We start from the raw sequence: 118,495 nt of genomic DNA on the forward strand, positions 1-118,495 counted from the left end.
GCTGGAGTGCAGTGGCGTGATCTTAGCTCACTGCAACCTCCACCTCCTGGGTTCAGGCGATTCTCCTGCCTCAGCCTCCTGAATAGCTGGGACTACAGGTGCTCACCACCAGGCCTGGCTAATTTTGTATTTTTAGTAAAGATGGGGTTTCACCATGCTGGCCAGGCTGGTCTCGAACCCCAGACCTTGTGATCCGCCTGCCTCAGCCTCCCAAAGTGCTGGGATTACAGGCGTGAGCCACCGTGCCCAGCTACATCATTTTTTTTGGTTTAGAAATATGTAGAATGTATGTAATGTGGAATAACAACAGACATGTCAGCTAGTCTTAATTTAGTGAACACAATAGAGAATTGCATCCCACCAGACATGTATTGACTTAACTAAAGGTTTAAGACTTCACAGACACAGGAGGATGATGGGAGCGTGTGAACAGACAACAGACAGGCTCGAACAGACGCTGAGCTGCAAGCAGACATCACAGCACCGAGAGAGGGGAAGCGCTGCAAACTGGGAGAGTCGTGTTATGGGATCTTCAGGGTGTCGTTTTTCCAGCCAAAACCTCTGTGGCTGGGGGGCCTTTGCCCGAGTTTTGCTCAGGCTTGCTGGGCTCATTTCACCCACTTGGGCTGGCAGGCTGCCCTCGGCTCACACTACAGGCCTGGGTCCCATGCCTGCCAAGGGCGAGTCAGGCATGGAATGGTGAGGCGTGTGTGAGCGCGTGGGGTCTGGCCACGGTGCACTGGCAGACATGCCAGCTGCTTCAGCCAGGTGAGCAGCTCTAGGTGCTGGCTCCCTGTGAGGCGTCAGCCAGAGCGAGCACACGGCAAGCAGCTTCCACAGCGTGGCACTGGGGAACACGGTGGTGCCCGAAAGTTTAGACACACCAGGAACCACAGGGTCCCAAAGAGGGAATCACAGCCCTGGCTTGGGGAGCTCCCAGGTCTGGGTTCCCCAAAGGGCCGCAGCTCCTCTCTCCTTTGCTTCACCTGTAATGTGGCAAGCAAAGGGCACATCTCAGCCCTGTTTGTGCTACAGCTCTTTTAGCCTTGCCATTTGGCAGGTCCTGAGTTCTTGTCCTGCATCCGAGAACGAGGTACGCAGACAAGTGGAGAGTGAGCAAGATGAAGAGAAGCTTTATTGAGTGATAGATAGAACAGCTTTGAGGAAACCCACAGGGGGGCAGCTGCTTTCTGCAGCCAGGGTGTCCCAGCGTCTGTTCAGCTCCGAGCAGAAAGGGTAGCTCCTCTCTGTGAGGCAAGTCATCCCAACCAGTGTTCAGCTGTCAGCAGAGAGGGCAGCTCTTCTCTGCAGCTGGTCGTCCCATCGTCTCCCTGTCATCGCTCCATCGTCTCTGCAGCTCTCAGCAAAGAGGGGGTCCTGGAGTAGGTTGCTCCTGTCTGCAGGTGGTCGTCCCAACATTTGCTCAGCTCTGGCTGAGCCTGGGGCTTTTATGGGCCTCAATGGGGAGGAAGTGCATGCTGTGCCAATTGGTCCAAGGGAGGCCATGGGCAGGCCTGAAAAAGGCACCGTAAGTTCCCACTCCAGTTCACAGGACTGGCAGCCTTGCCCCCAGCCTTCAAGCCCTTCCTGGCCTAAAGGGGGCGCCTCACCAAGGACCTGCCCCCTTCCACCCAGGAACCGGTCTGCCTCCTGCTGCCATTCATGGTGCCAAGGGTGCCTTCAGGCCAGCACCAAGCTGCCCTCAGTCCCCACTTGGCTTTCCTCCTACGCTTATCAGTGCCCAAAGTCCAGAGGGGGCCGAGGTGGCAAGGGGCTGGCATATCAGCATTGCCCCAAGTGTGTGCACACCCAGTCAGGCTGTGACAGCACCTGAACTCAGCTCCAACTTTGCTCCAAAGATGGCCTGCTGCTGCCATCAGCAGGACCAATCAGTCCCCTACCCACCAGAGGCAAGGAATTAGCAGGCACCGCTGTGCCAGGCCTGTGAGGCCGCAGGGTCATGAGCCCAGGCTGGATTCCGTGCAGAGTCTCTGCCATGTGGGGCCATGGGGTTTACCTGGATCCCATTCAAATCATTCAGGCCCTGACTGCTCAGCTTCAGGGAAGCCAGGCCCACTCCTCCTCCTCACATACTTGCCTAATCTTGCCAAAGCCCTCGAGGTAGGGGAAGGAGGAAACCCAGGGTCATGGATGTCAATCTATTCAGCATCCATCCCCTTCCTCATTCCTGACAGTTCAGGTCTCCTTGCCTCTTCCCACAGCCATGATGATGGGAGGGCGGGAATGGGGACTAGGGACTGGCCTCAGCAGACAGTAGCCAACGGGTACATGCCATTCCCTGCCAGTCACTAGTCTGGGTGGGCCTGTGACCTCAGCAGTCCACACAGCATGGGTCCCAGGGCTCTGCTGAGAGGGCCGGGAGCAACAGCATCCCCTGGTGGGGCCCCGATAAGCAGTGTGTGGCCCTGCCTGCTACGGTGGCACCCCATGGCCACAGAGATGCCAGAGAACCAACACCCTCCTGGGGCAGAAGCCGGGTGCTGGGGCCTCTTGTTCGCTGCCGAAAGCATCTGGGCTGATTCAAACGACCCCCTCCAATCTTGGAGAAACACACCTTGGCAAAGGCAGCAGGAAGAATCGCTGAAAAGTGGTGGAAACAGATACATTCCTGAAAGCTCAGGCAGGGGCTGGTTTCCAGAAGGGATCATTGAAAAGTACCAATGCTTACAAAACCCACCAGCAAGGGAGTGACAGCAGGAGCCAGACGAAAGATGATGTCAAATAGAAGCACAGGCTGTCAGCAAGAGACTGCCGTGCCCAGTGACTTCACCCTAGTGCTGTGAGTTTCACTAAGCTCGGAACTACTGTCTTGGTCCAAGCCCAAGTTCATATTTGTGCTATTTGTTTAAAAATATAAAAAAAGGATGTGAGCAAATGTCTAGCAAAAAGAGCAGTGCAAGAAGACATGCCACCCGCCTAAGACAACACATGGCTTCCAAGGCTTGGCAGGTGCCCGCACAGGGACACAGATGCAGCTAATTACCAGCCACTGTTCAAGTCCTAAAGACTGCATTTGAGGAACGGCTGGGTTTATAATCCTTTCTTTTAGTACTTTAATGACAGAATCAGTCTATTAGTGTGCTTTATAATTCAGGATTTTGTGGGGTTTTGTGCGATAAAGTCTGGATCTGTCGCCCAGGCTGGGGTACAGTGGCACCATCTTGGGTCACTGCAGCCTCCGCCTCCTGGGCTTGAGTGATCCTCCCATCTCGGCCTCCCAAGTATCTGGGACTACAGGTGTGCACCACCATGCTCAGCTAATTTCTGTATTTTTGCTAGAGATGGAGTTTTGCCATGTTGGCCAGGCTGGTGATCCACCTGCCTTGGCCTCCCAAAGTGCTGGGATTACAGGAGTGAGCCACTGCGCCCGGCCACGATTCAGTCTTATTAAATCAACCAAGTGTCTGTGATGTGGCCCAAAGGTCAGGCTTTTCCTTTCCCGTGCAGATAGCTGCCCTGTGTCTGGGCGTCTTCCTCACCAGGAGAGTGGCTCAGGCACCGCTGGGCCTTTTGCAACCTGTAGTACAGCCCTGGTGGTGCTGGGCCCTGAGTAGGTGGTGAGCCTGCTGCTTACCCACCAGGACAGGCACTGGACAGGCCCTGTGGAGTGGCAGGCACCCCTGTCCAGTATTCAGCCTCTTCCTCTGCAGGGGCTGTCCCTGCCTGGCAGGCAGTGAGTCCAGGGACGCCTTGGACCACCAAATCCTCAACAGCCCTCAGCTCAGGGGCATATCAGCTGGCTTCTCCTGCCAGTAGGGGCAATGAGGCCTCGGTGGGGCTCAGCTGGAGGTGGACCTCAAAGAGCCCAGGCCAGAACCCACTGTCAGGCGGTGGGCAGAGGTAGTATCAGTGACATTCTTTTTAACCAATGAGTGCTTAACTGAAGCAACTACTGGCACTGAAATATTTTAAAAGTGTTCTCTTAAGATTTAGTTTGGCCAGGAACAGTGGCTCACACCTGTAATCCCAGCACTTTGGGAGGCCGAGGCGGGTGGATCACTTGAGGTCAGGAGTTCGAGACCAGCCTGGCCAATATGGTGAAACCCCATCTCTACTAAAAATATAAAACTTAGCTGGGTGTGGTGGCACACGGGTGTAATCCCAGCTACTTGGGAGGCTGAGGCAGGAGAACTGCTTGAACCCAGGAGGCGGAGGTTGCAGTGAACTGAGATCGTGCCACTATACTTCAGCCTGGGTGACAAAGCAAGACTCTGTTTCAAAAAAAAAGATTTAACTTAACGTATCTGATTAAAGCATCATTTTAAAAATGTGAACCATGTGCTCAGTGTCTCCTCAGGCTGCAGCTAGCAAGGATGTGCACATGACTCAGGACAGCTCCATCAAAGCTTTGGGAAGCTGTCGGAGGGAAGTCTGAACTGGGAGAGAACGACTCAAAGGCCTCAGAGAGCCTGAGTGGGCAGCTCCTGCCCACAGTGCCACACCTGGGCACAGCCCTCTCCGCTGGCTCACACCCAGGTGGCGTCAGCATCAGGTGAAGACGCCCGGGATGGCCCACTCCCTTCCAAGCTCCCCCAAACTTTGCTGCTTTATGGATCTAACACCCCCGCTCAGTGACTGGATCCAGAGCCGGCATCACCGGCAGGCAGCGTGGGTCCACGGCAGGCCCCAGGAAGGCTGGTGCACGGCTGACATGGCCCAGCGCATGCCTGGCACACGACGGGCACGGCCCATGCCAAGGCCCCACGTGACATGACAGAGAAGCGGCCACAGAGTCCCGCCTCAGGCACTAAGCCAGTTTAACAACAACCAGAAAAGTGGCTTCAGACAGTGGCAACATTTATTTTGCTCACACATCTGTATCTGGAGCGGGGCTCACGGGCGGCTGGGCTCTGCTCTGCTCATCAGCTGGAGTGGCTTGAGGTGCCTGTAGGCTCACCCGTGTGTAGCTGGTCAGCGCGGGCTGGCAGACAGGACACATGCATGGCCTGTCCCCACGGCCTGGGCTTCCTTCCAACATGGCACCCGGGCCAAGCCTGAGCCCCCTCAACCTGTCAGTCACATGGCAGCTGCCTCCCCAGCAGGCTGCAGAGACCTCCCCAGGATCAAGAGCGGGGAACTCCCTTCCAGAGGAGCACAGGGGACTGGAGATGTCATTCCTGCCATCAGACCCTGGACACTGCCTGAGAGAATCCTTCCGTACAGAGAAGCAGGAATCAGAACGGCTTTACGTTGCTCAAGGTAAAAGGCAATGCCTTCAGCTCTGAGTGAAAACCATTTCCAAAGCCGAATGTTCCCCCTTCCTCATTCCCATTTCTGTTGAACTCTGACTGTGCACAGAGCTCTGTGTGCACTCTGGAGCGCAGGGCAAAGGCCTCCCTGCCCGCCCCGATTGGCAGCTGCCAGAGGGCAGGAAAGGAGAAAACAGTGAGGGGACGGGGAACCTGCAGCCCCTTCCCTCCTTCTACCAGGTAAACAGCCACCGGGGAGAGGCAGGAAACATTTTCAACTCAAGGTCTCCCCTGGCTCAGACACTCGCCCGCCCAAGCCACTGTCCAGAGATAAGGCAGAGTTTGGCAGCAGAGGCAGGAGTGGGCATGAGCCCTGTACCCCAAGGGTATAGGACCCACCTGCGACGGCGGAGCCAGGAGCAGGCAGCAGCAGCCCTCTGCGAGGGAGGGCAGGAACAGACACCAGGCACAGCGCAGCATCCAAGGCCTGCTGGCACCTAAGGAGGGGCAGGGCCACTCTGGCACCCACACCATGCGCAGGGTGGCCGTGGCCACTGCTGGAAGAATTGGAAGCCTGTGGTGCCCGCAGGGACAAAGGCAGCCCCAAGCCCACAGCCAGCTCACCTGGTGACCACAACCACCCAGGTCCTGTCCCAAGGGGAGTGCCTGTTTCTGGGCGTGAGGACTATTCATCTAGGTCTCCACTGTTCTACAAAAAGACCCCCGGCATTCAGTAAACTGAGATAAACACCAGACAATCCACGGCCACGAAATAAAGCTACTGACAGAAGCAGACCCAAGAATGTCCGGCGCCAACTGTCACACAGCCACACCCCCACGACACGCCCAGCAGCGCACCCCGCTCCCCTCCATGTGGGTGTCCACGCTGCCTCTGTAACCCCTGCCGCCACAGGCGAGGCTGCAGTGAGCGTCTCTGCGCAGGTCTGTGCCACCCACGATGTTTCGGCCAACAACAGACCTAGCAGACCAAGGAGGTCCCGTGAGGTTACAGCGGAGTGGAGAAGTCCCTGTCAGAACGTGGAGCACAGCGTATCTCCCGTGTCTGGTGCTGCCAGCGCACATAAGTGCACACAGTAACATCCTAGGCTTCCGTGCCCACTCATACTCCCTGACGCACTGACAGCTCCTGGTAAGTGCCCTGTGCTATTTTTAACACTTTAGACTGTATTTTTACTGTATCTTTCTTTGTTTAGCACATTTTTTTTCAGACGGGGTCTGGCTCTGTCGCCCAGGCAGGCATGCAGTGGTGTCATCACAGCTCACCGAAACCTTTCCCTCCTGAGTCCGAGACATCTTCCCACCTCAGCCTCCGAGGAGCTGGGCTACAGGCGTCAGCCACCGTGCTAGGCTAATTTTTCCATTTTTTTGTAGAGATGAAGTCTTACTCTATCGCCCAGGCTGCTCTCGAGCAGCTCAGTGCAAGTGATCTGCCTGCCCCAGCCTCCCAGAGTGCTGGGATTACATGCGTGAGCCACGGTACCCGGCCAATTTAGCTGTTTAGACACACAAATCCTTACGATATGTTAGGACTGCCCCAGGTATACAGCAGGGTCACGTGCCGCGCTGGTCTTTGGCCGGGAGCAACGGGCTAAGCCACACAGGGTGGATGTGTCGTGAGCTGTGTGAGCGCACTGTGGTGTTCCTACGGTGACAGAGTCCCCTAAAGAGGCGTTTCTCAGAGCACAGCCTGTTGTTACATGACATGTGACTGTACTGTCAGGTTCATTCCAAAATGGCTAGCCCTGTGATATTCCTGCTAGCACCACACAAGTTCCCGTTTCTGCAGATCCCCAATCCCAGCTTCCTCACTGCAGCCCGCCGACAAGGCGGCACGCCCCTGGGCTCCAGCTCACACTCCCTGGGCGTGCCGACGCCTGCAGTCTTCACGTGCTGCTTGGTCCTCTGGTCTGCTTTCAATGAACTATTAACATTCGCTGTCATGGTTCTAGAGACTTCTAGAATCCCCCTAAACACTGGCTCCTTGCTGGCTTTATGCATTGAAAAGAAGGAACAAGGAAAGTGCTGCTGTCAGTCACCACCTGTTAACAGTCCTCTGTGTCCTCCACTGCACAGAAAAACTGAATTTTGATCTGGCCAGATCACCCATGTTTTGCCCTCGGATGTATGCCTTTGGGGTCTCAAAATAAGGGCTTCTTCCCCAACAGAGCAAAGACAAGCTCCCATATCATCTTCCAGTGGCTCACGGCCATGCCCAGAACCCACGGCGCCTGCCTCTGCCCTCCCCTCTCCTCTGCACTGCTGTCTCCCAGGCCACCAGTCCCTCCTGGCTGCCCAGCCCCCTGTCCTCCTCCCATCTACCCTCCCACAGCAACCCACACTCTCACAGCTTCTGCTGCGGGAAGCGCTCCTTCCTGGGACTCCCTGGCACAGTTCAGCTGAGCATTTCTCCACCTTCGCTGGCTGCTCTCCTCTAGCTCCACGGTCTCTACAACTCAGTCGACACTCACACACAAGACAATGTAAACTGTCAAGGGCTTCACAACTTATTTCTGACATGGATTGCTGTGTTAAGATAATGTGAAAGAAAACAGTGAATATAAAGTGAAATATTTTTAAATATACCTTATTTTTCTACAGGCCATTTTCTAAAAATGTCTAAGCAACTAAAGCCATCATTAAAATGTTTTTTCTTTTTTTTATTTTTGGAGAAGGAGTCTCACTCTGTCGCCCAGGCTAGAGTGCAGTGGCGCAATCTCAGCTCACCGCAACCTCCCTCTCCTGGGTTCATGGAATTCTCTTGCTTCAGCCTCCCAAGTAGCTGGGACTACAGGCACACGCCACCATGCCTGGCTAATTTTTTATATTTTCAGTAGAGACAGGGTTTCACCATACTGGCCAGGCTGGTCTGGAACTCCTGACCTTGTGACCCACTCGCCTTGGCCTCCCAAAGTGCTGGGATTATAGGCATGAGCCACTGTGCCCAGCCTAAAATGTTTCTTTTGAAAGATTCTGGAATAAAAGAATTCCTGATTTTTTTGGGGGGTGGGGAGGGGGGACAGAGTCTCGCTCTGTTACACAGGCTGCACTGCAGTGGCATGGTCTCGGCTCACTACAACCTCTGCCTCCCGGGTTCAAGCGATTCTCCTGCCTCAGCTTCCCGAGTGGCTGGGATTTCAGGCACCCACCACCATGCCCGACTAATTTTTGTATTTTTAGTACAGACCAGGTTTCTCCACGTCAGCCAGGCTGGTCTCAAACTCCTGACCTCAGGTGATCTGCCCGCCTCGGCCTCCCAAAGTGCTGGGATTAAAGGTGTGAGCCACAGCGCCCGGCCTAGAATTCCTGATTTATATTAAAACCATTCTTGCTTTTTACAGGGTTGAAATCCTGATTCACATAACGAGATAAAGAATGGAAACATCTGTATAAGATGATACCTTCTAAATACTATTTTTATACAGAATATTTACAAATTATCCAAGTAAGCAACCCTAACTAGTCCTTTATAGACTACAAAAGCCAGACCCGAGGAGGCCTGGCAGAGAGGAGCCTGCAGGTGCCAACTCGAGCTGGGCCGCGTGGTGAGGATGTGGCATTGGGGAAAGCTGGCCCAGGCCCAGATGCCACACTGGGAGCAGCATTCACTGCTTTCAGTCGCACGTGCTTAGATGCTATATAGTCACTCGTCTCGCAGATTTTATGAACAACGATAGTTAAACAGTGATCCTAGGTCTTAGTGAAGGTAAAAAGATCTTACTGTACAAGGGCAAAAATAATTTGTACTAAGTTTTTTTTTTTTTTTTTTTTTTTTGAGACAGAGTCTCGCTTTATGCCCCAGGCTGTAGAGCAGTGGGGCAATCTCAGCTCACTGCAACCTCCGCCTCCCAGATTCAAGAGATTCTCCTGCCTCAGTTTCCCGAGTAGCTGGGATTACAGGCATGAGCCACCACGCCTGGCTAATTTTTGCGTTTTTAGTAGAGACGGGGTTTCATCATGTTGGCCAGCCAGGCTGATCTCAAACTCCTGACCTCAGGTGGTCCACCCAGCTTGGCCTCACTAAGTGCTGGGATTACAGGCGTGAGCCACCAAGCCTGGCCTTGTACTAAGAATTTCTTCTGAGAGTATATATAATAGAATGGGATGAAAGCTAAAAACAGTAGACATTATTTATGACATTCGTATAATTCAGAAAGTGTGCAACACTAAATATTTAATACAAATATTATTTTCTGGATTTGCTAGACCATTACTCACTTCCTCATCTCTCTTTAGATGGAGAGAGTCTATATTAGTCATAAACATCATTGTAGAGCTAGAATAAACCTTATAAGCCAGTTCTTTTTTTTTTTTTTGAGGCGGAGTCTTGCTCTGTCGCCCAGGCTGGAGTGCAGTGGCCGGATCTCAGCTCACTGCAAGCTCCGCCTCCCGGGTTTATGCCATTCTCCTGCCTCAGCCTCCCGAGTAGCTGGGACTACAGGCGCCCGCCACCTCGCCTGGATAGTTTTTTTTTTTTTTTAAAAAGTAGAGACGGGGTTTCACTGTGTTAGCGAGGATGGTCTCGATCTCCTGACCTCATGATCTGCCCATCTCGGCCTCCAAAAGTGCTGGGATTACAGGCTGAAGCTACCGCGCCCGGCCCAGTTCTTCCTTTTCACAAAGGAAGCCCTGAAAGTCTAGAGACGCCGGGACTGCCTGAGACCCCACAATAATCAAGCTCATGTCCGTCCTCTCACCTCCGACCTGAGGGAACTTGAGACACAACACAGTGCCTCGGTTTTCTGTAAATCAATGAAAAACATTTCCTGAAACAATACAGTCAGCTGTCACTACTAATCACCAACAAGACTCACAGTTTTGGATGTGGTTTTTAAAATACATAAGTCTGCTGACTTTACCCTCTAAGCATGAACAGTTGTTGGGAGTTATAACACTTTGGATAACAAAGATTAAAAACCCTCTGAAATTGTTTTAATGTACCTTTTAAATCTTCAGGAACTTTCTTGTCATGAAAATTTATAATATGAACTATCAGAATAATTAGATTTATGGAAAACTATAAGAAAAAACCTAAAAGCTACCTGTTTCCATTTTCTGCCTGGACAGCCAATGAATGAACAAAGTAAGGAATTGAAGAAAAGATTCTTGGACATGTGAATGGACCTGAAGAGTCCGATGCAGTGTGGTCCTGGTTTCCCAATATGCAGGGGTCACTACAGACCCTACATGTCACCAGAAAACATGAAAACACTCTCAATGTTTTACCTAAAATGGAAAAGCGGCTTTCGGTGACATGAGCTTTATAAAATAAAACATTCATAAAGCAAGTTTCTATTTTTAATTTTTTTGCTTTGATAAATCAATTGCTTCACAAAAATCCTTTTTAAAGACAACAATCCAAGAAAACATATTGTTACAGTATTCACATTTCAAAGATTGTCAGTTTCAAAGACCGAACATAACTAGAACGAAAGAAGATTGCTGAGTTCTAAGTGCCAGGAATGGGCTTTCGCAGGGGGCAGAACCCCAGCTGGGCACCCTGATTCCTCACACAGGCAGGAGACGGATCACTCTCAGGTCACGCAGACACAACTCCCGGAGCCCTTAGCCGTGAGGGTTTCCTTTCCATACTGGATAAACACTTCCACTCATCTTACTATCTGGAATCAAAGCGCAAAGGCCAAGCTAGTCCCTCGCAGGAGCGTGCAGGAACCCAGCACAGCCAGCCCTGCCACTCCTGCTCAACAGGTGCAGGGCAGCAACAACAGCAACATGCTCAGTTTGGGTCTCAAGACACATTCAAAGGGAGCCTTCATAGGGAAAAATTCAACAAGAATAAAACTGGGATCAAATCTGATCATTTAAAATGAAATCTTAAAGGGGTCACACTTTTACAGATTCTTTCCACTGTCCGAGGGCTGGGGAACAGGTGTTTTAAGGTGCCAACTGACCTCAAACATGCTGGGCAGTGATTTTACAAACTGAAACGGCTTGCCATGTAGAAGCTAGTTAAAAGCACCCAGTGGAGAGAGGTTAAAGGAAACTCAGGCTATGTCCATAAGCACCCTCTCTCTACATGATCTTTATCCTATTCCTCTGAATTTAGTAAGAATTTAGGAAAGTTGAAAGTTTTCAGCTGGAGAATGCACACTGTACCATTCAGCATGGGTGTTTAACTCTCAGGCCAGAGCTTCCCAGTGCCACCGAGGTTCACACAGTGCCCTCTTTTTATAGATGGGGTCTCACTGTGTTGCCCAAGATGGAGTGCAGTGGCTATTCACAGGTGCAGGCACAGTGCACTGCAGCCTCAAACTCCTGGCACATGCCATCCTCTGCCTCAGACTCCCGAGTAGCTGGAACGAGAGGCACGCTCTACTGTGCTGGGCAAGGGCAGTGTTTAAATTCCATCCACTGCTCAGTGAATGTGATTTCTAATGCGGGAAAGAAACCGTGACCTATACATGAGTCTACATTCTGTGAATGGCTTCCACCAATCTACACTAAAGAGCAGGCAGCCCAAGAGACGGAGGGTGGTGAGGGAAGGAGGAAGGGCTGGCTGGCTTTCATGGGTGCTTATTTTAAAAAGTCAACAAAGTTGGAACTTAGGTTAAAATGATCTTGTAGACTTGACTTAAAATATGAGAAAACAGTTCACAAATGAGGAATGCAATGGTGGCTTCATTCTCGGCCAGGCATGGTGGCTCACGCCTGTAATCCCAGCACTTTGGGAGGCCGAGGCAGGTGGATCACCTGAGGTCGGGAGTTTGAGACCAGACTGACCAACATGGAGAAACCCATCTCTACTAAAAATACAAAATTAGCCAGGCGTGGTGGCGCATGTCTGTAATCCTAGCAACTCGGGAGGCTGAGGAAGGAGAATCGTTTGAACCAGGGAGGTAGAGGTTGCAGTGAGCTGAGATCGCACCATTGCCCTCCAGCCTGGGCAACAAGAGCAAAACTCTGCCTCAAAAAAAAAAAAAAAAAAAGTCATTCTCTCCCCAAAAGAGCTGATAATCAAGTCTTTCAGTTAAAGCTCCTGAAAGATTTTAAAATACATTTCTGTATGTTTCCCGCTGACTTCTAAGTTATCTAGAAGTACTCCCCTATGATTAACTTCAATTAATATATTCTTTTGGGAAAAATCAGTTCCAGAAAAAACACTTCACTCGCTTAAAATGTCCCTTGGCTTACAACCAATCATTACTGTTGAATCTCAAGAATTAAAGACATTCCTGACCCTATAAACAAATGAACTTGGGCCATACCATTTCAGATGATATAAAGACATTCTGTATGAAACACTGTGGCCTGTTTTCTGAGAAAAAGCACCACTCCTAAGTAAACAAATGAAAACAAATCAAAACCGAAGAAAACAGAACCCAGCCCACTCTTTCAGTTCATCTTGTTACCAGGAAACATTAGTCCTACAGTTACTCCAAATCTCATACGGTCAAGTGAGCAGGAGGGCTCTGGAAAGTCAAAAGCAACAACGTACAACAAGAGAACACTGACACCAGGAGACCAGCCACAAATGCAAACGTGGGAGCCAACCCGTGGGGGCTGCCACTGCGCCCTCGCCAGACCAACTCGCTGCTGGGACTCCAGGGATGTCGGCTAGTTAAGTAATAAAGTCTGAATATCTGCTGCTTGCCCTAGCTCTGAGCCAATGGGGTAGAGCACATTTTATATTAGTTTATAATAAACATTCTGTGCATAACATATTTTGAATTTAAAACTTCTAAAACAATACACAGCTAACATGGTAAAGCAACCATGCAACTGTGGTCAGATTTAAATTAGACTGGAGTATGTATGGTAAGAGCTCCTAATGGATCACTGGCTACCATTTCGCCTCACTTACCTGAAGTCCTACTTAGCAAATACATTTCGATACATGTTTAGATCAAGTGTAAAATGCAATCCGAGCATTACATATCAACAAAAATCTGCAGATATCAAAATTTCATTAAATAGCTGTTTCTTTTATAGTAGTAAATGCTCATCACTACCCTGGGAGAGCAAAGAACCATGGAACAGTAGCTAACTTTGGGCAGGTTCATTAAATTTGGTCAATTCAGAACATTCCAAATTGAAATATTAATAGCAAGCATGTATTGTTTCTTTCTCTAGAAATTTTATCCTCAATATAGTCATCATCCAATTCATAACGAATTTATAAAAATAGCTTTTTTATCCAATAATTCCAGCAAGGTAAAAATAGGAGTTTCTTTTTATATATAGCAAATGAAACAGGCTCACTGAACATGAGGGGACTTAGGCTTGCTAAGCTTGCCATCCATCCACTCACGATGAAACCACACTCAGTCTAGGCGTGTGCCGTTGTCACCGCACACTGGCAGTTTCGGGTGCAGCAGCTTCTTTCAAATCCATGGGCCACACAAATAAGCCAGCCCACTGAGATCTGCTGGAACCACAGAACCAAGTGAAAACTGCATCACGGTTTAGAAAATGGCAGCGCTATTTCTTAATCTAATTAGGGATTCAAGGTGGGGAGGGAGTGGTGTGTCATTCCTCACAATCTAGCGTTAAACCTTTAAAGAATTTCTTTAAAAACACACACACACACACACACACACACACACACACTCTTGAAAGAAGTCGCTGCACCGGCAAAGACGCGCTTTAAGCTTACTATGAAATACAAAAGTGCACTCTTCTATATCTACATATAAAACATATTAGAAATAAAACTGTGTAAAATGTTTGCTGTGCAAACTCTAAAAAGTCAGGTGCATCTGCTCCTGCCCCTACTGTAGGGAGTCACTGTTCTCCAAGACAAGCCCACTGATGTGGGCAGGGGCCAGAGCACCCGCGTCCTCCTCTGTGCTGTCCGCAGACTCGTCCTCGCTCTGCCCTGCCATCATGACCTGCTGCACTGCCAGGGTGGCCCCGTCCGAGGACAGAGACTGAAGGCTGTCCACGTTCATGTTCACGGGCGTGGTGATGGTGACAACAGCTCCTGCAGCAGGATGAAGGTGTGTCATTATTTAAATGAGTACTCTCAGAAAAACACTTTATTACTCAATTGGGTACTGTTTGCTTGTTTGACCTAAAGTTAAAAAAAAAAAAAAAAAAAAACCTATATATGTTTAGGGAATGTTCAATAGGGATTTAAGAAACTTTCTGGGCTGGGCGCGGTGGCTCACGGCTGTAATTTCAGCACTTTGGGAGGCCGAGGCGGGCAGATCACGAGGTCAGGAGATCGAGACCATCCTGGCTAACACGGTGAAACCCCGTCTCTACTAAAAATACAAAAATGAACTGGGCGTGGTGGTGGCGCCTGTAGTCCCAGCTACTCGGGAGGCTGAGGCAGGAGAATGGTGTGAACCCGGGAGGCGGAGCTCACGGTGAGCGGAGATCACACCACTGCACTCCAGCCTGGGCAACAGGGTGAGACTCCGCCTCAGAAAAACAACAACCACCAAAAAGGAAACTCTTTCTGAAATCAGCCTCAGACCACGCTTAGCTCATAAGGCCTTGGCCTAAGAACAGCCTCAGTGGAGATCAGGACTATACAGAACACAGATTCATGGAGCAAAAAGTACTGTAGAAACAAAAAACCCAAAAACACCGAAGAAAGACACAAGAAGAATATAGTGGAGAAACCAAGTAAAGAGGAGAAGACAGAAAGAGGAAGGAAGATTCGTGTGAAAGAAGAGAAACCTTGTCACATGCCAGAGCCTGTTGTAAAACCTAACAGCAGAAGATGGAAACGGCCCAAATATCCACGAGCAAGGCCCAAATTAAAAACTCAACAATAGAGAGGACGGGCACAGTGGCTCACAACTGTAATCCCAGCACTGTGGGAGGCCAAGGAGGGAGGATCCCTTGAGCCCAGGAGTTCCAGACCAGCCAGCCTGGACAACATAGGCAGACCCTATCTTTTTTTTTTTTTTTTGAGACGGAGTCTCGCTCTGTCGCCCAGGCTGGAGTGCAGTGGCGCGATCTCAGCTCACTGCAAGCTCCACCTCCCGAGCCCACGCCATTCTCCTGCCTCAGCCTCCCAAGTAGCTGGGACCACAGGTGCCCGCCACTGCACCCGGCTAATTTTTTGTATTTTTAGTAGAGATGGGGTTTCACCGTGTTAGCCAGGATGGTCTCGATCTCCTGACCTTGTGATCCGCCCGCCTCAGCCTCCCAAAGTGCTGGGATTACAGGTGTGAGCCACTGCGCCTGGCCAGCAGACCCTATCTCTACAAAAAGTTTAAAAATTAGCTGGGCATGGTGGTGCATGCCTGTAGTCCTAGCTATTCAGGAGGCTGAGGTGGGAGGATCACTTGAGCCCAGGAGGTTCAGGCTGCAGTGAACCAAGCTTGCCCCACTGCACTCCAACCTGGGTGACAGAGCAAGACCCTGTCTCAAAAAAATAAAATAAAACAAAACACTGAACAATGGAATGCTATGGTGCTACTAAACAATACAGTGGACCAACATTTACTCATCTGTAAAACTCTGCAAGATGTATTAATAAGTAATGAAAGAAAGTAGAGACAGTGTTATGTGATATGCTAACATCTGGGTAAAATTTTAAAAGAGGCCCAGGAGCAGTGGCTCACGCCTGTAATCCCAGCACTTTGGGAGGCCAAGGTGGGTGGATCATGAGGTCAGGAGTTTGAGACCAGCCTGGCCAATATGGTGAAACCCCGTCTCTACAAAAGATACAAAAATTAGCTGGGTGTAGTGGTGTGTGCCTGTAGTCCCAGCTACTCGGGAGGCTGAGGCAGGAGAATTGCTTGAATCCAGGAAGCGGAAGTTGCAGTGAGCTGAGATTGCACCACTGCACTCCAGCCTGGTGACAGCCAGAGACTCTGTCAAAAAAAAAAAAAAAATTTTTTTTTAAAGATACACTTTCATTCATTCATGTCTGTGCATACAATATTATATCATGTATGCACTGGAGCTTGTACAGGAAACTGGTAACAATGGTTGTCCCTGGAGAATTAGAAGCCAGGATGGAAGACAGGTTTACTTTTCACTGAATGTTCTTGTTTGAATGTCTTTCCTCAATAGATAGGTATTGCCTTTTCTGACAGAGGGAGACAGAGAAAGAGGGAGAAAGAAACAGAGTAACTTTCTAGCTGTACATTCTTTAAAGAGAAGACCACCACACATCCAAACCTAAAGGATGCAGTCACAGCAGTACTTGAGGACACTCTGGTTTAAATGCATATAACACAACTCAAGAAAGGCTAAATGGAGACAAAATAAGTGTGATTCACAGCCCATCCTAACCAGGGGGCCAGCACCCCCCGCGCAAAGTCACCTGCGCATTCAGTGGAGAACCCATCAGCGCCTGCCACAGGGAACTGACTTGAGGTCGAGGGAAGAACCGTCTGAAAAGACCACAGAGAACACAGCCCAGTGCTCACACAGGTAGCCTGGAAAACTCATTGTCTTCAGGCACTGGATGGAGAACTCAGGAAGGTCTGGCCTCAGCTGGGATAATCTGCGCTAGCCTGAGCACTGCTGGGGACCACCCACAAGGATCACACTGCTCCCAAGTGACCTAACTGCGCTTCAGAGCAAAGCTCAAGAAGACTTACGGGAATACAAAAACATCCAGCACCTCAAAAGGCCACATTCCCAATGCCTGGCATCCAGTGAGATGACTAGGCATGAAAAGAGGCAGGAAAACCTGTCATAAGGAGGAAAATCAATCAGCCGAAACTGACCCAGAGCTGACAGATGTTAGAATTCGCAGAGAAGGACATCAAAACAGTGGCAGCAACTGTATTCTGTGTGTTCAAAATTTAAGTAGACTCAGGAAAGACAGGAAAGACTCCAACAGAACTTCTGGAGAGATGAAAACTACAAGGTCTCAGATGAAAACCACACTGGATGGGATGAGCCTAAGATGAACCGTACAGAAGCAAAGATTAGTGCAGCGGAAGGAGAGTCACAGAAATCACCCAAAATTAAACACAGAGAATCTAATAAACTGGAAGGAACATCAGGAACTGTGTGAAACTTTTCACCACCTAATACACAGGCACTGAAGTCCCTAAAAAGGGCTGCAGGAGGAAGGTGAGAAAATACGGTTGAAGAAATAATGGCCCCAAACTTTCCTAACTGAATAAGGTTCTATCGCTGCCAGAAAAAAGAAAGAAGAGGAAATACCACCATTTACATATACTTAAAAGCCCATGCACACAGGCCGGGCGCGGTGGCTCACGCCTGTAATCCCAGCACTTTGGGAGGCCAAGGCAGGCGGATCATGAGGTCAGGAGATCGAGACCATCCTGGCCAACATGGTGAAACCCTGTCTCTACTAAAATACAAAAAATTAGCCAGGTGTGGTGGTGGGCACCTGTAATCCCAGCTACTCGGGAGGCTGAGGTAGGAGAATGGCGAGAACCTGGTAGGCAGGGGTTGCAGTGAGCCGAGATCGCGCCACTGAACTCCAGCCTGGGCGACAGAATTGAGACTCCGTCTCAAAAAAAAAAAAAAAACGCATGCACACAAAACCATCAAAAATATGAAGACCTCACACGAACAGACAGATGCCTATAAAACACATCAGAATGGCTGCCTGTGTCAGGGGATGGAGCGCAGAGGCCACAGGGAATAAGCAAAAACAAGAGAAGGGCATGGAGGATGAAGAGAAAGAAGACACATGCTGAGAACGGGGTAAGTCCCTCCTCCGCACCTGGAGTCAGAGGGAAAAGGAGAACAAACACAGAAGCAAAGGAGCAGATCCACTGTCCGTGACCGTGTCTTGGAGGCAGAATTAATGATTTCATTATCTCTATCATGTGTTTTACATTCTCTACTACTGGTGCTCCTAACTCTCACTGAGAGCTCCCATGCACCCAGAATGCAGCTTCCTCATGTTTTAGTTGCAGAGAAAGAGAACCACATGTACTTTCGTTCACCGCATGACCTGAGGCTCACAGCTAACAGGCCCAATCCAGGCCTCTTGTTCAAAATCCCCACCCCACAGGCCACTATGTCTGGCCTTGGCCAGCCACCTATACCTTCTGACATGGTGAGCTCGCTCGGCGGTGGCTGTGCAACTCCTGATGCAATAGAGTCAGGCCAAAACCTCTGAACTGGCCGGTTCTGAGCTGTCTTTTTCTTTGTTTTGGGGGTCTCTGAACAACTTGAATCCAACATTGGCTGAAGAATTCGTCTTCTGGCATTGATGAACCTGGGGTCGACAAAGAGAAGCTTCCATGAAAACAGACTTCATAAAGACCCTATACAGGATTAACAAATCCCAACAAACACGCTGCTCTATGAACCACGCTACAAAGAATAACTCACGTTCTCCACTATGAGAACTACTTAAGAGGACTCAACACTATTCTAAATTATCTAAATGCCCAGAAACACAGAGCCTGTTGTTTTAAAAATCATGTAAATAAGGACCAACTTGTCCATGGCACTTTTGTTTTTTGCCTTAACTCCTTTAGTGTGTGTTTGTGAACTAGACACTCATAGCAACATAAATGATACTGTTGAATTTGTGAATCTGACACTATTTTCCCTAAGGAAGAAAAATGTTAAAGAAGCAAGACTTTCTGTAGTGTCATCATGCCTGAGGCGATCGGGCAGTCTGCACTCGTCTGGACGTCACCAGATGACCAACGTGGCAGAGCCTCTGGGTGGCAACATGTCTGAGCCATCAGGGAATGGGACTGCCACCTCCTCTTGTTTCACCACAAAGCACGATCTAAGGCAAGAGCTGCATCTTTTCAAAAACTATTCCCAATGATGAGCTGTTTCTTAGATGATTGAAGGCGTAAGTCATCCAGTAGCCCTAGACATGTGGCTAGCACGGCACATATGCACCAGCAGTGATGAAATCCCCAACAGACGTTAGTGGCTCTGTCAAACTAGGAACTCACACCTGTGATAAGACCCCATAGAGAACGAGACCAGCAACAATCACAGGTTGGCAAGGCAGGTTGGACACTGTTTTTGTTTTTTTGAGATGGAGTCTCTCCCTGTTGCACAGGCTGGAGTGCAGTGGCACGATCTCAGCTCACTGCAACCTCTGCCTCCCGGGTTCAAGTGATTCTCCTGCCTCAGCCTCCCGAGTAGCTGGGACTACAGGCGCCCGCCACCACGCCCAGCTAATTTTTGTACTTTTAGTAGACAGGGGGTTTCACCATGTTGGCCAGGATGGTCTCGATCTCTTGACCTTGTGATCTGACCGCCTTGGTCTCCCAAAGTGCTGGAATTACAGGCGTGGGCCACCGCATCCGGCCCAACAGTCACAGGTTGGCAAGGCAGGGTAGACATTGTTTCATATCAAATGAGTATGACAGCAATCTCAAAATACATTAAGATTAAAGGCTGCTGTCTTCAGTTCCCATTCTTATGCTCTGAGCTGTTGCCTTTAAATCTGAGCAAGTGCAAGGAGACGCAAATTCCCAGGCCGGCTCTTCCTCCTGCAGTGACTGGAGGACAAAGATAGCGACCCAGACATGCGTTCTGCTGCACCTGCCACCCTATGCCACCGACTGGGCCACTTTGCTACAAAAGAAGCTGTAATGGGAAGAAACGGAAAGAAAAACAACATCCGTCCCATGAAAGTACCTGTGAAACCAGAACCCGTCCAGATTCACGCATTACCCCAACCTAATGCAGAAGTGGCAATACCAAGCATGCTTAAGGCCTCATTTCTGTCTTCTTTGTTCAGTAACACGAGTGATAAAGTCGTTGACCTCCTATTAGAGTTACACATTGCTCGTCTAGTAAAAGCCAGACTTCTCTGTCTGGATAGCTGAGTAGCCACATTCATGGTATCAGGGAAATAAAAGCATTACTTTTAGACTCAGATTCTACTCTGGTGTGTCACTGTGACAACTTCTCTCTTTTTTTAGTGCCCCCCTCTGCAAAACAACAGAACTAGAACTGGATCAGCTCTAATGTTGCCTAATTTTAAAAGTCCACGGTTTTTAAAATATCTACAATCATATTAGGACACGGTCTTAATAATAATGAAGCAGATCGGATCCCACCATGCTTCATTTAGAGGAACCTGGTGATCCCTGCAGCACAAGCTCCATGGCTACCCACAACCCCAACAAGACCTGGGAGGGAAGGTCCCACTGCTATTGGAATGTGTTGGGTTTTTTTTTTTTTTGAGATGGAGTCTCACCCTGTCGCCCAGGCTGGAGTGCAATGGTGCGATCTTGGCTCACTGCAACCTCTGCCTCCCAGGTTCAAGCCATTCTCCTACCTCAGCCTCCTGAGTAGCTGGGATTACAGGTGCATGCCACCACACCCAGCTGATTTTTCTATTTTTAGTAGAGACAGGGTTTCACCATGTTGGTCAGGCTGGTCTCGAATTCCTTACCTCATGATGTGCCTGCCTCGGCCTCCCAAAGTGCTGGGATTATAGGTGTGAGCCACTGTGCCTGGCCTGTAATGTGTTATTTATTTATTTTTATTTATTTATTTTTTTTTGAGATGGAGTCTCGCTCTGTCGCCTAGGTTGGAGTGCAGTGATGCGATCTCAGCTCGCTGCAAGCTCCACCTCCCGGGTTCACGCCATTCTCCTGCTTCAGCCTCCCAAGTAGCTGGGACTACAGGCGCCCACTACCACGCCCGGCTAATTTTTTGTATTTTTAATAGAGACGGGGTTTCACTGTGTTAGCCAGTATGGTCTCGATCTCCTGACCTCATGATCCACCCTCGGCCTCCCAAAGTGCTGGGATTATAGGCGTGAGCCACCGCGCCCGACCTGTAATGTGTTTTTAAATCCTTCTTATTCAAAGCTGCTACCAGCAGAGGCATGAGCTAATGATGGGTGTGTACATCTCACTCCAAGATGCAATGTTTGTAAATATAAAAGAAAAGAAAGTCAGAAAAAGTAAAAATAGCTACAAATATTACAGAGTTCAGAAATTTAGAATTTTTAAAAGTTACATTATTAAACTGTTAATAATACTAAAAATCAAAAGTTGATACTAAACCTAGATAAGACAATTTGTTAATGCAACATAGTAGCAAGTCAGGGAACACTGGGAAATCATGAACGGAGGAAAGCGGGAGGGTGCTGAGCAGTGAAGGGGCACCAGCACATCCAGAGAAGCATCCCTCCCCCTTCAGCCCACCCACCACGGGTGTGCCCCAGCCAAAGCATGTGGTTTCCACATAGACTCCAGGAAAACCACCAAGAACACGAGCAGTAGGTAACAACCATCGCAGCAACAACCTACTCAGAATCTTTAAAGTTTTGTTAATATTCTATTTAAAAGGTTTAACAGGAAATAACGCAAACAGTACAGTCTGTTGTGACTACCCAAATCTAAAAGAATGGCAAGAGTGCAGGATCGCGCAAGTGCTTACGCAACCCCGAGGCGTGCCTCCTGCGCACACGACTGCACAAAGACGAAGACTTTCCTGCTGGAACTTCAACAAGTTCACATTTTAGCACAGTTAAGATAAAGATAATAATGTTTACAATTGGAAGAATTTGTGCTTTCTTCTTTTATGCATGCCAGTTTTATTAAGCTGAAATTGTTTCCTACATCTGAACAATAAGTAAATTTAAAAAATGAGACAAGTGACTAATAACCAAAATGGAAGACCACCCCCCACTTCAGTGCCACTTAGGAACACAGGCTTGTGGCCACAGTCTAAGTGTCCACAGCAACGTTTGACAGCAGGACTAGAAGGGGACGTTTTATGAAATGTCCTCCTGGGCGTTTCTCTCCTAGGAATGGCTCCCAGCCTCTGCCATGGAGCAGGACCTCCACAAGAAAAAGCAGCAGAGGGTCCCCCCATGGGGCAGGACCTCTCACTTTTGGCCTCCCACCATCCCAAGGTTCATCCACTAACAACACATCACAGTTCTGTTATACCTTTTTTTCTTCTTCTTCCTTTTTGTGGAGAATGAGGTCTCGCTATATTGCTCAGGCAGGTCTCGAACTCCTGGTCTTAAGCTATCTCCCACCTCTGCCTCCCCGAGAGCTGGGATTACAGGCGTGAGCCACCGCACCCGGCCTCACATCACCGTTTTGTATGAGTGTGGGGCTTAGGGGACAGCAGCACCCTAGAGAAATAGTTATTTTTTTTTTCTTCTTTTAAGACGGAGTCTCGCTCTGTTGCCCAGGCTGGAGTGCAGCAGCACCATCTCAGCTCACTGCAAGGTCTACCTCCTGGGTTCACGCTGTTCTCCTGCCTCGGCCTCCCAAGTAACTGGGACTACAGGCGCCCATCACCACGCCCAGCTAATTTTTTGTATTTTTAGTAGAGACGGGGTTTCACTGTGTTAGCCAGGATGGTCTCGATCTCCTGACCTTGTGATCTACCTGCCTCGGCCTCCCAAAGTGCTGGGATTACAGGTGTGAGCTACCGCGCCTGACCGAAAAACAGCTCTAAAGAGGCAGGCAGGATGCAGTCCATAATGAGGTATTGATATGAAAACTTAGGTTGAATCTGGTTTATTCCTAAGTCTCCTGCTCCCACTGCCCATTAAAAGAACTCATATTTTTAGTCAGGCGCAGTGACTCACACCCATGATCCCAGGACTTTGAGAGGCTAAGGTGGGAGGATCACTTGAGGCCAGGAGTTTGAGACCAGCCTGGGCAACACAGCAAGACCTGTCTCAGTTGGGAAAAAAGAAAACGAGGGATCTCCTATTTTCAGCAAGATTTCACTATATATTGGTGCCAGCATTTCCAAGTGCTCTACCGTGCTGACAGGCATGATTTCGGGAAGCAGGGCACCTTACCAGTTGTTGACTTGGAGTAGTGTCAAATTTGTCTGAGCAGCAATCTGTTTTTTCTCATCCTCTGTTGGGTAGGGATGCTGAAAATAAAAAGGAGGGTTACCACGGCCTTCGAGTTTACAAAGGAAATCCAGATGATCTAGGCAAAATGTGAGCATTACATAATCATCAGAAAATAATGGTAACATCAACAGTGCTTCTAGCCAAAACCTAACTGGAGTCTCACAGAACAAAGTGTTTCTCCTAGTACCAGGAACGTCCTAGTGCCTCAGTGGCTGGTTAGTGCACAGGTCAAGGTGGGCCGCCCCCATGTCTAGGTTCAGCGCTTGGCTGCCCCCATGTCTAACGGTTCAGCGGTGACAATAACAGCAGTGACATCACCAGGAGCAGCTATGCCGTCCAGCGGTGAGTCTACGTCAGGCTTGATACAATCTACAGACTTTGTATCAACTTTATTGAACTTTAACTTACGAACAATAAACTACATCCATGTAAACAGGATGGATGGATGGATGGATTCTGGCCCAGGAGCCTCTGCCACAAGCAACACGCAGCACATTTCAATTACCTTGTCCATTCTATAATAATTCACTGATTCCTCAGAAGCACCTGCTGAGATGGTCACTGTCACTGTCTTTATTTTACAGAAAAGGAGACTGAGGCATGAAGTGTTTACAAACTGCCCCCATCCCACAGCTGGTGAAATGGGTGGAGTAGGAAATGGCCAGGCAGGCTGGGGGACACGTTGCCATCATGGGTACCACAAGAATCAACTGACACTGGGATGAGCTGATGCCATCGACGGCTTTCCTGGGATGAGATCTCTGCTGGATTCACCTGTGCTGTCAGTAAGGAACTGAACCCAGGGCTGGCACCAGGAGTGCCCGCTATGCTATTCTTTTATGTATGATTGAAACATTTCACATACAAAAAATCCAACCAGAGGGCTGGGCAGGGTGCCTCACGCTGTAATCTCAGCACTTTGGGAGGCCAAGGCAGGTGGATCACTTGAGGTCAGGAGTTTGAGACCAGCCTGGCCAATATGGTGAAACCCCATCTCTACTAAAAATACAAAAAATGAGCTGGGTGTGGAGGCGGGTGCCTGTATGCCCAGCTACTTGGGAGGCTGAGGCAGGAGAATTGCTTGAACCTGGGAGGCGGAGGCTGTAGTGAGCTGAGATCACCCCACTGCACTCCAGCCTGGGCAACAAGAGCAAAACTCCATCTAAAAAAAAAAAAAAATCTGGCAGGGTGCAGTGGCTCACGCCTGTAATCCCAGTATTTTGGGAGGCCAAGGTGGGTGGATCACGAAGTCAGGAGATCAAGACCATCCTGGCTAACATGGTGAAACTGCGTCTCTACTAAAAATACAAAAAATTAGCCGGGCCTGGTGGTACGCACCTGTAGTCCCAGCTACTTGGGAGGCTGAGGCAGGAGAATTGCTTGAACCCAGGAAACAGAGGTTGCAGTGAGCCGAGATCGCGCCACAGCACTCCAGCCTGGGAGTGCAGGAAAAAAAAAAAAAATCCAACCAGAACTAAATAGCAAAACTCACAGAAGTACCAACCGTAAATGATTTCTAGCTATGCTAAATAATTTCTCCAAGACTGATGACTGTCTATATGTGGAAACCAACGCGATATTTACTCTAAAACCTGAATGCACTAAAGTCCCTGATTTTGGATCAACAGGGATGCAGGAGAATGAACGGCACCAACTGAGTCAGCAGAGGGAGTTTACTCGGCTTTGATGTGAAACGGACGTTGAGAGTGGCGTGGAGACACCCCTGCTTATCGCAGGCGGATGGAGCAGCCTCGGATGTGCCTCAGCAGTGATGCGCTTGTTTCCTCAAACTAACTGGCAGTGTGACTCAACTTGATTCCATCAATGAGCGTGTGGCTCTGAGCTCAAAGTCATGGAAACAGAAATACTGTTCTCCCCCCTTTAAAAAGCTCATAAAATCGAAACAGAGCAGGAAACACCAGCACACAAGCAGAAAACACCAAACGGCCAGAGATGCTGCCCCAGAGTGTGCGGGAAGCACAGGGGGACGGCGCTGCCAAGAAACGAGGGCAAGGAGGGACTGAGGACGCCTCACGGGAAGAAAAGCAGCATCTTCACTGGACATGATGAGCGGGTTTATTGTTTCAGAAATTATTAAAACATTCAAGGAAAGCTGAAAGGAGAGTACTCACCCAATCCCACCACTTGGTGTGGTTCTATGATTATATTATACATATACTGATTGGCTGTAATAATCACGATGTGTGTAAATATAGCGACATGCTGCCTTGTGACTTCCTATCCTTCACTAAACCTCCCGACTGCTTAGAGCCCTCATTCCTTATGTTAACTATCCGTGTGATACTCCATCAAACCGGTACGTCCTCATCTACATGCCGGCCCGCTTTCCATTATTATACTGAACAACACTAAGATTCTTACACAAATCTTTCCGTTTCCTTGTGACTGATCTCTTTGGGCCAATTTCTCAGAGCGGCCCGGCTGCTCACAGGTGGCACTTCTTTCTCCTGACATGTGCTGCTCACTACCTTACGTCCGTGGAAGCAGCTCGGTGGAGACCAAGAGGCCAGGGCAGGCAAGCGGAAGAGGCACAGCCAAGGCTCCTGCCAGGCCTTCCGCCCAGGGGAGGGCCCTTCCCCTCCCGGGACCACCCAGTAACACCACCTGTCAGTTTCAAGCCCTCGGGCCAGTCACTCCCATGGACCCCTTCCTCAACCGAGGAGGCCGAGGCAGCCAGAGAAAAGTGGGCCACGAGATGGCGAGATGACCATGGGCTCAGGGTCCCATGGTCAGGGGAGGATAAGGACAGAGTGCTGAGGAGAAACAGGCCTCAGCCCCAGTGGAGGTGCCCTGGAGAGGAGACAGCAGGAGGGAAGGGCAGATGCCGCGCAGAAGGCCGAGGAGGAGGAGGCTGAGAAGACGGGCGGATATGGCCACAGTCTCACACCAATCAGCGGTGACAGCGGGAGAGAAGGGCAAACACTTAGGGCCAAGCCAAACTGGCGTCTGCCTTCCTGCCTCGGCCTCCCTGTGCTTGCCCCAGGAGAGCCCCGCCTGCTCTCTTCTGCCCTGGATCAGCAGGCCGGCAGCAATGGTGACACACAGCCTGCGGAGCAGGTCCCCCCAAGCAACTCAGCAAGCAGGCCCACCACCGCACTTCCTAAGATGTCCTGGGGACGAGGAGAACCCGCGGCCATGCCCTAGCGGAGGAAGCCGGGTGCACATGCGCTGGGTAAACCGACGCTCCCCCTGGGACAGACTCGCTTCCAGCAAAAGGCACCCACCCAGTGGCCCGCCCGTAGGTGCACCCGGCACTGAGATGTCTCTAACCGGTCTCGGCTTCCTTGTCAACCCAACACACAGAAACACAGCAACTTCCCCTGTGCGGCCCCAGAACACCCCTTCTCTGCCCACTTTTCTGGCTCACCTGATCCCATCGCCCTTCGTGGTGGGCTGTCTCGCACACACGTGCACAGCTCACATGCGCCCGGGTGCTCCTTCACGGCGGCCCTCACTGCCCTTCAAGTTTCCTGCAGCAGTGCCCCATGCTCCCCCCATTATGGACATGCCATGAAGTCCTGAAAGTCAAGCCTTTGACTTTCTGAGCCCAGAGAAGTAACCCTTTTCCATGACACATAAGCCAGAGAGCAAGTGTCGCAGAGAGCTGCAAGGCAAGGGCCGGCCCAGCCGTCCTTACCCCGATGTGCTGGAAGAGCCAGGACCGCATCACATTTGTGGCGTGCTTCGGCAGGACGCCCCTCTTGTTCTTAGATGAACCATCATCTTGATGCAAGATGCTGAGATCTTGGTTTAACTGTAACTGAAGCTTTTAAACAGTTGAAAAATAACATTAGAAAGCATAGGAAATTCTCACATATCGAAGTACTTACAACTGCAGGTGGAGAAAACAGCGAAGGATCGGACAGGGAAAGGACTAGTAGTCAAGGCCCATGCACAGGAACCCTGTGTGGACTGATGTTTCAGGATGTGGTTCCCTCCACATTACTGGGCTTTTATTTTTTTTTTGAGACAGGATCTTGCTCTGTCGCTCAGGCTGGAGTGCAGTGGTGCAATCACGGCTCACTGCAGCCTTGAACTCCTGGGCTCAAGCGATTCTTCCAGCTCAGCCTCCTGGGTAGCTGGGACCAGACTCACATGTCACCACACCCATCTAATTTTGTCTACTTTTTGTAGAGGCAGGGTCTCGCCCTCTTGCCCAGGCTGGCACGTGATAAGTCTTTGCACTAGTGACTTGGCTCTGCAGAGGCCTCTCAGGCAGGGAGGCTCAGAGCCTATCCTCTGTAGGCAGGAATGCCGTGCTCCTCTCACCCACCACCTGTTCCCACCTGTGTCTCCTGCAGTGAGGTCAGTGAGAACATGTGACTTCCTAGCCAAAAAGGGACGTCAAGAACCAATGAGAATGAACAGGGACACCAGAAAATCCAACTCTCAAGAGTAGGATATGCCAGGGGAGCAGAGGGGAAAGAAACAGAAACAGCACAAAGGCAGAAAGAGGGGCCACAGAACAGGAGAGCACAGGCTGACTCCTTGTTCCAAATGCCTCTGCAGGCACTGGAGACACGGACCTTCCCTCCTGTCACCCAGGAAAGAGTAGGCTACTCTGCCAACTCGATTTTAAAAGAAAAAGATGTGAATGGCATTTCTTTGTTAAATTCTTTCTCACAAAACACGAGAGAAGATCTGCTCGTTACAAGGCCGTGCTCCAGGCCCTGGCACGGCCTCCCTCACATGTCATCTCCCTCCCCAGGTGCCTGCTGAGATGACGCTGCCACTGCGCACTGCACAGACCAGGGAAGGAAGAAGGCAAAATCACTCTGTAGGGTCCGCAGCATGGATAGGTCAGCCTATTTAAGAACTCACATATAGGGCCGGGCGCGGTGGCTCAAGCCTGTAATCCCAGCACTTTGGGAGGCCGAGACGGGTGGATCACTAGGTCAGGAGATCGAGACCGTCCTGGATAACACGGTGAAACCCCGTCTCTACTAAAAAATACAAAAAACTAGCCGGGCGAGGTGGCGGCGCCTGTAGTCCCAGCTACTCGGGAGGCTGAGGCAGGAGAATGGCGTAAACCCGGGGGGCGGAGCTTGCAGTGAGCTGAGATCCGGCCACTGCACTCCAGCCCGGGCGACAGAGCCAGACTCCGTCTCAAAAAAAAAAAAAAAAAAGAACTCACATATAAACCTAACTTCAGTCCGGGCACGGTGGCTCACACCTGTAATCCCGGCACTTTGGGAGGCCAAGGCAGGAGGACTATTTGAGCCCAAGAGTTCAAGACCAGCCTGGGCAACATAGGGAGACCTTGTCTTTACAAAAATATTTAAAAATTAACTGGGCAAGGTGGTACATGCCTGTAGTCCCAGCTACTCAGGAGGCGGAGGCGGGAGGATTGCTTGAGCCTGGGAGGTCAAGGCTGCAGGGAGCTGTGTTTGTGCCACTGTACTCCAGCCTGGGTAACAGAGCGAGACCTTGTCTCTTGGGAAAAAAAAAAAAACGAAAAAAGAACAGGGAGATACCCACATTAAAAAAAAAAAAAAATCAGAGCACCTGCAAAAAAAGAGAAGCCTCTAAAAGATGAGAAAAACACAAAAGATTGGAAAAAACAACACCAACCTTCTTGAGACCCAGGTGCGGCAGCTCACACCTGTAATCCCAGCACTTTGGGAGGCCGAGGCAGGCGGATTGCTTGAGCCCAGGATTTCGAGACCAGACTGGCCAACATGGTGAAACCCATTTCTACTAAAAATACAAAAATTAGCTGGGCATAGTGACACACACATGTAATCCCAGCTACTCAGGAGGCTGAGGCAGGAGAATCACTTGAATTTGGGAGGTGGAGGTTGCAGTGAGCCGAGATCACACCACTACACCCCAGCTTGGGCGACAGAGTGAGACTTCATCTCAGAAAAACAAAACACAAAAGTAATGCTTTCTCAATGTGGGTTAGAAAGGATTTTCAACCCGGAATTCTACAAGTAAACAGAGCATATCAAATATGAGATCAAAATAAACTCATTTTTAGGTTTGCAAAGTCTAAAAAAAAATGTGGGTTTTTTGTTTATTTTATTTTACTTTATTTGAGATGGAGTTTTTCTCTTGTTGCTCAGGCTGAAGTGCAGTGGCATGATTTTGGCTCACTGCAACCTCTGCCTCCCAGGTCAAGTGATTCTCCTGCCTCAGCCTCCCGAGTAGCTGGGATTATAGACATGCACCCGACGTCCAGCTAATTTTTGCATTTTTAGTAGAGACGGGGTTTCACTACGTTGGACAAGCTAGTCTCAAACTCCTAACCTCAAGAGATCCAACCATCTTGGCCTCCCAAAGTGCTGGGATTATAGGCGTGGGCCACCGTACCCGGCCAGAATCAATGTTTTTTTTTGTTTGTTTGTTTGTTTGTTTGTTTTTGAGATGGAGTCTCACTCTGTCGCCCAGGCAGGAGTGCAGTAGCACGATATCGGCTCACTGCAACCTCTGCTTCCTGGGTTCAAGCAATTCTCCTGCCTCAGCCTCCCAAGTAGCTGGGATTACAGGCATGCACCACTGCGCCCAGCTAATTTTTGTATTTTTAAGGATGGGCTTTCACCATATTGGCCAGGCTAATCTCGAACTCCTGACCTCGTGACCTGCCCACCTTGGCCGTTACTGGGAATTCAGGCGTCACCGTGCCCGGTCCAGAATCAATGTTCTTAAAGTAAGAACTGATAACACACACCAAAGACTGGCAAGGTTCGGCAGCCACAGAGATCGCGGCACTGCGCTCCAGCCTGGGTGACAGAGAGGCCTGAAAGCCCGGACCCGACGACACTGTCATGATGGAGGTGTGGGCCAGGCTCTCTGGTCTGAAAAGTTTGCCTGGCAGTTCTGCTGTGCCCTCTGTGGGGACCGCGAGGGAGTGTGTGCCTACAAGACCTCTGCCCCTGGTGGACGCACACATGATCCAACGCTAGCACTGGATAACTGTGCGGGGGGGCGGGGGCTGGGGGGTGGTGGTTATGAGTGACTTTTTTCCTGTTCCTTCAGAATTTTCTGAACTTTGCAAATTCTCTACAATGAGAGAGATAAGAGTACAAAGAAACAAAACACTGACATTCAGAGAAACCAGAAATTGCTACACAAGAGAAAGGCTCTTCAGGCAGAGGGAAGAGCTCATGCTTGTTCTACCTCTGCCCCTCCCTGTGTGGGCAGCACTCGCCCCCAAAGCCTTCCATAAAAGGGCGCACGCACCTGGGAGTTCTGGATCCTAATTGTCCCGGGCGACAATGTCTGTGTGACCACTTGGCCTTGGGGAGTGACGACCGTGACAGGCTGATACACTGTGCCACCTCAAAAGGGAGAATAAAAAATATGAGGCTGCTTTTAAGTCTCAATGATTTAAGCCATTCTTCTTTTTTCTGTTTCTGTAGAGACAGGGATCTTGCTTTGTTGCCCAGGATGGTCTCTAACCCCTGGTCTCAACTCATCCTCTCGCCTTGGCCTCCCAAAGTGCTAGGATTACAGATGTGAGGCACTGTAACCAGCCCTCTTCTTGATATACTTACAAAAGGAATAAAATCCCTAGTTTGATGAGCTTTTTAATCATTTCAAATGATCAACAATCCTTTGCCAGTTGACTTGTCACTATAAAGTATCACAAACTCCCTGGGTAGGCTACTTGGGCACCTGCAGCAGTGGGTGGGCAGGTGGGTGAGCACTAGGTGCCCGGCAGCCCACACAGTCCGCCTCACACACCACCAACCGACCTGGGGTGTGAGGGCTCCCTTCCTTCTGCAAGCCTCTGTTGTCTACTTTTTCCTAAAATTAGCACATGTTAAGGATTTGGGCAAGGGTACTAAATAATAACTATTTTATTCTAGTTATATTTTTGGATAAATGGTGCTTTCTTTTTCCCACTGAGGTTTCCCTTTGTGCTATTATGTGAGGTCTTTGGTGTAAATTTCTACCCCTCCCTCCCTGCCTGTCCCATTTCCATGATGCTTTGTGTTTTCAATGTTCTCCACGCACCAGGAAACTCTGGAGTCTGTCCCCTTCCTGTAACAGTTTTTGTTCTACAAGTAATACTAACGCTAAGACTGCATTTTTATTTGATTATCATCAATTAATGATAAAACTTAAGATTTTCAGGGTGCTATTAAAAGCACAACAAAAAACTATGTTATTTGAAAATGACAACTGGTTTTTGGTGTTATTTTCAACTCCTATATAAAACCTTTTTTCTTTCCAATATATTTTTGGTAGAGAAATAAAGAAACATAATCTACATAAAATATTTGTTATTGAGTATTAACAAGAAAGAGGCATTCAGAGACCTCTAGCTTCTAACATTGCTATATTAGAAAATGGCATTAACTTAAAATTATATTTATACTGTCAATCTAACACACAGAACCATTTTCTGCAAAACCTCATGGAGAGCGTGTCCATTTTTCCGTCATCGTACCTGCCACAGTCGCCATGGCTACGTTTCCCTGCTGCAGCGCAGACGCCGGCACCACAATTCCTTGAGGGCTGATGGTGCCTGTAATGGCACTTTGAATCTGCTGCAAGTCAGAACACACACGTTGAAAGAATTACTAGAAAACGGAAAACCCATGTTTAAAACTTTAAAATAAGTAGCATAATGACACCATTAAAAAGGGAAGGAGAAGCTTGAGGGAAAGAATACCCTCAGATGACGCGGCTTCGGAACGCACGCACCACCCACGGAAAGCAAGAGATGCACAACGGTGTATTAAACACAACAAGCCAGCCTGCAACGTCAGCCCGCACTGTGACTCCCAAAAGATTTCCGTCATCTCACTGCCATATTCCACGTGCCTTACAGCCCAGGAGGATGACGAGGAAGGCCCTGCATTCTGATCACACACCTTTTTCGATAGACTTGGCTTGGTGGACTCTTGAGTGTTCCATGAACCAAGCTCTCCCTGACCGATAAGAACATTCAAGAGATTATAGCACGGGCCTGGGAGGCACTGGAAGTGAGCAGGGCTGAGGTATTCCAAGTTGTGCTGAGGAGTCAGCCTCTGGCACCCACCTTGACTCTTGACCCCAACACAAGTGTGATCATGGCTTTCCCTGGTGCTCTTGCTTGTACAGTGCTTGGAACTGTGCCCGGCCCACAGCGAGCTCCATGCAAATGTTCGTCCATGCACCATGGAGGACTCTAGGCATCTGGGGTTAGATCCACATGGGCCACTTTATCCACTGACTGTGAAGCCTGGGTGGGCAGCTGGCAGGGGAGAGGAGCCTGCGGTGCCGGGCCCGGCACACTCACATGCCCCGACATGTGAGCAGTTAAATAGCATAAGGGGACACCACCCCAAAGCGTTGACTCTGTGGGCCACCACTGAGCGGAACGTGTAAGCTTAGCGGCTACGCTTCAAGCCTGCCACATTAATTTGGTTGTAATAAAAGTTAAGCTAGTCCAATCAATCATCCCAGCTCCCACCTTAAGATCTTAGAAAAACAGGAACATCACAAACCCAAAGCAGAAGAAAGGAAATAATAAAGATCAAAGTGAAATCAATGAAACTGAAAACAGAAAAACAACCAAAAAAAAAAAAAATTAATAAAACAAAATACTGTTCTTTGAAAATTACACAAACCTCTAGAAAGACCAAAAAAAAAAAAAAAGAGAGAGACACAAAAGACCAATATCAGAAATAAAACCAGGAGAGATCACTACAGACCCTGCTAACACCAAAAGGCTATGAAGAGGCTGGGCACGGTGGCTCAAGCCTGTAATCCCAGCACTTTGGGAGGCCGAGACGGGCGGATCATGAGGTCAGGAGATCAAGACCATCCTGGCTAACACAGTGAAACCCCGTCTCTACTAAAAAATACAAAAAAATTAGCCGGGCGTGGTGGTGGGCGCCTGTAGTCCCAGCTACTTGGGAGGCCTGAGGCAGGAGAATGGCATGAACCTGGGAGGTGGAGCTTGCAGTGAGCTGAGATCCAGCCACTGCACTCCAGCCTGGGCGACAGAGCCAGACTCCATCTCAAAAAAAAAAAAAAGGCTATGAAGAGAATACTAGACCAACTCTAAACTCCTAAATTTAACATCTTAGGTGAAATAGACCAATTCTCTTTATCAAAGATTTAAGAACTAACACCAAGTCTACATAATCTCCAGAAAAAATAAGAGGAGGGAATACTTCCCAATCCATTTTATGTAAGTTTGTGTATCTTGATCCCAAAACGAAACACTGTATGAAAAATAAAACTATACACCAATATCCCTTATAAATATAGACAAAAATGCTGAACAAAATATTAGGCAAGAGAATTCAAGAATATATATGAAAAGAATTATGTGCCATGGCCAAGCAGAGTTTGTTCCAAGAATAGAAGGCTTGTTCAATATTGAAAAAATCAATCCATGTAATGTTCATTATTGACAGGCTAAAGAAGAAAAATCACATAATCATATCAATCAATGCCAGAAAGCATTTAACAAAATTGAACAAAATAAAATCTCTCAGATAAAAAGCAATATAGGAGAACCTCCTCAACTTGGTAAAGAGCATCTAGAAAAAAACCTGCACCAACATCATCAACAGTGAGTGACTGCAAGGTGTCCCCTAAGGCGGTGACAAGGCAAGAATGTCTGCTCTTGCCACTCTTATTCAAGATGGCACAGGCCAGGAAAGGAAATGCTTGGGTATAATTCTAAAAACACATGTACACAACTTATGTGTCAAAAACTACAAAACACTGATGAAAGAAATCAGAGTTGTCAATCAATGGAGAGACATGCCATAGCTGTGGATTGGAAGACTCAACACAGTAAAGATCTCAATTCTAGCCGGGCGCGGCGGCTCAAGCCTGTAATCCCAGCACTTTGGGAGGCTGAGACGGCCGGATCACAAGGTCAGGAGATCGAGACCATCCTGGCTAACACGGTGAAACCCCGTCTCTACTAAAAAATACAAAAAACTAGCCGGGCGAGGTGGCGGGCGCCTGTGGTCCCAGCTACTCGGGAGGCTGAGGCAGGAGAATGGCGTAAACCCGGGAGGCGGAGCTTGCAGTGAGCTGAGATCCGGCCACTGCACTCCAGCCTGGGCGACAGAGCCAGACTCAGTCTCAAAAAAAAAAAAAAAAAAAAAAAAAAAAAAAAGATCTCAATTCTTCCCAGATTGATATACAGGTATAATGCAATTCCTATCAAAATCTCAGTAAGATTTTTTCGTAGCTCTAGACAAGAGCATTCTAAAATTTATGTGGACAGGCAAAGGAACCAGAATAGCTAAAACAATTTTGAAACGGAATAACAGGGTGGGAGGAAACAATCTACACAGTTTTGAGACTTATTCTATACAAAAATCAACTCAAAATGGATCATGGATTTAAATGTAAAATGTAAAACTATAAAACTTTTGAGGCTGGGCATGGTGGTTCACGCTTGAGCCCAGGAGTTTGGGACCAGCCTGGGCAACATAGAGACCTTGTCTCTAAAAACTTCTAGAAAAAAACTTAAGACAAAATCTTTGGGACCTAGGGTTAGGCAAAGAGTTCTTAGACTTGACACCAAAAGAAAGATCCATAAAAGGAAAACCTAATAAATTGAACTTTATTAATATTAAAAAGGTTGGCTCTGAAAAAGGCCTGTTGGCCGGGCGCGGTGGCTCAAGCCTGTAATCCCAGCACTTTGGGAGGCCGAGACGGGCGGATCACAAGGTCAGGAGATCGAGACCATCCTGGCTAACACGGTGAAACCCCGTCTCTACTAAAAATACAAAAAAAAAAAAAACTAGCCGGGCGAGGTGGCGGGTGCCTGTAGTCCCAGCTACTCGGGAGGCTGAGGCAGGAGAATGGCGTAAACCCGGGAGGCGGAGCTTGCAGTGAGCTGAGATCCGGCCACTGCACTCCAGCCTGGGCGACAGAGCGAGACTCCGTCTCAAAAAAAAAAAAAAAAAAAAAAAAAAAAAAGGCCTGTTAAGAGGTTGAAAAAAAATACTTAGCTACTATAGACTTGGAGAAAATGTTTGCAAACCATATATCCAACAGAGAACCAGTATCTACAGTAAACAAAGAACTCTAAACACTCAGAAGTTAAAAAAAAAAAATCCAATTAAAAAATGGGCAAAAGACATAAGCAGCAGACATTTTATCAAAGAAAATACACAGAGGGCATAATAATGTTCAACATCATTAGTCATCAGGGAAATGAAAATTAAAACCACAAAGAAATATTAATATCACTACGGATCATCAGAATGGCTAAAACACAGTAGTGCTTCCTCATGGATGAACCTTACAGGCATTCTGCACAAAGAAACAAGCAAAGGACCCAGAAGGAAAACACTGTATGATTCCGCTTAACATGAGAGACCCGGAGTAGTGGAATTCACAGAGACAGACAGCAGAATGGTGGGTGCCAGGGGCTAGGGGAGGGGGAATCCGGAATGAGTGTTTAATAGGGTCAGAGTTGGAGTTTGAGAAGATGAGAAAGTTCTGGAGATGGATGGTGTTGATGGCTGCCCAACAATGTGAATAAACACCACCATTGAACTGTACATTTTAAAATAGCTAACATGGTAAATTTTATATTATGTATATTTTACACAATTTTTTTAAAAGAAAAAATAAAATATTTTAAGAAGAAATAAAAGAAAGAAATGAAATGGAATTGTGCCTTCCATAAACATGGCACCGGTGGCCCATTATGCAGATTGAGGACTCACTTCATACCCTGAGGGAGTTCATTCCCAAACCAGGCTAGGGTCAGAGAGCTAGAGGCTCCTTCTTGTAGCAAGTCATTAAAATGACCCAGTGAATTCTGAAAGAGCTGCTGGTCTCATGACTCAAGGCAGATGTTCACAGTGGCAGAGAGGGAAAGCGAGACCCCCAAACATAAGTACCTGGGACTGCACCGGTGAGTACGGGCTTCCAGGCTCTCCACTCAATAGGGTTTCACTGTTCATTTTCGTTTTCAGACAAGCAATGTATCGACTGCAGAAGTCTTTGCAGAGTTCGTTAACCTTTTCCAGCTCAAGAAGATGAATGCGCAAAACCTGGATTGCTTTTACCATCTAGAGCAGAGAAAATGAAGACTTTCAGAGAAAAAGGTAGCATTACTGTAAGTTATCATGATCCTACATACCAGTTCTTAGTTATTAGATGGAACCATCTCTACTGCCAATAACCAAAGTGGAATGACATCAGAAATCCTCTAAACTGATGAGTTGTTCCAGTGCCACTGCCCTGGGCTTTGGTATCTGGCTGCATCTGGTGTGCAGGGAAGACAAAGGCGCACGGTGGTGACCTCGGCGCATCCTAGTGCTAGGTGTGTGCGTTGTGAGCCGAAGCCCTTCCACTGACTCGCTCTGTGGCAGGCAGGACAAGTGACTCACCCTCATCTACTTCTGTTTCTGCATCCACAAAGAGGGACACATCCATACTCACCCTAGGTGGTGCGACATTTTCATAAAGTTCCATTTTGGTGTCAAGTCTAAGAACTCTTTGCCTAGTCCTAGATCCTCAAGATTTTCTCTTGTGATTTTTCTAAAAGTTATATCATTTTTTTGTTTTTGTTTTTGTTTGGAGACAGAGTTTCACTCTTGTTGCCCAGGCTGGAGGCTGGAGTGCAATGGTGCGATCTCAGCTCACTACAACCTCCGCCTCCTGGGTTCAAGTGATTCTCCTGCCTCAGCCTCCTGAGTAGCTGGGATTACAGGCATGCACCACCACGCCTGGCTAATTTTTGTATTTTTAGTAGAGAAGGGGTTTCACCATGTTGGTCAGGCTGTTCATGAACTCCTGACCTCAGGTGATCCACCTGCCTCGGCCTCCCAAAGTGCTGGGATTACAGGTGTGAGCCACCGAGCCTGGCCAAAGTTGTATAGTTTTATCTTAAGTAACTACATTCTGGGGTAATTTGTCCCACAGCAATAGATAACTAATACAATAATGCAGTCATTATCATAAGTACCCGTTGCCTATGAATCAGCAACTCCGAAGCCCATGTCCTTCACCAGTAAATCTGGTGGTAGTAATTCACAGGTATCTATGCAGTGAATAAATGAATCAATTAACAAAAATGATGGAGTGCCAAGCTCCGCTAGGCCCTGTGCTAAACACTCACCGGTCAGGAGAACCTTGGTCCCTGCCAGCCTGGTGAGGTGCAGAGGACACCTGTGCTCTGCTCACTGGGCCAAGCCAGGTGTGGGCCAATGGGAAGACGGATGCAGACCACAGACTCAGGGGTGGAGAGAGCGTCGGATCCTCACCCCCAAAGAGCGTGCACTGTTAGTCTCATCTCAGAGAGGAGGAGACAGATCCAAGTCAGATAACTCACCCACAAAATCTATTTGGTGGTAAGCATTGAGTATATAATCAGAATTTTCTTAAAAACTAAGACCTCTGCAATTTATTCAGGAAAAATTAGTTTTCCAAAAACCTTTTCTGTTGAAGGCCCTAACCAGGGTTTTGATATGGGACCAAGATGGCTCGAAGGGAATCCAGTGAAGGTTCCCTGACGCCGGATCTTTATGTACCCAGCTCTGAGAAGCAAACACGGTGGTTACGCTCTGGCAGGAGAGCAGACCCAGAGAGTGTGGCCTGCCCAGACCAAGCTGGCAGCGCTGCACAGGTGCCTCAGGCGCAGCTCGCTCAGAGCGATCCAGTGATGACGGAACCAAGGAGTTCTCCATTGCCTCCGGAGGGCACAGAAAATGCTGGATCTTGGAGCCCTGGCCCTGGGAGGAAGGCACCACAAATCACTGTCAGCCTCTAGACAGAGCTGTCTTGGAGAATACAACTCAAGTCTGTGTCCATGTCTATGATAAACCAAGGACAGACGCAGGTCACAGACATGTTGCCCGAACACCCCAGCCCTACGGACCTTTACAAATGCTGTGCAGAGAGAACCGAATCCCCGTGTCCATCTGGCATGGCGACTCAAATTATTTGATTTGATTTTTTTTTTTTTTTGAGACAGGGTCTCACTCTGTCACCCAGGCTGGAGTGCAGTGATACAATCTCGGCTCACTGCAACCTCTGCCTCCTGGGTTCAAGTGCTTCTCCTGCCTCAGCCTCCTGAGTAACTGGGACTATAGGCGTGTGCCACCACGCCCAGCTAATTTTGTATTTTTAGTAAGGACGGGGATTTGCCATGTTGGCCAAGCTGGTCTCAAACTCCTGACCTTGTGATCCACCCATTTCGGCCTCCCAAAGTGCTGGGATTACAAGAGTGAGCCACCCCACCCGGCCTGTTTTATTTTATTTTTTTTTTTTTTGAGATGGAGTCTCGCTCTGTCGCCCAGGATGGAGTGTAGTGGCGTGTAGTGGTGCGATCTCAGCTCACTGCAAGCTCCGCCTCCCAGGTTCATGCCATTCTCCTGCCTCAGCCTCCTGAGTAGCTGGGACTACAGGTGCCCGCCACCACGCCCGGCTAATTTTTTGAATTTTTAGTAGAGTCAGGGTTTCACTGTGTTAGCCAGGATGGTCTCAATCTCCTGACTTCGTGATCTGCCCGCCTTGGCCTCCCAAAGTGCTGGGATTACAGGCGTGAGCCACTGCACCCAGTCTTTATTTGATTTTTAAAGGAAAGGGTAGGTTTGGCCTTGGGAGGCCAAGGAGGGAGGATTGCTTGAGGCCAGGAGTTTGAGGCCATCCTGGGGAACACAGTAAGATGTGTCTACACAAATAAAATAAATTAAAAATAAAAACTAACTAAATAAAAGATACCTAGAGAAGGCTGGAAGACGGGCATATCCACATTACACACACCATAAAAATTAGTTCTTTTAGAGTTGTATGAGTCTCTCCTTTAGCAGAACTACAAGCAGTCTACAGTTCTACTTAGAAGCCTAAAATTTCATAAACATATTTCACATTTTGAAAAATAAAATTTATTTCACTTACCAAATTGTCAGTTTCTGGATCTTCACAAAAGAAAGGTTTCCCTTCCTTCTCTTGCTTCCTTACAAAATTTTCGATGTCTACATCAAAACTGGCAGAAGTTGTGCCTTCGGAGCCCTGTGTAGATTGTTCACATTTTTCAAACAACAAAGCTAATAATGGAAATAGTGGATGCCTGAGGAGAAAAGACAAAAATAATCCATTTACGTTCTACATCTCCATGAGAATGTCTTTGCACGTACGCCTGCACTATTTCACCTAACACCTCTGCTGGTTGAAAATTCACATACCACACAGTTCATCCATTTAAAGTATGCAATTCAACGGTTTTTAGAGTTGCACAGTCATTGCCACCGTCAACTTTAGAACATTTCCATCATCCCTGCAAAGAAACCCTGTATCTAATAGCAGTCATTCTCCATTGTTTCCCAAACCCCAGCCGACTAGAACCTATTTGCTATCTCTATACATTTGCCTCTTCTAGACATTTCGTATGAATGGGAATCTTATAACATGTGACCGTGGTGTCTGGCTTGTTTCCCTCAGCATAATGTGTCCAAGGCTCACCAGTGTTGTAACAGGTATCAGTCCTTTTTTTTTAGACGGAGTCTTGCTCTGTGGCCCAAGCTGGAGTGCAGTGGCCGGATCTCGGGTCACTACAACCTCTGCCTCCCGGGTTTAAGCGATTCTTCTACTTAGCCCCTCAAGTAGCTGGGACTACAGGCACCTGCCATGACGCCTGGCTAATTTATTTTTTGAGACAGAGTTTCGCTCTTGTTGCCCAGGCTGGAGTGCAATGGCGTGATCTCAGTTCACCGCAACTTCTGCCTCCTGGATTCAAGTGATTCTCCTGCCACAGCCTCCCGAGTAGCTGGGACTACAGGCACGCACCACCAGGACTCAGCTAATTTTGTACTTTTAGTAGAGATGGGGTTTCTCCATGTTGGTCAGGCTGGTCTCAAACTCCTGACCTCAGATGATCTGCCCACCTCAGCCTCCCAAAGTGCCAGGATTACAGGCGTGAGCCACCGCACCTGGCCTAATTTTTGTATTTTTAGTACAGATAAGATTTCGCCATTTTTGGCCAGGCTGGTCTCGAACTCCTGACCTAAAGTGATCTGCCCGACTCGGCCTCCCAGAGTCCTGGGATTACAGGCATGAGCCACTGCACCTGCCACTTCATTCCTTTTACTGCTAAATATTATTGCATTGCATGGAGATGCCATAATATGTCTGTTCATTCATTAGTTGATGGGCACGGGCACTGTTTCCAGCTTTTGGCCATGACAGGCAGTGCTGCTATGAAGATTCATGTACACGTTTTTGTGTGGACTTTTTTCATTTGTCTTAGGTATATATATGCATAGAAGTAGAACTGCTGACTTGTATGTAATTCTACGCTGAACTTTAAAAAAAATTTTTTTTTTTTTTTTTTTTGAGATAGGGTCTCACTCTCTGTCACCCAGACTGGAGTGTAGTGGCACGATCTCAGCTGACTGCAACCTCAGCCTACCAGGTTCAAGTGATTCTTCCACCTCGGCCTCCAGAGTAGCTGGGACTACAGGAATGCGCCACCACACCCGGCTAATATTTATATTTTTTGGTAAAGACAGGGTTTCGCCATGTTGGCCAGTCTGGTCTAGAACTCCTGACCTCAGGTGATCCACCCACCTCGGCCTCCCAAAGTGCTGGGATTACAGGGGTGAACCACCGTGCCCGGCCTGATCAACTTTTAAATACTAAACCAGTCTGGCGTTCCCAGGAAAAACTTGACTTGGTCGCTATGTATTATTCTTTTCACATATTGCTAGAATTGATTTGTTAATATTGCATTGATGATTTTTACATCTAAGTTCGTGAAGGATACTGGCCTGTATTTTCCTGGTATTGTCTTTGGTCTTAGTGTCAGAGTGATGTCAATAAATTTATAGATTTATTTTCTAAAACTTTTTTAGGTATTAGAAATAACATCTTTGTGTGTGTATGTGTGAGACAGAGTTTCATTCTTGTTGCCCAGGCTGGAGTGAAATGGCACGATCTCAGCTCAAAGCAATCTCCGCCTCCCCGGTTCAAGCGATTCTCCTGCCTCAGCCTCCCAAGTAGCTGAGATTACAGACATATGTCACCATGTCTGGCTAATTTTTGTATTTTTAGTAGAGACGGGGTTTCACCATGTTGGCCAGGCTGGTCTTGAACTCTTAACCTCAAGTGATCTGCCGGCCTCAGCCTCCCAAAGTGCTGGGATTACAGGCATGAGCCACCATGCCTGGCCAGAAATAACATCTTAATCTGAGACAATTTTCAGCTGAGCAGTTATCACATCATAATGGCACCTCACAACTCTGCCTCGCTACTAGTTCTAGTGTTCCTTTTAACAAACTTGTCGACGCTCCTCACTCCTCTGAGTGCCCCCACAGCCGGCACCCCCGGCACTACCTATAAATGGCCTGCTTGTCCACATCCATTGGGGTCTGAGACTCCACAGGGGGAGGGCTCACTCCTTCTGCATCGGGTTCAGAGCAGTTTGGATCTTGTTCTGTCTTTAACTCTGTCACTACTTGCATCTGTAAAAGGAGGAAAACAATTCTTATTAGCAAACACAAACCACTACTAGGTATTCCATGCTGCAACAGGAATGCAGTTGGAGTGGGGAATTGCCAGACAGCGGTATGACTGCAATCATATGTAAGGAATACTACCAACACGTTTGAATTTAACGTGCTTTAAAACAGATAAAGGTAAAATTTTCAAACTGCTTAAGAACTGAAATAACCGGCCGGGCGCGGTGGCTCAAGCCTGTAATCCCAGCACTTTGGGAGGCCGAGGCGGGCGGATCACGAGGTCAGGAGATCGAGACCATCCTGGCTAACACAATGAAACCCCGTCTCCACTAAAAATACAAAAAAATTAGCCGGGCGTGGTGGCAGCGCCTGTAGTCCCAGCTACTCGGGAGGCTGAGGCAGGAGAATGGTGGGAACCCGGGAGGCGGAGCTTGCAGTGAGCCGAGATCGCACCACTGCACTCCAGCCTGGGCGACAGAGCGAGACTCCGCCTCAAAAAAAAAAAAAAAAAAAAAAAAGAACTGAAATAACCAATGTCTGTGAAATGCTCGTGATTTTAAAATAACACTGGCGATACCCTACTGAAGAGAACAGCGCACATGCAATCTTCCTCCTCTGTCTATTGCTATATCTCCTAATATGTAGTAATATTGCAGTCAGAGAAGCAAAAACAAATAGTCCAAGGTCTTCTTACCATGTCACAGACACAACCTAACCCCATACGCTACATATTTGTGGCAGGGCTGAACTTCTCCCATATCTACCCTCAAACCTCAGCAATACATAGCCATAAAAATGTCATTGCATTCAGAAGGAAAAGGCCAGCTGTGTTTAAAGCCTTAAAAGATACTACCATTTAAACTGCTTTAAATAAGCGATGTCTTTGTCATTTAGGGAAAAAATATGTAAATCACTAAAAAAGAAATCAGTTTACAAAAACAAAATGTTGCGACAGTAAACTTCTAGTTATCCATGAGCAGATTAGACTGTCCAGACCTCAGCTTCCTCAGGACCAGGACCGGCTATCTCTCCCTCGGTGGGTTTGGCCATGCTTCTGTTCCTTGAGGAAGCAGCGTGGGGCAGCGGGGGTGGGGAGATCTCATGGGGGCGGGGCCATCCCCACTGGCCAGACAGCCTGGGGGCCAGCCATGAATGCCCACTCCCACAGGATGCCTCTCACATCCTCCAGCCCTGTGCGCTCTTCCCTCCAACGTCTTGTTTTTGGAATAAGATGACTTCTATTCTGCTGCCTTTAAATGGTACACAACATATTAGGAAAACTGTTTTTGTTTCTCTTAAAAAAAAAAAAAGCAATAAAGCCTAAGTGGACACAGTATTTCTGTAAGGCCATCTGCCAGCATGTATAAAAAGCCTTAAAAAGGCCGGGCGTGGTGGCTCACGCCTGTAATCCCAGCACAGTGACCACCTCCGACACAGCCTGGGACAGCAGTGCTTGCTACCAGCCACCTCCTCCCAGACAGCTGTGCCAGGTGCAGATGACACCTGGAGCGCTGCCCCGTTCATACCTGAGTGCTTCCCAGGGCCTGGGAAGTGTTTTATCAGCTCCTAACCCCTCCTCAGACCTCACCAGCATGGCTCCAGTGAGTCATCTGGAGCCTGACCCTTGCCACCGAAGTACTCGAGGTGGGGAGGAGAGCCGAGGGGGGCCACTGCACTGCCCCTGCCTGCTGGGGAGGAAAGTAAAGGGCAGGGCCAAATCCCTTCACTGACTCCAGAGTCAGTAGGATGACGAGCCAAATGCCAGTGGGTTCAGAACACAGTGTTTAACAAGATCGCAGGCCAAGAAAGACGGCAAGGGCCTCCGCCAAGCCTCGATCCTCCTGCTCCTCAATTCATTCAGGTCACAGAACACAAAACACTCAGGTACTCAAAAGCACAAAACACCACAGCTTCCAGGAAAACAAAGTCTCATCTATGGTGGTAGGGCAATGGAGAGCTGCCCAAGTATGGCACAACTATCCAAGCACGAGCAAGGTACAAAGATGGAGCACTGGGGCCCTGCAAATTCATTACTGGGACAGCCCCTCTCATGCCTACAACTGGGGAGATGAGGCCACAAGACTCCCATTCAAAAGCTGATCCAGTGAGACACTCAGAAGAGCCACCAGTCAACATGGGAATCTGTCATCATGAAAATCAACCGGGTTTTCTTTCAAAGTAACAGTGCTAATGAACACTGACATTAAAAAGGTAAATTCCCAAGAAACTTCATATGACTTAGGAAAGTCAAGATTCCTGGCAATCTTGGTATCCGTTAAGGAAATAATATTATTCTATGGCTTATTTTTCTGAACACAAATGTACAATAAATGCATAATACACTTACATTGAGCATGCAACCTCATGGCAATTGAATTGTAAGCATACAAAGCAATGTCCATGCTTGAGTGCCAGGTTATTTGTAATTCGAATGCAGAATCAAGTTCAAGCTCACCTGTTGCCCATCTTGATAGCTGTCTATACTTAATGTCTGTGTAGCCATCATGGTTCATCAGAGTTTTATAAGACATCAAATCATCTTGAGTGAAAAGCAAATGGTGTCTGGAGAACAAAACCAGAAAAGCATCAGTTAATAGTTGTAGAGCATTTTTTTGTCTCCCTCATTCTGTAACATCCAATTTTTTTTTTTTTTTTTGAGACTGAATTTCACTCTCATTGCCCAGGCTGGAGTGCAATGGCGCGATCTTGGCTCACTACAACCTCTGCCTCCCAGGGTTCGAGCGATTCTCCTGCCTCAGCCTCCCTAGTAGCTGGGATTACAGGCATGCACCACCACACCCAGCTAATTTTGTATTTTTAGTAGAGACGGGGTTTCTCCATGTTGGTCAGGCTGGTCTCGAACTCCCGACCTCAGGTGATCTGCCTGCCTCGGCCTCCCAAAGTGCTGGGATTACAGGCATGAGCCACCAAACCCGGCCCATAACATCCAATTTTTAAAAATACATATTTTTACATGGAGAGAAAAAAAAGTTATCCTTAATAGTATGTTATGACCCAAATCCTACTAAGAAACCCTTCACTTAAGTAGCAATCTCTTATTTTCCTGTGCTGGGCCCTGACTTGCTATTACATTTTCAGCCACTGCCACTCATTGCCCAGCTAATGTCAAGTCAATGCCTGCCCATGCCAAGCAGCGTGCTGGGCCTGGGGTACGACAGTGAGCAGGACGGGCAGGGCCTCTGCCTTCCCGGCACAAACCAGGCAAGGGGGAGACACAACACACAGGGTCAAGAATGGGCCCAGAGTGAAGTGAGAGGGGCCTGGGCTGCTCTCCCGGGCCGTGTGGCTGGAGCAGGCCTCGCTGGGAAGATGCTGTTACACCAAGACCGGAGAGACATGCTGAGATCAGGGAGTCTGGTGTTTCAAGGAGAGGGAACGGCTAACAGAGGGGCCTAAGACGGGGCGGAAAAGAGTAGACTGAGACGTGCATGCTTGTAAACACACGCACATAAGACAGGCGCTAACAGAAAACCGCAAAATGCCACCTCTGTGCTGGAAGGCTGGAGCAGGAACGCGACCAGCACCTGCAGTGTGGGTGTGGAAAAGCACTGCAGAGTCGGGGAGAGCAGCCGGGCTGGACCACGGCCGTCACAGCCTCGCCACTGCTGGTGCGGCTCACAGACATTCAGAGTCTGGGCTGCCCTGAGAAGGTCATGTGGAGGTCAAGGGCAGTCGTGCCACTTGTTCTGCACTAGCAAGAACACCAAAGTTCCCCAGGGAAAGCAGCACTTTAGGAGACAGTGTTAAATGGAAAGAAATCCTGTCCAGGCCTTGCAGGATGCGGAAGGACTACCATCTTGTCCTGAGCGAGACAGTTCAAAGGAACAAGGAGCCGAGCGGCGGCTCACACCTGTAATCCCAGCACTTTGGGAGGCTGAGGCAGGTGGATCACAAGGTCAAGAGTTTGAGACCAGCCTAGTCAACACTGTGAAACTCTGTCTCTGCTAAAAATACAAAAATTAGCTGGGCATGGTGGCATGCGCCTAGAGTCCCAGCTACTCGGGAGGCTGAGGTAGTAGAATCACGTGAACCCAGGAGGCAGAGGTTGCAGTGAGCCAAGATCATGCCACTGCACTCCAGCATGGGTGACAGAGCGAGACTCCGTTTCAAAAAACAAACAAATGAAAGAAAAAGGAACAAGGAGTCTGGTGTTAACAGCAGCAGCAGTGGCAGCAGCCAGGTCACCTCCTGAGCACATTGAGCCATCTTAGTGCAACCTGCCCTCACAACACCCGGGGGAGGCACTGCTGTGATGCCACTTCCACCTAAGAAACCTGAGCAATGTGGCCTCAGCCACCGAGATGGCCAGAGGACGAGCTGGGACTCACCCTCAGCAGCAACATTCTGGAGCCATTAAAGGCGTACAGTCAAAGGGCACAGGAGGCACAGTCAATGGGGTAAAAGGGAGGGGGCACAGTCAATGGGTACAAGAGTGGGGCCACAGTCAACGGCAGCAGCTTCTGTGGCCTGGGAGGGGAGGGCATGTTGGGACATTTTAGGTTTGAGATGCTTCTCAGACACCCACATTAAAACTCTGAGCAAGGGAGTCTGGCCTAGAAACACAGATTTGGCCATCATCAAAGTATAGTTAGTACATGTAGTGGGTAACTGTGTCCTCCAAAAAGATATGTCTAACTGGACACAGTGGTTCACGCCTGTAATCCCAGCCCTTTGAGAGGCTGATGTGGGAAGACCGCTTGAGTCCAGGAGTTCAAGACCAGCCTGGGCAACATAGCAAGATCCTGTCCCTACAATAATAAAAATAAATTTGCCAGGGTGGGTGGCTAAAACTTTATTTTTAGATATTTAATGTGTTTAAATATCTATGAGACCATCCAGGAAGAGAGAGGATGGCCTGTGCTAGAAGCCAGTCTGGAGTTCAGGGAGACAGGAGGACACAGCACAGGATGAAGAGCTGCCATGGGACAACAAAAGAACCAGGTGGTGTCCCCAAAGCCACATGGAGAAGGAGGACCAAGGATGTAGGAGTGCTAGCCACGGCAAGGGCAGATGAGTGCCAAGGAAGAGCAGGGCGGAGGGTGCTTCCGACGAGCAGGAGAGCCTGCAGGGAGAAGGCTGACTGAGCAATCTCACAGCCCAGGGCAAGCCTATCCACACAGGTACCAGGCACAGGAGCCACTGGTAACAGAAAAGGTTGGAAACCACTTTCAACAGAAGCCTGGTATAACGGGTAACAGCCGCCCATGAAATGGAATATGTGCAATTAAATATGAGGAAAACACTTCACAAACTCTTCCCCAAGACCCCTGTTCTACAGAGACCCTACACATCTGCAAACTTGTCACTGAGCCTCTCCTAACAGGTCTCTGCCTTGACCATAACCTGGCTCTCCTTCAAATCTCTGCTTTCTCTCCAATTTCACTTCCATCTGCTCCCCTGCACTCCAGTGCAGTGGCTCCAATTCAGCGCCATCACCTCGCACCTTGATGGTGGTAGTAGGCCCCTACCTGGTTGTATGAGCCTCTAGTCTTGCCCTCTTCCAGTTCATTCTCCAAGCTTTCTTTTTTTCTCCCTTTTTTAGAAACAGGGTCTTGTTCTGTCACCTAGGCTGGACTGCAGTGGTGCAATCATAGCTCACTGTGGCACCGACTTCCTGAACTCAAGAGATGCTCCCACCACAGCCCCCCAAGTAGCAGTAACTGCAGGCCCACACCACCATGCTGGCTAACTTTAATTTTTTGTAGAGATGAAGTCTCGCTATGTTGCTCAGGCTGGTCTTGAATTCCTGGGCTCAAGCAATTCTCCTGCCTCAGCCTCCCAAAATGCTGGATTACAGGCGTGATATGGTTTAGCTGTGTCCCCACCCAAATCTCATCTTGAATTCCCACGTGTTGTGGGAGGCACCCAGTGGGAGGTAATTGAATTATGGGGGCAGTTCTTTCCCATGTTGTTCTCGTGATAGTCTCACATGAGATCTGATGGTTTTAAAAAGAGGAATTCCTCTGTACGTGTGCTCCTCTCTTTGCCTGCTGCCATCCCTGTAAGACATAATTTGCTCTTCCTTGCCTTCTGCCATGATTGTGAGGCTTCCCCAGCCATATGGAACTGTAACTCCATTAAATCTCTTTCTTTTGAAAATTGCCCAGTCTTAGGTATGTCTTTATCAGCAACATGAAAATGGACTAACACTGTAAATTGATACCAGGAGTGGGGTGTTGCTGAAAAGATACCCAAAAATGTAGAATTGACTTTGGAACTGGGTAACAGGCAGAGGGTGGAACAGTTTGGAGGGCTCAGAAGAAGACAGGAAAATGTGGGAAAGTTTGGAACTTCATAGAGACTTGTTGAATGGCTTTGACAAAAATGCTGATAATGATAAGAGCCGTAAAGTCCAGGCTGAGGAGATCTCAGATGGAGATAAGGAACTTGTTGGGAACTGGAGCAAAGGTGACTCTTGTTATGTTTTAGCAAAGAGACTGGCAGCATTTTGCCCCTGCCCTAGAGATCTGTGGAACTCTGAACTTGAGAGATGATTTAGGGTATCTGGTGGAAGAAATTTCTAAGCAGCAAAGCATTCAAGAGGTGACTTGGGTGCTGCTGAAAGCATTCGGTTTTATAAAGGAAGCAGAGCATGAAAGTCTGGAAAATTTGCAGGCTGACAATGTGATAGAAAAGAAAGTCTCAGCTAGGAGTGGTGGCTCACGCCTGTAAATCCCATCACTTTGGGAGTCTGAGGCAGGAGGATCACGAGGTCAGGAGTTTGAGACCAGCCTGACCAACATGGAGAAACCTCAACTCTACTAAAAATACAAAAGTAGCCAGGCAAGGTGGTGTACGCCTGTAATCCCAGCTACTCAGGAGGCTGAGGCGGGAGAATTGTTTGAACCTGGGAGGCAGAGGTTGCAGTAAGCCAAGATGGTGCCACTGTACTCCAGCCTGGGCAATAGAGTGAGACTCATTTCAAAAAAAAAGAAAAGAAAAAGAAAAGAAAATCCCATTTTCTGAGGAGAAATTCAAGCTGGCTGCAGAAATTTGCATAAGTAATGAAGAGCCTAACGTTAATCCCCAAGACAATGGAGAAAATGTCTCCAGGGCATGTCAGAAGTCCTCATGGCAGCCCCTCCCATCACAGGTCCAGACACCTAGAAGGAAAAACTGGGTTTGTGGGCCAGACCCAGGGTCCTCCTACTGTGTGCAGCCTAGGGACTTGGTGCCCTGCATCCCAGCCGCTCCGGCTGTGGCTGAAAGTGGCCAATGTAGAGCTTGGGCCATGGCTTCAGACGATGCAAGCCTCAAGCCTTGGCAGCTTCCATGTAGTATTGGGCCTGTGAGTGCACAGAAATCAAGAATTAGGGTTTGGGAACCTCCGCCTAGATTTCAGAAAATGGACAGAAATGCCTGGATGTCCAGGCAGACATTGGCTGCAAGGGCAGGGCTCTCACGGAGAACCTCTGCTAGGACAGTATGAAAGGGAAATGTGGCACTGGAGCCCCCACACTGAGTCCCTACTGGGGCACTGCCTAGTGGAGCTGTGAGAAGAGGGTCACTCTCCTCCAGACTCCAGTATGGTAGATCCACTGACAGCTTGCACCATGCACCTGGAAAAGCTGCAGACACTAAATGTCAGCCCGTGAACAGCCGGGAGGGAGGCTGTACCCTGCAAAGCCACAGGGGCAGAGATGCCCAGGACCATGGGAACCCATCTCTTGCATCAGCGTGACCTGGATGTGAGACATGGAGCCAAAGGAAATCATTTTGGAGCTTTAAGATTTGACTGCCCTGCTGGATTTCAGACTTGCATGGGGGCTGTAGCCCCTTTGTTTTGGCCAATTTCTCTGATTTGAAATGGCTGTATTTACCCAATGCCTGTACCCCCACTGTATTTAGGAAGTAACTAGTCTGCTTTTGATTTTAGATGCTCATATGTGGAAGGGGCTTGCCTAGTCTCAGATGAGACTTTGGACTGTAGACTTTTGAGTTAATGCTGAAATGAGTTAAGACTTTGGGGGACTGTTGGGAAGGCATGATTGGTTTTGAAATGTGATTGTAGCCGGGCGCGGTGGCTCACGCCTGTAATCCCAGCACTTAGGGAGGCCGAGATGGGCGGATCACGAGGTCAGGAGATCGAGACCATCCTGGCTAACACGGTGAAACCCCGTCTCTACTAAAAATATAAAAAACTAGCCGGGCGAGGTGGCGGGCGCCTGTAGTCCCAGCTACTCGGGAGGGAGGCTGAGGCAGGAGAATGGCATAAACCTGGGAGGCGGAGCTTGCAGTGAGCTGAGATCCGGCCACTGCACTCCAGCCTGGGTGACAGAGCAAGACTCTGTCTCAAAAAAAAAAAAAAAAAAAAAAAGAAAGAAATGTGATTGTGAGATTTGGGAGGGGGCAGGGGTGCAATGATATGGTTGGCTGTGTCCCCACCCAAATCTCATCTTGAATTCCCTCGTGTTATAGGAGGGAGCTGGTGGGAGGTAGTTCAATCATGGGGGTAAGTCTTTTCTGTGCTGTTCTCATGACAGTGAATAAGTCTCACGAGATCTGATGGTTTTAAAAAGAGGAGTTCCCCTGCACACATACTCCTCTCTTTACCTGCTGCCATCCATGTAAGACATGACTTGCTCTTCCTTGCCTTTCACCGTGATTGTGAGGCTTCCCCAGCCATGTGGAACTGTAAGTCCAATTAAACCTCTTTCTTTTGTAAATTGCCCAGTCTTGGGTACGTCTTTATCAGCAGTGTGAAAACAGACTAACACAAGGTGTCAGCCACCCGAGTAGGCCCATTCTCCAAGCTTTCTAAAATGGAAATCTGATCATGTGACTCACATGCTTAAAACTGCCTCTGCCCAACCCTCACCCTCAGGCATCAGCATCCCCTCACTGACCCCCTTCCACACTCCAAGTTGCATAAACAAACCAATCACCACATTTAGTTTCCCCAGCATGCCAGGTTCTACCCTGCCCCTGGGTCCTCCCCAGCCTGACAGCTCTGCCCAGACACACTCCCCTCTCAGCATGGCTAGGTGGGGAACATGCATCACCCACATCATCTTCTCTAGAAAGCCTTCCTGATGAATCTCGCCCACACTGGGGTTAAGTTTGTCCCTGCTGGGTCCTCACACAGCACCCTCTGCTCAGCCCCGCTGTATCTCAGTTGTTTATTTGGACTACAGGTTCCTTAAGGGCCATGGGCCCGTCGTGTTGCATCCCCAACTACCAGCACTGTCTCTGATGTCAATACACACTAAATAAAAATGCTTCCTGAAGCTAATCACTGACATGACACGTTTTTGGACATATAATTTGCTTGACTTCATTGTGCCTGTACCTCCTTGTTCCACTTAAGGCAATTTTAATTTATTTTTGTTTGGTTGATGCACAGTTGACAAAATATTTTGCAATTTTAATTTTTATGATTGTTAGTCAAGTGGTTGCTGGAACATAAGGCTCCCGAGGCCAGGCTCTGTGTCTGAGTCAACCTCCATCCCCACAGAGGTGGTGTCTGCTGGAAGACAGCACTAGTCCTGTGGAGAGATGCTGAAAATGAGTCAGCAGGGCTTTGGGAAACCATCTCTAAGTCCTAGTTTGCTTGGGAAAAATGAAATAAACAGCATATGGGGCCAGGCGTTATGACTCATGCCTGTAATCCCAGCACTTTGGGAGGCTGAGGCAGGAGGATCACTTGAGGTCAGGAATTCGAGACCAGCCTGACCAAAATGGCAAAACCCCATCTCTACTAAAAATACAAAAATTAGCTGGGCATGGTGGCGCATGCCTGTAGTCCCAGCTACTTGGGAGGCTGAGGCAAGAAAATCGCTTGAATCCAGCAGGCAATGGTTGCAGAGAGCCAAGATCACGCCACTGCACTCCAGCTGGGATGACAGAGATTCTGTCTCTTAAAAAAAAAAAAAAAAAAGGACCGGGTGCAGTGGCTGAAGCCTGTAATCCCAGCACTTTGGAAGGCCGAGACGGGTGGATCACGAGGTCAGGAGATCGAGACCATCCTGGCTAACACGGTGAAACCCTGTCTCTACCAAAAAACTAGCCAAGCGAGGTGGCGGGCACCTGTAGTCCCAGCTACTCTGGAGGCTGACGCAGGAGAATGGCATAAACCCGGGAGGTGAAGCTTGCAGTGAGCTGAGATCTGGCCACTGCACTCCAGCCTGGGTGACAGAGCGAGACTCCGTCTCAAAAAAAAAAAAAAAAAAAAAATCAAATACAAAAACTAGCTAAATTAGCTGAGTATGGAGGCTCACACCTATAATTCCAGTACTTTGGGAGGCCGAGATGGGAGGATCACTTGGGCCCAGAAGTTCAAGACCAGCCTGGGCAACAGAACGAGACCCCATCTCTACAAAAACATTTTTTTAAAAATTAGCTGGGCATGGTAGCTAACTTATATGGCTTTCTATGTAGTTGCACTAGCTTCCACAGAGTTCCAACTAAACAAAACTTGCAGCATACACATCTGGGAGGGGCTATAACAATATAGCCACAACACAGTCAGCCACTTTGTTGGGAGACGATTCTCCATGACAATTTTAAGTCTCACCATCTAGGCTTTCTAAGCAAACTTGGTTAAAGGATGATGGACTTACACACACATCTGGAAAGCTGGCACCAGTGCACTGTTCAGGAGAGATCGGGACTCCCCAAGTGTTTATGGTCCAGAGGAGGGATGCTACGGGCCTTCCCTGGCCTGCCTTCCACAAGAATCCTGTTAGGTCAGTTCAGCGGGAGCCCCCTTCACCCTGATGTTTCCTCTTAGTAATTTTCCGTCCATGGCCCCCACCCCTGCTCCTAGGTCTCCCCCACTACACAATTCCATTGCAGCAGGCCCTACACCTATCATGATCATCCTGAACAGCCTGCCCTTTGTTTTGCTTTTCTGAGACAAGGTCTTGCTCTGTCACCTAGGCTGGAGTTCAGTGGTGCAATCATGGTGCACTGACTGCAGCCTCGAACCCCTGGACTCAAGTGATCCTCCTGCCTCAGCCTCCCACGGAGCTAGGACTACAGGCTCACACCACCACACTTGGCTAATTTTTAAAATTTTCTGTAGACATGAGGTTTCGCTATGTTGCCCAGGCTGGTCTCAAGCTCCTGGCCTCAAGCTATCATCCTGCCTTCCCTTCCAAAGCACTAAGTGCCTTGACATCTTTAATAAGGTTCAGAATAAGTTTTCCTTTAAAAATATAAACACATAAATGAATAGATGGAGAGAAGAAAAAGCTCTAAAATATAAGAGTTCTCTAGTGAGTAGAGGATGACGACAGCTTTCAAACATCACCATCTGGCAACCAGCACAGTAAGCCATTTCAGACAGGAATCATCAATGGATGCTAACACTAGTTTGTGGAAGTATGAGAAACAGGAAATGTACATAATCTCAAAGTACCTGCCACAAGATACATTTCATTTTTTATTTTTTTGAGATGGATTCTTGCTCTATTTCCCAGACTGGAATGCAGTGGCAAGACTCTGGCTCACTGCAACCTCGACCTCCCGGGTTCAAGCGAACCTCATACTTCAGTCTCCTGAGTAGCTAGAACTACAGGCACACACCACCATACCTGGCTAATTTTTACATTTTTTTGTAGACAGGGGTCTCACTGTGTTGCCCAGGCTGGTCTTTAACTCCTGGGCTTAAGCCGTCCTCCCACCTCTGCCTCCCAAAGTGCTGGCATTACAGGCAAGCGCCACAGCACCAGTCTCAAGATACTTATTAATTACAAAGGGAAAACAATGATGCACTGAAAAAGATACACTGTACTGACTTCTGTGCAGTCCTTCCTGAAATGAAAGCTGTGAGTCCAATCCTCAGGACACACCCACGAACCCAAACTGAGAGGCACTCTATAAAGAAACTGTCAGCCGGGCGCGGTGGCTCAAGCCTGTAATCCCAGCACTTTGGGAGGCTGAGACGGGCGGATCACGAGGTCAGGAGATCGAGACCATCCTGGCTAACACGGTGAAACCCCGTCTCTACTAAAAAATACAAAAAACTAGCCGGGCGAGGTGGCGGGCGCCTGTAGTCCCAGCTACTTGGGAGGCTGAGGCAGGAGAATGGTGTAAACCCGGGAGGCGGAGCTTGCAGTGAGCTGAGATCCGGCCACTGCACTCCAGCCTGGGCGACAGAGCGAGACTCCGTCTCAAAAAAAAAAAAAAAAAAAAAAAGAAACTGTCAAAAATAAAAGTAAACGGCCAGGTGCAGTGGTTCACACCTGTAATCCCAGCACTTTGGGAGGCTGAGGCAGGTGGATGACCTGAGGTCAGGAGTTCGAGACCAGCCTGGTCAACATGATGAAACCCCGTCTCTACTAAAAATACAAAAATCAGCCGGCTGTGGTGGCAAGCACCTGTAATCCCAGCTACTGGGGAGGCTGAGGCAGAAGAATTGCTTGAACCCGGGAGGCTGAGGTTGCAGTGAGTCAAGATCGCACCACTGCACTCCAGCCTGAGCAACAGAGCAAGACTCCGTCTCAAAAAAAAAAAAAAAAAAAAAAAGAAAGAAAAGAAAAGAAACAACAACCAAATGTGGTATGTGATCTTGGTTTCAAAAACAAATGCTGTAAAAGACAACTTAAGGAAATTTGAGATGTGAATATATAGTATTAGATATTATTAGAGATTGTTATTTTGATGGTGTGATAAAGCTATACGCTCATAGCATAAATATCATCATTTTGAGAAGTACGTGCTACAATGTTTAGTTGCATGACCATGATATCCAAAACTTAATTTCAAATGGGTCAACAAAAATACAAACCTAAATAAACCGGGTCCAGATATCAACAACTGTTGAATCTAGGTGGCAGATAATTACGATTCTACTCTTAGATTGTCTTTCAAAATGTTCATAATATGAGGAAAAAGTCAGAATTTCAAAATGTATAGGTTGGTAGTCCTTCTCTCTAACAAAACTGATTAAAATGGTCAGGTACAATGGTACACGCCTGTAATCCTAGCATTTTGGGAAGCCAATGCGGGTGGATCGCTTGAGGCCAGGAGTTCAAGACCAGTCTGGCCAACATGGTGAAACCCCGTCTCTATTAAAAATACAAAAAAAATTAGCTGGGCGAGGTGGTGTGTACCTGTAATCCCAGCTACTCAGGAGGCTGAAGCAGGAGTGTAGCTTGAACCCGGGAGGCGGGGGCTGCAGTGAGCCGAGATCACAGCACTGCACTCCAGGGCAACACAGCAAGACTCTGTCTCAAAAAAATAAATAAAATAAAAAAATAAAAACTTCTATATCTGATATATAGGTATAATCACTCTAAAGAAAAACCTTCACATTTGCCTCAAAAGCTTTGAAAACGTGTTTTCCCTTCAACAGATCAGAGAAATTCTAAGCAGGGAATTAAAAGAGAAAAAGGCAATTCTTTAGGACTAACGTATGTTGTTGAGTAAAAATAGGTGACCAGCCCTCCTACCAGACACCGGAGGCTGGAGAGGAGCTGCCATAGATGGCTCTGCCTGCTCCAGAAGGCACTGTTCACGTGGAAGAGCCATCGGTAAATTCATTACTATAATTTGTGGAGCTCCTTGCTAAATTCCACTCTCCAGCAAAAGGATAAACCACATTTTGGTAGTAAAACCAACTGGTTCCTGCAATCAGGCAAATGGTTTCCAGCAGAATTTACAAGGTTCATCCTAGCACAACGCCTGAGGCTCTGGGTGACAATCTTGTGCTGAGGGCAGGACCTCTGTCAACCAGCTCAGATACAAGCAGGCCCAGGATAGCATCTGACTAAGTGAAAACTGTCGTTCATGGGGAAAGAACTAGAAACATCCAACTGAAGGATGAGGGCTCAGCAGGTTCATCTTGATCAAAAACCGCTTCTCTCAGCATTACATAAAAACCAAAGGCTGACCTGAGATTTAGAGAAAATCGATTGATCTCTATTTCTTTCCCCGCTTCCACACAAAAAATAAGTTTCTCTGATCTTCAAACTCAAACAACAGTGTCTTAACTTCTTAACATAAAATGGGATTCTAAATTCCCAAAGAATTACCAATCCAATGTACTATAATACCACAGTGTTTAAGCATCAGACACAGTTATTTTATTTCTACAGTTTATTTCAATAGTTTGTTTACTTTATTTCTACAGTTCCACCCAATTAAAAAAAGACACATTATTTATTAAAGTTCCTTGTCACCTTAAGAGCTCTGTCCATACTAAAATGAGGAAGACACAACTTTCCAACCTTCACGTACAGAAATAGCACTCGCTAGTAATTCAAGAAATTAAAAAATTAAAATAATACATCCTTTTCCATGTAGCAATTATTAAATTTAAAACAAAAGCAATGCTCTTTGCTAGCAAAGATGAAGTCAAATCTGGAGCTCCACAGGAGTCAGTGCTATGAGTCACATGGCGGTGTAACAGCTTTGGAAAGCAGTCTGACCATATGTGCCTCAGCCATAAAAAAACTTATGCTCATCTCAAAACCACCCGAAGAATATAAGCTTTAGTGTTGTGACTTTAAAGGCCAACAAAAACATGAAAAATGGACAGAACTTAACAAGCTGGCATCTTAATACTTTTAAGTATTCTGGAGGAACAGGGCAAGTTTTTCGGAAAGGAAGCTGATGTTAACAGACTGGCAGAATCCCACCAGGTGGTGGTGTTTTCCTTTGCTCAGATCAGAGGAATGAGCGCGAAGGGAAGTCAGCGGCCAAGCAGTCCAGGGAGACTAAGAAAGGAGGTACAGTAGAAGGGCTGGCGGAGGCCCCAGAAAGGAACCCCTACTCATCAGAGACAATTTCATTATTGCTTTAGTGTCTTTAGCCCCTATGAATGGTTTAGGTTTTAATATTTTAGTGTTTAGCTTCAAAATAATCTACGTATTTGGCATTTAGAGGTGTTGGCAGTATTTAAGAAAATGGCCAATTAATCTTAGATTCTGACCTTGATTGCAATTTATGTGTAATTAAGTTACTAATTATAGACATTTCTTTTTTAGTTAAAAAGTACCAGAGAGAAATTTACCAAGATGGTGAATACTCTCTCATGTATTCGAGTTTACAGATTGCAAACTTCTTAGCACTCTGGGAACACAGCAGTGACAAGAACCAGGTAGTGTCCCCAGGTCTGAGAGCAAAGTCTGAGAACTTGAGATGCACTATGTAAATACTTTTTTTTGTTTTGTTTTTTTGTTTTGAGGCAGAGTCTCATTCTGTCACCCACACTGGAGTACAGTAACATGATCTCAGCTCACTGCAACCTCCGCCTCCTGGGTTCAAGTGATTCTCCTGCCTCAGCCTCCTGAGTAGCTGGGGTTACTGGCACTCACCACTACGCCTGGCTAATTTTTGTGGGTGTTTTTTTGTTTGTTTGAGACAGTCTCACTCTGTTCCCCATGCTGGAGTGCAACGGCGTGATCTTGGCTCACTGCAACCTCCGCCTCCTGGGTTCAAGCAATTCTCCTGCCTCAGCTTCCCGAGTAGCTGGGATTACAGGCGCCTGCCACCACGCCCAGCTAATTTTTGTATTTTTAGTAGAGATGGGGTTTCACCATGTTGGCCAGGCTGGTCTTGAACTCCTGACCTCGTGACCCACCTGCCTCGGCCTCCCAAAGTGCTGGGATTACAGGTGTGAGCCACCACGCCCGGCCTAATTTTTGTGTTTTTAGTAGAGCTGGGGTTTCATCATATTGGCCAGGCTGGTCTCAAACTCCTGACCTAAAGTGATCCGCCCGCCTCAGTCTCCCAAAGTGCTAGGATGACAGGCGTGAGCCACTGCTCCTGGCCAATAATCTTAAATCATCATATTTACTTAAGAAGGTTTTATTTAGGCCGGGCGCAGTGGCTCACGCCTGTATCCCAGCACTTTGGGAGGCCAAGGTGGGCAGATCACGAGGTCAGGAAATCGAGACCATCTTGGCTGACACGGTGAAACCCCGTCTCTACTAAAAATACAAAAAGTTAGCCAGACGTGGTGGCGGGCACCTGTAGTCCCAGCTACTTGGGAGGCTGAGGCAGGAGAATGGCGGGAACCCAGGAGGCGGAGGTTGTAGTGAGCCAAGATTGTGCCACTGCACTTCAGCCTGGGAGACAGCAAGACTCCATCTTAAAAAAAAAAAAAAAAAAAAGGAAGGTTTTACTTGTATGGTCAGATACATACAGTGCTTATAATGTATAAGGGTATTTAAGTTGTAAATGGAAGTATCATTAAAAATTTTATATTTGGGCTGGGCGTGGTGGCTCACGCCTGTAATCCCAGCACTTTGGGAGGCCAAGGCAGGTGGATCACTTGAGGTCAGGAGTTCAAGACCAGCCTGGCCAACATGGTGAAACTCCGTCTCTACTAAAAATACAAAAACTGGCTGGGCGCAGTGGCTCACGCCTGTAATCCCAGCACTTTGGGAAGCTGAGGTGGGCGGATCACAAGGTCAGGAGTTAGAGACCAACCTGGCCAACGTGGTGAAACCCTGTCTCTACTAAAAAAAACAAAAATACAAAAATCAGCAGGGGATGGTGGTTTGGGTCTGTAATCCCAGCTACTTAGGAGGCTGAGGCAAGAGAATTGCTTCAACCCTGGAGGCGGAGGCTGCAGTGAGCTGAGATTGCGTCACTGCACTCCAGCCTAGGCAACAGAGCAAGACTCCGTCTCAATAAAAAAAAAAAATAAATAAATAAATAAAAAGATATATTTGGTCTGATCAATTTAAGTTGTTCAAAGACTGTCTTAAGGCCGGGCGCGGTGGCTCAAGCCTGTAATCCCAGCACTTTGGGAGGCCGAGGCGGGCGGATCACAAGGTCAGGAGATCGAGACCACAGTGAAACCCCGTCTCTACTAAAAATACAAAAAATTAGCCGGGCGCGGTGGCGGGCGCCTGTAGTCCTAGCTACTCAGGAGGCTGAGGCAGGAGAATGGCGTGAACCCAGGAGGCGGAGCTTGCAGTGAGCCGAGATCGCGCCACTGCACTCCAGCCTGGGCAACAGCGTGAGACTCCGTCTCAAAAAAAAAAAAAAAAAAAAAAAAAAAAAAGACTGTCTTAAAGGTGAAAGTTAAAACTTACTAAATTTGGCTGGGCACGGTGGCTCACACATGTAATCCAGCATTTTGGGAGGCTGAGGCAGGCAGATCACTTGGGGCCAGGAGTTTGAGACCAGCCTGGCCACCACGGTGAGACCCCATTGCTATTAAAATACAAAAATTAGCCAGGTGTGGTATTGTGCCTGTCGTCCCAGCTACTTGGGGGGCTGAGGAGGGAGGAAGGCTTGAGCCAGGGAGGCGGAAGTTGCGGTGAGCTGAGATCAGGCCACTGCACACCAGTGTGGGTGACAGAGAAAGGCTCTGCCTCAAAAAAGCTTTTCTAAACTTTATAAAGAGAATAAAATTAGCAACTTCCATATAAAATAGAGGAAAACCAAGCCTGTAACTCTCTACATTAATAAATGTTGATTTTAAAATAACCTTAAATAATCTTTTCTGTGTCAAAGCCTCATTTTAAAGGGCATTAAAAACTTTTAGCAAGAAAATCTAGATGCTAAAGATTTTTCAAATTCACAATAACAAAAAATGGAAACAAAACTACCCATCCATCGACAGGGAACAGGGAAGTCAACTGCACTCATCCATCGTGCAATCACAAGACACGAGGCAGAGTGGGAAAGATTTTGAGGTCACCGTCCAGTGAGAAGGCAGAGCACGCAACTCTACACATGCTTCACAGAGCCCTTCACTCATTTCACAAATATTTACTGAATGTCTTCTTTATGCCTGGCTGTTCTAACTGCTGAGGATAGAGCAGCAAACAAAACAATGTCTCTGCTATCAAGAAACAATTTATTTTATTCTGAGACAGAGTCTCACTCTGTCACCCATGCAGGAATGGAGTGGCACATTCATGGCTCACTGTGGCCACAACCTCCCAGGCTCAAGTGATCCTCCCACCTCAGCCTCCTTAGTAGCTAGGACTACAGGCATGGGTCACCAAGCCCAGCTAATTTTTGTATTTTTTACAGAGACAGTGTCTCACTATGTTGCCCAGGCTGGCCTCAAACTCCTGGGCTCAAGCGATCCTCATGCCTCGGCTTCCCAAAGTGCTGGGATCACAGGCATGAGCCGCCATGCTTGACCAACTTTATAACAACTTTTTATATGTATTTATGGACTCACCTGGGGAAAAGAGCCATCATTATAATAACAGATCATCCCTTCTATGAGCATGGATCTTCTTCATTTACTGAGACCCGTACCTTCGTCCATGATTAAATCTGATGGTCTTCTTTCTGGAGGTCTTCTTAGATTAATTCCTAAACACTTTATGGGTTTTCTGGTTACTGTCTCAAGAGCAGTTACAGTTTCTGGTGGGTTGCCAGTAGAAGTATCACTGGTTTGTGTAGACTGACCTTGTATCTGGCAACTGTTCTGGATCCTCCTGTGGTTCTAACAGTTTACGGAGATTCCACTGGTTTTCTCAGTAAACGTTATCATCTATAAATCACGCAGATATGGTCGGGCGCAGTGGCTCACACCTGTAATCCTAACACTTTGGGAGGCTGAGGCAGGTGGATCACTTGAGGTCCGGAATTTGAAACCAGCCTGGCCAACATAGCGAAACCCTATCTCTACTAAAAAATACAAAAAAATTAGCCGGGCGTGGAGGCGCCTGCCTGCAATCACAGCTACTCGGGAGGCTGAGGCAGGAGAATGGCGTGAATCTGGGAGGTGGAGGTTGCAGTGAGCCAAGATCATGCCACTGCCTTCCAGTCTGGGCGACAGAACAAGACTCTGTCTCAAATAAATAAATAAATAATAAACAATGCAGATATAATTTTTTTTTTTTTTTTTTTTTTTGAGACTGAGTCTGGCTCTGTCGCTCAGGCTGGAGTGCAGTGGCCAGATCTCAGCTCACTGCAAGCTCCGCCTCCCGGGTTTACGCCATTCTCCTGCCTCAGCCTCCGGAGTAGCTGGGACCACAGGCGCCCACCACCTCGCCCGGCTAGTTTTTTGTATTTTTTAGTAGAGACGGGGTTTCACCGTGTTCGCCAGGATGGTCTCGATCTCCTGACCTTGTGATCCGCCCATCTCAGCCTCCCAAAGTGCTGGGATTACAGGCTTGAGCCACTGCGCCCGGCTGCAGATATAATCTCAATCAAACTTCCTCAAAAATAAATAAAATAAAATAAAACAAAACAAAACTGCTCTCAAATGTAAATGGAGAAATAAAGGTCTGTGAGTAGCTAGGTTACCCTTGAAAGAGCTAAGAGGCCGGATGCGGTGGCTCCCGACTGTAATCCTAGCACGGTGGGAGGATTGTTTGAGTTCAGGAGTTCAAGACCAACCTGGGCAACATAGTGAGACCTTATCTCTACTAAAAATCAAAAAATTTAGCTGGGCGTGGTGGCACGTGTCTATAGTCCCAGCTGCTTGAGAGGCTGAGGCAGGGGGATCACTTGAGTCCAGGAGGTCGAGACTGCAGTGAGCCATGATCATACCACTGTACTCCAGCCTGGGAGACAAAGGGAGACCCTGCCTTACCTTTAAAAAAAAAAAAGGCTGGCCGCGGTGGCTCTCGCCTGTAATCCCAGCACTTTGAGTGGCTGAGTCGGGCAGATCACCTGAGGTCAGGAGTCTGAGACCAGCCTGGCCAACATGGTGAAACCCCGTGTCTACTAAAAATACAAAAATTAGCCAGGCATGGTGGCGCGCACCTGTAATCCCAGCTACTCTGGAGGCTGAGGCAGGAGAATCACTTGAACCCAGGAAGCGGAGACTGCAGTGAGCCCAGATTGCACCATTGCACTCCAGCCTGGGCAACAGAACAAGACTCCGTCTCAAAAAGGAAAAAAAAAAAAGAGTTAACGAATACCAAATTTTAAAATATACTACAAGGCCACAGTAACAGCAAAAAAAAAAAAGTGGGTATCCACACAGGTACGGACCTACAGGCCAAGGGAGCAGGAGAATTAAGGCAGTAGTCTTGCCAGGGCTTTTTAAATGCCAAAAATGCATAAAGTTTTAGAATTGTGATGTTTTTACAAAAATCTCTTTGAACACAACCACTTCCACAAACCAAAGGTGCTGGTGGAATAGTCAACAGGAGTGGGGCCAGTCTCGCTTCCTCCCGCCTAACCCCGCAGCAGGGCCGCGTGGAGGCCCGGCACAGCCACTCAAGGTGCCTGGAAGCTCGGCCTGCGAGTCCTGTTGACCAAGGCCATGCAGAGGCGAGACGCACATTCGCTCAGTCAGCGTTTTGAGTGTCAGGAGAAGAATGGGGCTTCGTGAGGGGAGGAAAGGGGCAGTCAGGGCAGACAGAGCCGCATCCACTACACGCCAAGGCCAGTGTGTCCCCCAACTCTCTGGCATTTCTCCCATTGAGACACGAGGTCTTTGTCCCTTCCTCTGCAATCTAGGCTGACCTGAGTGACTCATCTGAGAACAAGAGAACGCAGTGGAAATGATGCTGTGCGACTCCAGGAGAGCTGGGTCAGAAAAGGCGAGGAGGCTTCCATCTTGTTCATAGTGACACTCCCTTCTAGAGCCCTGAGCACCCACGTGAGAAGTCCGACTACCAGGAAGCCCCAGGCAGTGAGGAAGCCCCCTCATGATACAAAGGAGCCCCCAATGCTGTGAGGAAGCCACTGTTATGAGAAAGTCCTGAATGCTGTGAGGAAGCCCCCAGTGCTATTCGGGAACCCCCAATACTGTGAGGGAGCCCCCCTGTGATATAAAGGAAGCCCCTCAATGCTTGAGGAAGCCCTCCCCAATGACATAAAGGAAGCCCCAGTGCTATGAGGAACCCCCCAGTGCTGTGATGAGCCCCCAGTGCTGTGAGTGACGCCCCCAGTGCTGTGAGGAACCCTCCCAGAGCTGTGAGAGACTCCCCAGTGCTGTGAGTGACCCCCCCAGTGCTGTGAGGAACTCCCAGTGCTGTGAGTGACCCCCCCAGTGCTGAGGGACCCCCAGTGCTGTGAGGAGCCCCCAGTGCTGTGAGGAACCCCCAGTGCTGTGAGGAACTCCCAGTGCTGTGAGTGACCCCCCCAGTGCTGTGAGGGACTCCCCCAGTGCTGTGAGGGACCCCCCCAGTGCTGTGAGGAGCCCCCAGTGCTGTGAGTGACCCCCCCAGTGCTGTGAGTGACCCCCCCAGTGCTGTGAGGAGCCCCCAGTGCTGTGAGGAACTCCCAGTGCTGTGAGTGACCCCCCCAGTGCTGTGAGGAACTCCCAGTGCTGTGAGTGACCCCCCCAGTGCTGTGAGGGACCCCCAGTGCTGTGAGGAGCCCCCCAGTGCTGTGAGGGACCCCCTCAGTGCTGTGAGGAACCCCCAGTGCTGTGAGGAACCCCCAGTGCTGTGAGGAACTCCCAGTGCTGTGAGTGACCCCCCCAGTGCTGTGAGGAACCCCCAGTGCTGTGAGTGACCCCCCCAGTGCTGTGAGGGACCCCCAGTGCTGTGAAGAACTCCCAGTGCTGTGAGTGACCCCCCCAGTGCTGTGAGGAGCCCCCAGTGCTGTGAGTGACCCCCCCAGTGCTGTGAGGAACTCCCAGTGCTGTGAGTGACCCCCCCAGTGCTGTGAGGGACCCCCTCAGTGCTCTGAGGAACCCCCAGTGCTGTGAGGAACCCCCAGTGCTGTGAGTGACCCCCCCAGTGCTGTGAGGAACTCCCAGTGCTGTGAGGAACCCCCAGTGCTGTGAGGGACCCCCTCAGTGCTCTGAGGAACCCCCAGTGCTGTGAGGAACCCCCAGTGCTGAGGGACCCCCTCAGTGCTGTGAGGAACCCCCAGTGCTGTGAAGAACCCCCAGTGCTGTGAGGAACCCCCAGTGCTGTGAAGAACCCCCAGTGCTGTGAGGAACCCCCAGTGCTGTGAAGACCTCCTCTATCTGTGAGGAAGCCCAGGTCCTATGATGGCTGCACACGGGTGCTCTGGTCCAACATCTCCAGCTCGTGTTCCAGCTGACAGATTTCAGAAAGCGCCTCCAGAAGACACCATTCCTCAGTCATGACATCACCCCCAGCCGCTGAGTCGTCCCAGCTGAGGACACAGACCTCCTGGAGGAGAGACGGCCACTTCCTGTTCCCTCTCCATATTCCTGGTTCACAGAATTTGTCCACATAATAAAATGGTTTTTTGCTACTAATAGTGTGACCGGGGGTTCACACTAATCATAACCAGACTACTCCAGAAGGCGCAGATAGGTTCACTGTCCTTGTTTCGCTGGTGAGGAGACAGATGGATCACAGGCTGGGGAACTTCAGTCTGTCCAGCTCAAAGCCCTGACATTTCTTCTACACAACCTGACCTCTGATGATAAAATAATTGTGCTTCTAAGATAAGGTCGAACTCACAAGCACGGGACACTTGTCAACAATCTGTACAACTCTGGTGCCTGCAACAGTGAATTACATCAATTCAACCTATGAATTATGGCATTATTCAAAATGGGAAACACAGAGTGAGCTGAGGAAGCAGGCGGTGGTCCATGAGGCAAGCACCACGAAAGACGCTCAGCTATGACCAGGATGCAGCTTCCAAAGCCACACGTGTCACATGCTCTGCAAACATTAACCAGGGTCTGAAGAAAGCAACGTCCTGTGGCTTACTTGTGTAGTGCATCTCCCAGCAATAGCGACGGTTTGGAAGCTGAGTGCAGTGGCATGATCCAGCTTGGGGGACAGAGCAAGATCCCATCTCAAAAAGGAAGTGTAAGTCAGTAAATACATAAATAAGTAAAAATGTTATTACTAACAATTCACGCACTAAAAACTGCCCAGGGTTTCTTTTTAGTTATTTTGTCTTTAGGATTTACCCTGCTAGGATGTACAATACAATTTGGTTTTTTGGAGTTTTTTTTGTGAGACGGAGTCTTGCTCTGTCGCCCAGGCTGGAGTGCAGTGGCACCATCTCGGCTCACTGCAAGCTCCGCCTCCTGCCTCAGCCTCCCGAGTAGCTGGGATTACAGGCGACTGCCACCAAGCCCGGCTAATTTTTTTTTTGTATTTTTAGTGGAGACAGGGTTTCACCGTGTTAGCCAGAATGGTCTCAATCTCCTGACCTCGTGATCCGCCTGCCTCGATCTCCCAAAAATGCTGGGATTACAGGCTTGAGCCACCGCGCCCGGCCAATACAATTTGTTTTGAAGTCACCTGAAATAATTCCTTTCTGTATAGTTAAGCTACCAACTCAATTTGTGGTTTGATTATTTTTATTCATTTTGCTTTCAGTTTTTTGTTTTTTTCTTTTTTTCTTTTTTTGTAGAGACGGGGTCTGGCTGTTTCCCAGGCTGGTCTCGAACTCTTGGCTTCAAGCAATCCTCCCACCTTGGCCTCCCAAAATGCTGGGATTACAGGTGTGAGTCACAGAACCCGGCTGCTTTCAATTTTTAGAGACTACTTCTCCCCAACTTTTGACTTCATTTTATTTTAAAACTGTATTAAAACAGCCATATAGGTTTTTTTCTTTTGTTTTGTTTTGTTTTGTTTTTTTGAGACAGGGTCTGGCTCTGTCGCCCAGGCTGGAGTGCAGTGGCACCATCTGGCTCACTGCAGCCTCAACGTCCCTCATTCAAGCGATCCTCCCACCTCAGCCCCAGAGTAGCTGGAACCACAGGCATACACCACCACACCCAGCTTATTTTTGTATTTTTTGTAGAGACAGGGCTTTGCCATGTTGCCCAGGCTAGACTCAAACTCTTGAGCTCAAGCAATCTGCCCTCCTCAGCCTCCCAAAGTGCTAGGATTACAGGTGTGAGCCACCATGCCTACCCATGATTATTAACTATACCTGTAAATGATATGTTAATATCCCTCTATCTAATGCTTCCGCCTTGTCTAACATTTTAAATCTCCCTTTTGGCCAGGGGCAGTGGCTCACGACTATAATCCTAGCATTTTGGGAGGCTAAGGCAGGCGGATTACTTGAGTTCAGGAGTTCGAGACCAGCCTGGCCAATGTGGTGAAACCCCATCTCTACTAAAAACGCAAAAATTAGCCAGGCATCGTGGCATGCGCCTGTAATCCCAGCTACTCAGGAGGCTGAGGCTTGAGAGAATCGCTTGAACCCGGGAGGTGGAGGTCGCAGTGCATCAAGATCACACCATTGCAGTCCAGCCAGGGTGACAGAGCGAGACTGACTCAAAAAAAAAAAAAAAAACTGAAACAGAAACATAAATTTAAGTAATCAAGTAAATACATCCCCAGGCAATGTTATCCTGACCAGTCAAAAGGTCCATGAGAAAACTGTCACAAAAGCACTGAAAAAAAGAGGTTGGGGATAGGCCGGGCCCAGTGGCCTACACCTGTAAGCCCAGCACTTTGGAAGCCCAAGGTGGGAATACTGCTTGAGTCCAGGAGTTCAAAACCAGCAACATAGTGAGACTCTTTATCAAAAAAAAAAACAAAAAAACCCAAAATTTTGAAATTATTCAGTCCCTTTTTTTATTCCATTTACAGAGGAAATGAGGAAAGAGACATCAAACAGAAAAAGGAAGAGATGAGGGAGATTCTACAAAGAAGTCCTGAGACGCTAAAGACCAGTGAGGGGGTTCTCATCCAGCCCGCAGGGTCCCCAGCCTGTAGACCCTGACCAGTGTCCCAGAGACCAGGCCCCCTCTCATCAACCCACTCTGCTCCCGGGCCAGCCCTGACCAAGGAGCCTGCCCTGCTGTCCCAGCGGCCGGGGGGGCTCAGCACAATTAATCTCAGTGAAGCACGGGAGCCACCGGAAAGAATCTGACCCTCCATGGTGACACTCAGCAAAGCGTGTCCCAGCGCTCAATGGGAACTGGTCACTGAAGCAGAGTTCTAGACTTCAGCTGTTAGAACTACTCACATAGATTCCTTTATAATTCTCATGGTGAGTTAAGAGCTATTTCTTTAGGCTCGACTTTTACACAGACAACACTGTATGCCAATCACAGCGAGGAGTGAGTCAGCTGCAGGAGAGTAGCTCACCAAATCCCCACGTGTTTTTCGTATCTCCCAACAGTTTTGCTATTTGATTCCATTTAGATCCAGACCAACTTTGATTTGGTTCAAGTAAGAACTGAGGGCTGGGCCGGGCGCGGTGGCTCAAGCCTGTAATCCCAGCACTTTGGGAGGCCGAGACGGGCGGATCACGAGGTCAGGAGTTCGAGACCATCCTGGCTAACACGGTGAAACCCCGTCTCTACTAAAAAAATACAAAAAACTAGCCGGGCGAGGTGGCGGGCGCCTGTAGTCCCGGCTACTCGGGAGGCTGAGGCAGGAGAATGGCGTAAAAACCCGGGAGGCAGAGCTTGCAGTGAGCTGAGATCCGGCCACTGCACTCCAGCCTGGGCGACACAGCGAGACTCCGTCTCAAAAAAAAAAAAAAAAAAAAAAAGAACTGAGGGCTGGCCGGGCACGATGGCTCACACCTGTAATCCCAGCACTTTGGGAGGCTGAGGCGGGTGGATCACGAGGTCAGGAGATCGAGACCAGCATAGTTAACATAGTGAAACCCTGTCTCCACTAAAAATACAAAAATTAGCTGGGTGTGGTGGCAGGTGCCTGTAGTCTCAGCTACTTAAGAGGCTGAGGCAGGAGAATCACCTGAACCTGGGAGGCAAAGGTTGCAGTGAGCTGAGACTAGGCCATTGCACTCCAGCCTGGGTGACAGAGTGAGACTCCATCTCAAAAAAAAAAAAAAAAGAACTGAAGGGGTGGGAGGTGTGACCAGCAAAAATTTTCTGTAAAGGGCCAGAAGGTAAATATTTCAGGTTTGTGGGTCACATACTGTCTGTATTACATATGCTTTCTTTACAGCTCTTTAAAAATGTAGAAACCATTCTCAGTCCTAGGGCCATACAAAAAAGGTCAGTGGGCTCTGGCCCATAGGCCTGTGGTTTGCCAATCCCTGACCAAAATTATAGCTGTTCAAAGAGATGTGATACTTTTTTAAAAATCTGACTACACTTTCTTTTCCTCTTTCTAGTACCCAGAGGAGTCAGAAAATCTGAGTATACTTTTTTTTGAGATGGAGTTTAGCTTTTGTTGCCCAGGCTGGAGTGTACTGCCACAATCTTGGCTCACTGCAACCTCCACCTCCCAGGTTCAAGTGATTCTCCTGCCTCAGCCTCCTGAGTAGCTGGAATTATATGCGCCACCACAGCCAGCTGATTTTGTATTTTTAGTAGAGACAGGGTTTCTCCATATTGGTTAGGCTGGTCTTGAACTCCCGACCTCAGGTGATCCGCCCACTTTGGCCTCCCAAACTGCTGGGATTGCAGGCGTTAGCCACCGCACCTGGCCCGAGTATACTTCCTTTAAATCCACCTAAAATGTGCTCTCCGACTCAGTTTGGTGACACTATCCTGTGTAATGTAATATACTAGACACTGCCATGCTGGAGGAGTCCGCACAGCCCCATCCCCCTTGCCAGGTGCTGCGCCTAGCAGAGGACCATCCCCCACAGTGCCACCTCCTAGCTGCTACCCAGAGCAGTGTTGACTAATGAGCAGCCACAATTCCACTGGAAATTCTAGGGTAATTCCAGTTCTAGCAAACAGTAACACTGAGGCATTTATAAAACCAGAAAACGACTGAAGACAACACAACAGTCAGATCCAGAGACTGCATCTCTAGGTGCTGTGTTTGTTACCAGTCCTCCCAAAATACCTTCTCCAGGACACCTTTTAGGACACTAACTATACATCACGACAGTTGAGTGAGTTTTCATTTTGTGTGTGAGAAGTTTTAGGCACCTGTGGTTCAGAAACCACAAGCCAGTTGTCCATCTGTCTTCCACCCTGGCTTCCACGGCTCCTATTCCAAAGAGGTGTTCAGTCAATAAATGACTCATTCTGAGGAAAACATTTGTCAAGAAATCACTTTTTTTTTTTTTTTTTTTTGAGATGGAGTCTCACTCTGTTGCCCAGGCTGGAGTGCAGTGGCACAATCTCGGCTCACTGCAATCTTCGTCTCCCGGGCTCAAGGGATTCTCCTACCTCAGCCTCCCAAGTAGCTGGGATTACAGACACCTGCCACTGTGCCTGGCTATTTTTTGTATTTTTAGTAGAGACGGAGTTTCACCATCTTAGCCAGGAAGGTCTTGAACTCCTGACCTTGTGACCCACCCACCTCAGCCTCCCAAAGTGCTGGGATTACAGGCATGAGCCACCGCACCTGGCACAAACAAGGTTTGAGGAGGTATCATTTGAAGTGTAATATTCAAATACAATCATAGATCATAAATCCTGTTAAAATCTGTATCAAAAAGTATTTCTAACCCAAAGGTCCACATATGTCCCCTAAAGACATGACAAAATTCTAGTATCAAAGGCATTTTACATTTTAATGGTTTTGCAAATTTTTTTTTTTTTTTCCCCTGAGACAGAGCCTCACCTGTTGCCCAGGCTGGACTGCAATGGCACGATTTTGGCTCACTGCAATCTACACCTCCTGGGTTCAAGCAATTCTCTTGCCTCAGTCTCCTGAGTAGCTGTAATTACAGGCACCCGCCACCACGCCCGGCTAATTTTTTGTATTTTTAGGAGAGATGGGGTTTTGCCATGTTGACCAGGCTGGTCTCAAACTCTTGGTCTCAAGTCATCCACCTGCCTCAGTCTCCCAAAGTGCTAGGATTACAGGTGTGAGCCACCACGCCCAGCCTGCAATTTGTTTTAATAGACTCTGAGCTGGATGGTCTGTCACAACTGGTAAATTTAAATTCACATCAAAGCTTTAAGACCCCAGCCGGACACAGTGGCTCACGCCTGTAATCCCAGCATTGTGGGAAGCCGAGGTAGGCAGCTTTTTTGAGATCAGGAGTTCGAGACCAGCCTGGCCAATGTGGCAAAACCCCATCTCTACTAAAAATACAAAAATGAGCCGGGTGTGGTGCCTTGCACCTGTAATCCCAGCTACTCCGGAGGCTGAGGTTGGAGAATCACTTGAACCCAGGAGGTGGAGATTGCAGTGAGCTGAGATCACACCCCTGCACTCCAACCTGGGTGACAGAGTGAGATTCCATCTCAAAAAAAAAAAGAAAAGAAAAGAAAAGAAGGGGCTGGGCCCAGTGGCTCACACCTGTAATCCCAGCACTTTGGGAGGCTGAGGCGGGTGGATCACCTGAGGTGAGGAGTTCGAGATCAGCCTGGCCAACATGGTGAAACCCATCTCTACTGAAAGTACAAAAATCAGCCGGGCGTGGTGGTGCACGCCTGTAATCCCAGCTACTCAGGAAGCTTAGGCAGGAGAATTGCTCGAACCCAGGAGGCAGAGGTTGCAGTTAGCCGAGATCGCACCATTGCACTCCAGCCTGGGCGATAGAGCGAGTGAGACTCCATCTCAAAAAAAAAGAAAGAAAGAAAAAGAAAATGAGGAACCCTGATCCTTGGAGGCAAGGACCCCTTTTCCACAGACAGCCTCTCTCTCAGGCACTGCCTGCACTGGGCACACAGCACTGTGGAAATGCACCTGCACTCCCTGCACAGCAGCCACCCCTTTCCTCCACTCTCCGTCAGCACTAAGCTTGGTGGGTCAGAGGGACTCCAGCTTTCAGATGGCAAAACACAGAAAGCAGCAAAACCTAAATACTCAAAAGGCTCCACAACATCAGGCATGGCCGTAAAATAATACAAAAAACTGAAATTGGCCGGGCGCGGTGGCTCACGCCTATAATCCCAGCACTTTAGGAGGCTGAGGCAAACAGATCACCTGAGGTCAGGAGTTTGAGACCAGCCTGACCAACATGGAGAGACCCTGTCTCTACTAAAAATACAAAATTAGCCAGGCGGGGTGGCGCATGCCTGTAATCCCAGCTACTCGGGAAGCTGAGGCAGGAGAATTGCTTGAATCCGGGAGGTGGAGGTTGTGGTGAGCCAAGATCGTGCCATTGCACTCTAGCCTGAGCAACAAGAGCGAAACTCCGTCTCAAAAAACAAAACAAAACAAACAAACAAACAAAACTGGAATCAAAAAAGTGTATGAGATCTTAAATTTTTAAAACAAGAAATGTGTGGATTATATAAATGTTTTTTCACTCTGTCGCGGCCCAGGCTGGAGCGCAGCGGCCGGATCTCAGCTCACTGCAAGCTCCGCCTCCCGGGTTCACGCCATTCTCCGGCCTCGGCCTCCAAGTAGCTGGGACTACAGGCGCTCACCACCCCGCCCGGCTAGTTTTTTGCATTTTTTAGTAGAGACGGGGTTTCACCATGTTAGCCAGGATGGTCTTGATCTCCTGACCTCATGATCCACCCGTCTCGGCCTCCCAAAGTGCTGGGATTACAGGCTTGAGCCACCGCGCCCAGCAATAAATGTTTTAAAAATAAATTAAAATGCCAACTAAAAACATAACACAAAATAGCTTAATAAATATGTAAAAATGTATGAACAGAGCCAGGCACAGGGGCACATGTCTTTAAGTCCCAGCTCCTTGGGAGGCTGAGGCAGGAGGATTACTGGATTACTTACTTGAGCCCAGGAGTTGGAGATCAGCCTGGACAACATAGTGGGACCGTCTCTTTAAAACACATATACACACACACACACACACACACACACACACACACACACACACACACGTATGCATGTGAGAAACCCAATTCAAAAATGGGCAAAGGCCTTGAAGAGATATTTCTCCAAAGACACATAAATGGCTGACGAACATGTGAAAAGATGCTCAACATCACTAACTATTAGAGAAAGGCAAATCAAAATGACAGTAAGATACCACCTCATATCCATTAGGATGACTACTATTAAAAAAAGCAACAACAGGGCCGGGCGCGGTGGCTCACGCCTGTAATCCCAGCACTTTGGGAGGCCGAGGCGGGCGGATCACAAGGTCAGGAGATCGAGACCACGGTGAAACCCCGTCTCTACTAAAAATACAAAAAATTAGCCGGGCGCGGTTGTGGGCGCCTGTAGTCCCAGCTACTCGGGAGGCTGAGGCAGGAGAATGGCGTGAACCCGGGAGGCGGAGTTTGCAGTGAGCCGAGATCGCGCCACTGCACTCCAGCCTGGGCGACAGAGCGAGACTCCGTCTCAAAAAAAAAAAAAAAAAAAGCAGCAACAACAAATAAGAAAATAAGTGTTGGCGAAGATGTGGAGAAACCGGAACCTTGGTACTGTTGGTAGGAATGTAAACTGATACTCCTTCCTTACTGGGTCCTTAGAAAAATAAAAAATAAGGCCGGGCGCGGTGGCTCAAGCCTGTAATCCTCAAGCACTTTGGGAGGCCAAGACGGGCGGATCACGAGGTCAGGAGATCGAGACCATCCTGGCTAACACCGTGAAACCCCGTCTCTACTAAAAAAATACAAAAAACTAGCCGGGCGAGGTGGCGGGCGCCTGTAGTCCCAGCTATTCCGGAGGCTGAGGCAGGAGAATGGCGTAAACCCGGGAGGCGGAGCTTGCAGTGAGCTGAGATCCGGCCACTGTACTCCAGCCTGGGCGACAGAGCGAGACTCCGTCTCAAAAAAAAAAAAAAAAGAAAAAGAAAAAATAAATTAAAAGGAATAGAAAACAGTACAGCTGGCCGGGCGCGGTGGCTCAAGCCTGTAATCCCAGCACTTTGGGAGGCCGAGGCGGGTGGATCACGAGGTCAGGAGATCGAGGCTATCCTGGCTAACATGGTGAAACCCCGTCTCTACTAAAAAAAAATACAAAAAACTAGCCAGGCGTGGTGGCGGGCGCCTGTAGTCTCAGCTACTTGGGAGGCTGAGGCGGGAGAATGGCGTGAACCCGGGAGGCGGAGCTTGCAGTGAGCCGAGATCACGCCACTGCACTCCAGCCTGGGAGACACAGCGAGACTCCGTCTCAAAAAAAAAAAAAAAAAGAAAACAGTACAGCTGTTGTGAAAAATCAGACGGAGGTTCCCTAAAAAATTAAAAACAGAATTCTAGTATGATCCAGCAATCCCACTTCTAGATCTATATCCAAAAAAAATTAAAGTAGGATCTTGGAGAAGTATTTACACATTCATGTTCACAGTTTTATTATTCAAAATAGCCAAAAGGTGGAAGGAACTCAAGTGTCCATTGAGGGGTGGATAAACAAAATTCAGTATATCCATACAACGAAGTATTATTCAGCCTTAAAAAGGAAGGAAATTGACATATGCTACAACATGGATGAACCTTAAGGACATTAGGTAAATAAGCTAAGCTGGTCACAAAAACACAAATACTACATAATTCCACTTATATGAAGTCCCTGCAGTAGTGAAATTCAGAGACAGGAAATACAATGGTGCTTGCCAGGGGCTTTAGGGAGGGGAAATGGGGAGGCAGTGTTTAAAGGGTATAGAATTTCAGTTTTACAAGATGAAGGGTTCTGGAGACATGGTGGTGATGGCTGTACAACAGTATGAATGAACTTACTACCACTGAACTGCACACTGAAAATGGTTAAGATGGTAAATTTTGTTATGTGTATTTTACCATAACAAAAATTGGGAAAAAAGGGCCAGGCACAGTGGTTCATGCCTGTAATCCCAGAACTTTGAAAGGCAAAGGCGGGCAGATCATCTGTGGTCAGGAGTTCGAGACCAGCCTGGCCAACATGGTTAAAATTCCATCTCTACTAAAAATACAAAAATTAGCCAGGCGTGGTGGTGGGCACCTGTAATCCCAGCTACTCAGTAGGCTGAGGCAGGAGAATTGCTTGAACCCAGGAGGCAGAGGTTGCAGGGAGCTGAGATTGCGCCACTGCACTCCAGCCTGAGTGACAGAGCAAGCCGCCGTTTCGGGGGGAAAAAATAGTACATATGCTCAAATACGTAACAAAAATTAGAAGAAGGTAAAGTTTAGCAATCTAATGTTTATTATACTTTTTTCCCCCCCTGAGATGGAGTTTTGCTCTTGTTGCCCAGGCTGGAGTGCAGTGGTGCAATCTCAGCTCACTGTAACCTCCACCTCCCAGGTTCAAGTGCTTCTCCTGCCTCAGCCTCCTGAATAGCTGGGATTACAGGCATGCACCACCACACCCAGCTAATTTTTTGAATTTTTAGTAGAGACAGGGTTTCTCCATGCTGTTCAGACTGTACTCAAACTCCTGACCTCAGGTGATCCACCCACCTTGGCCTCCCAAAGTGTTGGGATTACAGGCATGAGCCACCACACCCGGCCTTATGCTCCTTTTACTTGTCAAGTTAAATTCTTAACATTTTTAATACAAAAAAATGTACAAACCTTCATAAAATGTCTGAGAGAACATGTAACAAAACACATGCTCTCACTCAAGCATTATGTTTTGGAAACTGCGATCATAGTACCTACCAATCCACAGCCCCTTCTGAGTGATCCAACCCCACTGGCAGGCCCTGCCCAAAGGGGGCCTTCCTTGTGCAGGTGGTAGAAGCTCACTCCTCCCAAGCACCACTCCCTGGACCAGGCAGCCCCGCAACACCCAAGGCCAGCCCCCAGCCCAAAGGTCAGTGTCTGGGAGGTGGTGTGAAGGGAAAGAGCTCAGGCACTCTCTCTGAGGTGGGTGCTGGGAAAGGGAGAGTACAGGGCAGGTAAGACTGGGTGGGCCTCCGCTGTAGGGGAGTGTACAGACGGAACAGACAGTGGAGGGCAACCACCTAATTGAAGCGGAAGGCCAAGAGCCCTGGTGCACAACTGGATCCTGCCAGAGTTCAAACCATGGTTCCATTTGCCCAGAGGCCCCGCAACAATACAGTGATCCCAAGGATCCCACAGATTCCTGTTTTCTTTATGCCTGCATGATCCTGAACCACCTGTTCCACCGCCCACCCAACTTGAAGTCAGCCTGCTCCCTGCCACCCTGAGAATCCGACTAAAACAGCCAATCACTCCAGTGTCAATCACAGCTGGGTGTGGTGGCATGTGCCTGTAGTCCCAGCTACTTTGGGGGCTGTGGCGGGAAGATCACTTGAGCCCAGAAGCTCCCGGCTGCAGTGAGCAGAGATCGCACCACTGCACTCCAGCCTGGGTGAAAAAGTGAGGTTCTATCTCAAAATAAAATAAAATTAATATTAAATAAAATAAATAATAAAATAAAGTAAGCTGCTCTGTCCCCTTCTCCAGTCCCTGAGGCATAGCCTCAGAACCAGAGCTTTAAACAGGAGTTTTATACCACACGCCAGACAACACACTGACTGAATTACCACACTGCCTTCGATGTGAATTTTCCAGAAACAGTAACTAAACTGGCAGGGGCTAACAATCCAAAACAAGGAGCTACCATCTGCCAAGGCCAGGAACAGGCCAGACTCCAGACTTGCACACTCTCATGAGCAGGGCACTGCCAGCAGCGGGCCTGCTGGCTCTTTCCACCAAGGACCGTGCCTCTCAGCCCTTGAGTGCTTCTGCTAACAATTTCCAGACTGACCTTTTTCTATGTGTTATGTCCACTCTACATGTCCTCCTGAACAGTGTACACAAGACAGAACCATCAGGTATCCACTCAGTGCTGCACATGGATGCAAGATGCAACTTTCCAGGGCTTGCGGCCACTTCCTTCACCCTCACCCCTAAGGACGCACAGTTAGGCTTTGGGTTCCCCTCTCTGCTGTTTTTTTTTTTTTTTTTTTTTTTTTTTTTTGAGACGGAGTCTCGCTCTGTCGCCCAGGCTGGAGTGCAGTGGCCGGATCTCAGCTCACTGCAAGCTCTGCCTCCCGGGTTTACGCCATTCTCCTGCCTCAGCCTCCCGAGTAGCCGGGACTACAGGCGCCCGCCACCTCGCCCGGCTAGTTTTTTGTATTTTTTAGTAGAGACGGGGTTTCACCGTGTTAGCCAGGATGGTCTCGAACTCCTGACCTCGTGATCCGCCCGTCTCGGCCTCCCAAAGTGCTGGGATTACAGGCTTGAGCCACTGCGCCCGGCCTCTCTGCTGTTTTTATTTTCTTGTCTCTTTTGTCATCAATATAACCATTTGAGGAAGTAAAGAAAGGATACACATATATTCCTACAAATGGATAGGCTGAGAGTAAATCAACTTGGTATTTGTGAACATGAATGATAAAAGGCAAAAACTTCTAGCTGAAATTTAGCACTCCTTCAATTATAAAGGCAGACAATAAGCCCTGGAGTCTTAACAGAAACAGCAACAGGTATTTTCCAAAGCATTAGAGTGTCACAGAAATCTCATCACTACTCCCAAAGGAATTACCAGAGCCACTGCTCAATCCGGTTACTTAACTAATAAATGGGACTATCACCAATTTGGTTCAATATAATATTTTGATAACTGTATTTCAAAATGGTTTGTTCTCTTCTTAATCTATTTATTTCCTTTAAAATGCTGTTAAGAGGCCCCCAGAGGCCAAGCAGACATGAAAATTTAAGACACCCCCTCCCCCCACCAGAGTCTACACTTTGCATCACTTTAGCAGTTTCAGGCTGTCCTTCTAAACAGTTTCAGACAGTTTTAACAATTTGCAACAAAAGTGTAAACTGCAAATAGAATGTTACTTCTCATAAGTAGCACCTTTCTATTTCAGCTATTTACAAGTAGTAATTTTTTTTTCTTTTTTCCGACATGGAGTCTTGCTCTGTCGCCCAGCCTGAAGTGCACTGGCGTGATCTCAGCTCACTGTAACCTCCACCTCCTGGGTTCAAGCGATTCTCCTGCCTCAGCCTCCTGAGTAGCTGGGAATACAGGCACCCGCCATCACACCCAGCTAATTCTGTATTTTTAGTAGAGACGGGTTGCACCATGCTGGCCAGGCTGGTCTCGAACTCCTGACTTCAGGCAATCCACCCACCTCAGCCTCCCAAAGTACTAGGATTACAGGTGTGAGCCACCGCACCTGGCCTTACAAGTAGTGCTTTTCTAAAGTTACCACCTGAGAAACGTTAACTACATCTAAACTAGAGTACAGGAATCCTAACAAAATGCGTTGTACTCAGTATCATTACCACAGAACCTGCTGACACTCAGATCATAAGCACAAATGTTAATCTTTGAAACAAGTCCTACTTCACTGACCATGTTTCATCAATTCTAAGGCACACTTTTAAATGTCTGAAGTGAAAAGCATCCTTCACTGACGGGGTAAGAAAGCACCGTGCCAGGAGGCATCGGGAGCATCTTTAGCGGTAACACACTGCTGTATTTTAGATTCAACAGACTATAAGCACCTCGTTTTACATTTTATTGTGTTTTGCTTTATTGCACTCAGCAGACATTATGTTTTTCACAAGTTGAAGTGTGGCAACCCTGTATGGAGAAAGCAAGCCTAATGGTGCCAATTTTCCAAAAACAGGAGCTCCCTTTGTGTGTTACATTTTGGTAATTCTTCAGCATTTCAAACTTTGTCATTTTTATGTGTGTTACGGGGATCTGTGATCAGTGATCTTTGATGTTCCCACTGTAATTTTATTGGCGTGTCACGAACCCCTATTAGCGAACTTAATGGATAAATGCTGTGTGTTCTGACTGCTCTGCTGACCGGCTGTTCTGCCCATCTCTCTCCCTCTCCGTGGGCCCCCCATTCTGTCAGACACCACAATATTGAAATTAGGCCAATTAATAACCTTACAATGGCCTCTAAGTGTTCAGGTGAAAGGAAGAGAAACACCATCTCCCACTTAAAATCAAAACCCAGCTTGGTTAGAAAGTCATGTCGCCAGGCAGGGTGCAGTGGCTCATGCCTGTAATCCCAGGACTTTGGGAGGTCGAGGCGGGTGGATCACGTAATGTCAGGAGTTCGAGACCAGCCAGGTCAACATGGTGAAACCCTGTCTCTATTAAAAAAAAAAACCCAAAAGTTAGCTGGGCATGGTGGCGCGTGCCTGTAGTCCCAGCTACTCAGGAGGCTGAGACAGGAGAATCGCTCGAACCTGGGAGGCGAAGGTTGCAGTGAGCCGAGATCATGCAACTCCACTCCAGCCTGGGCGACAGAGTGAGACTCTCACTCAAAAAAAAAAAAAAAAAGGGGTCAGTCACGTCACCAGACACAGTGGCTCACACCTGTAATCCCAGCACTTTGGGAGGCTGAGGCAGGCGGCTCACCTGAGGTCCAGTGTTTGAGACCAGCCTGACCAACATGGAGAAATCCCGCTCTACTAAAAATACAAAAAAATTAGTCTGGCATGGTGGCACATGCCTATAATCCCAGGTACTCGGGAGGCTGAGGCAGGAGAATCGTTTGAACCCGGGAGACAGAGGTTACGGTGAGCTGAGATCATGCCATTGAACTCCAGCCTGGGCAGCAAGAGCAAAACTTCATCTAGAAAAAAAAAAGAAGGCCGGGCGCGGTGGCTCACGCCTGTAATCCCAGCACTTTGGAAGGCCGAGGCGGGCGGATCACAAGGTCAGGAGATCGAAACCATGGTGAAACTCCGTCTCTACTAAAAATAGAAAAAATTAGCCGGGCGCAGTGGCGGGCGCCTGTAGTCCCAACTACTCGGGAGGCTGAGGCCGGAGAATGGCGTGAACCCGGGAGGCGGAGCTTGCAGTGAGCCGAGATTGCGCCACTGCACTCCAGCCTGGGCGACAGAGCGAGACTCCGTCTCAAAAAAAAAAAAAAAAAAAGAAAAAAAAAAGAAAAGCCATGCCAAAAACCAAGATGGGCCAAAAGCTAGGCCTCTTGAATCAAAAAGTTAGCCAGGTCAGGAACAGTGGTTCATACGGGTAATCCCAACACTCTGGAAGGACAAGGCAGGAAGGCTGCTTGAAAGGATTCACCATTCTGGAAAGGAACTTAAGAGATACCCGAGACAACATAATGAGACCTCACTTCTACAGAAATTTTTCAAAATTAGCTGGGCATGGTGACACATCCCTGCAGTCCCAGTTATTCAGCAGGCTGAGGTGGGAGAACCACTTTAGCCCAAGAGGTCAAGAGTGCAGTGAGTTATGATCTCACCACTGCATCCCTGCCTGAGCAATAGAATGAGACCCTATCTCTCAAAACCATAGTTAGCCAAGGCCAGGCACAGTGGATCATCCCTGAGGCTGAGGCAGAAGGACCACTTGAGGCCAGGAGTTTGAGACCCGCCTGGACAACCTAGGGAGATTTCATCTCTTTAAAAAAAACAAAAAAGGGCTGGGTGCGGTGGCTCATGCCTGTAATCCCAGCACTCTGGGAGGCCAAGGCAGGTGGATCATTTGAGGTCAGAAGTTCAAGACCAGCCTGGCCAATACAGTGAAACCCTGTCTCTACTAAAAATACAAAAATTAGCCAGATGTGGTGGCTCACGCCTGTAGTCCCAACTACTTGGTAGACTAAGGCAGAGGAATCTCTTGAACCAAGGAGGCAGAGGTTGCAGTGAGTCAGTATCGCGCCACTGTACTCCAGCCTGGGTGACAGAGCAAGACTCCATCTCAAAAAAAAAAAAAAAAAAAAAAAGGAAAGAAAAGAGAAGAAAAACAAAGGCTAGCCACGCTGTAAATGCAAAGTACAAGTTTCTTTTCAATTTTTGAAATTAAAAATATATATATACACAAATTTCTGAAATTTTAAATCACCTCTCAGAACAAAGGAAAAGTTCTTAAAGGCCATTAAAAGTGCTACTCCAGTGAACACATGAATAAGAAAACGGTTGGGTCCAGTGGCTCACACCTGTAATCCCAACACTTTGGGAGGCCAAGGCGGGCGGATCACTTGAGGTTAGGAGTTTGAGACCAGCCTGGCCACATGGTGAAACCGTACCTCTAATAACACAAACATCAGCTGGACACATGCTGCACACCTGTTATCCCAGCTACTCAGGAGGCTGAGGCAGCAGAATTGCTTGCACCCAGGAGGCAGAGGTTGCAGTGAGCCATGATCATACCACTGCACTCCAACCTAGGCAACAGCCTCAAAGAAAGAAAGAGAGGGAGGGAGGGAAAGAAAGTGAAACAGGCCGGGCGCGGTGGCTCAAGCCTGTAATCCCAGCACTTTGGGAGGCCGAGGCGGGTGGATCACAAGGTGAGAAGATCGAGACTATCCTGGCTAACATGGTGAAACCCCGTCTCTACTAAAAATACAAAAAATTAGCCGGGCACGGTGGCGGGCGCCTGTAGTCCCAGCTACTTGGGAGGCTGAGGCGGGAGAATGGCGTGAACCCGGGAGGCGGAGCTTGCAGTGAGCCGAGATCACGCCACTGCACTCCAGCCTGGGAGACACAGCGAGACTCTGTCTCAAAAAAAAAAAAAAAAAAAAAGAAAGTGAAACAGCCTTATTGGTGATATGGGGAAAGTATGAGTGGTCTGGATAGATCAAACCAGCCACAACATTCCCTTAAACTGAAGCCTAATCCAGAACCAAGCCCAAATTTTCTTCAATTTTATGAAGGCTGACAGAGGTGAAGAAGATGCAGAAGAAAAGTTGGAGCCAGGCACCGTGGCTCACCCCTGTAATCCCAGCACCTCGGAAGGCTGAGGCAGGTGGATCACCTGAGGTCAGGAGTTCGAACCTAGCCTAACATAGTGAAACCCCATCTCTATTAAAAATACAAAAAATTAGCTGGATGTGGTGGTGGCCGCCTGTACTCCCAGCTACTACAGAGGCTGAGGCAGGAGAATCGCTTGAACCCGGAAGGCGGAGGTTGCAGTGAGCCGAGATCACACCATTGCACTCCAGCTTGGGCTACAAGAGTAAAACTCCATCTCAAAAAAAAAAAAAAAGAAAAGAAAACTTGGAAGCAGCAGAGGCTGGTTCATGAGGTTTAAGGAAAGTTGTCCCTGTAACACAAATGTACCAGGTAAAGCAGCAAGTGCTAACTAACAGAAAAGCAACACCAGGTTATCCAGGTCTAGCTAAGATCACTGATGAACGCAGCTAGACGGAAAAGCAGATTTTCTTTTTTTTTTTTTTTTTTTGAGACGGAGTCTCACGCTGTTGCCCAGGCTGGAGTGCAGTGGCACGATCTCGGCTCACTGCAAGCTCCGCCTCCCGGGTTCCCGCCATTCTCCTGCCTCAGCCTCCTGAGTAGCTGGGACTACAGACGCCCGCCACCGCGCCCGGCTAATTTTTTTTTTGTATTTTTAGTAGAGACAGGGTTTCACTGTGGTCTCGATCTCCTGACCTTGTGATCCGCCCGCCTCGGCCTCCCAAAGTGCTGGGATTACAGGCTTGAGCCACCGCGCCCGGCCTCAGATTTTCAATAGAGACAAAACAGTCTTCCGTTGGAAGAAGATGACACCTAGGACTTTCATACCTAGAGAGAACTCAATGCTTAGCTTCAAAGGGCAAACTGGTTCTCTTGTTAGGGGCAAATGTCACTGGTGACTTTAAGCTGAAGCCAACGGTCTTTGACCATTCTGAAAATCCTAGGGTCCTGAAGAATTATGTTAAATCTACTCTTGCCTGTGCTCTAGAAATGGAATAACACATTACTGAATATTTTAAGCCCACTGTTGAGATCCACTGCTCAGAAAAAGATTTCTTTCAAAATATTACTGCTCACTGACAATGTACCTAGTCACCCAAGGGCTCTGATGGAGATGTACGCAAGGAAATGAACGCCGTCTTCATGTCTGCTAACACCACATCCATTCTGCAGCTATGGATCCAAGGAGTAATCTCGACTTTCAAGTCTTAATTATTTAAGAAATACATTTTGTAAGGCTATAGCTGTGGTAGTGATTCCTCTGATGAATCTGGGCAAAGTAAACTGAAAACCTTCTGGAAAGAATCCGCCATTCTAGATGCCATTCAAGATTCATGGAAGGAGGTTAAATATCAACACTAACAGGAGTTTGGAAGAAGCTGATTCTAACCCTTGTAATGACTTGGAGGAGTTCAAGACTTCAGTGGAGGAAGGAACTGCAGATGTGGTAGAAATAATGAAGAGTTGCTTCTTATGGATGAGCAAAGAAAGTGGTTTCTTGAGATGGAAGCTATTTCTAGTGAAGATGCTGTGCACATTGTGGAAATGACAACAAAACGTGGAATATCACATCAACTTAGTGGATAGCAGTGGCAGAGTCTGACAATAGCCTCCAACTTTGAAAGAATTTCCACTGTGGTTAAAAAGCTATCAAAACAGCATCACATGCTACAAAGAAGTCTTTCATGAAAGGAAGAGTCCATCAATGCAGCAAGCTTCACTGCTGCCTTATTTTAAGTAACTGACACAGCCACCACCACCCTGATCAGTCAGCAGCCATCCACAATGAGGCAAGATTGTCCAAGTACAAAACGAGCAGGACTCACTGAAGGCTCAGATGATCATTAGTATTTTTAGTACTAAAGTATTTTTTAATTAAGGTAAGCACATTTTTATAGATATAATGCTTGCTATTGCACACTTTAAATAGTATAGCATAATTACAACTTTTATATGCACTGAAAAACTTAAAACTGTGTTGTGTCACTTGCTTTACCGCAATACTTGCTTTACTGCGGTGGTCTGGATTAGAACTCGAATTATCTGAGGTATGCCTGTATACAAAGAGAGGATTCCCAAATCACTCTAAGTAAATTAAGCAGAGTGATGAAAGCCTCATTTCCGTCAGCCTGCCATCTTCCAAATTAATCTATGACTAAATGCAAGAGCATCACCAATAACTACACTGGCAAAGAGGTTCACATTTCACCTCGATTCTTCTTTCTGTTTAGAGAAAGCCTATTGTTCACTATGCCAGGAAAAATCATGAAAGTAGACCTAACTAAAGCTGGGAGCTTCTTTCATCCTGAAGCGGAAAGTACCCACTTCCTAAGGAAAAAGCATCTACTGTTTTGAAAAGCAAACTCTTTCTAAAGAGTTGGAGGAGAACCCCTCACACAGGTGGAGCACCCCCCAGGGCTGCAGCCCCCCCGTCGCACTCAGCCCGGCCTGCCCCGGCCCGACCTCAGGGGGCCGCCATTCCCGGACCCTCGGGCCTCCCGTCAGGAATCCGCCATCGGAACGGAGGCCCTAACTGGTCCGGTCGCAGAGCCGCTGTCCAAATAAGGCATTTCGAGAGCCACTAGGATGACATAAAGCAGACTCCGCATTTCTTCATTCTTCGTTCAGTGACACGATTTCCCTCACAAGGAAGGTGCAAACCCACAGGGCGCCCAACCCCTGCCGGGCACTTTCTGTCATCTATTTCCACGACCCGTGTGACAGAAGCGGCTCTTCCCACCGATTCCCGGGATGCCAGAACCGCTTCCCCAGCACCCGGCCCCAAACACTGCCGTCAGCGCGCGGACCTGGGCTGCTCCCGCGCCGGTGCCCCGCTGAGGGAGCGAGCCCCATCGCGCCCACAGCCCCCAGGACCCCGACCCACGCGTTCGCCACAGCTGAGGCCGGGGCCGGGGTCGCGGCCGCCATCTTCCCGCCTGCGCCGCCGCGCACCCCACACCCTTCGAGCAGCCCCGCCGGCCCGGAAGACCCCGCGAGGCCGCGGACCCGACCGGCCCCACGCGCGCCGCCCGCCCCGGCCCCGCCCCGCCGCGCGCCCCCGGCCCTCACGCCCGCCGCCCCGCCCGCGCCGGGCTCCGCGCGCCCCCGCCCCCGCCCCGCGCCGGGGCGCGCGCCGCACTCCGAAAGGGACGGTTAGGAGCGCGCGCTTCGATCGGGCCCAGCGCGGCGGCGGCGGCGCCTTCCAGAAATTTCCGCGTCCCTCAACCCACACTGAAAAACCAACTGGGCGCGTCCCCGCGCCGGTTGGGCGGAAGGCGCCCCCTCCCCCGCGGGTGCCCGCTCCCCTCCCCCACCCGCGCCCCCTCCCCGCCCCCTGCCCCGGACGGCGGGTCAAGTGCGGGCCCTCCGGGGCAGCGCCGGCCCTCCAGACCCGGGCGGCAGCGGCGGCGGCGGGCGGCGGCCGCGGGCCGGTGTGATTGATAGGGACGGCGGCGGCGAGAGCGGCGGCGGCGGCGGCGGAGCGGTTGAGTGACAGCTTACCTGGGTGCCAATCTTCATCACACTGACAAGCGGCTGCAGCAATCGGGACCCGCAGTGCCGCGCCCGCGTCCAACCGTCACGCCGACGCTAGGCCACGCGATACAGCCTCGCTCAATGGGAGGAGGGCGACGCCGACGCGCGCCGCATCAATATTCAGAGAGGGGGCGGGGCCCGCCGGAGACGGGCCCCGCCCCTCCCTGCGCGGCGGCGGGCGCGGGGCGGGGCCTAAGCCCTGGGGGAGGAGAGCGAGGGCGGGGACCGGGTCGTGGCCGGCCCCGCCTCCTTCCCCGCCCGCACCCGGAGCTAGGCCCTGCCCCCAACCTGCCGCGCCCGAGCGCGAGGAGCTGTCTGCCCCGCCCCGAAGGCAGAGCCTCCCGCCTTATGACTATGCAGTAGGGGCGTGGCCTCAGCGCGCGTCACGCCTCCTCCGCGCGTTTGGTTGCTGCCCAGAAGAGGTGTGTGGAGCCGGGCGAAACCATCTGCCTCGAGCAGACGGGGAGGGAGGGCTGTACCATCCGTAGCCCCGGGCGTCCCGGCGCCGAAGGCCCCCATTCTGTGTGTGCCCCGTTTGAATGTAAGCCCGCGGGAGCCTCGCAGCCTTTCTCCTCAGGCTCCAGAGCCCGGGTGGGCAAGGGCCTGGGCGGCACAGTGGATGTTCACCTGCCTCCCAGCCTGCGGCAGCGCGAGTGCTTAGCACCTGAAGCTTTACCCTGGGCGCTGGCTTCCCTCGGTGTAAGGACCCCAGCAAGGACTCATGATGTCCACAGGTGCTTCGGGGTGGCCTCTGGGCTACTTGTCCTCACTTGAACACACCTTCCGGCCCAGGCGAGCCTTGCTGGCCTAGGTGACCAACGCAGCCACCAGATAAAGGGCACCTGCCTTAGGGGATGCCCACAAGTGTCTGCATTTCAAACTGTGCTTTGAAAGACCACCTTAACTGATCACTGCCACAATGAACCCACAAGTGCCGATGGTGGTTTCGGTCTCCAAGATGTAAGGAAAGGGCGACACATTCCCCAGTGCGTAGGAAAGCACACGGTTTGCCTGACCAGCCTTCAATACTCATAAACATCCATTTATGCAGTGGCCCACCTAGTGCCGTCAGTGCCTTGAGCCCATACACAGCGGGGGAAGGGCAGCTCTGTGGGCCCCCACTCCTCCCGGAAGGAAGGCAGGCCCAGGACAGAAGCTGATTGCTGGAGGGAGCCAGGGGTAGGTCTAGGCATGAACAGCTCGGAGGACATCCCTCCTGTGTCTTCAGAGCTCCACACCGCCAAGAGCCCTTGGCCAAGTGCTGTGCAGCTGCAGAGCCGTCTCTTTCAGAAAGATGGAGGGCAGCAGGGTGGGCAAGAGGGAGGCTCTAAGATACTTGCCTCAGGAGGGAAGTTAAAGGGGACAGAAAAAGCTCAGTATTGAAGACTGAGCATAATCTGCAGAGCCTAGTGCAAGATGCAGATGCAAGTGTCAAGAGGTGTTGGAGCAGAGAGACTCCATAGGGGCTGGGTAAACTGAAGCTGAGACCTGCTGGGCTGCACCCCCAGGAGGTTAAGGCATTCTTACTAATAGGATGAGATAGGAGGTCGGAACAAGACACAGGTCACAAGGATCCTGCGGGTAAAACAGGATGCAGTAAAGAAGCCGGCCAAATAGCACCAAAACCAAGATGGCGGGGAAATTAACCTGTGGCCTTCCTCACTGCTGATTATACACTAATTATCATATATTAGCTTGGTAAAACACACTCCCGCCAGCGCCATGACCGTTGACAAATGCCCTGGCAACGTTTGGAAGATACCCTAAATGGTCTAAAAGGGGCCGGGCACAGTGGCTCATGCCAGTAATCCCAGCACTTTGGGGAGGCCAAGGCGGGCGGATCACTTGAGGTCAGCAGTCGAGACCAGCCTGGCCAATATGGTGAAACCCCATCTCTACTAAAAATACCAAAACGCTAGGCAGGCGTGGTAGTGTACGCCTGTAGTCCCAGCTACTTGGGTGGCTGAGGCAGGAGAATCGCTTGAACCCGGGAAGGAGAGGTTGCAGTGAGCCGAGATCATGTCATTGCACTCCAGCCTGGGTGACAGAGCGAGACTCCATCTCAAATAAATAAATAAATAAATAAATAAATAAATAAATAAATAAATGGAAGAGGAATCCTAAGTTCTGGGAATTCCCCACCACTTTCCCAGAAAACTCATGAATAATCCACCCCTTGTTTAGCACATGATCGGGAAATAACCAATGTAATTCAGGAACGGATTCTAGGGGGGAAAAAAAAAGGACCATAAAAATAGCCACTAGCAGCCCTTGGGGCTGCTCTGTCTATGGAGTAGCCATTCTTTTGTTTATTTACTTCTGTAATAAACTCACTTTCACTTCACTCTGTGGGTTCTCCCTGAATTCTTTCTTGTGTGAGCGCCAAGAACCCTCCCTTGGGATCTGGATTGAGACCCCATTCCGGTAAGACAAGGTCCCTGGATCAGATATTACAGTGAAGAATTTCAAGGCAGTGACAGCAGAACCTTACCCCAAGCCTGGGCCCTTCTCAGCAGGGGCAGGGGCCCTGTGACATGCTGTTCAGGCCCCAGGAAGCAGCCCTGGGCTCACTGGATACACCTAGACCTGCCCCCGGTCTGAAGCTTTAATTTCTCTGCATCCAGCCTGTGAGACAGCAGGAGCTCCACAAGAGGACCCGGGAAGCAGCTGCAGCAAGTTTAGGGCAGACAGAAGCCCAGGCCCTGCCACCCGCCTCTGGGCCCAGAAGGCTCTGGGGTCATCAGCTAGGTGCCTTCTCTGCCAGCTGCTTTGCCCTTTCACCCACCATGAGCAGCCGCCCTTCTTTTTTTTTTCATTTCTGAAGTCTGTCTTCAGAAAAAGGGGAAAGGATGGGATGTGTTGCCAGAAAGGGGGTCCTGATCCAAACCCCAAGAAGGGGTTCTTGGATCTTGAGCAAGAAATAACTCAGGGCGAGTCCATAAAGTGAAAGCAAGTTTATTAAGAAAGCGAAGGAATAAAAGAACGGCTACTCCATAGGCAGACCAGTGGTGTGGCTGCTCAGATGCTTATACTCTTTTGTTTGTTTGTTTTTCTTTCCTGCCCTGCCTTCCTTGCCAAGCACCTTATACGTATTGTTAGCTCTTGATTATATGCTAAACACAGGGTGGGTTATTCATGAGGTTTCCTGAACAGGGGTGGGAACTGAGGGTTCCTCCCCTTTTTAGACCACATAGGGTAACTTCCTGCCATTGCCATGGCATTTGTAAACTGTCCTAGCACTGGTGGGAATGTCTTTTAGCATGCTAATGCATTATAATTAATGCATTATAATTAGTGTATAATGAGCAGTGAGGACCACCAGCAGTCACTTCCATCACCATCTTGGTTTTGGTGGGATTTGGCCGGCTGCTTTGGTGGGATTTGGCCAGCTCATTTACCTGTTTTATGAGCAAGGTCTTTGTGACCTGTGTTTTGTGCTGACCTCCTACCTCACCCTGTGACTAAGAATGCCTTAACCTCCCGCAAATGCAGCCCTTAGGTCTCAGTCTTATTTTACCCAGTCCGTATTCAAGATGGAGTTGCTTTGGTTCAAATGCCTCTGACAGATGCACCATCAGTAGTCTCCTCCTCCGGGGATGGGCCAGGGTTTCTGGGCCCTGAAACTTGCATACTGTAGGGAGTCCTTAGGAAAATAATTCAAAGTTAAGTAGGTGTGGGGCTTTAGAGGGGGCGAAGACTCATTTGCTTCCCTGTGAATCCACCTTTGCCTCCATCCACACCTGTGAGGCCACAGGCGGCCTCCTCCAGGTGTTGAGACCAAAGCGGCTTCTAAAGAAAAAAAAAACAGACTGGGCTCAGTGGCTCACACCTGTAATCCCAGCACTTTGGGAAGCCGAGGTGGGTGGATCACGAGGTCAGGAGATCGAGACCATCCTGGCTAACAGTGTGAAACCCCTTCTCTATACTAAAAATACAAAAAATTAGCGGGGCGTGGTGGCGGACGCCTGTAGTCCCAGCTACTCAGGAGGCTGAGGCAGGAGAATGGAGTGAACCCGGGAGGCAGGGCTTGCAGTGAGCAGAGATCATGCCACTGCACTCCAGCCTGGGCAAAAGAGCAAGACTCCGTCTCAAAAAAAAAAAAAAGAAAAAGAAAAAAAACAGGTACATTTTAATTCAAACAACCAGCCATTCTGTCTATTCTCTTTACAACAAGTTTTCAATATATTTGTTAATTTTTTTTTTTTTTTTGAGACGGAGTCTTTCTCTATTGCACAGGCTGAAGTGCACTGGCATGATCTTGGCTCACTGCAGCCTCTGCCTCCTGGGTTCAAGCGATTCTTCTACCTCAGCCTCCCAAGTAGCTCAGATTACAGGTGCCCGCCACCATGCCTAGCTAATTTTTGTATTTTTAGTACAGACGGGATTTCTCCTTGCTGGCCAGGCTAGTCTCAAAGTCCTGACCTCAGGTGACCTGCCCGCTTTGGCCTCTCAAAGTGCTGGGATTACAGGCATGAGCCACCATACCCAGCCAGATTTATTAATAATTTTCTTGGGAAAATAGATATATGAAGTAAAAAGGCACATATAATTGTTTATAGAAATACATGACTAGGCTGGGCGCAGTGGCTCACACCTGTAATCCCAGCATGTTGGGAGGCCAAGGCGGGCAAATCATCTGAGGTCAGGAGTTCAAGACCAGCCTGGGCAACATGGTGAAACCCTGACTCTACTAAAAATACAAAAATTGCCAGGTGCAGTGGCTCACGCCTGTAATCCCAACACTTTGGGAGGCTGAGGCGGGTGGATCACCAGGTCAGCAATTCAAGACCACATGGTGAAACCCCGTCTCTACTAAAAATACAAAAAAATTAGCTGGGCGTGGTGGCGGGTACCTGTAATCCCAGCTACTTGGGAGGCTGAGGCAGGAGAATTGCTTGAAACCAGAAGGTGGAGGTTGCAGTGAGCTGAGATTGTGCCATTGCACTCTAGCCTGGGCAACAAGAGCAAAACTCCGTCTCAAAAAAAAAAAAAAAATTTAAAAAATTAGCTGAGTGTGGTGGCAGGCGCCTGTAATCCCAGCTACTTGGGAGACTGAGGCAGGAGAATTGTTTGAACCCAGGAGGCAGAGATTGCAGTGAGCCGAGATCATGCAGCTGCACTCAGCCCGGGGTATAGAGCAAGACTCTGCCTCAAAAAAAGAAAAAGAAAGACATGACTAGACTGAGTGTGGTGGCTCATTTCTGCAATCCCAGCACTTCGGGAGGCTTAAGGCCAGGAGTTTGAGACCAGTGTGGGCATTATACTGAGACCCCCAACTGCCCCCTGCACATCCCTACCCCAGTCTCTTCAAAAGAAGAAAAAAAATTTTTTTTTTTTTGAGATGGAGTCTTGCTCTATCGCCCAGGCTGGAGTGCAGTGGCGCAGTCTTGTCTCACTGCAACCTCCGCCTCCTGTGTTCAAACGATTCTCCTGCCTCATCCTCCCGGGTAGCTGGGACTACAGGTGCCCGCCACCACGCCCAGCTAATTTTTTGTATTTTTAATAGAGTTGGGGTTTCACCGTGTTAGCCAGGATGGTCTCGATCTCCTGACTTCGTGATCTGCCCGCCTCGGCCTCCCAAAGTGCTGGGATTACAGGCGTGAGCCACTGTGCCCGGGCGAAAAAAAATTTTTTTAACTAGTCAGGTGTGATGGTGCACACCAGTAGTCCCAGCTACTTGGAAGGCTGAAGTGGGAGGATCGCTTGAACCCAGGAATTCGAGGCTGCAGTAGGCTGAGACCATGCCACTGCACTGTAGCCTGGGCAACAGAGTAAGACCCTGTCTCAAGAAAAAAAAAAGGAGAAATATTTGAGGCGTATGAAGAATAGCGACTCCATCTTGAATTGGAGCTGGGTGAAATGAGGCTGAAACCTACTGGGCTGCATTCCCAGACGGTTAAGGCCTTCTAAGTAACAGGATGAGATAGGAGGTCAGGGCGAGATACAGGTCGTAAGGACCTTGCTGATAAAAGAGGTTGCAGTAGGCTGGGTGCAGTGGCTCACGCCTGTAATCCCAGCACTTTGGGAGGCAGAGGCAGGTGGATCACAAGGTCAGGAGTTCAAGACCAGCCTGGCCAAGATGGTGAAACCCCATCTCTACTAAAAATACAAAAAATTAGCTGTGGGTGGTGGCACATGCCTGTAATCCCAGCTACTCAGAAGGCTGAGGCAGAGAACTGCTTAAACCTGGAGGGACGGAGGTTGTAGTGAGCCGAGATCGCGCCACTGCACTCCAGCCTGGGTGACAGAGCGGGACTCCATCTCAAAAAAATAAATAAATAAATAAACAGGTTGCAGGTTAAAACCCACCAAAACCAGATGGCGACGTGAGTGACCACTGGTCGTCCTCACTGCTACACTCCCACCTAATCCCATAGCAACATCAGGAAATTACCCTATATGGTCTAAAAGGGGGAGCATGAATAATCCACCCCTTGTTTAGCATATCATCAAGAAATAACCATGCTGGGCGCGGTGACTCATGCCTGCAATCCCAGCACTTTGGGAGGCTGAGGCTGGCAGATCACCCGAGGTCAGGAGTTGGAGACCAGCTTGGCAAAACCCTGTCTCTACAAAACATACAAAAATTAACTGGGCAGGCTAGGCACAGTGACTCACATCTGTAATCCCAGCACTTTGGGAGGCTGAGGTGGCTGGATCACCTGAGGTCAGGAGTTCGAGACCAGCCTGACCAACATAGAGAAACTCTGTGTCTACTAAAAATACAAAATTAGCCGGGCATGGTGGTCCATCCCTGTAATCCCAGCTACTTGGGAGACTGAGGCAGGAAAATCGCTTGAACCCGGGAGGTGGAGGTTGCAGTGAGCCAAGATCGCGCCATTGCACTCCAGCCTATGCAACAAGAGCAAAACTCTGTCTCAAAAAAAAAAAAAAAAAAAATTAACCGGTTGGTGGCGTGTGCCTATAATCCCAGCTACTAGGGAGGCTGAAGCAGGAAAATCAGTTGAACCTGGGAAGCATAGATTGCAGTGAGCTGAGATCGCGCCACTGCACTCCAGCTTGGGCAACAGAGCAAGACTCTGTCTAACAACAACAACAAAAAAAGCAAGGCAGGATATAGACGGTTTGGACTTTCAGTACCGCCTCAGTCCCCAGGGAGTGGGGAGAGAGAGTAAAATTGATCACCGATGGTCAGTGGTTTAACTAATCATGCCTAGGTAACAAAGCCCCCATAAAACCCCAGAAATAAAGGGTTTGAAGAGCTTCTGGATAGGTGAACACGTGGAGGATCCTGGGAGAGGGCCTTGAAGCCGCGCGCCCCTTCTCACATGGCTTCCCATTCGAGTTTCTCTGTATCCTTCGTAATACCTTTTTTTTTTTTTTTTTTTTTTGAGACAGAGTGTCACTCCATTACCCAGGCTAGAGTGCAGTGGCACAATCTTAGCTCACTGCATCTTCTGCCTCCTGGGTTCAAGCAATTCTCATGCCTCCGCCTTTCAAGTATCATTACAGGCATGTGCCACCACACCCAGCTAATGTTTTTTTCTTTTTTTTTTTGAGACGGAGTCTCCCTCTTGTTGCCCAGCCTGGAATGAAATGGCGCGATCTCGGCTCACTGCAGCCTCTATCTCCTGGGTTCAAGTGATTCTCCTACCTCAGCCTCCCAAGCAGCTGGGATTACAGGCATACCCCACCACGCCCAGCTAATTTTTGTATTTTTAGTAGAGATGGGGTTTCGCCATGTTGGCCAGGCTGGTCTCAAACTCCCAACCTCAGGTGATCTGCCCGCCTCAGCCTCCCAAAGTGCTGGGATCACAGGGGTGAGCCACCACACCCGGCCTCTGTAATAGCATTTGTAATAAACTGGTGAACGTGTTTTCCTGAGTTCTGTGAGCTGCTCCAGCAAATGTATGGGATCCACAGTGTGGGGCCTGGGAACTCGGGTTGATAGCTGGCTGGTCAGAAACTCCGGAGGCCTGGACTTGTGATTAGTTCGGGGAGGCAGTTTTGGGGACTGAGTCCTCCACATATAGAATCTGACACCATCCCCAGGGAGACGTGACAGAATTAAGCTGGAGGACCCCACTTGGTGTCTGCCACTGCAGAACTGACCACGTGCTTGGTGGAGGGGAGAAATGCCCTCAACATTTGGTCACAGAACGTCTTGAACCTACAGAAGTTTTCTGTGTTCACTGTTGTGGTGTGAGAGGAGGCCAGGGGTGGTGGCTCACACCTGTAATCCCAACACTTTGGAAGGCTGAGGCAGGCAGATCACCTGAGGTCAGGAGTTTGAGACCAGCCTGACCAACAGGGTGAAACCTCAACTCTACTAAAAAAATAGAAAAATTAGCCACACGTGGTGGCGTGTGCCTGTAGTAATCCCAGCTACTCGGGAGGCTGAGGCAGGAGAATCACTTAAACCTGGGAGGCAGAGGCTGCAGTGAGCTGAGATCACACCACTGCACTCCAGCCTGGGTGACAGAACGAGACCCTGTCTCAAAAAAAAAAAAAAGAAAAAAAGAGGAGAGGGAAAACACAGTAAATGCTTTTTGCACTCACAAAAACACAGCACATGAACCCCGCAGGTGACACAGAGAAGGTGAGTGAGGGATGGCCATGAACATTTCGTGTGGCCTGGACTCAGTGGGGACAAGGAGCAGCACGGGGAGGTGGGTGGGCGGGGCAGGGCACTCTGAGGGGAGCTATGGTGCCAGCCAGACTGACCAGCACTCACTGTGCGCCTGGCTTGGGCCCAGGCTGGTGGAGTATAGGAAAGAAAGGGGGCAGTAACCCAGGTGGGGCACAGCACATGCCAGAGCTACGGCACATGGGCAAGAATTGGAAAATGACACTGGAGGAAGTGGAGAAGGCAGGGCTCGGGTTGTTCTTAAAGGATGGTTAGGAGCCGGGCGCGGTGGCTCAAGCCTGTAATCCCAGCACTTTGGGAGGCCGAGACGGGCGGATCACGAGGTCAGGAGATCGAGACCATCCTGGCTAAAACGGTGAAACCCCGTCTCTACTAAAAAATACAAAAAAACTAGCCGGGTGAGGCGGCGGGCGCCTGTAGTCCCAGCTAATCGGGAGGCTGAGGCAGGAGAATGGCCTGAACCCGAGAGGCGGAGCTTGCAGTGAGCTGAGATCTGGCCACTGCACTCCAGCCTGGGCAACAGAGCAAGACTCCGTCTCCAAAAAAAAAAAAAAAAAAAAAAAAAAAGGATGGTTAGGATCTGAGAGGCTTCACTGAGAAAAATGAAGCAGAAGCTACTGAAAACTAGGGAGCTGATCTCAGCTCACTGTAGCCTCTGCCTTCTGCTTCAAGCAATTCTCCTGACTCCGCCTCCCGAGTAGCTGGGATTACAGATGCTCACCACCACACCCAGCTAATTTTTGCATTTTTAGTAGAGACGGGGTTTCGCCGTGTTAGCCTGGCTGATCTTGAACTCCTGACTGACCTCAGGTGATCCACCTGCTTCGGCCTCCCAAATTGCGGGGATTACAGGCCTGAGCCACCATGCCCGGCCCTCACCTGCTTTTGATTTTGCATGGAGTTCATTCTCACATACTGCTCCAATGTCTCATACGTCGCATGCCAGGAGCTGTTCAATTTCTTTTTTCTTTTTTGAAACGGAGTTTCCCTCTTATTGTCCAGGCTGGAGTGCAATGTCGCCATCTTAGCTCACCACAACCTCCACCTCCTGGGTTCAAGCAATTCTCCTGCCTCAGCCTCCCGAGTAGCTGGGAATACAAGCGTGTGCTACTACACTCTAGTAATCTTGTATTTTTTGTAGAGATGGGAGTTTTCCATGTTGGTCAGGCTGGTCTTGAACTCCCGACCTCAGGTGATCCGCCCACCTCAGCCTCCCAAATACGCATAAGCCACCATGCCCAGCCGGAACTGTTCAAATATTATATTAGTGTGCACTCTAATTAGTCTCCAAATCACTCCAGTTTATTAACTGATAAAAGCCAATTCTAGGGCTGGGGCCAGTGGCTCACTCCTGTAATCCCAGCACTTTGGGAGGCTGAGCCAGGTGGATCACCTGAGAAGATGCGTTTGAGACCAGCCTGGCCAACATGGTGAAACCCTGTCTTTACTAAAATTACAAAAAGTAGTTGGTGTGGCCCGGGCACGGTGGCTCACTCCTGTAATCCCAGCACTTTGGGAGGCTGAGGTAGGTGGATCACCTGAGGTTGGAAGTTCGAGACCAGCCTGGCCAACAAGGTGAAACCCCATTTCTACTAAAAATACAAAAATTGGCCGGGTGCGGTGACTGACACCTGTAATCCCAGCACTTTGGGAAGCTGAGGCGGGCAGATCATGAGGTCAGGAGTGAAACCCCATGTTTGTAAAAATATAAAAATTAGTTGGGCGTGGTGGCACGTGCCTGTAATCCCCGCTACTCAGGAGGCTGAGGCAGGAGAATCGCTTGACCCCGGGAGACAGAGGCTGCAGTGAGCCAAGATCATGCCACTGCACTCTAGCCTGGGCAACAGAGTGAGACTCTGTCTCAAAAAAACAAAAACAAAAACAAAAATTAGCTGGGCATGTTGGTGCACACCTGTAATCCCAGCTACTTGGAAGGCTGAGGCAGGACTATCACTTGAACCCGGGAGGTGGAGGTCGTAGTGAACCGAGATCATGCCATTGCACTCCAGCCTGGGCAACAAAGCAAGACTCAAAAAAAAAAAAAAATTAGTCAGGTATGGTAGCACGTGCCTGTATTCCCAGCTACTGGGGAGGCCAAGGCAGAAAAATTACTTGAACCCAGGAGGCAGAGGTTGCAGTGAGCCAAGATCTCACCACTGCACTCCAGCCTGGGTTACAGAGAGACACACTGTCTCAAAACAAAACAAAATTAAATTAAAAAAAAAAAAAGCTGGGTGAGGCCGGGCGCGGTGGCTCAAGCCTGTAATCCCAGCACTTTGGGACGCCAAGACGGACGGATCACGAGGTCAGGAGATCGAGACCATCCTGGCTAACACGGTGAAACCCCGTCTCTACTAAAAAAATACAAAAAACTAGCCGGGCGTGATGGTGGGCACCTGTGGTCCCAGCTACTTGGGAGGCTGAGGCAGGAGAATGGCGTAAACTCGGGAGGCGGAGCTTGCAGTGAGCTGAGATCCGGCCACTGCACTCCAGCCTGTACAACAGAGCCAGACTCCGTCTCAAAACAAACAAACAAACAAACAAAAATAGCTGGGTGTAGTGGTGCATACCTGTGGTCCCAGCTACTTAGGAGGCTAAGATGGGAGGATTGCTTGAGCCTCGGGGGGCACAGGTTATAGTGAACCCAGATCACATCACTGCACTCCTGCCGGGGTGACAGACTGAAAAGCTGAGACCCTGTCTCAAAAAAAACAAAGCCAGTTCTTCAAAGATGTAATTTTTTTTTTTTTTTTTTTTTTTTTTTGAGACGGAGTCTCTGTTGCCCAGGCTGGAGTGCAGTGGCCAGATCTCAGCTCACTGCAAGCTCCACCTCCCGGGTTTACGCCATTCTCCTGCCTCAGCATCCAGAGTAGCTGGGACTACAGGCGCCCGCCACCTCGCCCGGCTAATTTTTTTGTATTTTAGTAGAGACGGGGTTTCACCATGCTAGCCAGGATGGTCTCGATCTCCTGACCTCGTGATCCGCCCGTCTTGGCCTCCCAAAGTGCTGGGATTACAGGCTTGAGCCACCGCACCCGGCCCAAAGATGTAATTTACTTTTCTTTTCTTTTCTTTTTCTTGTTTTGAAATAGGGCCTCACTCTGTCACCCAGAATGGAGTGCAGTGGCATAATCTCAGCTCACCTCAGCCTCTGCCTCCCAGGCTCAAATGATTCTCCTGCCTCAGCCTCCCGAGCACCTGGGATTACAGGCATATGCCACTACACTGGGCTAATTGTTGTATTTTTAGTAGAGATGGGGTTTCACCATGTTGGCCAGGCTGGTCTTGAACTCCTGACCTCAAATGATCCACCTGCCTCAGCTTCCCAAAGTGCTGGGATTACAAGCATGAGCCATCGAGCCCGGCCTTCTTTTTAATTTTATTTTAATTGAAATTATATATTTTTTTCTTTTTTGAGACAGTGTCTCACTTTGTTGCCCAGACTGCAGTGCAGTGGCATCATCCTCCCTACGCTCGGGTGATCCTCCCACCTTAGCCTCCAGAGTAGCTGGGACTACAGGTGTGTGCCACCATGCCCAGCTAATTTTTGTATTTTTTTGTAGAGACAGGATTTCACCATGTTGCCCAGGTTGGTCTTGAACTCCTGGGTTCAGGGGACCCTCCTACCTTGGCCTCCCAAAGTGTAGGGATTACAGGCATGAGCCACCGCACCCAGCCCAAATATCTAATTTCTCAATGAGGTCAATGAACAGTTGAAACACAATTAACTGGTTGGGCTCCATGGCTCACACCTGTAGTCCTAGCACTTCGGGAGGCCAAGGCAGGAGGACTGCTTGAAGCCAGGAGTTTGGGACCAGCCTGGACAACATAGTAAGACCTGGCTCTACAAAAATAAAAACAAAAATATTCCATGCACAAAAACTACAGCAACAATAGAGAAATATGCTGCCAGGCATGGTGGCTCATGCCTGTAATCCCAGCACTTCGGGAGGCCAAGATGGGTGGATCACCTGAGGTCAGGAGTTTGAGACCAAATAGTGAAACCCTATCTCTACTAAAAACACAAAAATTAGCCGGGCGTGGTGGCAGGCGCCTCTAATCCCAGCTACTCGGTAGGCTGAGGCAGGAGAATCGCCTGAACCCAGGAGGTGGAGGTTGTGGTGAGCCAAGATCGCACCATTGCACTCCAGCCTAGGCAACAAGAGTGAAACCCCGTCTCAAAAAATTAAAAAAAAAAATTTAAAATGGAGAAATATGATGAGCCCCAGCTCAACAGGGCAAGTGACCAATGGAAGAGAACAAAGCCTTGGGGAGCCTGGATGGGGAGAGCAAGAGAAGGCTCTGGGTCCCTGACGGACAACGACTGTACCTGAGCCAGGTGTGCTCAGACAGGCGAGGAAGCTCGATGAGCAGGAACTCCAATACCATGGTGTGTGCGGGTGGCACTGGACATGGGGTTACCTGCCCTGGGACAAGATGATACTTTCTGAGCTTTGGGACCTGGGCTGGTTAATTTTATGTGTCAATGTGGCTAGGCTATGGTGCCCGGCTCAGTGGTCACAGAGCACCCTAGATGTCTCTGTGAAGATGTTTTTAGATGGGATTAACATTTTACTAAGTAGATTTGAGTGAAGCAGGTTACCCTCCATAATGTGCGTGGGCCTCATGCATCCATTTAAGGCCTGCAGAGAAAAGACTGAGGTTTCCTAAGAAGGAAGGAATTCTGCCTCCAGACTGCCTTTGAATTGAGACTCGCTGCAACATCATCTCTTGCTAGAATTTCCAGCCTGCCCTGCAAATTTCAGACTTGCCAGTCTCAATTCTTAAAATAAATCTCTCCCTCTCTCACTATCTATGTACATCTATCTCCATCCTATCGGTTCGGTTTCTCTGGAGGACCCTGACTAATGCAGGACGCATTCTTGTCTTGGGGCCCTCACAATGGCATATGATTTAGTGACATTTACCCACACATGGCACCATTGCCTGCTTTCCCACTGTGGACACCAAGGCTGCTGTAGGACGATCCTGGAGGGCCCATGCTCCCAATGACCTCTCACCCTTGGCCCTTCCTAGCGGGACTGTGCAGCTAAAATCAGGCACAGAGAAGGTGCTTCCTAATCCCCGCGGTCCTTCTTCCTACCTGCCCACAGCCGTTCTATGTGGGCAGGTTGCCTTCCTGCCTGCACAGGCCCCCGGGCCTGGACACTCACTGGAGGGAATGTGCCCCATCTCAGCCTGGATGAGGAGTGGGGTAGGGGAGAGAAGAGGGAGGGACTGGAGGGATGGTGGGCCCCTCTCCAGGCTACAGACAAATGCCCAGAGGGAAGGGAGGCGAGTTGGTGCCCTGTATCCTGTGCCCGGGCAGCGCACAGTTAGCACAAAAAGGAGCATCAAGCTGAAAATATTCCTTTCTCTTCTTGCCCTCTCATTCTTGGCTGTTTTCCTAATCGTGCGAAATGAACGTTTACCATCTTGTGATGTATTTGAGAACACAGTTACTGTTCCTTTTTTTTCTTTCTTTTCTTTTTTTTTTTTTTAGACGGAATCTCCCTTAGTCACCCAGGTTGGAGTACAGGGCGTGGTCTCAGCTCACTGCAACCTCCGCCTCCTGGGTTCAAGCGATTCTTCTGTCTCAGCCTCCTGAGTAGCTGGGATTACAGGTACATGCCACCACACCCAGATAATTTTTGTATTTTTTTTTTTTTTTTTTTTTTTGAGACGGAGTCTTGCTCTGTTGCCCAGGCTGGAGTGCAGTGGCCAGATCTCAGCTCACTGCAAGCTCCGCCTCCTGGGTTCACGCCATTCTCCTGTCTCAGCCTCCCAAGTAGCTGGGACTACAGGCGCCCGCCACCTCGCCCGGCTAGTTTTTCGTATTTTTTAGTAGAGACGGGGTTTCACCATGTTAGCCAGGATGGTCTCGATCTCCTGACCTCGCGATCCGCCCATCTCGGCCTCCCAAAGTGCTGGGATTACAGGCTTGAGCCACCGCGCCCGGCCAATTTTTGTATTTTAATAGAGATGGGGTTTCACCATGTTGCTTAGGCTGGTCTTTCCTTTCTATTTTCAAAAGAGACAGTTTCTGCCATGTTGCCCAGGCTAGTCTCTAACTCCTGAGCTCAGGCAATCGGCCTGCCTCAGCCTCCCAAAGTGCTAGGATTACAGGTGTGTGCCACTGTGTCGAGCCAACACGGTTGGTGTTTCTACTACATATTTTCTTTTCTTTCTTTCTTTCTTTTTTTTCTTTTTTTAAGACGGAGTTTTGATCGTGTAACCCAGGGAGGAAGGCAGTGTCCTGATCTCTGCTCACTACAACCTCCACCTCCCGGGTTCAAGCCAATCTCCTGCTGTAGCATCCCAAAGAGCTGGGATTACAGGCATGCACCATCACACCTGGCTAATTTTTGTATTTTTAGTAGAGACAGGGTTTCACCATGTTGGCCAGGCTGTTCTTTTTTTTTTTTTTTTTTTTTTTTTTTTGAGACGGAGTCTCGCTCTGTCACCCAGGCTGGAGTACAGTGGCCGGATCTCAGCTCACTGCAAGCTCCGCCTCCCGGGTTTACGCCATTCTCCTGCCTCAGCCTCCCGAGTAGCTGGGACTACAGGCGCCCGCCACCACGCCCGGCTAATTTTTTTTGTATTTTTAGTAGAGACGGGGTTTCACCGTGTTAGCCCGGATGGTCTTGAACTCCTGACCTCATGATCCGCCTGTCTCGGCCTCCCAAAGTGCTGGGATTACAGGCTTGAGCCACCGCGCCTGGCCGCCAGGCTGTTCTTGAACTCCTGACCTAAGGTGATCCGCCCACCTCGGCCTCCCAAAGTGCTGGGATTACAGGTGTGAGCCATTGCAAACAGCCCTCTTACAACGTATTTTCTTTTTTTTTTTTTTTTTTTTTTTTGAGACGGAGTCTCACGCTGTTGCCCAGGCTGGAGTGCAGTGGTGCGATCTTGGCTCACTGCAAGCTCCGCCTCCTGGGTTCACGCCATTCTCCTGCCTCAGCCTCCTGAGTAGCTAGGACTACAGGCGCCCGCCACCGCGCCTGGCTAATTTTTTGTATTTTTAGTAGAGACGGGGTTTCACTGTGGTCTCGATCTCCTGACCTTGTGATCCGCCCGCCTCGGCCTCCCAAAGTGCTGGGATTACAGGCTTGAGCCACCGCGCCCGGCCTACAACGTATTTTCAATGAGGATAGAAAGAAGCTTGCAGGGCCAAGCACGGTGGCTCACACCTGTAATCCCAGCACCTTGGGAGGCCGAGGCAGGCGGATCATGAGGTCAGGAGTTCGAGACCAGCCTGGCCAAGATGGTAAAACCCCGTCTCTACTAAAAATACAAAAATTAGTTGGGCGTGGTGGCGAGCACCAGTAATCCCAGCTACTCGGGAGGCTGAGGCTGAGAATTGCTTGAAACCTGGAGGCGGAGGCTGCAGTGAGCCGAGATCGTGCCACTGTACTCCAGCCTGGGAGAGTGAGACTCCATCGGAAAAAAAAAAAAAAAAAAAGGAAGGAAGGAAAGAAGGAAGGAAGAAAGGAAGGAAGGAGAAAGAAAGCAAGCTTGTGGGCTTGGTCTGGACGGGGCCCTCTTGTTTCCCGCCTGTGTAACTAGACTGCACCTTTCTTACATATACGAGTAATACTGTCCCTACCTCCACATATCGTAGCATCTACAAGTACATTTTTGTGTATGTGTAATTATCAGTCAGGATCAGTGGAAAAGGAACAGAATGTGTTCACAGAATTCTAGAGATGGGAGAAATCTCTCCAGCTCCTTTTACATGGGAGAAAACCACTGGGCATGTTGAAGACGGGCTCCAGGCCCGGGTCTTCATCCTGCCAGAGCTCTTCTCTTTTAACTGTGTAGGGGAGGGAAAATCGCTCATTTTCTTCTACCTTCCGGGTTCTCACTGGGGACCCTGCTACAAAAGACAAATTAGTCGGACGCGGTGGCTCACGCCTGTAATCCCAGCACTTTGGGAGGCTGAGGCGGGTGGATCACTAGGTCAGGAGATTGAGACCATCCTGGCGAACACGGTGAAACCCCGTCTCTACTAAAAAATACAAAAAACTAGCCTGGCGAGGTGGTCAGGAAATCAAGACCATCCTGGTTAACACAGTGAAACCCCATCTCTACTAAAAATACAAAAAAAAATTAGCCGAGCGTGTTGGTGGGCGCCTGTAGTCCCAGCTACTCGGGAGGCTGAGGCAGGAGAATGGCGTGAAACTGGGAGGCGGAGCTTGCAGTGAGCCGGGATCGCGCCACTGCACTCCAGCCTGGGTAACTGAGCAAGACTCCATCTCAAAAACAACAACAACAAAAAGACAAATTAACGGGGAAAGATGGATGTTTACTAACATGTATCTTTCAGGCATATGTGGAGAAACTCGGGGATGAGTCAATTTAAAGAGGTGACATAGAATTTGGGCTTCTGCTGGAAGTGTTGGCTCACACCTGTCATCCCAGCCCTTTTGAAAACACCTTTGCAAAAATTGAAAGTGAGTCAATCATTACAGTGAAAGACATCTGGCCTAAGTCCATCTTACTTCTAACCTCCAAGCTGTCCTTGTTTGTTCCTGGGTGAAGGCCGAACTAACTCTGGGAGGAACTTAGTTTATGGTTTCGCTTTGAAACAAAGAGGATAGGGCCGGGCGCGGTGGCTCAAGCCTGTAATCCCAGCACTTTGGGAGGCTGAGACGGGCGGATCACTAGGTCAGGAGATTGAGACCATCCTGGCGAACACGGTGAAACCCCGTCTCTACTAAAAAATACAAAAAACTAGCCTGGCGAGGTGGCGGGCGCCTGTAGTCCCAGCTACTCGGGAGGCTGAGGCAGGAGAATGGCGTAAACCCGGGGGGCGGAGCTTGCAGTGAGCTGAGATCCGGCCACTGCACTCCAGCCCGGGCGACAGAGCCAGAGTCCGTCTCAAAAAAAAAAAAAAGAGGATAGAACCCTTTCCCAAAACAAACCCCCTTCCTACCTGGGGACTAGATTGCCTTTGCAGGACTAACAAATTAGCCACAAGATTATAAATTATTGTTCAGGAGTCTTGCAGCTAGAGGCTGCAAGATTCTAAATCTCCCAGATTGCTCCTGGGAATAATATCACTACTGTCAAACCTAAGGTCATATTTTGCAGACCCTGCACTCGATGGGTTAGCTGGCACCACCCATACCAAAAAACTGCCTCATGGGGTCTTCTGACCTCCTCCCAGGAACCAACTCAGCCCAAGAGGAAGCCTCAACTTCCTGTAATTTCATCTCCGACCCGACAAATCAGCACTCCTGACCCATGGCTCCCTACCCACCAAATTATCCTTAAAAACTCTGATCCCCAGCCAGGCGCAGTGGCTCACGCCTGTAATCCCAACACTTTGGGAGGCCGAGGTGGGTAGATCACTTGAGGTCAGGAGTTCAAGACTAGCCTGGCCAACATGGTGAAACCCCGTCTCAACTAAAAATACAAAAATTATCAGCCTGTCTAACATGGCGAAACTCTGTGTCTACTAAAAATACAAAAATTAGCTGGGCATGGTGGTGGGCACCTGTAATCCCAACTACTCGGGAGGCTGAGGCAGGAGGATCGCTTGAAGCTGGATGGCGGAGGTTGCAGTGAGCCGAGATCACGCCACTGCACTCCAGCCTCAGGGATAGAATGAGACTCTGTCTCAAAAAAAAAAAAAAAAAAAAAAGGCCAGGCGCGGTGGCTCACACCTGTAATCCCAACACTTTGGGAGGCAGAGGCAGGTGGATCACCTGAGATCAGGAGTTCGAGACCAGCCTGATCAACATGGAGAAACCCTGTCTCTACTAAAAATGCAAAATAGCCAGGCGTGGTGGTGCATGCCTATAATCCCAGCTACTGGGGAGGCTGAGACAGGAGAATCACTTGAACCCAGGAGGTGGAGATTGTGGTGAGCCGAGATCGTGCGTGCACTCCAGCCTAGGCACACAGAGCAAGACTCTATCTCAAAAAATAAATAAATAAATAAAATAATAATCATCATCCTATGCCAAGAGGTGCATTTGAAGTGCATATTCTGGCCGGCTACAGAGGGGTGTACCCTTGCACTACTTTCAGTATGAACCAGGACAACGAAGTCTTGCCTGAGAAAGATATTTAGAGGCTTAATAGCTTGACAGAAATAACACCATTAGCTCAACTTTTGCTGGTGTGACCTTAACAGGTCTGTTGCCTGATGCCCAAGTCCAAACACCGATCGAGGGTTGCAGCAGAGAGAGAAAGGCGTGGTCCTAAGGCTGTGGAATGCAGAGAGGAGAGGACACCTTAAAGCTGCTTCCCTCAGGAGTCTGGGGCTGGGGATCTTAAGCGGTTTGAAGTGGACCAAGGTGTGGACATCACTGATTGGTTGAGAAATGCAGGTTGGAGACGGAGAGACACCTGGATTCTCACGTTGACTTGGTTCCTCTGTGAAGGGCTTTAAACCGGTTAGTTAGTGTCAGCCATTCTGCTGGAATTCAGAATCTGAAAAACATCTTCTTAAGCAATTCTTTTTTTTTTTTTTTTTTGAGACGGGTTTTGCTCTTGTTGCCCAGGCTGGAGTGCAGTGGTGCAATCTCAGCTCACTGCAACCTCTGCCTCCCAGGTTCAATCGATTCTCCTGCCTCAGCCTCCAGAGTAGCTAGGATTACGTGCACGCACCACCACGCCCGGCTAATTTTGTATTTTCAGTAGAGACAGGGTTTCTCCATGTTGGTCAGCTGGTCTTGAACTCCTGACCTCAGGTGATCTGCCCACCTCAGCCTCTCAAAGTGCTGGGATTACCGGCGTGAGCAACTGCGCCCGACCTTGCATTTTTAGTAGAGACAAGGTTTCACCATATTGGCCAGGCTGGTCTCAAACTCCACCTCAAGTGACCTGCCTGCCTCATTCTCCCAAAGTGCTGGGATTACAGGCATGAGCCACCACGCCCGGCCTACATCTTAAGCAATTCTTAAACAAAGCTTTATGATTCTAACGTCAGAGATCCTATCTATGGGAACAATGGGGGTGCAAATGGTCAGTATCTATGGCTACAGGACTTTCAGCTACAAGGAAGTGGGCTAAAGTGCAGCCTGATTAATGCTTAGTTACAAGAACCCGAAAGTATCTGAGTCAGGTCTCAACTAATTTAGAAAGTTTATTTTGCCAAGGTTTGCTGTTTTGTATTTTTAAGATGGAGCGTCTCTCTGTCGCCCAGGCTGGAGTGCAGTGGCGCCGTCTCAGCTCACTGCAAACTCCTTCTCTCGAGTTCAAGCGATTCTCCAGCCTCAGCCTCCTGAGTAGGCAGGATTACAGGTGTGCACCACCACGCCCAGCTAATGTTTGTATGTTTGTATTTTTAGTAGAAACGAGGTTTCACCATGTTGTCCAGGCTGGATGTTTTGCCAAGATTCAAGGACATGCCTGAGACCCAGCCTCACGAGGTCCTGAGTATATGTGCCCCACGCGATCATGGCATAGGTTGGTGTTTACATTTTAGAGAGACATGATATGAATACTGAGGGTTAGAAACAATAGAAAAGAAACAAAAAAGAAAAAGAAAGACGTGAAACGTCAATCAATGTGTGTAAGATGTACAGTGGTTGGGTCTAGAAAGGCAGGACAACTCGAAGCGGGGGCTTCCAGGTCATAGGAAACGAGACACAAGGTTGTATTCTTTTTTTTTTTTTTTTTTTTTTTATTTAAGATGGAGTCTCTCTCTGTTGCCCAGGCTGGAGTGCAGTGGCACCACCTTGGCTCACTGTAACCTCGGCCTCCTGGGTTCAAGGGATTCTCCTGCCTCAGTCTCCCCAGTGGCTGGGATTACAGGCGCCCGCCACCACACCCGGCTAATTTTGCATTTTTAGTAGAGACAGGGTTTCACCGTGTTGGCCAGGCTGGTCTTGACCTCCTGGCCTGAAGGGATCCACCCACCTGGGCCTCCCAAATTGCTGGGATTGCAGACAGGAACTACTGTGCCTGGTCAAAAGTTTGCATTTTCTTCAGTCCTTGATCCGCCTTTCCCTGAATACACAATTTACATGTGAGAGGTGGGTAGAGGAATAGTCGCTTGTGCCTTAGTCTGGCTCAGTGAATCTACATTTTTGCATAAACAATAGGGCATTTGTGTTGGAGAGATAAGCCAAAAATAATAAATAATAAATAAATAAACAAACAATCGGGCAGAGGAAGCAATCAGATAGATGTTTGTCACAGGTCACCAGAGGGCTGACTTTGAATTCTGTCCTTTGTCCCACACCTGTGAAGATGAGCTACCAACTTACCTCGCCAGGTAAAATTCAAAAGAACCATTTTAAAGTAAACATCTTGAGGTCCCCAAGGAACATCCCTGTGGGGGAAATGGTGAGGAAGGTAAGTAGCTTCCAGTTATCTTCCTAGCAATCTTGCTTAGGAATAAAGGGGGAGGCAGGTTTGCCGGAGGCAGCGTGGGGTCCTGAGATGGACTTTCTTTTCACAGTTATAACTATATTTCTGTCCAGAACCAGGTGTGAATTCTTGTTAACCCTGGGGGACAGTTTCACTAGTTATATTAAAAAAAAAAAAATTTCAATGAGGAAAGATAATTCTAAAAGCAATATAAAATTTAGAAAAAAAAGTTTTCAAAGTCCTCTGAAAATCATTTTTTCTGTTTATACAAAGATTCTTTTTAAATTTTCTACCCTTTTTCTGTTTTTGAAGTTCATCACATGGAAGTATTTTTTAAATGTTCTTTTTCTTTTTCTTTTTTGAGATGGAGTCTCAGTCTGTCGCCCAGGCTGGAGTGCAGTGGAGAAATCTCATCTCACTGCAACCTCTGCCTCCCGGGTACAAGCAATTCTCCTGCCTCAGGCTCCCGAGTACCTGGGATTACAGGGGCCTGCCATCATACCCGGCTAATTTTTGTATTTTTAGCAGAGATGGGGTTTCATCATGTTGGTCAGGCTGATCTAAATCTCCTGACCTCGTGATCTGCCAGCCTTGGCCTCCCAAAGTGCTGGAATTACAGGCATGAGGCACCACACCCAGCCTGCATTTTTTTGTTTAGTAGAGACGTGGTTTCACTGTGGTGGCCAGGCTGTTCTCAAACTCCTGACCTCGTGATCCGCCTGCCTTGGCCTCCCAAAATGCTGGGACTGCAGGCGTGAGCCACCCCACCCAGCCATACATTTTATTTTTCATTTCCTTGTTTTGCTTTGTTTTTGAAATGATTCTCCTTTAAGCCATACTTACATCATCTTGTTATCCCAAGACCGAATGGTTTTTTAAACAAAGATAAGCTTCAGCTGCGCTCTTGTTTTAAACATCAGTGCTCCTGAATTACCAAAGACTTCTGTATACCCATGTTTTATGTTGTTTAAAAAAGAGAGGACCAGACTGAGAGAAGAGAGACAGACCCTCTCATGTTGTTTTATATTGTTTTATACTCAAAAAAGGAAAGGAAAGCAAAACAAAAGGCAGGTAGCTGGGCACCTAGGAACCAGACCTGAAGCCAAGGAACCAGACCGGAAACCAGGCCTGGGCCTGCTTGATCTAAGCCTGGTAGTTAAAGATCGACCCCTGACCTAACCGGTTATGTTATCTATAGATTCCAGACATTGTATGGAAGGACATTGTGAAACCTCCCGTTCTGTTCTGTTTCACTCTGACCACCAGTGCTCGCAGCCCCCGTCACGTACCCCCTGGCTTGCTCAATCGATCAGGACCCTCTCATGCGGACCCCCTTAGAGTTGTGAGCCCTTAAAAGGGACAGAAGTTAAGCACCTGACGAGCTCGGATTTGAAGACGCTAGCAGGCCGATGCTCCCAGCGGATTAAAGCCACTCCCTTCACTATCTCGGTGTCTGAGGGGTTTTGTCTGCGGCTGGTCCTGCTACATTTCTTGGTTCCCTGATCGGGAAGCGAGGTGATGAACAGACAGTCGAGGCAGCTCCTTAGGCGGCTTTAGCCTGCCCTTTGGAACATCCCTGCGGGGGACTGCAACCAGCCCGAGCGACGCGGATCCTGAGAGCGCTCCTGGGTAGGCATTTGTCCTGGTGGGACGCCTCCCCAGAGCAATGTGTGGCAGGCCCCCGTGGAGGATCAACGCAGTGGCTGAACACTGGCAAGGAACTTGCACTTACAGTTCAGACATCTGAAACTTGGTAAGACTAGTCTTTGTAACTTGCCCACTCCATTTGAGTGGAAGCGTGGCCTGATCACCCACGGCATGCCACGGCGTGCCTTTATTGGCACTTTGGTTTTGGTTTTGACTTGGTTTGAATTGCTTGACAGGACTGGTCTTGGGAACTTGCCTATTCCACTTGAGTGGAAGCGTGGCCTGATCACCCAGTGTGCCTGTACCGGCACTTTGGTTTTTGTTTTTGACTTGACTTGGATTGCTTGATACTTTGGTTTTGGTTTTGACCTGGCTTGGATTTCTTGATACTCTGATTTTGGTTTTGATTCTGGTTTGGCGTAAACTGTAAAAGTGTGTGTGTGTACCCTTTTCACCCGTTCTTTGTTTTGTGGTGTGCGTGTGGTGTAAGCATGGTGTTTTGTCTCAAGGAGACATGGGTCAGGCACAAAGTAAGCCCACCCCACTAGGAACTATGTCGAAAATTTTCAAGAAAGGATTTAAGGGAGATTGTGGTGTTACTATGACACCAGGAGAACTTAGAACTTTGTGTGAAATAGACTGGCCAGCGTTAGAGGTGGGTTGGCCATCAGAAGGAAGCCTGGACAGGTCCCTTGTTTCAAAGGTATGGCACAAGGTAACCTGTAAGCCAGGGCACCCAGAACAGTTTCCATACATAGAAACTTAGTTACAGCTGGTTTTAGAATGCCTTCCCCTGCACAGTAGTTAAGAGAAGAGCAGCATAAGCGGCTGGCAGAGGCGAGGAAAGACCAACAGAGAGAAAGACAGGAAGAGACAGAGGCAAAAGGAAAGTCAAAGAGAGAAAGGAAAAGAAAGAGAGAAATATACAAGTAGTTAAGAAAAAAACAGTATACCCTATTCCTTTAAAAGCCAAGGTAAATTTAAAAACCTATAATTGATAATTAAAGGTATTCTCTGTAACCCGGTAACATTCTAATACCACTTTGTTGTCAGTGTAAACAAGGGCGTATCCCAAAAGCACTGAGGCCTTCCTATTAAAAATCCTTAACCCAGTAACCCGTGGATGGCCCAGATGCGTTCAATCTGTAGCGGCAGCTGCTTTGCTAACAGAAAAAAAAAAAAAAAAGGCCATCTATACCAATTCTAAGTTAATTTAGACTAAACAAGGTCTTATTAATAGCAAAGGATAATTGAAATCTCAAACTTACAAGGTTTTCAACAAAAGTTTGCTAAAAGTTAACAGTATAACATGTAACTTCTAATCTTGTGGTCTTAGACAGTCTAGTCCACAGACATAAAGAAAGTTCACTTTAAAAAAAAAATGATTGTCTTCAAAAAAAAAAGAAAAAAATAACTGGTTGTTTAAAGAAAGAAATGTTTTGGCCGGGCGCGGTGGCTCAAGCCTGTAATCCCAGCACTTTGGGAGGCCAAGACGGGCGGATCACAAGGTCAGGAGATCGAGACCATCCTGGCTAACACCGTGAAACCCCGTCTCTACTAAAAAAAAATACAAAAAATTAGCGGGGCGTGGTGGCGGGCGCCTGTAGTCCCAGCTACTCGGGAGGCTGAGGCAGGAGAATGGCATGAACCCGGGAGGCGGAGCTTGCAGTGAGCCGAGATCACGCCACTGCACTCCAGCCTGGGCGACAGAGCAGACTCCATCTCAAAAAAAAAAAAAAAAAAAAAAAAAAAAGAAAGAAATGTTTGTAATAAGTCAGAAAATTAAGACATGTCAAAGAATTGTCTGTGAAAGTCATGAAAGAAAAAATGTTATAAAAAAATTTTATGCAAAAAATATCATACAATTTAAAAGTAATAAGGCCTCCTTGGCCGGCTGTGGTGGCTCAAGCCTGTAATCCCAGCACTTTGGGAGGCCGAGACGGGCGGATCACGAGGTCAGGAGATCGAGACCATCCTGGCTAACACGGTGAAACCCCATCTCTACTAAAAAAATACAAAAAATTAGCTGGGCGAGGTGGCGGGCACCTGTAGTCCCAGCTACTTGGGAGGCTGAGGCAGGAGAATGGCGTAAACCCGGGAAGCGGAGCTTGCAGTGAGCTGAGATCCGGCCACTGCACTCCAGCCTGGGCGACAGAGTGAGACTCTGTCTCAAAAAAAAAAATAAAATAAAATAAGGTCTCCTGGGTACTATCGAAGAAACAGTTTATGTGCAACGTGTATAAGAAAAGTAAAATATATCTTTGGTAAAAGGATTATAAAGAGGCATAAGAATGTGGATTTTTACCTACATTAAAAGTTTAAAAGAATTATTGTTTTAAAAGTTTAAGCAAGTTTTAATACGTTAATTGTAAAAAAAAAATTCTGTGTATAAACATATTAGCTAAAGTTAAAAAGGTATCATCCAGTTTTTCTGTGAACTGGACATTAAAGTAAAAATACAGCAGGTTTTTCTTAAAGCACTAACCTGCTCTTTAACAAAGATTATAAAAGGTTAAAAAGTGTCTATGAAAATCTTACCTTATAGTCCAACATTAAAAATTGAATAAATATGTATACAAAGTTTTATTAAAACTAAGATTAACCTTAATAGCACACTAATAGGTGAAATTTAGCTTATCTGTTATAAAAATCATACAAGAATCATTATTACATATAAAATAGTGTTTAGCTTTCTTTGGTCTAAAAACTAATAAAAATAGGTGCTAAAGGAAACATTCATTCTACTAGAGGATCATAGAAGTTAAATACTTAAAACAAACTTTGGCAATTAAAACAGCATACCAAGATGCAAATGCCTGGTTGGAATGGATCAAATGTTCCATCTGTACGTTAAACAAAAGCACTTATTATGCTTGTGCACATGGCAGGCCAGAGGCCCTGATTGTCCCCCTTCCACGAAGGTAGTCCTCCAGTCAACCAAGCGTGGGCTCCATGGTAGCTCTTTTCCAGGATTCTACAGTCTGGAGTAATAAGTCGTGCCAGGTTCTCTCTGCTATATCCCAAAGTCCGGCACCCTGTGGGTCAGCCCCCGAGGGCCATCCAGCTTCCGTCTCCCAACACTAAATTCACTTTGTGTCTCTCACAACAGGGAGGAAACTTAGCATTCCTTGGAGACCTGAAGGGATGCAGTGAGCTTAAGAATTTTCTTTTTTTTTTTTTTTTTTTGAGACGGAGTCTCGCTCTGTCGCCCAGGCTGGAGTGCAGTGGCGCGATCTCGGCTCACTGCAAGCTCCGCCTCCCGGGTTCACGCCATTCTCCTGCCTCAGCCTCCCGAGTAGCTGGGACTACAGGCACCCACAACCGCGCCTGGCTAATTTTTTGTTTTTTTTTTTTTTTTTTTTTTTGAGACGGAGTCTTGCTCTGTCGCCCAGGCTGGAGTGCAGTGGCCGGATCTCAGCTCACTGCAAGCTCCGACTCCCGGGTTTACGCCATTCTCCTGCCTCAGCCTCCCGAGTAGCTGGGACTACAGGCGCCCGCCACCTCACCCGGCTAGTTTTTTGTATTTTTTTTTTTTTTTTTTTTTTTGAGACGGAGTCTCGCTCTGTCGCCCAGGCTGGAGTGCAGTGGCCGGATCTCAGCTCACTGCAAGCTCCGACTCCCGGGTTTACGCCATTCTCCTGCCTCAGCCTCCCGAGTAGCTGGGACTACAGGCGCCCGCCACCTCACCCGGCTAGTTTTTTGTATTTTTTTTTTTTTTTTTTTTTTTGAGACGGAGTCTCGCTCTGTCGCCCAGGCTGGAGTGCAGTGGCCGGATCTCAGCTCACTGCAAGCTCCGACTCCCGGGTTTACGCCATTCTCCTGCCTCAGCCTCCCGAGTAGCTGGGACTACAGGCGCCCGCCACCTCACCCGGCTAGTTTTTTGTATTTTTTAGTAGAGACGGGGTTTCACTGTGTTAGCCAGGATGGTCTCGATCTCCTGACCTCGTGATCCACCCGTCTCGGCCTCCCAAAGTGCTGGGATTACAGGCTTGAGCCACCGCGCCCGGCCTAATTTTTTGTATTTTTAGTAGAGACGGGGTTTCACCGTGGTCTCGATCTCCTGACCTTGTGATCCGCCCGCCTCGGCCTCCCAAAGTGCTGGGATTACAGGCGTGAGCCACTGCGCCCGGCCGAGCTTAAGAATTTTCAAGAGCTTATCAATCAGTCAGTCCTTGTTCATCCCCGAGCGGATGTGTGGTGGTGTTGTGGTGGACCTTTACTGGGCACTCTGCCGAATAACTGGAGGGGCACTTCTGCTTTAGTCCAATTGGCTATCCCTTTCACCCTGGCATTTCATCAACCAGAAGGAGAAAAAATACGACATCATAAAGCGAGAGAAGCCCCTTATGGGTCTTTCAACTCTCACATCTATTTAGATGCAATTGGAGCCCTGCAAGGAATACCAGATCAATTTAAAGCTTAAAATCAAATAGTTACAGGATTTCAGTCAATATTTTAATAGGTGACAATTAATAAAAATGTAGATTGGATAAACTACATCTATTACAACCAACAACAGCAAGCTTTTCATGAGTTAAAAGAAAAACTCATGTTGGTCCCAGCCCTGGGGCTACCTGACCTGACAAAACCCTTACACCCTATGTGTCAGAAAGAGAAAAAATGGCAGTTGGAGTTTTAACCCAAGATAGGCCAAGGCCAGTGGCCTATCTCTCAAAACAACTAGACAGTGTTTCCAAAGGCTGGCCCCCATGTCTAACACCCTGGCAGCAATGGCCCTATTAGCACAAGAAGCAGATAAGCTAACTCTTAGGCAAAACCTAAACATAAAGTACCCCCATGCTGTGGTGACTTTAATAAATACCAAAGGACACCATTAGCTAATGAATGCTAGACTAACTAGATACCAAAGCTTGTTCTGTGAAAATCACCGCATAACCATTAAAGTTTGCAACACTCTAAACCACGCCACCTTGCTCCCGATATCAGAGAGCCCAGTTAAACATAACTGTGTAGAGGTGTTGGACTCAGTTTATTCTAGTGGGCCTGACCTCCGAGACCATCCTTAAACATCAGTAGACTGGGAGCTGTACATATATGGGAGCAGCTTCGCCTGCAAAGTGACTCTGAAAAAGACGACAAGCTCTGCTCCAGTCATACCTGGAGGCTGACTGGTCCATGCATGGCCGAAGCATGAGAAAACCCATTGTAGGACTCATTTTCCTTAAAATTTGGACTTGTGCAGTAAGGACTTCGACTGACCTTCCTCAGACTGAGGACTGTTCCCAGTATATACACCAAGTCACTGAGGTAGGACAAAAGATTGCAACAGTCCTATTATTTTATAGCTATTATAAGTGTACCAGGACTCTAAAAGAAACTTGTTTGTATAATTCTATTCTATCCAAGGTATATAGCCCAGTCTCTAAATGTTATGTTTGTGGAGGAACTGTAATAGGAGATCAATGGCCATAAGCAGTCCAAGAATTAGTGCCTACAGACCCAGTTCCTGATGAATTCCTGGCCCTAAAGAAGCACCCTGATCATTTCTAGGTTCTAAAAGTCTCAATTATTGGACAATATTGCATAGCTAGAAAAAGAAAAGAATCCACTGATTCTGTAGGATGACTTAGTTGCCTAGGACAAAAACTGTATAATGGTACCACAAAAACAGTTACATGGTGAAGTTCAAACCACACAGATAAAAATCCATTCAGTAAATTTCCAAAGTTGCAGACCGTTTAAGCCCACCCAGAATCCCACTGGGACTGGATGGCCCCCTCTAGGCTATACTGGATATGTGGACATAGAAATGATGCTAAGCTGCCTGGCCAGCGGAAAGGTAGTTGTGTTATTAGCATGATTAAACTGTCTTTTTTCCTACTGCCCATAAAGACAGGCTAGCTCCTGGGCTTCCCTGTCTATGCTTCCTGCAAAAAGAAAAGCATAGCTATAAAAAATTTGAGGGCCGGGCACGGTGGCTCAAGCCTGTAATCCCAGCACTTTGGGAGGCCGAGACGGGCGGATCACGAGGTCAGGAGATCGAGACCATCCTGGCGAACATGGTGAAACCCCGTCTCTACTAAAAAAATACAAAAAACTAGCCGGGTGAGGTGGCGGGCGCCTGTAATCCCAGCTACAAGGGAGGCTGAGGCAGGAGAATGGCGTAAACCCGGGAGGCGGAGCTTGCAGTGAGCTGAGATCCGGCCACAGCACTCCAGCCTGGGCAACAGAGCGAGACTCCGTCTCAAAAAAAAAAAAAAAAAAAAAAAAAAAAAAAAAATTTGAAAAATAATGAATGGCCCCCTAAGAGAATCATACAATATTATAGGCCTGCTACTTAGCCACAAGATGGTTCATGAGAATACTGGACCCCCATGTACATGCTCAACCGAATCATACAGTTGCAAGCTGTTTTAGAAATAATCACTAATAAAACCGGTCAAGCCTTGACTATTCTGGCCCGGCAAGAAACTCAGACAAGAAATGCTATCTATCAAAATAGATTGGCTCTCGACTACTTGCTAGCAGCTGAAAGAGAGGTGTTAAGAAATTTAACCTCACTAATTACTGTCTACACATAGATAGTTAAAGACATAGTTAGAAATATGACAATACTGGTACATGTGCCCGTACAAGTGTAGCACAAATTCGACCCTGAAGCCATGTTTAGAAGCTGGTTCCCAGCACTAGGAGGCTTTTTTTTTGTTTGTTTTTGAGATGGAGTCTCACTCTGTCGCCCAGGCTGGAGTGCAGTGGCCGGATCTCAGCTCACTGCAAGCTCTACCTCCCGGGTTCACGCCATTCTCCTGCCTCAGCCTCCCAAGTAGCTGGGACTACAGGTGCCCACCACCTCGCCTGGCTAGTTTTTTGTATTTTTTAGTAGAGATGGGGTTTCACCGTGTTAGCCAGGATGGTCTCGATCTCCTGACCTCGTGATCCACCCGTCTCGGCCTCCCAAAGTGCTGGGATTACAGGCTTGAGCCACCACGCCCGGCCAGGAGGCTTTAAAACTCTTATCCTAGGAGTTATAAAAGTAATAGGAACCTGCTTACGGCTCCCTTGTTTGCTACCTGTACTTCTTCAAATGATAAAAAACTTAATCGTTACATTAGCTCACCAAAATGCTTCAGCACAAGTGTACTAGATGAATCACTATCAATCTATTGCACAAGAAGACATAAGTAGCGAAAATATGAGTGAGAACTCCCACTAATAAAAACTGAGAGTCTCAAAGGGGGGAAATGAGAGAAGAGAGGCAGACCCTCTCAATATTGTTTTATACCCCATAAAGGAAAGGAAAGCAAAACAAAAGGTAGGTAGCCCAGCACCTAGGAACCAGACCTGAAACCAGGCCTGGGCCTGCCTGATCTAAGCCTGGTAGTTAAAGATCGACCCCTGACCTAACCGGTAATGTTATCTATAGATTCCAGACATTGTATGGAAGGACATTGTGAAACCTCCCGTTCTCTTCTGTTTCACTCTGACCACTGGTGCTCGCAGCCCCTGTCACGTACCCCCTGCTTGCTCAATCGATCACAACCCTCTCACGCGGATCCCCTTAGAGTTGTGAGACCTTAAAAGGGACAGAAGTTAAGCACCTGATGAGCTTGAATTTGAAGACGCTAGCCTGCCGATGCTCCCAGCTGATTAAAGCCACTCCCTTCACTATCTCAGTGCCTGAGGGATTTTGTCTGCGACTCGTCCCGCTACAAGATGATTCCATACTTTATTTATTATTTATTTATTTATTTTTTAAGTGGAGTCTTGCTCTTTTTGCCCAGGTCAGAGCTCAGTGGCACGATCTTGGTTCACTGCAACCTCCACCTCCCAGGTTCAAGTGATTCTCCTACCTCAGCCTCCCAAGTAGCTGGGATCACAGGCGTGCACCTCATTGTCGCCCAGGCTGGAGTGCAGTGGCGCAATCTCGGCTCACTGCAACCTCCACCTCCCAGGTTCAAGTGATTAGTAAAGACAGGATTTCTTTTTTGTTTTTTGTTTTTTTTTTTGTTTTTTTTTTTTTGAGGCGGGGTCTCGCTCTGCCGCCCAGGCTGGAGTGCAGTGGCCAGATCTCGGCTCACTGCAAGCTCCACATCCCGGGTTCACGCCATTCTCCTGCCTCAGCCTCCCGAGTATCTGGGACTACAGGCGCCCGCCACCTCGCCCGGCTAGTTTTTTGTATTTTTTAGTAGAGACGGGGTTTCACCGTGTCAGCCAGGATGGTCTCGATCTCCTGACCTCATGATCCGCCCGTCTCGGCCTCCCAAAGTGATGGGATTACAGGCTTGAGCCACCGCGCCTGGCCTCCTTTTTGTTTTTTTTAAACAGAGTCTCACTCTTGTTGCCCAGGCTGGAGTGCAGTGGCTCAATCTCGGCTCACTGCAAGCTCCACCTCCCAGGTTCAAGCAATTCTTCTGCCTCAGCTTCCTGAGTAGTTGGGATTACAGGCCCCTGCCGCCATACCCTTCTAATTTTTGTAATTTTAGTAGAGATGGGGTTTCGCCATGTTGGCCAGGCTGGTCTCGAACTCCTGACCTCAGGTGATCTGCCCACCTCGGCCTCCCAAAGTGCTATGATTACAGTCATGAGCCACTGCACCCAGCCTTATTTATTGTTTTTAAAGACAGAGTCTCTCTCTTTGCCTGGGCTGGAGGGCAGTGGCTCCATCTCAGCTCACTGCAACCTCCACCTCCTGGGTTCAGGTGATTTTCTTGCCTCAGCCTCCCAAGAAGCTGGGATTATAGGCATGCACCACCACGCCCAGCTAATTTTTGTATTTTTAGTAGAGACAGGGTTTTACCATGTTGACCAGGCTGGTCTCCAACTCTTGACCTCAGGTGATCTGCCTGCCTTGGCCTCCCAAAATGCTGGGATTATAGGCTTGAGCTACCAGGTCTGGCCTATCCCAGTATGTTAGCTGGGCATCGTGGCACATGCTTGTAATCCCAGTTACTTGGGAGGCTGAGACAGGAGAATTACTTGAACCCAGGAGGCGGAGGTTGCAGTGAGCTGAGATCGTGCCATTGCACTCCAGCCTGGGCAACAGAGCGAGACTCTGTCTCAAAAAAAAAAAAAAAAAAAAAAAAGACTAGTAATGTATCTACTGTAAAACACTCAGACTTGGGACTACAGGCACCCGCTACCATGCCCAGCTAATTTGTGTATTTTTAGTAGAGATGAGGTTTCACTATGTTGGCCAGGCTGGTCTCCACCTCCGGACCATGTGATCCTCCCACCTCAGCCTCCTGAGTAGCTGGGACTACAGACGCCCACCACCACACCCTGCTAATTTTTGTATTTTTAGTAGAGACCAGCTTTCACTATGTTGGCCAGGCTGGTCTTCAACTCCTGACCTTGTGATCCCCCGGCCTCAGCCTCCCAAAATGCTAGGATTACAGGCGTGAGCCACTGAGCCTGGCACTGCATTACTACTCTTCAGATAATTCTCTTTATACTATTATAGAGAGATCAGGGGATTCAAAGAAGCCAGCAATAATTTATTCTTTAACATACTTCTTGAAAGTAGGAACAAGGTTGTTGTTTCTGTTTTTTTTTTTTTTTTTCAGAGAGGGTCTTGCTCTGTCGCCCAGGTTGAGTGCAGTGGCGTGACCTCAGCTACTGCACCCTCTGCCTCCTGGGTTCAAGTGATTCTCTTGTCTCAGCCTCCCAAATAGCTGGGATGACAGACGTGCACCACTACAACCGGCTAATTTTTGTAATTTTAGTAGAGACGGGGTTTCACCAAGTTGGCCAGGCTGGTCTCGAACTCCTGATCTCTGGTGATCCACCTGCCTTGGCCTACAAAACTGTTGGGATTACAGGCGTGAGCCAGCGCGCCTGGGCATTGTTTCTAATATTTAATAGCATGCACTCCATTACAAAACATATTTCAATGCTCTACCCTTCTATATAGCTCACACTGCACTTTTCACAACACACAGTCCGAGCTGTGGAAGCACGGTCTCCTACATTTATTGGATTCTCTTCTTGGCTCACTAATTCCCTAAACTCAACAAACCACAATAGGTTAACATGAGTCAGTCTGGTGGAAATTAACCAGCTTCTGCATGAGCTTCTTTGTATTCAGTGTGCTCATCTGCCTCTGGGAACCAATGATTTATAAATATGAATTTATTATTTATCATTTATGAGACTGGAAATGTTACACCTATGGAACTCCGCAAATAAATTGCCAGCTACCGGGCAACATATTTTTGATATATTGGAAACGTATTTCCTATGTCTCCAATTTGATCGATGGGCTTCCCATTTTTCATACTAAGATTGAATCCCCAGGTAGCATCCCAGGCTTTGGAAGGTTTATCTTCATCTTTCGCAGCCATTCTTCCCCTGGGTTCTCATCTATTTCCGGGCTCCTTGTCAACAATGCCTCAAGGTATGATGCAATACTTCAGGGCCACAGAGGAATAACTGCATCTCATATTGATGCAGTACCCTTCTGCAGGGAGCAAAAGGTGTCCTAAGGACAGTGCTTAAAGTCACAGCATTTCTTGCACTGCAGGCAGGGCATGGCATTTCTTTTACTTTATATTGTGGAAAATTTCATATACATTGTGTTTGGGTGTTCTTGCATTGCCATAAAGGAATACCTGGGACTGGGTCATTTATAAAGAGCAGAGGTTTCATTGGCTCATGGTTCTGTTGGCTGAACAGGAAGCTTGGCACTGGCACCTGCTCGGCTTCTGGTTAAAGCCTCTGGGAGTTTTTACTCATGGCGGACGGCAATAAAGTGGGAGCAGGCACATCACATGGTGAGAGAGGGAGCAAGCAAGAGAGTGGGGAGGTGCCACACACCTTTCTTTTTTTTTTTTTTGGAGACAGAGTCTCGCTCTGTCACTCAGGCTGGAGTTCAGTGGTGTGATCTTGGCTCACTGCAAGCTCCGCCTCCCGGGTTCACGCCATTCTTTTGCCTCGGCCTCCCGAGTAGCTGGGACTATAGGCGCCCGCCACCATGCCCAGCTAATTTTTTGTATTTTTAGTAGAGACGGGGTTTCACTGTGTTAGCCAGGATGGTCTCGATCTCCTGACCTCGTCTCGGCCTCCTGCTCGGATTACAGGCGTGGGCCACCACGCCCAGCCACAACTGGCTGATTTTGTATTTTTAGTAGAGAGGAGGTTTCACCATGTTGGCCAGGCTGGTCTTGATTTCCTGACCTGGTGATCTGCCTGCCTTGGCCTCCCAAAGTGCTGGGATTACGGGCGTGAGTCATTGGGCCCGGTCACCTTGTTCTTTTTTATGGCTGCATCGTGGCCTTTTATTAGTCTTACAAAGGCGGATTCAGCCCCAAACAAGGAGTGGTTTAAATTTAAGGAAGGACTATTATCGTCCTTGCTTCAAAGTTAAACTGTACATTCCTCCCATGGTTAGCCTGGTCCAGGAATGAGGGAGGACAGCCAGCCAGCCCATGAGGCAGGAAGCAAGATGGAGTTAGCCATGCTAGACTTTCTTGAACCTCCTCATTTTTACAAAGTCAGTTTCATGACATTGGGTCAGCCGCAACTCTGAAAACACATTTTGTCATTGCTGCTATTCTGTTGGCAATACTAACATTCCCGTGAGGAGAATTTTTAGCAAACACCGTCTCCCACGAAGACACCTTGGATGTCTGGGGTTTTCTCCCGACCAGCCTGCGCGTGGGGCACCTTGGGCAGTTGGGGGAGTATTGGGAGATACCTCAGCACCCTCAGGCTCCCTCAGGGGTGAGGCTTTCCGAGTGGCTCCTAGAGGAGACAAGACTGATTTGGGGGTGTCTTGGGTCCTCTGTAGTGCTACTGGCAAGCTGCTGTATAACAAAGCATTTCGCTGGTCTTTGTCCTGGTTCCTGGAAGGAAGCCTCTAAATACTTGGAATCTGTGGTGTGATCAGTGTCCTTGTTACTCAGCATTGATGCTAAGGAGGTGACTCATGGTGGACCCTCGGTTCCGGGGTTCATGATGGGCCCGTCATGCAGGAAAGAACCACTGTGTCAGTGGAGGACTGATGTTTTCAGCCGCAAGACATCAGCGGACTTCCTGACCTCCCGGGAGAGGAGGGGCTGGAGACTGAGTTCACCCAGGTGGCCAGTGATTCCATTCATCATGTTGTGGTATGAGCCCCGATAAACTACAGCTCATAGATGAGCTTCCTGGTTGGTGACTGTATTAGTCTGTTTTCATGATGCTGATTAAGACATACCAAGACCGAGCAATTTACAAAACAAAAAGGTTTAATGGACTCACAGTTCCACATGGCTGAGAGGCCTCACAATCATGGTGGAAGGGGGAAGACATGTCCCACAGGGCGGCAAACAAGAGAAGAGCGCTTGTACAGGGAAACTCCCCTTTACAAAACCTTCAGATCTTATGAGACTTATTCATTATCAGGAAAATAACATGGGAGAGAACCACTCCCACGATTCAATTACCTCCCACAATACATGGGAGGTATTAAATTGTAACTCCCATGTATTGTGGGATTCAAGGTCCCTCCCACAATACATGGGAGTTACAATTTAAGATGAGATTTGGGTGAGGTCACAGCTAAACCATATCAGTGACTGTTACTCCTACAGCCACCCTCAGCTCCCATCACGGTGTCCAGGGGTCCTCGGGTCCTCTCTCTGTGGCCACACAGGCTGTGTGAATTCCCAAGCCAGTCTTTCAGCAGAGACAGGAGGCTCGTCCCTGTGCCAGGGATGGGCTGTTAGCCCAAGTGTATCTCCTTGTGTTAGCACTGTTATTGATTTATGTTTAAAACAGTCGTACTACATTTTATTAAATAACACACACTGTTAAAAGTTCAGCTATAGAAGCTGTTAAAATAGGCCGGGCGCGGTGGCTCAAGCCTGTAATCCCAGCACTTTGGGAGGCCAAGATGGGCGGATCACGAGGTCA

At 48.6% G+C, this 118,495-nt stretch overlaps 1 protein-coding gene and 4 long non-coding RNA genes across 15 annotated transcripts; 4 read left to right on the top strand and 1 right to left on the bottom strand.

Moving 5' to 3' along the window:
- Nucleotides 1-10,523: 10,523 nt before the first annotated feature.
- On the bottom strand, nt 10,524-83,207 carry PKNOX1 (PBX/knotted 1 homeobox 1). 10 transcript variants are annotated; one of them, XM_077995152.1, is made up of 12 exons: nt 83,032-83,132; nt 54,431-54,544; nt 43,810-43,916; nt 41,230-41,357; nt 38,797-38,968; nt 35,793-35,963; nt 31,373-31,472; nt 30,160-30,257; nt 26,615-26,743; nt 22,897-22,973; nt 18,185-18,357; nt 10,524-14,169 (listed from the first exon to the last, which is right to left on the bottom strand). In XM_077995152.1, exons 3-12 carry the CDS (start codon nt 43,858-43,860, stop codon nt 13,958-13,960), a joined length of 1,311 nt encoding a protein of 436 aa, XP_077851278.1. In that variant the 5' UTR covers nt 43,861-43,916; nt 54,431-54,544; nt 83,032-83,132; the 3' UTR covers nt 10,524-13,957.
- On the top strand, nt 35,868-40,739 carry LOC144339629 (uncharacterized). Its single transcript, XR_013414877.1, has 2 exons — nt 35,868-36,010; nt 40,238-40,739. It is a non-coding gene; the product is annotated as an uncharacterized LOC144339629 (long non-coding RNA).
- LOC144339612 (uncharacterized) lies at nt 45,703-50,816 on the top strand. Its single transcript, XR_013414856.1, has 3 exons — nt 45,703-45,859; nt 48,007-49,376; nt 49,698-50,816. It is a non-coding gene; the product is annotated as an uncharacterized LOC144339612 (long non-coding RNA).
- LOC144339617 (uncharacterized) lies at nt 64,481-101,551 on the top strand. 2 transcript variants are annotated; one of them, XR_013414862.1, is made up of 3 exons: nt 64,737-64,879; nt 67,743-68,370; nt 101,407-101,551. It is a non-coding gene; the product is annotated as an uncharacterized LOC144339617 (long non-coding RNA). The 2 variants fall into 2 exon arrangements; XR_013414863.1 differs by lacking the exons at nt 67,743-68,370; nt 101,407-101,551 and adding an exon at nt 65,317-65,946 and having other exon boundaries at nt 64,481-64,879.
- On the top strand, nt 68,612-78,565 carry LOC144339618 (uncharacterized). The gene is made up of 4 exons (XR_013414864.1): nt 68,612-68,825; nt 69,177-69,848; nt 75,609-75,940; nt 78,230-78,565. It is a non-coding gene; the product is annotated as an uncharacterized LOC144339618 (long non-coding RNA).
- Nucleotides 101,552-118,495: the final 16,944 nt, after the last annotated feature.

Source organism: Macaca mulatta, chromosome 3, assembly GCF_049350105.2.
Source record: "Macaca mulatta isolate MMU2019108-1 chromosome 3, T2T-MMU8v2.0, whole genome shotgun sequence".
NCBI lineage: Eukaryota > Metazoa > Chordata > Mammalia > Primates > Cercopithecidae > Macaca > Macaca mulatta.

Excerpts from the sequence above, each read along its gene's own strand:
- PKNOX1 (XM_077995152.1), bottom strand. The coding sequence starts at position 43,860 with ATGATGGCTACACAGACATTAAGTATAGACAGCTATCAAGATGGGCAA. Across the intron at positions 30,258-31,372 it reads AGCCATGGCGACTGTGGCAG|GTGGCACAGTGTATCAGCCT; the intron begins GTACGATGACGG and ends CTCCCTTTTGAG. Across the intron at positions 22,974-26,614 it reads GGCTCTTCCAGCACATCGGG|CATCCCTACCCAACAGAGGA; the intron begins GTAAGGACGGCT and ends TTTTATTTTCAG.